The sequence below is a fragment of the Lytechinus pictus genome, chromosome 11 (assembly GCF_037042905.1).
Source record: "Lytechinus pictus isolate F3 Inbred chromosome 11, Lp3.0, whole genome shotgun sequence".
Taxonomy (NCBI): domain Eukaryota; kingdom Metazoa; phylum Echinodermata; class Echinoidea; order Temnopleuroida; family Toxopneustidae; genus Lytechinus; species Lytechinus pictus.
Window position 1 is genome coordinate 7,868,498 of NC_087255.1, and position 138,880 is coordinate 8,007,377.

A 138,880-nucleotide genomic window follows, 5' to 3' on the forward strand; every position below is an offset into this window, starting at 1 on the left:
GTAGGAAGAAGAGAGACCATAAAACCCGAACCCTGCGAAAAAGGAACATATCAGGAGATGAACCAAGGATGAGCTAACAGGATGGGCGAACATTGCAATTGATGATACTGCTGCGTTGACTGAAAACGCGTGAGGTGCTAGGTGTGGATGTTTGTAAAGAATTCCTATGAGAACCAGGCGGCCTACTAATCCGCCTAAAGAACCAACTATTGGGAGATACACCGCTTCATTCTCATGAAGACGAACTGACACTCCATACGATGGGGAGAATATTACCCAAGTGAAGAAACTTATTCCGTTAAGGATATGACAGGGAATATAGAGAAAGATGAAGACGCGTTCCTCTCTCAGAAAATCCACAGGTAAAATCCATAATAAAAATTCTTCTATCAAGTTTCTTGTCGAATTGAATTTCTGAGGTTCCCCATCTTTTGGCATCCAACATTCATCGCTGGAATTCACGTAAGTACTGAGACTTTCACCGTCAGGTCGAAGGTTGTTCCCTCGAAGATAAGTTTCATCTTCTTGACATTGTAGTAGAGTCGATCCCTCGATATCCTTCTTTTCTTTGACTTTAGGTGACCGAGGGGCTCTAAAAGTGGCTCCAATCGATGCGTGGTAGAAAAAGATACCACTTAAACAGAGTAGGGCTCCCCTCATGCCATATGCGTCCAGACACTGCGCAGTTATATAAGGTAAAATGACACCTCCAATCTGGCCTCCCATCTGCGAGAAAGTTATGGCCATCCCATACTTTTCCCCAAAGTGCTTACGCAACATGACGGTTGAACTCTGACGTAACGGTGACGAAAAGAGACCTGAAAGTAAAACAATCAAGATTGTGATGGGAAGTCATAATCTGATTACTTTTATAAATATCCATTCTTACTAGTTATGAATCTGATATTATGATCCCCAACAAATTGCATCAGTAACGACTGCCAACATCACTACCTTAATCGAAAGGGTAGAATAGCTTCATCACTCACAGGGCACATATATATACTTAAAGTGTGCCTCAGTGCAAATGTTTTGCCATTTTATTTCCTGAATTAGTCATCTAATTTGTAAAAAAAAATATTGTACTATATAATGATATTTGATGAAACATTCTTTCCCAGTGCACATGTGTGGGCTCCAAGCCCGGGCTCCAAGTTATCAAAATACCCCTCTCTCTATGAACAATGCAAAAAGCAAATATCCTATATTCATTCATCTAGGGAAATAGTCAAATATGCCTACTCGAGAAGTATTAAGAAACCGTGGGCTGAACTTACGATTTAAGCGAGGAACAATTTTGAATTCGATCCTAAACTCAACTTTGGCTCTTCCAAGTTGAAGGCGGGAAATGGGTCCTTGCTAACTCAACAACTCAACTGGCGTAGAAGGACAGTTAAAAGACTATGTACATTGTCATCAAATATTTGTTTGGGCCTACCCATTTTAACACGCCACCAAAGAACTGTTGAAGATTCGGAGGTGAAGTAAAGCATTCTTTTCATTGTAACGTTCATTAGTTCAGATTGGACTTCCCATCACAATCTTGATTGTTTTACTTTCAGGTCTCTTTTCGTCACCGTTACGTCAGAGTTCAACCGTCATGTTGCGTGAGCACTTTGGGGAAAAGTATGGGATGGCCATAACTTTCTTAACGGAATAAGTTTCTTCACTTGGGTAATATTCTCCCCATCGTATGGAGTGTCAGTTCGTCTCCATGAGAATGAAGCGTTGTATCTCCCAATAGTTGGTTCTTTAGGCGGATTAGTAGGCCGCCTGGTTCTCATAGGAATTCTATACAAACATCCACACCTAGCACCTCACGCGTTTTCAGTCAACGCAGCAGTATCATCAATTGCAATGTTCGCCCATCCTGTTAGCTCATCCTTGGTTCATCTCCTGATCTGTTCTTTTTTTCGCAGGGTTCGGGTTTTATGGTCTCACTTCCTGGATGCTCTGCTAAAGTCATTTATATACAAAATAAAGAGGAGTGGTCCCAGGATACTTCCTTGCGGCACACCACAGCTAATATGAGGGGTGGTCATTAAAAGAAACAAATTGTTTTCTGTTGGAAAGGTAGTTCCTGAACCAATCCAAGGCCTTCCCACGTATACCATAATGAGAATGCGATGAAGTAGAATGTCGTGGTTTATTGTGTCGAAGGCATTGGAGAAGTCCAGGAAAATGCCAACCATATGTGAAGACTGATCGACTGCACGAGTAACTTTTTCAACAAAAGATAATAATGCATGAGCTGTACTATGCTTTTCTCTAAAACCAAATTGGAAATTAGAGAAAATGTTATTATCACAACATAATTTGATTGTTCTGCTATATATTATCTTTTCCAAAATTTTACCAAAACATGGTAAGAGCGTTTGATAAGAATCAACTTTGAGCGGCCGATCGGGAAAAATATGGGTAAAAAATATTTCGCCCCCTCCTACCCAGTAAAAAAAATATTATACAAAGCTGTTTACTATAATATGAACCTTACAGTAATTGTTTAAAAAGTTTAAACAAGTGTTTAAATCTTAAGCAACAATAATAATAATAATAGGCATTTATATAGCGCCATCTATCTAGAAATATTCTATTCCGAGGCGCACAAGAAAAGAAAGAAAGTTTGGATGAGAGTCAAAGTGCCAATAACTAACTAAGCAACAAAGTTTAATTTTCAATATCTAATCTTCAATAAATGAAACATGATTTTTTTTAACTGTTAAACAAATACTGTAAGGTTCATATAGTAAACAGCGTACTTTTGTATAAAATCTTAATCAGCGTTTTACTGTGTATTGGCGAAAGCTCGATCCGCCCCAGTCACATGCACACAAAGGAAAAATTGTTGCCCCTCTCCATTAAAAAGCAAGGACCCCCACGCATTGTGGCAGCCACAATGCGTAGTCTTTGCCAGATCAGACGTAGCATAACTGCAGCCTCCGCCTAGATTATAGGCTACATAGAGAGTTACGGCACATTTTTGGTATATTGCACGTTTTGGTACCAAAACATGTGTCGTAACAAGCCCCCTTTGTAAAAAAATAAAACAAAATATTGGGGACGGAACAATCGGGGCGGGGGGCAAGCCGAGTAACCGAACCGGCCTATACTCTATATAGCGAAAAGATTTCCAATTTCCACCGATTAGACTAACTTTCAAAATGGTTTTGCATTGCAGTGAAGGGACAATATTGTGTGCTAGAGAGGATCAAATCAAGGAGGCCTGGATCAAGGAGCTCCTTGATCAAAGCTTCTTTTGCCAGTGAAACCTTACAATATCACGTGTGAAAAAAGGGAACTGAAAAGAAAAGGTTTGCGGTTTGTAAACATTTCACCGGTGATTTTTATCCCCAAAGTGGCATACAAGTATAGCTGTATATCCCCAACACGTTAAAAAATAGAGCATTAAAATAAAGGCATATGGGAGCAAGATAATTGATATTTTCATCAGTGAAGGAGCATCATTATTATGCGCACTTTCATTACAGAATGAAGACGTAGCTACTTTAGAGGACAAGTCCACCCCAACAAAAAGTTGATTTGAATAAAAAGAGAAAAATCCAACAAACATAACACTGAAACAAAATCGGATGTAAAATAAGAAAGTTATGACATTTTAAAGTTTTGCTTAATTTCACAAAACAGTTATATGCACATCCTGATGGGTATGCAAATGAGGAGACTGATGACGTCATCCACTCACTATTTCTTTTGTATATTTTATTATATGAAATAGGGAATATTCTATTTTTCTCCTCATTGTCAAGTGAAACAACAATTAATTCGTCCCTGAACATGTGGAATGAGCATTGTTTAATACGATATGATTCAGTCAAGTTGGTCCTCATTGTCAAATCTATTAAATATGAAATATTGTATAATTTAAACAATAAAAAACAAAAGAAATAGTGAGTGAGGGACATCATCAATTTTCTCATTTGAGTTGTGTATATCACTTTTTGTAAAAAAATAAGCAAAGATTTAAAGTGTCATAATTTTCTTATTTTACATCCGATTTTGATGAAATTTTAAGTGTTTTGCGAGTTTGATTTTTCTCTTTTTATTCATATCAACATTTTTCTGGGGTGGACTTGACCTTTAAGTAGTACGTTCCTACTACGTTGATAAACTATGGATAATTTCGCATGTCCGGAGTAGGCAAAGGCCTTCAAGGGGTAGTCCTAATAGTCATTTCTTATTCTTATAAATCAACATAGATATATATTGAATCTTATAATCATTATTCAAATAGTGCGAGAGCGAAGCGCGAGCTATTTTTTTTTTATTTCATGTATAAAGTGTCCTAAAATTTGGACATTCTGGGTAATGTTTGTGATACTGAACAAGATGTGTATGCAACTAAATAAATCAATACTGCGAGCGTGAGCAGAATTTAAAATATGCGTTTTGTACTGATCGAATAGGTACCTGTATTGCAGTTAGCCATGAAGACGTTACATATTTCAACAATTAAATTATGCGAGCGCGAAGCTCGAGCTGAAAATTGTTAACATTTCTACCTAAAGAATGGAAATTCTAAGCATTTTTTGTAATCGTGAGCAGGATAGGTATATAACTAAACAATAATTCGAGATTTAGACCTTAAAACGGGACACTATTCATGTTTTGTAAATCTGTTCATGAAAAAGATGAGTAATTGGGGATCTTCCTATGCCTACATTGTCAATATAATGCGAGCACAAAGGAAAATTGTGAGGTTGATATGGATCGCCTAAATAAAGAGCTGATATTTTTCATTATTACTTTGAGTTTCGACATAGGACCTGCATGACATTCTAAGGACATTATTGTCATCATATGAAAGTGATGACTATCTTTATATTCCTCTTCCTAACCGCGAAATGAAACTTGTCGATTTCCATTCTGATAAAGGGACAATTTAATTATTAAATTAATATCTTATTTATTAATCTTATAAGCCTAATGAGAGCGCAAAATCTGTTAATATTATGGCCTTTCTCCAAGCACAATGCTGAAAATTTGATCAAAATCGGATAACAAATAACGAAATTATTAAATTTTAAGATTTGCGTTATTCCGGTGAAACAGTTCTAGGCATGTCTTTATGAATATTCATTAATTAGGTGGGCTGATGATGTCATATCCCCACTTGTTCTTTTGTATTTTATTATATGAAATTAGGTTTAATTTAAATTTTGCTACTTTAATTAAGAACTAAACAATTGGATTGACAACTGATTAAATGCATTGGTTATTACTGCCGTTAACTTATTTCATGATCGTAATGGAGACATATTATTATCATCTACACATGTATGAAAAAATGAAACATTTATGATTTCATATTAACATAAGAAAAAGGAAAGTGTGGATGTGACTGACATAATCAGCCCACCTAATGATATGCATGACGATGTGCATAATACAGTAACTGCTTTCACAAAATATTGATAAACTTTAAAATTCATTAACTTTGTTGATTTTGATGAAATTTTCAGCATTTTTCTCTGTGAATTTTACTCTATTTATTAAAATATAAATATTTTCAGCCCGGACCATCCCTACAGAAAACAAATAATTGATAATCAGGGGCAGCGTTCACGGCGATCGCTCCTTCAGTCAAGATGACGTTTCAAGTAGTGAAAAAGAAGAAAATAGAAAGAGTGTGCTCAAGGAAGAAGAGTATAAAAAGGAGAGTACCCTATATGCACACAAAAAAAGGAAGTTCCACTACCAAGAAAAAAAAAACACGAAAAGAAATGGAACTAATATACATGTATCTTTGGACATTGTATACAAAACTAGATTTTAATTTCAATTCAAAGGCTAACATTTTCTGTTTCCTGCCAAGTGCCAATTAACCTTTGCTGGGGACAACTCATGCAGTGCCTCACTAGATTTTGTATGATTTGTAACAAAATTTTCAATGTAAAAATAAAAGGAATCCGGAATTAATTCAAACCCTTGATGCAATTCTTCTTCTTCTCCTTCTTCTACATAAACAAAGGTGCACATTTATCAAATCATAATCATAAAGCATCGACAGTAAAAAACAAACAAACGAATAATTAAAGTTTTAAAAGAAATATAAGGAGATCGAGCCCCTGCAAGGAGCGCTTTTTTAAATTTAGATTTTTAGATTTATTTACGTTCAACAAAATAATCGAAGTAACAGAACATGTTCAAAATAATACATGCAGTTCAATGACTTTTCATAACAAATATTGAAGATAACGGAGGGACTTGCCAAGAAAAGCAGAGCTTAATTGTAAGGTTATGGTCTCCGAACAAGTAAATGACTGCGTAAATAGGCCTTCATTTGATTTAATTATTGAAGATGGTGATGATGATTATGATGATGATCAATCTGATGATATGACGGTGATGATGATGGTGGTGAACTGGTGATGATGATGAATGATGATGATCGGACGATGATGATGCATGATGATGATGATGATCGATGATGATGATGATGATGATGATGATGATAATGGTGGTGGTGATGATGGTGGTGATGATGATGATGATGAAGATGAATGTAAATGAATAATGATGAATGTAAGTGTGTAAAACTGAATCAATGAATGATCATACCAGTGCAGTATCCCGGTGCAGTATAGTTTTGGGTCATTCATTAGGAAAGAGGTTAAGACAATTCAATATGGCAGCGACCTTCTTTGTCAACAATTCTCTCACGTCTCCGAGCAAGCTAGACTGAATTGATGAAAGAGAGCTATTGAGAGTGGCTTTGGTTAATATTCTGCCTTTCTGAAGAGTTGTGCTGACTGGTATGACTAGATCTGTATTATCATTATTGTTTTTAAAGAAATAATGTTGAATTTTACACTCTCGAACTCGAAGATACCGGTTGACATTTCTGTTTGCCTGGCCCTAACCTAGCCTAGAAGCGTCGCCGGAGACCCGGCAGCGGCAGCCGCCGAGCTACCGTTCATCAACTCGGTTCGGCTCCGGCGTAGCGCAGTATAAAAATAAGGGATAGGCCTATACGGTAGCCCTAAACTAAAGCTTCAAGTTCAGGTTCAGTCTCTGTGTTTTGGTTGTTCCCCTGAACTGCGTTGGCTCCACTCATGTCTAATACATAGACTGAAGAGTTGCTGGCCCGTACGTAAAGACATCGTATAATTAATAGCGGTAACGTACATTTGACCAAAACCTGATTTTCCGATCGTTGTTTTTTTGGGCAGTTCCACGCTTACGGAGTGACATTCAGAAACAAGTTTTTGCATTCAAACAAAGATATCACCCATATTTGAATAGTAATTTGCAAAGAAATGGTACCTGATGACAGTAGTTGCTGAAACCCACTTTCCAAAATAATAACATTTGTTATTTTGATCCACTGAATTAATAATGAGATGTGATTATGAATATTCATATCGTAAACATGGTTACGGAGTGACGTAAAATGGACATGCATACCAGTATTTGAGGAGAAAACATATGTCCAAGTCAAACTCTTTAAATGGCTGTCACAATGTTGAGTTATTGATTGTGTGTAGTTGAGTTTTGTCAGACGTGTATCAATCAGATATGATTATTTACGTCTGGGACCGACCTTTAACGTCACCATCCGAAAGACGTGACCAGGGCTCGAACCTCTGCATCAATTTGTAACTTCCCCACATAGCTTGGATTACAGGCGCACGCCACAACGCCCAGTTGGATTGGATTCTATGTTCTAGTTTTAATATGCTGCATTACATAAAAAAATTGGTGTATGATGGGGGGACCTAAAGCTACGCACTTTGTTTTCAAACAGTAAAAACTATCCCAATTTTAATATTTCAACAAATATCTTTCACTAATCTGTGGCAAACATTCTAAAGATCATTAACCAAGAAGAAAATATCGCAAAACTCACTAATACGAAAATCCCGCCATGTTTTCCGAACACCTCTTGATTTCGCCACCCGATGTAGAAGGGGTCCTAAAGCTACGCACTCGATTTATCATGCCAAAAAATAGTATTTCCTGTGCCTCAATTTCTAAAATATATTCATATTAGTATAGGAAAAAATGAAATTTAAGCGAATATAACTCCAAAATTCCAAACAGTTGTTGGTTTCTCTGCATTTAGAGATTTACTGCAGCCGCTGTAGAAAAATTTGAATAGGAATCGTTCGTCACTCTGCAGTCACAGTTCCACACACAGAGTGCGCATTTGCCATAAAAACTGTATGCGCGATGAGTGGTGCGTAGCTTTAGGACCCGCGCAGCTTTAGGACCCCCTGCCATATATTTTCATTAATTACAACTTAAAACATAAATCCATACCGTACCCGGCTACGGAGTGACATCTGAAATATTCACACACAGGCAACGTAAAATAAACTTATGTTTTAAAACTTTCTTTTGATATGATGTAAAATGACCTTCAGATTATCCAAAAGAAAATTTTACAAAACAAGCAATAGTTTTCTGTAAAATTGAAATTAAGGAAAAAACACTAGGCCTACAGTATATGTAGTCCCATGTATTGAATTTTTGTATGGTTTGGATTCTATAAGGAGATGTGTAAGAAGAAATATTTGTGGCTGATTATGTTCCCCTTTTGTATTTATGAAATCCCATATGAGTTTTGATAAAAAAATTTGATCCAGATTTGAAATAGAGCCGATATAAATTTTTGGAAAATGTCCACTTTTGCTTGGAATTGACCTTTTGTATATCATATGGCAGTGAGTCCAAACTTCACGTGTGTCCATACTTCTCGCACGGCCTTTATCTAAAAAACTATTCGTATCTTTGAAATCTGACATCATCAATGTAAAAGCGACCTAAAATTACTCTCTAGCGTAAGTTTCTTTAGGATCAGTTCAATATTTATGAAAATATGGACAAAAAATCTGCAAATTTGTCACCATTAGTGCCGTTCCGAAGAAATCTGAATTTCTCAACAAGCAGCACGATATCTTCATTTTGCAAGCAGATATCATCAAAAATATGAGTTAAATCTGGTACTGACCTATTCTATAGCATTTTGCTGTCAATCTAATATAAATATCTCACCTTTTGACTTTGAGCTTGTGGTTTTGTTTAAATTTCCACAAAAACTTTGGTCCACGAAGTTAGGTCACACTTTTTCAGAACTGATTTCCAGCACAGCGCGCATTCGTTGATCGGAATGGAATTTTGAGATTGCAATACTGGCGTAACCCCTTTACCTACCTAGCTACTTTACATTTTCGTCAATGATTTTATAGTTTACGATCTTCCCGTCAATTTGGTAGCTACTATTTGAATTCGTTTTGTGTAAAATGTGAATAATTTGTGAACAAATTTAAGCCTGATGAATATTTTTTAAATGTCTGCAAAGTTTGGATACCCCATCATTCATAAAATGTCACATTATAACAAAAGAAATTAGATCTAACTAGTTGGATCTACATCTAGATGATAGATCTACATCCAATTTTACAAGAAAATATATAAAACTCAGAAATATTGTTATACAGTTACCGCTAATTCCTTTCAAATGATGATAAAAAAAATAGTCATCCTCGATCCTTTCGTTGGTCATTTTGTAAGTTGCCATCTTGGATGACGTCATCATCCTTACAAACGTCTGTACCAGTCGCCACATATTGAGACTTGTGCCGCTGCGTTGCGCTAGTCTGTGTGCGTGCATTCGGAACTTGTCGCTCACATTGATTGGCCAGGATATCGAAAATTTCAATCAGAAATCCTTCATAAAAGCCTAACTCAACGAACGTAGAGGGCAGCAACACACGGCTGCCAGTTTTTCCTTTCCAGTAATAAATTTGAAAAATAAGGAATAAATCATCGGTAACGTATATTTAGATATTTTCTTGGAATATGGTCAGTATCAAAAGAAAGATTAGAGCCTAACGAAAATAGTGGGCCAATGTTCAAGATAATAATGTCATTTAGACCCCAAAAAATTAAAAATCTAGACAAAATACAAGTATAGGCCCAAATCGGGCGACATGATTACTCATGCGGGCTCGCACTCACGTACTACTGTCGGTGAATGGGGATGATAATAAAATGTCAGAAATTGTTAAATAAATCCCCAGAAACGTGAGGAGGCTCCTTACTTTACTCCAAGAGAGTAAAAATCAGATTCATTTTAGATAACGTCAGTGAATGGGCCTCCTGGCTAACTCTGACCCTGTCTGAACTGTAAATTATCTCCTGATTTGTGATATTGCTTTCTTAAAAAAAAATTTAGGGCCTAATTTAGTGCAACGTATTTTGGCTCTCTAGTTTTGGAAGACAAGTCCACCCAACAAAAAGTTGATTTACAAAATTACATAAAGAGAGAAAAATCCAAGAAACATAATACTGAAAATTTCATCATAATTGGATGTAAAATGACAAAGTTACGACATTTTAAAGATTTGCTCAATGTCACAAAACTGTTAGATCTAGAGTCTAGATATGGCAAGTTCCCCCAAGTCTGCGCAGTCCCCCTTGTCTGCGCACACGCGTATCTGCGCGATTCTAGTAAAAGAACAAACACAGACTTTCCACATGCAATACATAGACAGATAGATATTCATTAAGAAATCCGACTCAAAATGGTAGAAAAATAATGAATTTCGGGCATTTCATCTGACTGCCTCAAAATGCAGCCTTTCTCATCAAAATCCCTGAATCAGATCGTGTGTACATAAAGTGAATGGGTGCACAGACATGGGGCATCACTTTTTTCGTTCAATGGGCAAGTCCAAGAAAAGGTCACCCTGGAAGGCAAAATTTCATCTTGAATTAAAGCCCAAATGTTGAATTTTTAAATTTCATTAAGAAAAATATGATAAATATGCATATTTATGCTAATTTGGGGCACCTAATTTGCATTTTGGTAAAATGGGCGTTAGGTATGGGACAATTTAAAAACTCGTCGGCCCGTATTCTGATAGCAGGTTTAACTTTAACAAAGTTTGGGGAAAAAGACATGGATGACATTTTAACTGTGGAATGCCCATAGTTTTCCATTTCATTGCGTTGTATATGATGCAACACTACATTTGTACGTTTCCAGTCTCTCCATACTCAGAGGATACATGTATGCAGATATCATTTGCAATTTGGTACTTAAAGAATGTGAAACATGTCCCAGTACAGTTGTGCAGTTAGTACTGATGTAAGTCACAATGTTTTTTTTTTTTTTTTTTTTAAACAAGCGCACACCAAGTTACCATTAATGCATAGCATTTCCATTTATTTGAAAGCAGGATAAAAGAGTATTGTACATTAAATGCCTTGCTCACGGGCATAAGTGCCGCGGCCGGGGATCGAACCCCGGACTTTCTATATAGCCAGGCGCCTTAGACCACTCGGCCACAGCACCTCCACCAATGGCCCTCCACAATGGTTCATGTCTGGAAGTTGGTAAAAGCGCCCTCTTGTGGTAAGGTTGGGAGGGGAAGTAAGACCCATCCCTACTACAATTCAAATAGATATTGTGGTTTACATTTAAAGGAGAATCCAAGCTTGGCTATAACATGATGTGTGGGAAAGGAGAAAAATAAGTTGAGTTAGATAGTGTGATGAAAGCTTCAAAGAAATCGAGGAAGCAATGAGAAAGTTATCTGTTTTAAAATTGAGATCCCCCAAAAATGTAAATTTCAAATTGGCAACTGGGTAAAAGTAAATTATGACAAGTGGGAAGTACAGCTTTCCCATAGGCCATTACTTAATTACCTGATTTGTGGTTTTCTCTCAAGTACTTATGCCCCTGGGGAAGTAATCTAAATATTGTAGCATAATGCTTTATATCCTCATGAAAAAAATAATTTGAAATAAAACTTTTGATTAAAATGACAATTTAACAATTTAATGTATTGGTGTAAATGGGAGAGTAATCCTAGCCTTACATCACTTGGACATCACCAATACGGCCAACTTGAAGTCTCCATGCCATGGGTATAGCGATTACCAATTTTTACAACTTTTAAAAATTCATAACTTTTTCTTAGTTTTTCCAATTTTTTCAAAACTTTCACCCATGTACTTGTCTGATTCTACTTCCAATAAAAACAACTTTTTACTTGGGTTGGATTCCCAAGAAAGACCTTCACAAATCTAATGCCCATGATGTCTATAATTACATATACATGTATGTGTAACTGTTTTAATCATCTACAGTTTCTGTCCCAATAAAGCCTCTTAAAGATCGTATTAAAAGCCACTGATCATTTTGACACGTGTACGATGATTAATTGCTATGGTAAAGGGTAGGGGAGATCGGGGTTAGTTGGAACGCGTGGTAAGTTGACACATTGTATTTTTCTTTAACGCCTGTAAAATAAATTTATGCAATACTGCCCTCAATTTATTGCTATTAATAATACAACAGTGTTTCAACTTACCCCGCGTTCCAACTAACCCCGATCTCCCATCATATGAGCGAAGTAACCATCATATTTTTTTACCAATTAAAGGGGAAGTTCACCCTGGTGAAAACTTTGAGGTAAAAATAGAACAGATAATGAAAAATATTAGTGAAGGTTTGATGAAAATCCAACAAAGATCAAGCAAGTTATTCGATTCTCAAGTTTTTGACTTGTGATGTCATAATCGAGCAGCTGCCCCATATGTTATGTACGGTAAATATAAAATGCATACTTTCATTTTTTATGGTATGTGATGACTTATTTTTTTATAATTTTTATTATAGGAGCGAGTGCAAAATCATTTGTGTGTTGACGTACTGAAGGTAACATAAACCATTGTCAATTTTCTGAGAAAATGACATTTCATTGATTTTTTACCATACAATATGTAGGAAAGCTGCTCACATACAGACGTCACAAATCAAATGATTTTAATTCTCATAACTTTTTTTATTCTTTGATGGATTTTTCTCAAACCTTCGTCAATATTTTTTTATTATTTCTTTATTTTTTTTTCTGCTATTTTTACAATTAAACTTTGTCATGGTGAACTTCTCCTTTCAATTCCAACTTGGCATTTTTGCATGTAGCGCCCTCTTTTGGCAATGTTTTTATCTTTCATCAACCCTTATAGGGGGGGGGGCTGATTCACAGCCTTTCTTAAAACAATGAATGAATAAAACAATAGTGTCACATGTCTGTGAACCAAATCATTTTACACACATGATTCTGGAATGTCAATGAGAAAGGCTAGATATGGAGGCTTGAAAATGAAATGTTTGAAATTCAAACATACATTTTTTTTTTACCATTTTGAGTTTTGACTCGGTATTTTGGATATCTGTCTACAGTACATTTAATATTTTACAGCTCTGTAAAGTTTGTGGACGTTATAAAAGGGCAAGTGTCTACAATGAAAATTGCACAGATATGAGTCAGTGGCATAAAGATGAGGTGGGGGCTTTTGTCCCCCTAAACAAATTCACGACCAAGAAAATAAAAAAAAAGGAAAGAAAGAAGAGTGAAGTATGATATTATTTTCTGAATATGATGTCTAAATCTATGTCAAAATTGGATTTGTAGAATAAAAATGTAGAATTTTTTGCTGACTTGCTCGCAACTTTTTGTAGATTTTACGCGATACACTACATGTATCTCGCTCAAAAGTCTTGGCTCATTACGTCACTGAGATTCCCACATGTGCAGACAGGGGGCAATGTGCAGACTTTAGGGAACCGTAAATACAAAGTCTTTGAGGGTATCAGAATTCAGTAATCAACAGGTTAAATATTGGCCCTATAAATGACTACCCATACAATGCATGTGATGCATACACTTCATGTACATGTATGTGAGCATGAATCCTCCTGTATGCATTATTAGGGGAAATATGAGCTGTATTTTTCCCTTAAAATGTCAGTGCACATGAATGTGACTACTTAGCCATGAATCATGTTCCTGACATTACCAATTTATGTTTATTGCCAAATTGTTCCGACCAGGGCGTCTTGATCAACCCTGGCACCGTTTCAGAGCGGATGTCATGCCAAAGTTTTGTCTGTGGCTGGACCATATTTAGCTTCCCTACGGCAAAATCTGCAGCAAAATAAATCCATGACAAATTGTGTTCATTATGGGGAAGGTTGATCCTGTTCCTATGACAGAATGGGGCTTGATATCGTATGTAAAGTGGGATTAAAGAAAATTGGTGGAAATATGGAATTAGAATGCTTCAGAAGCTAATAGATAGACAGTTGTTGGCAGATTCGTTGGGTTTATCAGACAATTTGACTTTCAAACACAGTTTACAAGTTATGGTAACAATGGTTATAAAAAGTTGTCTTCTCTGTGTCACCTGCCTAAACTTTAGTTTTGGTAAAGGTTACACTGTATTGTTGACAACTATTCTAACAAGTGCTTTGTAGAATAGCATGCCTAATTTTGCACGTTCGTACTTGTTCAACAGTTGTAATTTAAAGGGGAATCCAGCCATGGCCATGAAATGTTGTGTTGGGAAGGAGAAAAATAAATTAAACAGAATGGTGAAAGTTTGAAAGAAATAGGACAAGCAGTAAGAAAGTTATAGCTGCTTTAAAATTGAGATCACTAATACTATGTCGATTTCAAATTGGCAAGTGGTTACTAAATTATGACAAGGGGCAAGGACGACTCTCCCATAGGCCATGTACTTTTTTATCAGGCATTTGTGGTTTTCTCCTAAGTACCCTGGGGCAGTAATCTATAATCCAGGTAGTATTATAGATATATGGACTGCTTTGAGAGGCATGGTTGTTTCTAGAGGCTCAAGGGGACCGCAACGCGACTATGCACGAGGGCTTTGCCCGAGGGCATGGTCTGGCCGATGCGGTACCCGCGAGCCGAATTGAAACAACCATGTCTCGAATATAAAAGCAGTCCATATATATTTTATGAACCGAATTATTAAACATTAGATCTAACGTTAGGGGCTAGTCTAGGTCTAGATCTAAAAAGCCCTGGCCCTGGCCCCAAGCTAACGTTAGGACTTAGGTCTAGGCCCTTACTTAGCCCTGACCCTGAAGTTAGGTCTCAAAGTCGAATATCATAAGCAGTTCCCGAGCAGTTCATACCGATAGGCCCTACTAGGCCTAGATCTACATATTTTTAGGAACCAAATTACTAATTAGGGTCTGATTCTGAATAGGGTCTAGGCTAGATCTAACGTTCAGAAATAAATCCCTATTAGAGTGTAATCTAACGTTAGATCTAGTCCGGACTAAACCTACGTCCTAACGTTAGATCTAATAACTTCTAAGCTAACTAACGACAATTAACATTAGATCTACCCGTCATAACGGTGTCGTTTGTCATACCTAAGGCTAAGTAACGAGTAACGTTATGTTAACCTCAGAAAGTGCAGTGACCGCCTAACTTTAATCTTTTCACCCGACTCACCTTTTGCGACTGCGAGCATGCATTTAAACGGTCTGCAGGGTGCTACATAACTTTTTTGAAGCACTTGCCCAGTTGGGCAAGTAAATTTTCAAATAGTTGGAAAATACTTGCCCGAATATAGATTTCACTTGCCCGAAAAATCCTTCAAAACAAAGTTTTATTGCTTCAAAACAAGTTATAGCCTTATAGTTTTACATACCATACCATTGACGGCTTTAAAAATACATTTTCAACATGACTACTGATGTACCTTGCAGTTGTATTTCTTTTTTTTAATGATTTTTATCTTGAACATCATGACAAAATATATGGTAAATATGCTCTCAGAAAACTGAGGGGAAGAGAAAGGAAGGAAAGAAAGGAACATATAAAAAAGAAAAAGAAAGAAAAAAGGTAAAAAGAAAGAAAGGAAGAAAGAAAAGAGAAAAAGAAAAGGTAAAAGGATTGATGGAAGGAAGGAAAAGAGAAAGAAAGAAAACGAGAGAAAGGAAAGAAGGAAGATAGGAAGAAAGAAAAGGTATAAGGATAGATGGAAGGAAGGAAAAAAGATAGAATGAAAGACAGAAAGAAATGAAGGAAGGAATGAAGGAAAGAGATGAAGGAAGGCAAAAAGAAAAAATAAGGAAGAAAAGAAAGGATGGATGGAAAAAAGATAGATCAAAAGAACGAAAGACAGAAATAAAGAAAAACAGAAAGAAAGAAAGGAGAAAGAAAGAATGAAAGACAAAAAGAAAGGAAGGAATGAATGAAGGAAAGAAAGAAAAGAAAAAATGAAAGGGATGAAGAAAGTAAGAAAAAAGACAGGAAGAAAAGGTAAAGAATGGATGGACGGAAGGAAGACAGTAAGAAAGAATGAAAGGAAGGGGAAAATGAAGGAAGGATTAAAGAAATAGGTAAACATAGGTTGGATGGAAGGAAGAAAGAAAAAAGATAGAAAGAAAAAAATGATAAAAAGAAAGACAGCTATATAGTAACAGAACAAATGAACAAAAGAAGGAAGGAAATTTAATGAAATAAAGAGAGATTCAAAAGAAGGAAAGATAGGCAGAAAGAAAGAAAATAGAAAGGAAAAAAGCTCAAACTATCCAGTCATAAATAAAGAAGAAAATTTATCAATTTCCTTGGCTAAAAAAAATAGTTACGAAAGAAACCACGTTTATCAACATACACACAAATGCATATGTGGGACTGTCAAACAATGTATTTCAGTGTATGCGATACAGACGATCATTCAAAACCCGATCTTTTTGAAGCATAACAGAAGTGAAAATTTCTCCTTTTACTGCTTACAAATGACAGAGCTACCCCCAATTATTAGGAAATATGGACATTACAAGAATTTTCATTGGTAAGAAATGTGAATTTTAACAGGTCTGTGGGAGATTTCTTCCAGAGCAAACTTCGTTCGTGCAGCGCCGTACTCCGTATAAACTTAACTTCATGCATCGGCTGCGTGGACTATGCGCTAGCTAGCTAGGTTTGCTAGACTGCCATTGATTCTGTGTGTGTGTGTACGTCTCTGAGCTGTGTGTTTATTGCAGAAAATGGCGCAAATTTTGCAATTCGAAAGAAGAAATTAATGATATTGCTTTTTTTGTCTCTTTTTCTTTTCTATATTTTGATGGTGAAATATGGGGAATCTTTCTAAAATATAATTTCCACAGGAGAATTTTGCTTGCCCGATTCGGGCAAGCAGTTTTTGTCTTTGCTTCAAAACACTTGCCCGACTCTAACTTTTACTTGCCCCGGGCAATCGGGCAAGCGCTTATGTCGCACCCTGGTCTGCGACAAGACTTGATGATTGATACAGTTAGTTTTCTTTTCAATAAATGCCATATATTTTAACAGGAATTAACAAGCAAAAGTCAAAGATCGGCATCGTTCCATCGATATGTCATATCCGTTGCGCGCACTTGCGCAATAAGCGCGTAAATGCGCGAATTGTCTAAAACTTTCGATCAAATCGCGCAGATATTTATGGTATCCGCAATCACCGCAGAAAGCAACATTTTGCATGCAATCAAATGGGGATCTCAGCCAAATTTTGCTATGCCCGTCGTTAAGGGGCGGGTCAGGGGGCAACGGGCAGAAATCTTGTTAACTATGCCCGTTGCCCTTGGTTACCACCTTAGTTTGTTGTTTTGAAGGCATGGTCGTTTACATGACCTCAGTTTTGACCAATCAGAGGAACGGATTATTCGACATTCTTAAAGAGAGGTTTATAAATTGTTATATGTCCTCTGAAAGAAAAATATAATTGAAATAAAACTTTTGGTAAAAATGACATTTTAGCCATAATATGTATTGGAGTAGTCCTTGCCTTACATCACTATGACATCCCATATGCGCCCAATTTGAAGTCTCCATGGGTATAGTGACTACCAATATTTACAACTTTTTAAAATTCATAACTTTCTTGCTGTTTGTCCAATATTGTTCAAAATTTCACCTATCAACTTGTCTGATTTTTCTTTTCCTTGTAAAAACAAGTTTTTATTTGGGTTGGATTCCCCTGTGTCTCCTTTACCTTCATATAAGAGAAGAGATAAATTGCTTTGTATCAGTTAATATGGAAATCTCTAGATTAAAAGAAAATATACAACATTTTGTTATTATTATCCTACCAAATTTGAGTGTGAAAATATTTAAATCTTTAAAGGTGTAGTGACAATTATTGTCATTTGCCATCGGATGATTTGTGAAAATTTGCCAATATTATTAGATTCAGCACCCTCCCTCATATACATATTATCTTGAAATTTCAAATAAACAGAAATTATTTAATTACTTGCTCTCTTATGAAAGTGAAATTTGACAAATGAGCCATCAATGTACATGAGCACTTGTAAATGTCTTCTTTTACAGGAAATATTAATTTTGCACACTTTTCACTTCTACATGTAACACTTTTTTGTTGTTGAAAAAGTTCAGGGTTATGGTAACAATGACTACAGTCATAGACATCAGCGCAAATTGAATGGAAGATGCCATTTGTTCTTTAATAGAGGAAATGTCAATTTTGTCACTTGCTTCCCTTTCTAATTTAGGCCTTTATAGTTTGTGTACATGTACGGATGCTGATCTGTGTTCACTGACAACTACATTTATGTAAATGTACATGTAGGTCTGACTTGTACATTTGTACAACGCCCACAGAGCTACATTTGTACGCGAGCAAATGGGAGGCTAAATGTCAAACATTCGTACCGTTGCACACACATCGTCAATAATTGACCGTTGCACGGTCAGGATCAAGGTGACGTCACTATAAAAATTAGGATTCAATGCATTGCGCTTTACATGTATTAAATGCAAGTGCAATATGGCTAAATGCGCTTTAGATCAGATGCATGTATGAGGTATTTTGTTTTTTGCTTTCAATCATTTTTTTGTGTTTTCATACAGTATATTATCATAGGAAATAAAAATGATTGTTTATAGTATTTTCGCTAATTTCCGAGGCGTTGTACAACACAAATAACGAACATTCTTATTTGTGCATTGGTGCAACATTTCGCATTCGGTGAAAGAAAGAGACACTCTATTCAGCTCGGCTATGCCTCGTTGAATGGAGCATCTCTCTTTTACCTTATGCGAAAAACTTGCACCATCGCACTCATGCCTATTCGCTATTGTATAATTTTTTTCGATCTCGGTTCAAAACTTGACCTCATGTACTGACCTTTCATACATGTACATTTACATTTACCTAAGTACTGTACATTTAGATTGATGAGGACAATACTTTTAATGGGAATGCAATTTCAATGATCAATCATTGTGAAAATGATCAGTAATAGTTTTGTATTGAGTTTACAATGTGAAAGGATTTTACAGATAATATAAAGAAAGTCTGCCTGTTAAAATTTCATTTAAAAATTTATTTATTATAATATGACTATTTGCCTATAAAATCAAATAACCTTTCCAGACGAAAGTATGCAAAACGTTATCTTTTTATGATTTCTTAGACAAACAGAATTCTGTGGTTCTAAGAGATCATCCTTGTAAAAAAATACATGTATGTACCTGATTTTTTTTTTTGCATTCTTTTAATGCGCTATTATCTATCTGCAGTGTACTTATTAAAACTTTGATATATTGAACCAGTGTTGTAACTGGGGCATTTTCCACATTCCCCCTTCCCACATCCTCCTTGACACACCCCTGTTGTCACGCCCAGATTCCAACCCCTGCGCAACCTGTCGGCGATGACACCACGCTCAAATCCACATCCAGAGACAAAAGCAATAGAGCCGAGAGGCGATGGGTCGGGGATCCCTTATAGCGCCAGACGTCTGTCGCATAAATCTCTTCCTTCCTCCTCTCAATCAAGCACTGGTTGGGGCTGTTTCATGAAGTGAGCTGTCAGTCATTTTCACCGACAACTGTTGTTTGCCATTGGAATCCCTGTATTTGATTGGCTGAGTGTCAATTTGTCAGTGAAAGTCACAGCTCAGGTGCTTCGTGAAATGCACCCCTGATATGTGATTCACATAGCTTTATTGTTGTCCATGGAGGATGATTTTAATATGGTTTTCTGTGCCCTACATGTAATATATTATTGTACAATCAGCTGTTCAACTTATTCCACTTTGTCCAATTATCATTTTGCCTAATCACCCTTGGTCTACATGTGATCAGGCCATAGAAGTTTTTACACTGATTATTTTTCTTCATTTTTTTAGAATGTCTTTTAATGGAGTAATGTCACACCTTGCCTACACATTTTTTTTTAGCTTGGAATTCTGTTAGAAATACAGATTTGGTGAAAATTTTTCCCATTCATATCTTTAAAAGCTTCTTTAGATTTATACAATCCAAATTAATTTTTATTTACAGCGAAGTTCTTAAGTCGACACGATACCGTGACAGCGTATTGTGTAGCATTTTCATACACTGAAATTGCACCCTACATGTAGTATTGGCTAATGTGATTAAAGGTGATGGAAAAACAACACTTGCTTGTATGTTCCAGTTGATCATAAAGTCGTGCATAACTTTATAAACAGCTTTTTGAATCTATTATACATGCATGAAGTTTACATTTACATGTACATATGAAAACCCAAGCATCGTGTATCAACAGTAAAGCCTAATGCCCCCACAATTAATGTGTGTACTGTGTATCAAAGAATTTACGTCTACAAGAACCTTGAGTAGTCAATTTTGGCCAAGTATTTTGATTTCAAGTTAACTTGCAATGAACAACACACCACCCCTTCCGATTGAACACTTGTAAAGATTGCCTTTAAAAGTACAGACGCTTTGTCTCGCTAACCCGCATTGTCACATCATTCAGCATTAGCAGATGTTTACATGAGGAGCAGTGCGTTGCCATGGAAACCGCCCATCACTCGCCATCTCGCAATAGGGCACGACGGTGCGTTCAACCCCGGCGCGACAACCTTCACACGAGCAGTGACACATACTGCACGAAGGGCTTACGCAAAAAACAAACTTCCCTTTCTCGTTAACTCCGCCCCGCATGCCACAAATTACCAGAAAACCACTTTAATTGTTCGTCAACCCTCTTTTTTTTTCTACATGTAATGACACAATTACGCCACCTACTTTTTTCCTCCCCTTCTCCTCTTCCCTTCTTTGTTGCTGCTGAACAGGAAGTGCAGGGCTTCAGGTGTCTGATTGGCTGACGTGAGCTGTGGACTTTTTTCCCCCCCTTTTGATATATCGAGGGTTGGTCGTTTGGCAGCAGCCTTCGGGATGGCTTCGGCGCTGCAAGGATCAGGAGAGACTCGGCCAGAAGTTAATTTGGATAACATCGAGAAGGTAAGCATGACGACTAAAGGTGAAGTGGACGATGCAGTCGCACCGGTAAGAACTTTCATAAAACTCCTTTATAAGCACATTTCAGTTGGGCACTTGGTCTCATTTTTCTCTTTCTGTTGGGCAATTTTTAATGGGCTTTGATATGCAACTCACTTCAGGTTCATACAGTAGTAAAAATAAGATTGTACTTTGTATTCCTGATTAGTGAAATTCATGCATTATGTTTATAAAACTAGTATAAATTGTACTATCATAGTCAGTATTGATATATTACATATCGGGAAAAATGTGTATTTCACTTTTTAAGGGCTACTTTTTAAAGCTCACTAGCCCCAATTTGCTATCATATTCTGTTTACCTCGACTCTATTGGAATTTCAGGGACTCTGTTTTTAGAAAGTAGTTTCCAGGGAATAAGGGTATTTAAATTTTTCTGTGGGTATGAAAGTTGTTTATGATATATTTGTCCTCTGTGAAAATATCTGTTACAAATGTTAAGCACACTAAAAACATGAATTGATGAGGTAGAGATTGTTTTGAATGAATGCATTGTGTGTAGCAGGCATATATAGATAATAAGAGGTACAAAAACAAGTACACACCTCAACAAAAAGTGGAATAAATTCACTCTTTTAAAATTGCTTAATAGTCAAGGGAAATTGCTCTAAAAGATGGAGTATGGTGGCGCATTTAAAGAGCTCATGCTTGTCATCTCAAAATTTCTGTAGACATTTTGAGGCACTGAACAATTTGGTGGATTTAAATTTCATTGAGATGCATTTGTTCTTAACAATTATTATCAAAGGTTCTGTATTTGTGTTTAACACAGAGATGCAATTAGCATTCAAGTGTCCTCTTATAATTATGAAAACAATTTGTTTGGAAGAATTTAGGTTTGCAGAGCATTTATGCCAAATACAGTACATGTACACTTTAAAATTTTGCTTAAGGCTTTGGATGACATTAAAAATAGATGGAAAATTAGTGCATCTGCGAAGACTACATGTTAGATTATTATTGTTGTTTTCATTGTTATTTATCGGTGCACATTATCTACACAAGAACATTCCATAAACAATTATAACTGATATAATTTCCTTAGAAATTATGTGAGCTGTATTTTGATCCATTTTGTTTGAAAAGCCCTGCAATGTTTTCTTAGTGGGCAGTTGACATGACACAACCCATTGCACATTCTTCATTTCCTGTGGAGCATGTTACTGTGATTGATTCTATTTTTTTAGGTGATCCTTGAGCAACATACATCAGTACATGTCGGTGTGAAAGAGACAGTGATGTTGTGACAGACCGTGGTCATACATGTATTTGCACATTCTTTTCGCTCTCCACTCCTTCAGGAACATGCTCTTTATCTCTATGATATTTGTTTACCAAGGTAATCCGTGAGCTGTATTTATCTGCTGATGTGACCAATTCTACTCTGCTGTTCCAGTTCGACTATGATGTTGTGACCGTCTGTGTTCATAAACCTACATGTATATGCACATTTTCCACTCCTTGAGGTCTATTGAGGAGCATGAAACCTCAATGATGAATTTGTTTTCCCTGGCAATCCATGAGCTGTATTACAATCCATCTGCTGATGTTAGCAATTCTACTCTGCTGTTTCAGTTCGACTGATATTCTGACCATCTGTGTTTAGAAACCTGTATGTACATTTCCCACTCCTTGAGGAGCATTAAACCTCAACGATAAATTTGTTTTCCTAGGCTATTCATGAGCTGTATTACGATCCATCTGCTGATGTTAACAATTCTACTCTGCTGTGTCAGTTCGACTATGATATTGTGACCATCTGTGTTCATAAACCTGTACTGTATGTACATTTTCCACTCCTTGAGGAGCATGCATTAAACCTCAATGATGAATTTGTTTTCCCTGGCAATCCATGAGCTGTATTACAATCTTTCTGCTGATGTGAACAATTCTACACTTCTCTGCCAGTTCGACCATGCTATTGTGACCGTCTGTGTTCATAAACCTGTACTGTATGTACATTTTCCACTCCTTGAGGAGCATGCCATTAACCTCAATGATAATTTTTTTTCCTAGGCAATCCATGAGCTGTATTACGATCCGTCTGCTGATGTGAACAATTCTACACTTCTCTGCCAGTTCGACCATGCTATTGTGACCGTCTGTATTCATAAACCTGTACTGTATATACATTTTCCACTCCTTGAGGAGCATGCCATTAACCTCAATGATAAATTTGTTTTCCTAGGCAATCCATGAGCTGTACTACGATCCGACTGCTGATGTGAACAATTCTACTCTGCGCTGACCGTCTGTGTTCAAAACCTATATGCATATTTTCCACTCCTTGAGGAGCATGCCATTAACCTCAACGATAAATTTGTTTTCCTAGGCAATCCACGAGCTGTACTACGATCCTTCTGCTGATGTAAAAGATTCTGCTCAACGTTGGCTTCTCATGGCTCAAAGGTCTCCTCAAGCATGGCAGTTTGCCTGGGCCCTTCTTGATCACAACAAGGTATGGTAGCCATAAAGGTCAAATTCCATTGGCCTGAAATTCCCTGCTTTTGCTTTGACTGGTCTATTATCAATTGGTCTAATGCTACTTCGTCCAATTACCAACTCGTCTACTTTCATTTGGTCTACCATCAGTTTGTCCACTATCCGCATGGTCTAATTGCCATTTTTCCCACTCACCATTTCGTCTAATAACCAATTGGTCCAATAGCCATTTAGTCCATATACCATTTGGTCTAATTGGAATAAGTGTTGATTGGGCAAAGTGAAAGAAAATTAAATGGATATTAGGCCAAATGGTTATTTGACGAAATGGTCATAGACAAACTGGTGATTAGATGAATTCAGATGATTGGGCCAAATGGTTATTGGACCAAATGGTTGTTAGACGAAATGTTGATGGACGGAAGGGCATTAGACTATTAGCCCATGTGATGGGTGGAAGAGTTGGCAATAGACGAATTGGCAATTTGCCGTATTTATGCGACATCATATTAAAGCTAGAATCACAAACACGAATCATAATTCAGAAAACAAACAAAATCACAGTAACTGCAGAATCGATCGGGGACATGAACTCTCTCACCAATAATGGTAGTGTGCAGTTTGACATAGGAGGTATAGGTAAACTGATATGTGGGTTTGAATTGCATAAGATACACAATGTTGATTTTCAATTCATGTGTATGGCTACTGTGTAAAGCAAAAGGAGAGAGTACCACTTGTACATGTAGCTTGCAGTTTGGCATGAACGCGGAAGTAGGCTGGCATAATGACGTCTTTCATGATTCAAATCACTGCGTTTTAATCACCCTTTTTCGAACATGTTTCTAGAGAAACGTCTTTCCAAATGTTGGTTTTTTTGTTTCATGTTGGTAGTTTAAAACAAGTTTACTTTAATACATTTGAGTAAAAGCAACGTAATTCTGCTGACACGTCTTTCAAAATGTGTTTCAAATCACGATTCTTGGGTAAAAAAAGTGGTGCATAAACGCACCCATAGATGGTATTGAATAGCAGCTTGAAAAAGTGATTTATGCAGATTTCATGCATTAATTACACTCGTTTCAGCACATACATGTACATGTACATTGTATGTTGGGAAGGAGTCCAGGAATGGGTACACGCTTTTATCTTCGCACTCACTAATCTAGGGAGAAATGATTTGGCAAAACAAAAGTAACTGCATGGTACACCTCTTTTCATGCGCGCAGATAATATACCTCAGTCACATTTGTCTTACGGCAGGCATACTCTGGGCCGTAATACATGTACATGTACCTGCCGTAGTATTTGTCAAAAACCTACGGCTGCCGCAGGGTCGCCCTACGGAGACAGTACGTCATCATTTCAAGGACATACGTCAGCCGCAGATTTTCTGTCTCTGTAAAATTAAAAATACGCCGTGCGGCGTCCCTAATGTATATGACTGCTACATGTACAGTAAGTTGCCCTGAAAACTTCTATGGTGACCGTAGAATTGCTACTTGCCTTCAATAGAGATTTGAGAATCAACGGCGGCCGCGACAAATGTGTCAGAGGTATTAGCTCTCACTAATCATGTCCGTCATAAGGTTAAATAAAGTGCTTGTATATAAGTTCAAAACATTGAGCTTGTGAATGCTGTAACCATGGAAACAAGCCCCAATTTGGGCCCTGTGACATTAAAAAACATGCTTTTATCATCGGTGCATGAAATCTGCATGAACCATTGTTCCAAACCACTGTAATTCAAAATGACTATAGAGCTCACATGACCTTGGAAAATGTATGCCCTGCGTGAATCAGAAATGTTCCTGATGACTGGTGTTAAGGAGAGTGCTGTGCACTTTAGTCCATTTCCTCAACCTGTCTGAGACACAAACCACATACATTACCCTGGTTTCAATTTAAAGGAAGAGCCAACTTTTCCACCTCTATTCATGCCAAATTGCATTTGGTTTAAGTACACAATGACAAATTACTGTGTTATTTCATGCAACTTTAACGAGGGTTGATTTAATATGAAAATGCTTTGACAAAATCTGTAGCCCCCTTTTGTATTTTCCCCTGCTAGACAGTGACTTGAGGGAAAATTTTGTGGGAAGAAATACATATGGGGAGCATTTTATGAAAGGACTTGTAGGATGTTTTATCCAACGAAGTATAGTCAGACCAAGGAAAGCTATCAGATCTTACAAATTTTTAGATGACAAATATTGATGAAAAGACACTCATCTACTTGCCATACTTGCAAAAAGTAAGGGGGGGGGGTAAGGTCTCTCACCCCAGGATCCGCAGAACCTGGACCATAGAATGATGAATTTCAGGAAAGCATCTTTATTGCAAAATTGTTTGGTCTTGGAATTATGTTTTGCATAAATTCTCGATTTTTCCCCCAAAATATTAATTTTAGCCTCAGTGGTCATTCATAGGGTTTTTGGTTATGCGTTGTGGCCCTTTATAGCGGATAAGTCTCCTGAATTTGAAACAATGTTGTGGGTTTCAAATTCCAGCCATGGCGTAATATCCTTCACTAAGAAACTAATCCACATGCTCAACTCGGGTGAAGTTTTAATAGGTACTGTACTTTAAACGGCTGTGGGGCTGAAGCCGGGGTAATAATATCCAAGTTCTTTAGAAGCGCATCGGGACATTATACCAAAATATGATGTGCCCTATACAAAAACTGTGTATTATTTCTTAATTGTTATCGGCCAAAAAGAATTATGTCAATGCGAATCCTACCTCGGCCTCCAGAAATACATGCAACTCATGATTTTCTTTGAAATACAGGACACAGACTTAATACGGGAGGAGTGAATGAGTGGTCAGAATAGATAGGAAGTATGGTGGTGACAAATTGATATGCCAAACTCGCTTAGATTATTAGGGGTGGAAGATTAGTGTTAATCCACTGGGTAAGTCAGGGGGCAAGGGAGGGAGTAAATGACTAATCTTGTCTAGACTGGTTACTCTGAGATCTTGAATCATCCCTATTTAGTAGACTGATAATCACTCAGCAGTTTATATGCAGATGTACAATATCAGCTCTGCGCACATTGTACTTCAATGGAAATTTGATGCCTCTGTTATTGGAATTGTTCTATCCCTTGTTCAGACATACAAAATTAATTGGTGAAACATTGTACAGTGATCGGGAGAACAATTACATGAGGGCCTAGGGTGAATTTGCCCCCAAAATGCTTAAAAGAGCCCTTGAAAATCCCCTTTCTCTGTAACATTTAAGGACGTTCCACAGTTAAAGTGAAATCCATGTCATTTTCACCAAACTTTGCACATAGATACTTTAGAACCTTAATATTCGAAATATGCAAAAATTAACATAGATCCATGTGCTTGATTTTTTGCTATAGAGCTTCAAAGTTCACCCAAATTGATGTTCTTAAAAATTGCGCATTCAAAAGAATTTGGCATTTTTAGACCACCCAAGATTACTACAATGAGTTTAAACCTCTATTACTCAGTCAAAATACATGAAAAAGTCATCAAATTTCGCAAAAGAGTTAATAATTGTATCGTTAGAATGGAGAATCTATTTATAGTGCTATTTGTTTGCAATTTTAAGTTTAACAGCACTGTCATTTCTTAAAAATTGCGTAAAAGATAACAAAATCCCAATCTAAAAAATGTGAAATTTCAGTTACAAACTACAAACGTACAATAAATGCTGCACTTTATTCAAAATCCATGTCATTTTCACCAAAATTTGCAGAGTTGTAGAGGAAGGTATACCTAAGTGGTACAAACATTAAAAAATAGGGGTTCATGTGCTTGTTTTTAAACTATCATCATTTTTATTAGAGCAAATGTGCTTTTTAAAACACCAAAAATGCGCCGAATGCTTTGTATCTATGTGAAGAAAAAATTAAAACCACTCTACCATTTATTCAAACTCGGGGTAATATTCGTGATTCTTGGCAGCACTGCAGAGTAAAGTATTTTGAAATTGTAGAGAATGTTTTTTTGAATGGTCCATGGAATAATTCCACATTATAGCTTCATGAAATAACACATCGGATCTGCAGTTAAAGTGCAGAAGATGAGAAAAATCAGCTCATACCCGCAGCTAATTAATCACCTGTTCATCCATTGTGACGTCAGCGCGCAGAGTGTAAACTATGCGCAGATCATAATGCGCACAAACATAACTGTGGAACGTCCTTAAAGCCTTTCAATAATTGCAGATTTATTTTAGGCAGTAGGTTTAATATGAAAAGTAGCCCCTGAAATTGAAAAATCTTTTTTTTTTTCACTGTATTAAAGTGATAGAAATGATCTACAGGTACATGTACTAGTACCTGTGCATGGTCTGAATGCAGACTTAAAAAAGATTAAACAATAATAAAATTGGAGTGAGAGCATTACATGTATTTAGAACAATATTGTTATATTGCTTTATTTCCTCTCATACATGTACTTGAACTCCCTTATTTCTTTTTAATTTAACTGGTTTATGCTCAAGTTGATATTTTGATTTTTATATGCTATGTAACTACAAGAATATTTATTAGGAGGCTGCACTCTACAAGCTTCTCTTTTTAGCAGCCTCCTCCATTTCCAACCTGATATGTAATAATCTTGAATATAATTTTGTACAGGGATACTTGAAATATGTTTTGTTATTTATATGTCAAAATGTACAAAACAAATTGTATTTGTTGAAAATGGAAATACACAAAATGAAATGAAATGAATATTAGAGGTTCACTCTCAATCTGCAAATAGAAAGAAATAAAGTTTACTCAAATAACTTAATTAAAAAATTTGATTACAAAACAAAGGGCGTTAATTCTTTGACTGAAAGGCTCAGTTCTAAGAAAAGGCTCATACTGCACATAAATCAACAAACCCCTTTATCTCCAAGAGATAATTGAGTTTGAAAAGGGCCAGCTCGCCTTCGGTAGGAGATAATCAATTTTGAAAATACTTCCTGTGCATAATCTTCAAATAATGGCCACATCCCTTTTTCTTAACATTGCACTGGACAGTTTAGCTTCACCTGGGGTTTCCCCTTTAATACAAATGCTTGAAAGTCTTCCATATTAAGCCCTATACAAGTTACACCCTATCCTTTGTAATACATTAACTCATCCCTAAACCAACAATTTGTTTCAATTAGATCTTGACGTCAGCTCTTCCATTTTTGGCATTGTATGTCAATAGACTCCTAATCATTTCTTTTGTCTTTGATTCATCATGTCTTTGTCTTCAAAAGCAAATTTTATTGGTTGCAAGCCAGATATGCAAAATTTAATAGAAAATTCAAACCAAGAATTCACACAATTTCGACTTACATTTACACATGTATTAAAGTCAATTACGTCATTATTGGCATGTACAGGGTATGTCATTTAATTATCATTTACATCATATTAGTGTTGTAATGTTCTACATGTATGTTTTTTCTCGTCAATGTTTCTTTTCGGTCGATGCAATTCTATTCTGTAGCAGTGTTGTGGCTTAGTGGATAATTCTCCGGACATTAAACCACAAGTTCTGGTCATTGCACTTTTGCATTCAAGTTGAAGCATCACTGACCACAAAGCACATACATGTATGCAATATACAGCTAACCTATTTTATCTATTACCATCTTGATATGAAATAAAAGGAAGATTTTGCTGGCAAGTGAAGCTTTAGACTGAAATATGTATTAATGGACATGTTTTTAAAAATTCTGAACTTTTTTTGGATGAACCTTATTAAAGCATAATTTTGTTTGTCTTTCAGGCGCCTGAGGTGCAGTATTTTGGTGCTAGTGTCCTCCATAGTAAGATATCACGCAGTTGGTAAGTTGAATATATTCATTGCTCCTGATATGATAGAACGGTGAAATTTTCTGCAAATTGAAAGTCAGATACTCCAGGGAATCCTGGAAATTGGAAAAAAAGGTGAACAAATCTTGAAATCTGTGATAATGAAATTGATCCGATGGACCCCCCCCCCCCCCCCCGAGGGTGACACCCCCCCGAACCCCTCCCCCCCGCCATCAAAATACCTTGGCCCCTGGGGGGGTACTCGACCAAAAAAGTGGTAGGGGTGTGCCGCGGGCGAGACAAAAAACCGGGGCATTGGAGCGGGCTTATTGTAAAAAGGAGGGTCCTCGGAACGGGCTTCGGAACTACAAATGTTTGTGAAAACGGGGGTCCTTGGAACGGATCGCCAGCGTGTGAGCATGGTGAGTGCGTATGCATCCCTATCAAAGATCCCTATGGAACGGGCATGCGTGCATGATGCAGCTAGCCCGGTGGCATGGCCCCGGGTGCGCTCGCGCAGAGGCGATGGTCGGACAGCGCTTTGCGGCCGCTTTTCACCAAAATTGCAGCTCATTGTAGCAGATCAATGCGACCGGAACGGCGTAACGAAAAATATGCGAAGCTTTGGAGCGGATTTTTTTCTTCTTTTTCTTGACTCAAGACAAAAATGCTATGCCTTGGAACGGAAATTTGAGTGTAAAAATGGGGGTCCCCTCCGCGGCACATACCCACTATCCCCGGGCCTTGGCCCCACCAGTAATCATAGAGATAGTAGTTCTGACATAGTTGAAATAAGCCAAATAATATACAATAATGACAGTACATGTTTACTGTATATTCAATCACAGACACTTGCACCTGTATGTGAGCATCCCTGTACAGGTTTGAAGCTTGATAAAAAGGAACTGTCAAGAGAATGGTTTGCTTATTTTGATAAGTGCTGAGCAACTACCCTGTCTCTGCCAGAACTGATTGGCAAATAATCTTTATTAAATACAAGCCCTTTGATGGCATTTAGTTGGATTGATTGACTGATTGGCAATTAATCTTTATTAAATACAAGCCCTTTGATGGCATTTAGTTGGATTGTAGTACAGTTGATTTTGTCATAGTTACAACAACTAGGCCAATATTTTGAACTCTGGTTAAACTTAACCCTATCTGGGGGGGAGGCCTCGGAGGCCCCTCTCAACGATTTGCGCAATATTTTTGCCGCGCAAAACAGAGATATACAAAAGAAATTTGCAAAAAACAATATAATACATTTTTTCACGTTCAATTGTTAAGAATACCACAAAAAGTTTCTACACCAAAAATGAGAACATTTGGAGCTTTATGTAGGGTAAAAGTATGATTTTGCATACTAATTAAGCATAAATTAGCATAATCAATTAATAGCGATTTGCATGAAATAAATTAATACAGAATTTTGTAGATTATGTCCCAGGCAACCAGCGTGCCAATTTCTGGTGCGATTGCGCAATCGACGGCCGAAATCTCCCAAAATATCCCAGCCTAGATAGGATTAAACCTAAATCATAAAGTGGGAGCAAAGTACACTAAAATGTGTTTTCTCATTGTTTTATGTCAAAGAAAAATGTTACAAAATGATAAAGAAAAAGGAGTGCCAAATAAAATTGTTCTTTTACATTGAACATTTTGTGCCAGAGATGTCACATTTGGCTATCCATTGATAGTTAAACCACAGCTTTAAACCTCAGTTTATAAAACTAAACATGAGTTCAGAGAACCGGCTATATTGTTGTAGCTTTGCCTGTGGGGACCACAGAAACAGTCGGCAAGCCCTCAAAAAGTGGCTTCTTTTATCCAAGTGATATTCATGACGAGTGGTTTTGCATTGTTAATGAGCTTGGTGCGGACCAAAACACCTCTTTTTAGTCGGCCATTGCTGCTCTAAATATTAACCAAATTTGATGTGTTTGGTATCTTTATAAAGAAGAAAAATCATTCTTTCAGGTCATGTGTTTGGATTTTTTAAAAGATGTTGTAATATAGGGGAAACTTTTGATCTAAAACATGAAACAAAATAATTATTTTCATGCAACAAAAGTTGTTGTTTTTACCCTTAATTTTCTGTTTGAGCACAAATGATTTTTAAATTATGATAAAGCTGAAGATCTAAGCTTTAATATGATATAACTTTTATAAGAAGAGGTATTTTAGATGGGTCAGCAGCCAGCTTTTCATAGGCCATGTACATTTAGCAGCTCAAAAACAAGAATACTGCTCTCTGATTGGTCATAGAGACCACACACCCACGCAAATTCCAATGTTCCCCCCACACTGGGCCTCTGAAGGTCACACTCACCATGTGGTAATCTCTTCAAATTACCCGCGTCTGTTGTTTTGAAAACATTCAGCCAATCAGAACTCTAGATTTTATGCTACTCAGAAATTTCAGAAATTTCGTCTTGCATCTTGATGGAAAAGGCTGGCTGCTGACCCATCTAAAAGGTGTCACATATCAAGAGTGACATTGTATGAAAGTAGCGAGTTTGAGCTTTCTGATGATATAAATTTATTAATGTTTGTGCCCAAAACACAAAATTTGGCACAATTTGCAAGAGAAAACAGAGGAAGAAAACTCTGTTTGAGGCCACTTTTCAGGCCTGAAATTCACCTATTTATCAAAATATTTTATTAAAAAGAAATGACCAATATGAAAGAGTAACGTTTACTCTTTCCTATGGTACAAAAATAATCAATTTTACTTAAGGAGAAAATGGTTAAATTCTTTGAGAAAAAAGTCTCACAATTCACGAGATTTTGTAGGGATATGAATTCAGCCACAAGAGGACTTGGATAAATCTTGCTCATTTGCTCATTAACATAGGGGCTTGCAGACTGACTGGAAAGGATTTATTTACAAGTACATGTAGTCCTGAGCAATTTGAATAGAAGGGTACAGTACATGTATATCGTATCATCCTGTATGAAATTGCTTTGACTAATTGAATATTCAACTATCAATGGGACGTTTATTTACTCTGTATGCAAATGTTATTGTACTTTTTCTTGATTTTGATTGCTTTGTTACAGGCCAGAGGTACCCTCCGAGCAGTATGAAATGCTGCGCACTCAGCTCTTTCAACAGATCTTCAACTCGGCCTTAGGAACACGTATCGTCCTCACAAGATTATGTGTTGCAGTAAGTTGATAAGATCCAAGTGGATGAAGGATCATGTCATCGTTGTGTCATCGTTGTATTAAAAGTGATAGCAAGAAAGCTTTAACCTTATATTGCCTGGGCTATTTTGAAATTGCATAGCCCAGGGGTGGCAAAATAAGCCCCCCCCCCCTCAGATCTCGGCTGTTGAATGTGTGATTGCAATGAAAATTGACATGCACTATCTCTACAATTCAATTGTACTAAAAATTATTCAAATTTATATTTGATTAATTATGCTAAATAATGCTTAAAGGAGAATGAAACCCTTGAAACCAGCTGAATTCATATCAAAGAGAAAAATCAAAGAAACATATTGTTGAAAGTTTGAGGAAGATTGAATGAATAATAAGAAAGTTATGAGCATTTGAATATTGAGATCACTAATGCCATGTAGTTCCTCCCATTGGCAATGCGACCAAGATCTGTGATGTCACACACGTACAACTCCCTCATTACTTTAGTACTTATTTCACTTATATTCTCACTTTTATAGAGTCTATCACAAGGTGAGGTGTTCTCTTTATGAGAGTACAAGTACAGAGGTTTCACAACATTATATCATTGATGAATCATTTGTCATATGATTAGAATGAGCAAATAGAGATGTTTTGGGGTATATTTTCAGTGTCCAAAAGGGGAGAGTTGTTCATCTGTGACATAATAGATCTTGGTCGCATTGCCAATGAGATGGATCACCATAGCATTAGTGATCTCGACATTCAAATGCTCATAACTCTTCTATTGCTAGTCCTATTTTACTTAAACTTTTGTTGATCTTATTCTTTGATTTTTCTGCTTTCACAAAAGTTAACTTGCTCCAAGAGTTTCATTCTCCTTTAAAATCGTAATTTGGCTGTAAATCTTTAAATATAGCCCCAAAACTGCTATAGATTAATCATTAAAAATTTTGATGAGGGGGGGGGGGATGTTTTGATGTTTTTTGTTGTTTTTGCCTCCCCCCCCCCTCCAGGCTGGATAAGGTGAAGGCCTTCCTCTTTTTGTCATTACTGAATAATTTCCTCTGGTCTGATTTGGGGCTAATTGCATAAAGAGTTGTGATCTAATGCAAATCAAAAAATCAAACGCAACTCGATTTCCGACCAATCCAAACCACACATTAGGAACTTGCCCTTGATTCATTTTTTTAATTGCGATCAAACACGACTCTTTCTTCCACTGGCCCCTGGTCCAGTATTGCCCGAGTCCAGCAAAGTTATTCCATGGCACAGTTTGAATGGCTGAGTCCCAATATACCGCTATACAGTGCGTCCCACAAAAAAACGAAACCGAGATTTATCGATGATTTATCATAACTTTATCACAAATACAATAGACAAATGATCCACCATTGTAAAGCTTAGAATCTCCTCTTTCATCTGAAATTACTTAGATTATTTCTCATTCACGCATGAGTGAGCAAAAGCAATTTGAAGAGGGGATACCAAAAAGTCAATTGCTTTTCACAAAGTCTGGTGTCAGCAAATTGTAATCTACATCTTCTGAGATAAATCATCGCTTCATCTTGGTTTCATTTTTTCTGGGACGCACTGTATTGCAAGGCATTCAATTGCTTTTCACAAAGTCTGGTGTCAGCAAATTGTAATCTACATCTTCTGAGAAAATCAAGAAAGACTGACTTAAAAACTAAAATTTTCATCAGTCGTGAACTTTTCTTCAAATTTTCTTGTCTAAATTCACTGTAAATTAGTATGACTCATAAAACATTGTCTTTGATTCCATTCACAGCTTTCATCGTTCGCTTTGAGTACGATGCCTGATATATGGCCCGATGCTGTTAAGAGTATAATAGAGACGTTTCAACAAGCCCACACGCCTCATCTAGACTCCATGCATAGATGTGCCGCTCTCCTCGAGTTACTAACAGTCTTACCCGAAGAGGTAAGTTACTACTACTACTACTACTACTACTATCTACTACTACTACTACTACTACTACTACTACTACTACTACTACTACTACTACTACTACTCCTACTCCTACTCCTACTCCTACTCCTACTCCTACTCCTACTCCTACTCCTACTCCTACTCCTACTCCTACTCCTACTCCTACTCCTACTCCTACTCCTACTCCTACTCCTACTCCTACTCCTACTCCTACTCCTACTCCTACTCCTACTCCTACTCCTACTCCTACTCCTACTCCTACTCCTCCTCCTCCTCCTCCTCCTCCTCCTCCTCCTCCTCCTCCTCCTCCTCCTCCTCCTCCTCCTCCTCCTCCTCCTCCTCCTCCTCCTCCTCCTCCTCCTCCTCCTCCTCCTCCTCCTCCTCCTCCTCCTCCTCCTCCTCCTCCTCCTCCTCCTCCTCCTCCTCCTCCTCCTCCTCCTCCTCCTCCTCCTCCTCCTCCTCCTCCTCCTCCTCCTCCTCCTCCTCCTCCTCCTCCTCCTCCTCCTCCTCCTCCTCCTCCTCCTCCTCCTCCTCCTCCTCCTCCTCCTCCTCCTCCTCCTCCTCCTCCTCCTCCTCCTCCTCCTCCTCCTCCTCCTCCTCCTCCTCCTCCTCCTCCTCCTCCTCCTCCTCCTCCTCCTCCTCCTCCTCCTCCTCCTCCTCCTCCTCCTCCTCCTCCTCCTCCTCCTCCTCCTCCTCCTCCTCCTCCTCCTCCTCCTCCTCCTCCTCCTCCTCCTCCTCCTCCTCCTCCTCCTCCTCCTCCTCCTCCTCCTCCTCCTCCTCCTCCTCCTCCTCCTCCTCCTCCTCCTCCTCCTCCTCCTCCTCCTCCTCCTCCTCCTCCTCCTCCTCCTCCTCCTCCTCCTCCTCCTCCTCCTCCTCCTCCTCCTCCTCCTCCTCCTCCTCCTCCTCCTCCTCCTCCTCCTACTCCTACTCCTACTCCTACTCCTACTCCTACTCCTATACTACTGCTGCTGCTGCTGCTACTACTACTACTACTACTACTACTACTACTACTACTACTTCTACATGTACTACTACTACTACTTCTACTTCTACTTCTACTTCTACTTTACTTCTACTTCTACTTCTACTTCTACTTCTACTTCTACTTCTACTTCTACTTCTACTACTACTACTACTACATGTACTTCTACTTCTACTACTACTACTTATTAATAATAATAAGAATTATAATGATAATAATAATAATAAACGATATATTCACCCAGGGTAGCCACTTCGGTTCCGAAAACTGTTCTCCCAGCGGACCCTGCTATTATTATTACCCGGCTAAGCTAGGCTACCGATTCAGGTGCACACAGCTTTTTGAGGAATTACTGTGACATTTTGAACATTTTTTTTAACAGAACCAGTTGCTTCAGTATGTGGTTCAAGCTGATCAAAAAACTCAACAATACACGTATATCACCAGTGTTATTTCCGTTTACACATTTTGACCTTGAAAGGTATATTTTTTGTGAGAAACAACCAGTGTAAAATATTCAATAAGAATCTGGGTTGGTATATACTTTCCGGTGCTTTTTCAACCTTTAAAAAAGAAAACATTAAATGCATGATTTAAAAATTTGTTCTATGTACAGATTTGGATTTGTTATGATTTTATTTAGAACTATGTTTTTAATAATCTAATGAAGCCGAAAGCCTACATGTACATGACTACTATATACAGTATTTGATTCTTTCTTTATCATTGCCTGTTTTATTGTGTATTTGGTGTTTTCTTTTGATTTGTTTATGTACAAATGTAGTTCCAAACAGCACCAATGTCTCAACACAGGAAGGGTACAGTGAGACATGAGCTAGAGAAAGGCATGGTTCATGGTAAGGCGTCCTGTTTATACTTTATTTTTGCAGACTTCATGGCCCGTATTCTGAAGTCGGGTTTAACTTAGACCATGGTCTAACTCTGTGCTAAAATTATGGGAAGCCAAAAGTGCCAAAATTTTTATGAAGTTGTATGTTTCTTATATTAACTATGCTCTTTCCTGATTCTTCAATGGTAAAGACAAAGTATTTATACTTCCTAGACAATTATGAATGATTTGAGAGCTAAATGAGTTGAAATATGATATCTCTACTGTTAGTGATTTATGTAACAATTGGCTATCCATACTTAAACCGCAACTTTAAACCTGAGTTTAAGTTAAACCCGACTTCAGAATACGGGCCTATGTATACATCCTTCATACTTTTGATGATTATTCCAATTGTTAATGTAGTTACAATACTGTTTTGCTGATATGACTAGATGTACATGTACTAATTGTCATCATACACTGTAATTATTGTTTAAAGGACAAGTCCACCCCAACAAACAGTTGATTTGAATAAAGAGAGAAAATCCAACAAGCATAACACTGAAAATTTCATCAAAATCGGATGTAAAATAAGAAAGTTATGACATTTTAAAATTTCGCTTAATTTCACAAAACATTTATATGCACATCCTAGTCGGTATGCAAATGAGGAGACTGATGACATCATCCACTCACTATTTCTTTTGTATTTTCTTATATGAAATAAGAAATGTTCTAATGTTCTCCTCATTGTCAAGTGAAACAAAGATTAATTCCTCCTTGAACATGTGGAGTTAGCATTGTTTTAATACTTTATGGTTCAGTCAAGTTGATCCTTATTGTCAAATCTGTATAAAATGAAATACTGTATAATTCAAAAAATAAAAAACAAAAGAAATAATGAGTGAGGGACATCGTCGACTACCTTCTATTTTGCATGTCACTGAGTTGTGCAAGCCATATAACTGTTTTGTGAAAATTAAGCGAAAATTTAAAATGTCATAACTTTCTTATTTTACATCCGATTTTGATAAAATTTTCAGTTTTATGCTAGTTTGATTTTTCTCTATTTATTCAAATCAACATTTTTCTGTTTTGGACTTGATCTTTAATTTGAATATCTTGTATTTGTATGTTTTTTAATCACCAGTGAGCATCGAATTTCAAATCATCGGTCAAGGCATGAAGTGAAATGAAATGGAATGGAAAATGAAACCCTGCGGACATATTAAGTGCACTGACCCCCAAACATAGGGGATTAAAAAGGGATTCATGTACAACAAATTATTATTTTTTATTTTTCATTAGAAAAACAAAACAAGTGCACTCCTAGTTGCAAACAATGCATATAGCGTTCCCATTTAGTTGAATGTAGGATAAAAGAGCACAGTTAATTATTATTCCGTGCTTACAGGCATACATGTATGTGCCCTGGCCAGGGATCGAACCCCGAACTTTCAAATGTCTAGTCGGGTGCCTTAGACCACTCGGCAATGGCACTTCCACACAAATTATGGTGTTATTGTTTCAAACTCTCCACTTATTCCTAACTTTGTCCTTGAATACTTGATTTCAGTGGATTGTGTTGCTTCAATCGGTGATGTAGAAAGGTGTCAGGTTTTGTGCTTGCATTCCATAACCTACTTTACATTAACTTTGTATGTAACAGGCTGATATAGGTTCTTGGATTTTTTATCAAATTTTTTTCAAGTTCCATACATGTATTTTGTTGTTGAGCTGTTCAGACCTTATACATGTATCTAGAAATGAGAAATTGTGAGGACTGATCAGGGCCCTATCTTACAAAGTGTTACGATTGATCTGATCAATCACATTATGGATGGCCAGCAACATCAACATCTAAAATGCAAATTTTTTCAAAATATTTTCTAGATATGATTTACATTTATATTTACTGTTCACTTGAAGATTTAATGTGATTCTCTTCAGCGAAAAAAATACACGGGGGTGGCGGGCGAATTCGCCCCGGAAATGCCCAAAGTCGCCCTCGAAATCACCTAGAATCATGCTTTCGGGGGTGACATAAAATCTTAATGTCACCCCCGAAATTATTGCCGAGCGATAACAACTCAGCGGCCCACAAGCGCCATATACTCGAGCTCCGTTTACCATTTAAAAATCATCAAAAATCCGCACTCCAAATCATATACAAGCCTTGAAAATAGCGTGGAGCACAGTTTTAAATTCCGAAGTTGCGTCTTCTTGCACAGGAAATAAATCCCAGTCTAGTAACCTCGCATTGGTAAGTTGTCATTCGGCTTTGCTTTTCAAAACGGCCTATTAAGATAAAAAATAACTTACCTTATTTGTTAATTATAACTTGAAAATCATTTGTTTTATTTTTCTAGGGGATGGGGTAAATATCAGACAATAAATCATCAAACAAAGCTCCATCTATTTTACAAGGCCAGCGGGAGGCTCACGCACGCAGCTAGCCAGTCTGAGCGCTGCCCTCCCTATTTTTAAAACTTGAGATACAGTACATGGTTTTAAGATGTATGCCAAAAAAACAAATCTGTGCCAAAGGATTCTGGAAGATATTGTGTAATTGTTGATAAATTAACAAAATAAGCATTGAATCCCATCGAATTCCGGGTCTTTTTCCAAACAATAATAAGACACTGTCCCACTTGTGCTTGTCTGTGTTGGCGTGAACATTTTCAGGCTTACATTTCATGACCAGAGGTACATGTATATCTAAGATGATAGAGCGACAATTAACCTTGGTTTTATAGACTTTGTCATGAAATCGCTGTTTACTGCAACTACTTTTGTATATCTTTGAAGGTCAAGTCCACCCCAGAAAATTTTGATTTGATGAAATAGAGAAAAATCAAATTTTAACGCTGAAAATTTCATCAAAACCCCACCGATGGTACATGTATGCCATTTGAATATGTTTTGTTTTCTTTGCCCTGCTGCAGTGCTGCCACTGTTACAGTCACTACTGGAGCAAGAAGATTCCCCAAATCACATCAGACACCAAGCGCTGAGATGCTTCTCGTCCTGGGTCCAGCTCAGCGTGCCTCTCACAGAGATAGAATCCTTCCAAAAACTACTCTTTCAACTCATCCATGATCCAGAGCTCTTTGATTATTGTGTCGATTCCTTGGTCAACATCGTATCCCAGCCCACAGCACACAAGTGAGTCACTATCATGTCTGAGAGCGTTACGGGGTATCAAGCTCTGAACGCCAGTATACAAAACAAAAGCAGAAATCAAGAACTGAACATTAAAACTATCCTTCTTTATCAACACAGTAGTATAAGGTACATATACTTTTGGAATGATCTTTTAAAGAAAATTGATTTGACTAGATTTTCTCCTCAGAATGCATGAAATTGATCCTTCGCCCAATCCACAGTTGCATGGATTTCAAAAGCATTTCAACTAGTAATTTATCAAATTCATTACCCTATTTGATACAAATGAAAATCAACATGATTATTGATGGACAATAAATATTAATTGATTTTTATTTTTCATTGAGGAAAATTCTGTGCAAGTTTAACTTATTTGAATATGTACTGTATCACTCTCCTAGATACCCAATGATTGTGAGGAGAATAATAAGGGAAACACTCAAATTACAAGATCTGCTAGCCACGTCCGTCAGAGAAAAGAACATGGTATGTACAACTCTGGAGGCTGCACGATGTGACAATAATATTGAAATATTTTGATACTGCATTAAGTCTATTGTTCATACACAGTAGTGATGTGTGCAATGCATTATACTGTGTACACAAAGCTTTTCTTTACCATAAACCAATCAAAAGCTATTGTGAGCTGAATTAGCATAGTCCATGCTAAACCCCTCTTAAAGTTGCACCTTGAAATTAATGTGGCACAGGTGTGATTTTGTCCGTGGTGGGCAAAGATGTGCTTTAGAGAAGAATTGCTTTAAAACAAAGACATTATTCCCATGACTTTATCCAACTTGCAAGGGTCCACAGGAAAGGGTCATGAAATTTTGATTCCTTTACTTTATTGCTCATATCTAATATGATAGTCTTGGCTGAAAAAAAGAAAGAAGTAAATTTGAGAAATTGAGGTTTTAATGTGGTTTAGACAAAAAAAAATTGTTTGAAATACGTGTAAATAATCTATATGAAATTTCTGTTTGGAAATAATATATATGTAAACTTAAAATTCAATCCAGACAGTTGTTGTACTTTCAGTCCCCCGCCCCATCTGTTGAAGGTACATGTAGGTAGCCATCTTGTCATGACGTTTGGAATTTTTTCCTTTTAGGACACAGTACAAGGTCTGTGCAGATTAGCTGTAACACTAGGTGAGAACCATACCAAGTTACTGGTGGACAGCACAGGAGAAGACAAGCAACAAGCCTTGGAGTTCACAAGTTTAGTACTGGTATGTACAATGTCTTGTGAATTTCATTGTGACATATTGAATGGGCCTGGGACAAACATCCCTTTCGCCATTCTATTGCTCGCCAGGGTAAACAATTTAATAGTTCAAACAATCAAGATTCCTGTATTATTTAATATATTTAATATTATGTAGTTCAGTCAAGTTGGTCCTTATTGTCAAATCTGTAAAAAATTAAATATTGTATAATTCAAACAATAAAAAAACAAAAGAAATGGTGAGTGAGGGACATCATCGACTGTCTCATTTGCATGTCACTGAGTTGTGCATATTACTGTTTTGTGAAAAATAAGCGAAACTTTCAAATGTCATAACTTTCTTATTTTACATCCGATTTTGATGAAATTTTCAGCGTTATGCTTATTTGATTTTTTTCTCTACTTATTTAAATATACATTTTTCTGGGTCGTACTTAATTTTGATTACCGCATGTTTGACCTATTTTATTTCTTATGATAATCACATTGTTTTAAAAATAAAGAATGTTAAATCGTATTTATATTTCAACCTAGAAATCCTTTTTGTTTTCAGGGTTTCACTGCCTTACCTGGTCATTTTCCCATAGATGAAACCATTAGCAATATGCCATTTGGATTCTGGTATTTATTACAGGTAAGAAAACTTCTCTTTGCTTCGTTCTAGAAAACAAGGGCCTTTTCACACGTAAATCTTGAATCATTGTAATGATGGTTGCACTTCGTCTTTCCAATCATCGGACCTTTCACACGCTCACTCGAAAACTGATTTAAATTTGAATTCCCGTGTGAAGGCGGTGTGTGGTGTGTCCGTGGTGACTTGTCAATCAAAGCACTGCATCGCAAATACAAACTATGATGAGTGCATGACAATTGTATTATCTATGGAAGTGCTTAAAAGGTCCCGTAAGCTCCGCCCCCAAAAGATGTGTTGAAGGTCAAACCTTTCACACACAAAATTTGTACCGTAATTTTGAGTGAATCTCATTACTGGAATTCACCTCTGGAGTAGAATTTGAATTCGTGATTAGCGTTTGTGATTCTAATCATGTTCTAGTTTGGTTTCACACATGCTAAAAATTCGTCATTAGCCTTATTTTTCACTGGAATCATCAGTAAAATTATGATTATTTTAGCAAGTGAAAGGGTGGCAAGTGTCATAATAAAGTGTGTTGCTTTAAATTAGTATCATTTGAATAATGATTCTAAGTTTAATTGGTTGATTTCAAGTTCAATATTGACCCAATATTGGTCCAATGACAATCTATATTACAATAATCATTTGTCATTATCATAAGTGTTATTATTTTTTTTCTCTTATACATTACATAAAAATCTTCCTTATATACAATTTTAAGTTTGGTGTTGACATTTTGGTGAGGTGTTGGTGTTTTACATCAGTGGTAACTATGCGCCAGTCTTCCTAGTGCTGGTTGAAGTCCTGCTTAGAAAAGTACAATATCCTGATGATACCCTTTGACCTTTTGACCTTTAGGATGACATAGTGTCAGCCGATACAGACAAGCTGGAGTCTTATGTACAGACCTACGCACCAGTCTTCTTACAGCTGGTTGAAGTCATGCTTAGTAAAGGGCAATATTCTGATGATATGTACCCTTTGACCTTTAACCTTTTGACCTTCAGGATGACATTGTGTCAGCCGATACAGACAAGCTGGAGTCCTATGTACAGACCTACGCACCAGTCTTCTTACAGCTGGTTGAAGTCATGCTTAGAAAAGTGCAATATCCCGATGATGAAGAGTACGACAGCTGGTCAGGAGGTAGGAAGGCATTAATCTACATGTATATTTGCCTCTCTCATCCCGGGTGTAGCAATTATCCAGGGGATGAAAAGAATGGTACCTCAATCAGGGTCGGAATTACACGGGGGCGACGGGCGATTTTGCCCCCATGACAGCCCAAATCACCCCTAAAAATTCTCAAAACCCAATGCTTTGGGGCGACTATTTATTTCAGAATCGCCCAAATAAAATACCATCGACAATGTAAAAAATACTTCACATAATTATGTTCTCCGGCGGCAGAGCAAGCGCATCTTTTATATCGCCCTTGCCAGCTTTAAGTTGAACGGTCGATGCAATATCCAAACCTTACATAACACCGGAAGCTTCGCGATTGTAAATAAACGCGCAATGCAATATGGGATGCGGAGTATGCATAGTCTTTAGCACGGGGTTATTCGAATTGTTGACGCACTTGCCGCATGGCTTATGTACATGTACGCGTGCACGATTAGACTGCACAGCTGGTACTGAGACCACGTGCATCGTACGGTATATCATGTGTACTAGGCATGCACAGAATTGTATGCGATCAGCTGGTGATTGTGACAGCGCTGATTATCGACATCGTCGAGTCAGAGTGCGAGATGGATAAGTTTCTAATTCGAGTTCAACCTGGCTCTGCCAAACAGCCAGAGCCAGCGCCAGAAGCCTCTCCAAATCGAGATACTGTTGAGAAGGATAAGCCAAAAAAGAAATAGAAAAAGAAACAGTACTGTACAGAGACAATCGACAATAAAGTCTTGGGGCCTCGATTGGCTCGAATCTGCAGTGTGTGAAGCTGAAGGCGACTCTGGTGCACTAGCGTACCTACGTCCTGCGGGGGGGGGGGGGCAGATGGCAGTCTGCCCCCCCCCCCCCCCTGACGAGTCACAACCCATGCACTTTTTTTTTTTTTTGCTTGTCAATTTTTTTTCTGGTACGAAATCCTATATTTGTGGTTGAAGACCTTTTTTTTTTGCTTGTCACTTTTTTGGGCGGACGAATTGCCCCCCCCCCCCTGTGAAAAATCATAGGTACGCCACTGCTCTGGTGGGATCACTGTTGTTTATTGCAAGGCCTGTAGCCTACAGTAATTACAGTTAAAATGTTCTGAGTCTCGGAATGTCAAAAGGTAATTGCTGATATGCGATAAAAAAAAGTAGCCCCATGAATTAGAAAATAGCCCCAAGATGTTCAGTGGTAGCCCCAATGTAAAAAAAAAAAGTAGCCCCTAAAAAAAAAAATTAATTCCTACCCTGACCTCAATGTCAGAAGGTACAATCATGTACCATTGTTGTATTTGTCTAAATCTGGCTGAATTGAATATCCTGATGATGAAGAGAATTAGTGGAATTTAAAAGTGTAGGAATTAATAAATCAGCCTCTTGAGAAATAATGATTGTAAACTTCAATTTCTTATATCATGAGAGGAGTACCTTAATACCTGTACCGACTCTTTAGTTGAATTATGATTTATTTATTTGTTTAAGTTTTTTTTCAATAAGATATCAATGAAAGCTTTAACTATAATCTCCTGCATTTATGTTACTCTAAATAATTTTCTATATTGGTACGTGTTACTTGTTTTTGTAATGTAACCCAAGTATTGACCTGCCATTTGTTTGGAATGAAACGGTGGACCTGGTCCCTGTATGTACATATTGTCTTTTGAACTTGAATAAAGTCATGATGAAACGATAACAAATGAAAGTATAGGAAAGTCATAAAAGTTTGGATCACTTCAGTGAATTATTTTACTTTTTTTTCTGTCGCAGATGAAAAAGAGCAATTTAGGTGTTACAGGCAGGATATTGGAGATACATTAGTAAGTACAGAATGTGCTATTCACATATACATCTCATTTTTGAAAGGGGCCTTGAGAGAGTAATCCAATTTCTAAATTTGGTTTGAAATTGTAATACCCACTCCTGTAATTATCAAAAATTGTATTTGCGCATCTGTATCAATTGTGTTTATACTTGGTACAAATGATCTTTGGGTAATACCACATATGTGTTCTTGAAGATGATAAGGTCAAAGGTGATCTAGGGGTCAAAAGATCATATTACATGTTTTGTTGATCGCAAAATCAGGTCAGACTCATGGATAGTGAACCACCTTGTATTCAATATTAATGACAATTGGTCAGTGAAAAAGCTTTAAAGGACTGACTTCAAACTATTCGAGTGACAATGATCTGTTTAGATGTTGGGATTTGAATTTAAAGATCACAGAGGTCATTATTTACATTGAACTATCTTGTTATTGTGATAACCAAAAGTACATTTTAGGGATGAACTTCAAACTTGTGTCATGAATCATATGGGAGTAATGACGATATGATTAAAATTTTCTCTCATGAGGTTGAAAGGCCACACAGGCCGTTATTTAAATATTTTGAAATTTAGATACAATGATGTAGTATATTTTTGATGTAGTAATGTTAAAGGCACAGATTTTAGATTTTGACAATTTTGACAAAATTTAATGGTACACAGTTTTGAGTCCGTCTAATTTTGATTTAATCAATGCTATGAGACGACCAACCACTGTATTTAGTCTCCATTGTTTTTACTTTTCTTGATATGTAGATGTACTGTCACACATTACTGAAGGATCCATTATTAAATCACCTCTTTGCGTCCCTCACAAGAATACAAGACCAGGACTCGTCATGGCAGGTAGATATATCCATTCTTGCACATTGCACAATATTACACTATTTTTACTTTGAAATTTTACTTTGTGCTTTTCATATTCTTATGAATATATAAAAAAAATCCCTAAAAACCTTTTTTTTTCTAGGCAACTGCCTTCATTTTATACACGTATGTATGTCATTCTGTATTTGGTTTTGGATGAATTCGGTAAACTGAAATTGCAAGCGCTTTGGGCAATGTGGGAAAGGTGCGTTATAATTATTGGTTACTATTTATACATAAAGTGTATTTGAGATTGCATTGAATTGATTTCATTTTATGGAAGGGAAGGGAAGACGAAATGAATATGGAAAAGAAAGTTGAGAGGGAGAAACGGAATAAAAGAAATTATTACAATAATGAGAAAGGTGATATTGATGAAGAAGAAGAAGATGATGAAACGGAAAAAGAGTATTAATAGAAGAGGAGAAGAACAATGAGAGTGAGAAGGAGGTCAGAGGGAGCAAGAAGATGAAGAAGAGGAAGAAAGAGAAGGAGAAGGACAATACAATGCAATAGAAGGAGAAGGAGCAGAAGTGGAGGGAGAAGAATGTGAAGGAGGAGGAAGAAAAGAAGAAAAGTAAGATGGAGAGAAGGAAGGAGATAGAAAATCAAAAAATTGGTAGATGATCTTTGTAGGTTTGCATGATGGAGTCTATAACATGGAGAAGGTTTAAGGTTCACCATGTGTAATATGAAGAAGAGAAGGAAATACATGCAGAAAGATTGAAATGAAAAGACAAGAAAGGATGAAAAGAGGAAATAAGAGGTATTCTTTTCTTGAAAGTGAGTGAAGTCCTGAAAAGGACTGTTAACCAGATGAGATGAGCTGAATATGGCTTGAGTAGCGATGGTTTGAGTAGTAGCAGGTTGAAGTGAAGAGAGGCTACTCGACGTTACGAGCAGGTTGACTGTCCGTCGTCAGAATACTTCTTATTTCCTCTTTTCATCCTTTCTCGTCTTTCCATTTCAATCTTTCTGCCTGTATTTCCTTCCATTCTTCATACTACACATGGTGAACCCTAAACCTTCTCCACATTAAGAAATTGGTAGTTATTAGTTTCCTTATATGGGGATAACCACGAGAAATGAAAATACTATTTTCTCTCTTGCTCTCTACACTCCTGCCAACAGCATGTGGAAGCGTGTTTATTTGCATTCCGGTCGATAGCTGAAGGAGGGGACTACGGTGATGATCAGTGTGCAGCAAACCTACTCCGTCTTATTGGACAAATCAACATGTCCCATGTCAAACTAGCGTCTACTGCCCTCTATATGCTGGGTGAGGACATGCATTCCTACTTCACTGTAGTATGTTTTGAATCCTAGGTTATTGAACAAACCAATATGTTTTTTGACAAACTTATGTCTCCCCCCTTACCTGTTGCTGTAACAATCTTCATTTTTAACAGGATTTTCATTTGATATATTGAAATATGAAAAGAGGAAATAGAAGACTTTTTATTTTTTTGAATAGAAAGTCCTGTATTTTAGATATCATTTCATTGCTGTATCAATAAATCACACTTTTAATGAACACTTATTTCCTTGTCTGTGCCTTACTATTAAAGTTTTAATAAATTTGTGAAATTTGCTTGTGATTTCAAATGTCTAATTAATTTAAGATAATAAATTTTGAACTTTTTACGAGATGAGTAGTATAAAACCATTAGAATCAGTAACTTTTCCAGTATCTCCAAATCATGATGAGGACACTTTTCAAATTACCTGCTGCTCTTCCTAAGCCTCATGAATTTATGAAATCAAATTGCCTGTTTAACAATTTAGTAATATTCTGAGAGTTATCTAATAGTGATTTTCACTTACTTATGTTAAAAGCTACCAAAATCCTTGAATCTGATTGTAAATTGCCAATTCATCTACTGCCAACTAGTCCACATACCACATAGTCCATCTTCATTTAGTCTAATACCATGCTGTCCATCAACACTTCGTCTAACAACCATTTGGTCCAGTCATTACTTTGTCTAACCACCATTTCGTCTATGACCATTTCATCTCATAAGCAGTTGGACTAATATCCATTTCAATTTCATTCATTTTGCACAATTAACACTTAGTCCAATTAGACCAAATGGTATATGGACTAAATGGCTATTGGACCAACTGGTTATTTGACGGAATGGAGAGTGGACGAATTGGCAATTAGAGCATGTGGATCGTGGACGAACTGATGGTAGACCAAATGATAGTAGACGAGTTGCAATTGGACGAATTGGCATTAGACGAATTGGAAATAAACAAATCTGATTGGTTTAGAATAAAATTAGTCAGTGAAAATAGGTGACAAGACGCTTCATGAACCACTCGCCAGTAAACCCGTAAATGCCATCTTCTCTCTCGCAGGTGCCTATTCAGAGTGGTTGACGGACATGCCTGAAGCCTTAGGTTCTATCATACCAGTCTTATTATCAGGTCAGTGTGTACATTATGACCTGTATTCTGAAGTCAGGTTTAATGGTCGTTTAACTCTGTGCTAAAATTATGGGGAGCCAAAAACTCAAAAATTCTGCTTATATTGTATATATTTCTTATATTTACTGTTTGGTTTCCCTTTGCTTTCATAATGAAGAAATTATTTCAGTTTTCATTCTGAGACAGCTATAAATGATTTGAGTGTCATAGGAGTTAATAAATTGAACATGTACTAATAGAGATTTGTGCCCTGATTGGCTCCCCATACATGTAGTTAAAAAACAGCTTTTAACCAGGGTTTGATTTTAAACTTTAGTTCAGAATACGGGCCATTCTGAACAAGGTGATGTGGATTAATTTCTTGCTAAATAAAACCATGCCATGGCTGGGGTCTGAACTCACAACCTTCTTTTTCAAAGTCCAGAGATTAATCCACTGGGCTACAGTGCTCCAAAATGCATTGAGTTTTCTGTGTTTATTCTGGAAATTCACATCAAAACCATGCATTACTCAATGTCACTATGCGTGTGATTTTCCTAGGGTTGAACGATGCAGAGTTAGCCGCTCCTGCGACGATGTCGTTAAAGGACATAGCATCAGACTGTATACCAGGAATGAAAGCGCATGCTGAAGTCATACTCACCGCCAGCCAACAAGCACTGATGGGTAATGTTCTCAAGGTACGACATACAAATTGTGACCAGACTCCCCAAGAGAAAACAATTAGTCGCCTTGGAAGGTTCTATGTTAATAGTCAAAGTTTTAATTTCGTCTTCAAATAGCAAAATATTAAAAATGAGCTTATTTGAAAGGGTAATTCTTCTTCTTCATACTGCTCAAATTTAAAGTTATGATGTTGAATACAAAACAAGATGCAAGAGTTTCTTTGACACAAGTTTTTGCGGGCTGCGTGGAAGCTTCATTGAGATTGCACAGTGTGCACATCTCATGCTTGAGTAAACCCTGCTGGGGCTCGTCTTATAAAGAGTTGCGATTGATCCGATTAATCGCAACTATGGAAAGCCAGCAAAGTCAACGTATAAAATGCACGTTTGCTCAAAAATCATTCTAGATATGAATGTATATCCATAAATTCATTGATTTCTTGACAATTTGGCGTGTTCTCCTTTGTTAACAAAGGACATTTTGCAAATTTCCTGTATAAAAAATTATGACACTGATGGATTTCAATAGAGTTACGATTGATTGGATCAATCGTAACTCTTCGTAAGATAGGGCCCTGAACTTCAAATATTGTTTTCTCCTGATTTTGTGAAGACCTCGTTTACTATTTTTCTGCATTTAACCAAGTTCTTGTGTAGGTTATTATCGATCAATTTTGACAAGTTTTATACCATATTAAAGCTTGGGATGTGCCTTTTCAAACCCAATGAAATCTGAAAATTCATTTTGGGCGACATATTGTTGGTTTGGGGGTGACTAGTCACATGTAGTCCTTCATTGCTATCAGCTGGGATTTTCTTTAATGATGACAACTCTGTGGAATGAGTTTCTAAATAAATGAGGAAAATTTGTCATTGTTTATGTGGAGATTCATTGAGTTACTTGCTTTTATATATTTTATAAATTGGGGGTTATGTGATTCCTGGTGGGTGTTTCATAAAGCTGTTCGTAAGTTAAGAGCGACTTTAAGAACGACTGGTGATCCTTTCTTATGGCAAATGGTATATTCATTAGCGATGGTTTTGCGCGTAAGAAAGGATCACCAGTCGTTCTTAAAGTCGCTCTTAACTTACGAACAGCTTTATGAAACGGCCCCCAGTTCCCATAGCATCATGTACATGTAGAGCATTAAAGAAAAGATCCCAAATCAAGAAAAAAAAAATCAATTTTTGGAGAAAAACAATATCAGAGTTGCTTCCTTTTGTCATGGAACGATAGAGTATGTTTACTATCTTTACAAGACATCTGCTTAGAACATCAGACGATGTCAGTGGGTAAAGATGTACATGTATATCAAGGTTAAAGATACATTGTAAATCCCAGTAGTGGTAATGATCTCTGACTGAGTTTGTACATTATCCAATGAAATTACTACCAAAGTCTTTGTAAGTGTATATAAAAAATATGTGCCAAATAGCTCTGGAAGAAAATGCGCAATTGCTGAGAAATGAGCGAAATAAGCACAGAATTCCATCAAATGTTGGGTATTTTTTGAAGCAATATTAATTCACAGTCCCACATATGCTTTTTTTGAACTAAGATTTCATGATTTTACAAAGCTAAGTTCACATTACCAGATCTAGATGACAATCAACCTTGATTTAAAAGACTTTCTAATGAAATGATTGTTTGCTGCAACTACTGTCTTTTACCTTAAAAAATGGTTTATAAATATTTTTCATGCTCCCATATTCTCTGACAGTCAAGGGAAGCAACGCGATTGATGTCCGTTATTGGTTTAGTGCTCTCATCGTTACCCCTAGCTGATATCATGAATTACCTGGAGGTTATACTCACTCCTCATGTACAAGCTCTGGAAGAGGTTGCTAACCAACAGGTAGGATACAGGATGATGGATGTGGTGAGGATGGTGGTAGTGTTTGTGATAATTCAAGATTTCAAGATTTATGAAAAACATGTGATCGCAGCTTAAAAGCTGAATTGACAGATGTATTACAATTAAAAAAACAATGAAATTAACAAATAATATCACAAAAGAATCAAGAAATATACAAGAATTATAATACAAATTCAAAATATTATGGTATACTCAAGGTAATGGTGGTAATGAAAGATAATATTTGAACAGCTATGAGAAGATGTATTTTACTAAAGATTTGAAAGGCCGTTTGAGAAGGTTGAGCAGAATTTCAAAATGAAATTATAATGGTACCATAATAATGGTAAAGGTGATGATGATGATGATGATGATGATGGTGGTGGTGATGATGATGATGATGATGATGAGGAGAAGGAGGAGGAGGAGGAGGAGTATGGTGATGATGATATGATGATGTTGTTGATGATGATGGTGAGGATGGTGGTGGTGGTGATGATGGTGATAATTGTGGTGGTAATGATTGTTGTAATGATGATTGTGGTGATTAAGATGGTGGTAGGGATGATGATGAGAATAGTCCTGTTGGCATTGATAATGATAGGGATGATAATGGTGATGATGTTGGTGATGATAATGATACTGATGATAGTGATAGTGTGATTATGGTAGTAGTTATGGTGAGAGTGATGAAGCTGATTTGATGGTATTTCATATTTTCATGGTGATGTTATTGAAAATGATTGTGATGAAGTTGTAAATAAATAATTGAATTGAAGTTATGTTTTGGTGTTGATAATGAATATTTTTATTGTTGCACAAAATGATGATAATGATAATGGTGAAGAATTAGATAGTGATGATGATGACTGGGGTGGTAATGAATGTTGGTTATGATGGTGTGGTGTTGATGATAATGGTGGTAATGATGATGATTTATGGTTCACTTTCACTGAACAATTGGATAGACAATACATGCAGTCACATCGACGATTCATTAAATCTAGATTTTCAAAAAATAAAAAGTGAGACTGCTTTATCAAGCTAATATCTATTGCTACACATATGCCCTTCATCCTCGTAGCCATCTCCATCCGGGAAATCTACCATCCTCGTGAAGCTAACCATGATGGCTAACCTCTGTGCCTCATTGGACATCAAGAGAGAGGACAAGTCCATTATCAATAAAGGGGAGATAGAGAGCAAGACATCCGGAGTCCCTCAGGATACGCAGCCTGTACTGCTCATACTGCAGAAGATCTTGCCAATCGTGGAGAAGCTCCTTAATATGTGGATATCTGATGCTGCTATTGTAGAGGTAATAGAGCTCATGAGTGCATAAGTCAAATCATTCATACCTCGGTCACATTTGCTCTCCGGCGACCGTATGGCGAATAAAAAACAGCTGTTTTAACATTTTTGTACCAGCTACATATAGGGGGTTTGAATTGAAATTAATAAAACGGCTGGTTTTGACTCGCCGTACTGCCGCTGCAGAGTAAATGTGACCAAGGTATTAGTTATATCTAAACAGTGAAAAATCAATTTACCTTTATACACCATAATGCACAAACATTTCAAATTATAAAATGTTTATTTTTGCTTTGAGTATTTCAGTTTCAATTTTTCTTTATTTCTCTTTGGCCTTTGTCCCACACCCTCCCCATCAGCAGAAATGTGGTGATCATGCAAATCTTACACATGTTACGAGATAAAATTTGCAATGTCCATATAGGCAGTTCTGAAGTTCTGCAAATTTGTAAAGTGCATGTCTACAGTACATGACTGAAAAAAAACCTGGCTCGTTCAGGGTTAATCAAGGTCTTCAAACCTTCTTCTTTAGTAGCTCTTCTGAAAGATTTTTTTCTTCAGATGTGCATGCATTAGCCTTCCCTTCTACAGGTGTTGCCTGCAGTGAGAGTGTTCCTATATGACTTCTGTGTTGGATTCCGAATATATTACAGGGTTCCCAGCCCATCAGGGAAAATTATTTTACTTTTTTCCAGTCAGGGAAAAATCAGGGAATTTGATAGAAAATACCTCAAATTAGGGAAAAATCAGGGAATTTTTATCAGCCCATAAGTCGAAAGCACGGTAGTCAGTCCAACTCTGTTATATTTTGTTGCATATCAACCTCTTTCTGTTAAAGGTGAGGGAAGGATGACTGTATGGGGAGAAGGGAGGCCATTACCTGCCTGTGTAATAGTACCAACTAAGTTTTACATAATTGTTTTTATACTGAAAATGTAATTCAGGGCAACAACTTAGAAAACATGCGAACCTGGGAATGGGTTTAAATAATTATCAGGGAATTTTTAAACTTCATCAGGGAAAAATCAGGGAATTTTGGTATCTTGAAAAGCTGGGAACCCTGTATTATCCCTCAGCTATGAAAGCTTTCTTCCTTTTTTTTCATTTCAGTCTGTGTGTGAGTTATTAAAGCGTGCAATGAGAACATTACTAGATGACCTGCAGCCATTGGTGCCTCAGCTATGCGACCTTCTCTGTCGGATGTACAACACCGTCCCCCAGCCGACCATGCTGGATCTAGCCCAACAGGTGACCTTTACAAATATATGATACTTCAGGGTCCCGTCTTACAAAGAGTTACGATTGATTGGATCAATCGTTCCTCTATGGAACTCCATCAGTGTCAAAATTATTTTTGTAAACAAAGAGAAGCACAGTGAAATTTCCTGAAAACAATGAATGCATTAATGTACATCATAGTTAGAAAATATTTTGAACAAACATGCATAATAGATGTTGACATTGCTGGCCGTCCAACTTTGTACGACGGGCCCCTGGTATTGTAAAGAGTAACGATTGGTCAAATCAATCTCAACTGTATGGAAATCCATCCATACCATAATTTTTTCTCCAGGAAATTTGCACAATCTCCTTAGAAAACCAAGAGAATCACATTGAATCTTCAAGAGAACGATGAATGTATGAATAAACATCAAATCTAGAAAATATTTGGAGAAAATTTGCATTTTAGATGTAGACATTGCTGGCCGTCCATATTGTGATTGATCGGATCGATCGCAGCTCTCTGTAAGAAGGGGCCCAGTAGTAGAATGTAGAGGTCTACTTAATAAGCCCAGTGACCTCATGATTGCAGACTTAGGCCTATATCTTGAAGTTGCATTAATTCAACTCTGGTTTAAAGTTGTGGTTTAACTATGGATTAATAATGATATTCCGCTTTTATATAGCACTTAATACATCGGAACGACGTCTCTAAGCGCTTTACAGATATATTATTACCCCATGTCATCGGATCCTGGCATGCATGCCCCCATACAATGTATGCACCTTCTCCACTTCCTGGGGAGCATTCCAACAAGAGTTCCAAGACTCAATTGCTAGGTATATTATGTAGGCTTTTGCATCCTACCGGGTACCCATTTAACACCTGGGTGGAGAGTGGCAAATTGTGGATTGACACAAAGGACGCTAGGCCATGGTGGTATTTGAACACATGACCCTCTGATTACAAGGCAAGAGTCAGAACTCCTACTCCGCTTCCACTTAATTATTAATTCTTGATAGCCAATGATTGTGACTCGAATCTGTAATAGTACGAGTTCACTTTATCAACTTGTCTGACACTCAAATCTTTTATTATTGTTTGGGAATAATAACTAATAGATTTTTCCACTATGAATCATGTAGAAAGAACACAGTTAAAATAATGATTGTAATTAATTTATCGACACCCATCACTTTAGCTTATACCTAGACCATGGCTAAAGTAAAATAAACAAGAGTTCGGAATACAAGAATTATAGTTCAGGGTCCCAGACAGGTGTCTTGGCTTATAAAGGTCTTTAAAGGACAATAAGTGGTGTTGTTCTCTTTGCCCTTTACAATCCATGAAACAAAATATGAATATCATATCAGTTAAGCAAATCAAGCACAAAAAATAATTACATGTACAAAGATAGTAAAAGATTTCATCAGTTCTAACATTAAATGCATATACCATAAGCCAATAGTAACTTAAAAATTCAAAGAAAAAGTGCAGAGTGCTTAAATTTCTGACACATCATGGAATAATACTCATGAAATAAACCTATTCTTTGTCTGGATGTATATATGTATTATTATTATTATTATTATTATGTGACTATTTTAAAAAGTGAAATAATTTTGTCTTGTACTTTGAATAATTTGAAATTTGATTGTACTTTATCTCCAATTATTGTGACTAATCTATGTTTTCTGTATTATCTTCTTCTTTTTTTCCTCTTCAGATCATCATCTTATTTGGTAGTGTGGTGTCACTCAATTCTGCCGTTGCGTCTCTTTTTCTACAGCTCTCTTCAAAAACATTATCATTATTGCCAAACAGTAAGTGCTATGACAATAATTAAGGCCAGTTAAATTCTCTAGCCAGTGTGTATTAAAGGGGAAGTTCACCCTGAAGACAAGTTTGTGGTAAAAATAGCAGTAAAAATAATTAAAAATATTGGTAAAGGTTTGAGGAAAATCCGTTTAAAGATTAAGAAAGTTATTAGAATTTTAAGTTTTGGATTTGTGACGTCATATGCGAGCAGCATTCCTACATAGCCAATGGTAACAAAAATTAATGAAATGTCATTTTCTCAGAAAATTGAAAACTGCCCATCCCATGGTACATGTAATTTGAGGGCATGACCTGTATTCATATTAACAAGAAAACAGACTTGATATTTGAAGAAAGTCCGACATGTAGAGGGTCGGATGTACATATTTCATGTAAATGCCCATTGCATTGTTCTCGTTCTCAATAAATCTTGATTTTACCAAACTCTAATAGGATTGCCTAACATCAATTTATGCAATAATATTTGCATTCTTTAGTATAATGATACTCCTCAGCAAATGTATGAATAGTTTTATTACTCCAGATTGTGTATTCACAGAGGAGATCTACATGTAGGGTTCAGAGAATCAACTTGTACCAATATTCATTCCATCAATTTTTGTTGTCTTGATTGATTTGATTGACTGATTGATAGATTTTATTTCTCATAATGAAAAAATACAAAATATGTACATTCAAACAATAAAAACATAATAATTGAATCAATTATAATAGTGAACAGGTATATGAATTTGAAATTATAAAACTTATGTTGTAAGAGGTATTTGGGAAAAACCAAGAAGCTGCAAGGAGCTTGAAAGGGGCCATCCCAGTTACAGAATACGATTGCGGAATACAGTTACATAAAATAACATACAAAGAAAAACGAGTTACTGTATTATATCGTATAGAGTTTAATTTAAAGAAGCCACAAACAGAAAATAGAAATCTTGCAAATAATTGTGGGTGTACTTTGACTTAGGATTTGACATGCTGGATTTTGACTCCTATAAATTTGAGAACCATGATTCCATTTGCTGCTCACTATGTTGACAATGTAAAAGTGTGATTTGCTTATTGATCTTATGTGGGGTTTTTTTTTGTAGATGCCAGAGACCACACAGATGTCTTAGAAGAATACATGACAACTTGCGCTCAGGTAAACATTTTACTTGTGAAGATGTCCTGTGTGATGAATGTTGTGTGTTGTACACAGGGGTGGCGCCACATGGGTGGGGGGGGGGGGCTGGGGAAGGGAAACCATCCCCTATGATTTTCGAAGTAGTGAAGAAGAGTATAATGTAACGATATATTACCATATAATTAATTCATTGTAAGCACTTTGGGCCTAAAGGGAAAAGCGCAGTACAAATAATAAGTAATAATAATAAGTATTAATATTAAAAGAGATGACCTTCGACTCGTAAGCTTGGCCTGTACCACGACATGAAACTCAAAGATTTATTCTAAATGCAAATGAGCATCACGAAAAGGAAGTTGAAATGAGAAGGTGGGAGGTGAAAGTGACTGGAGGCCTCGCTGGGGGAGGGGGTGATGGGAAGGCCTGGTGATGACTCCAGGAAAATCAATCAGACCTCAGAATTATTTTGGAAAAAAGGGGTTCTGCTGAGCTATTTCTCCCTTTTCTACTCTTCCGCTTCCTACCCTTCTTCCTTCTCCTGACCTCCTCCTCACTGCCTCCTCTTCCACCTCCTCACCATCAATGGCGTCCCCCTACTCCAATTTGTTTTTCTCTTCTACCTACTCCTTCCCTATTCCTCCTCCTCCTCTCCCTTTGAAATAAGATGAAGAAGAACTAGATTTCTCTTCTTCCTCTTCATCCTCCTTCCTCCTCCTCTCCGTCGTACTTCTCCCTCCTCCTTCATCCTCCTCCTCCCCCTTCTTCCTCCTCCTCCTCCTTCCTCCTCCTCAACCTCCTTCCTCCTCTTTCATCCTCCTTCCTCTTCCTCCTATTCTTCCTTCATCCTCCTCCCCCTTCCTCCTTCACCACCACCCCCTCCTTCCTCTTCCTCCTCCTGTTCTTCCTTCTTCCTCCTCCTTCACCACCACCTCCTTCCTCTTCCTCCTGCTCTTCCTTCACCCCCCTCTTCCATGTACTTCTCCCTCCTCCCCTTTCCTCCTCCTCAACCTCCTTCCTCTTCTTTCATCCTCCTATTCTTCCTTCATCCTCCTCCCCCTTCCTCCTGCACCACCACCCCCTCCTTCCTCTTCCTCCTCCTGTTCTTCCTTCTCCTCCTCCCCCTTCTTCCTCCTCCTCAACCTCCTTCACCACCACCCCCTCCTTCCTCTTCCTCCTGTTCTTCCTTCTTCATCCGCCTTCACCACCACCTCCTTCCTCTTCCTCCTGCTCTTCCTTCACCCCCCTCTTCCATAATGTACTTCTCCCTCCTCCCCTTTCCTCCTCCTCCTCCCCATTCTTCCTCCTCCTTCTTCATCATCCTCTTGTTTCATCCTCCCCCTTCTCCCTCCTTCCTCCTCCTTCATTCCCCCTTTCTCCTCCACCTGCTCTTCCATCTTCTTGGCTCTTCCCTTTCCTCCTTCTTCTTTAGATAATGAAAAAAGAAATAGATTATAGAACATAAATGTTGATTCACAGTACAGGATGACTCATGCCTTCTTATCTCCTCATAATTAGTTCAAGTTTGTCGTTATCAAACAAAGATATATCATTTATCGTGATAACCCTGATCAGTGATACCAAAACACATGTACCGCTTGATTATTGAACAATCTGTACTTGATTTGTGTTCCTTGATAACACAATCTTGGCAGTGGAACCTGCAAGGATGAAAAATACCTTCTCCTCGTCTCCAAAGTTAAAGTAATACCAACTCGGCATTTTATTTGAATACAAATTCTTCCATTTTGGATTGATACACACGATGAATGACACCAGAAAATGTAAAGAATGAAAACCTAAAAAAAATTGTATTTCCCTTGCATAGTGAAACTAAAGATTTATGGACACTCACTTCACACTGCATACGGGTTTGATTTAGATTTTCTGTTTGTGTCCAGCTTTAACAATTTGATTTCTGTTCCTTTTGACCAGGAAGAAAAAAAATGATTTGATTAAAAGAATTCAGATTTATGACCTTCCAAATGTATTCTTAATTCTGTGGATTCTATGTACCTCAATGTTTTAATGAAATTTATTTGGAGCGTGGAGCGTTGTTTTCCAGTGGATTAGTCTCCAGACTTTGAAACAGAGGGTCTTGGGTTCAAATCCCAGCCATGGGGTAATTTCCTTCAGCAAGGAATTAATCCACTGTGTGCTTCACTCGACCCAGGTGATGTAAATGGGTACTGGCAGGAAGTTATTCCTCAAAAAAGCTGTGTGCGCCTTAATCGGTTGCCAAGCTTAGCCGGGGAATTAATAATAGCAGGGCCTTTTTCAAAGCGACATGAGCAATGACAGGTGGATCTGTGCGCTGTATAAGTAGAAACCATTATCATTATTTTCCTTATTGCAGATATTTGGTACTTAATTTTAATTGATCATATATTTGACTTCGTGTTCATTCACCTTTATATGAGTTAAGGTCATTTCTAAATTATGAAATTTGAATACAAATAACTGATGCAGCAATTAAAAAAAAAACCCACTGTTAAAAATATTTTAATTAAGCGGTATCTATCAAAGACTATTCAAACAAACTTTATAAACATGAAACTGCATAATGTCATTTTGATGCAATATTTGTTTTGTTCGCATGTTGATTATCTGGTTCTGATATCGAGAGGTTCAAAGATGTTAATTATGAAATATTTGAGCTTTGAGCTGTGGTGCAATATTGACACAAAATTATCCATGTAGTCAAAGACTTATATATTAACCCATTGTCCACTGAATTCTGCTATTCTCATAGGCCCGTATTCTGAAGTCGGGTTTAACTTACACCATGGTCTAACTCTGTGCTAAAATTATGGGAAGCCAAAAGTGTCAAAATTTTTATGAAGTTGTATGTTTCTTATATTTACTGTGCTCTTTCCTTATTCTTCAATGGTGAAGACAATCATCTATTTATACTTCCTAGACAATTATGAATGATTTGAGAGCCAAATGAGTTGAAATATAATATCTATACTGTTAGTGATTTATGTAACAATTGGCTATCCATACTTAAACCACCACTTTAAACATGAGTTTAAGTTAAACCTGACTTCAGAATACGGGCCATAGGGTTTGTACTGGGACTAGCCATTTACAGCAGGCAATGGGTTAATAAGCCAAACCTTTGATATTGATAATTAATGGTACTTCAGATGAGAGTTGACTTTTGGGGTAATAATGTCAATACCATATCCTTTGTGTGCTAGCAAAGTACAGTATTTTTCCATACAGTATTTTTCCATACACATTAAAAGGAAATTTGAAAGATACAATGATGTACATGTATATCAGTTATGAGATTTTGAAGGTGCATGTGTTACAGTTGTAGGAACCCCCCCAAAAAACCAAATTAAAGTAATAAAAAACGAGATACCATGATTAAATTTGAAGAATATTTATCTCAAATGATAAACCAGTAATTTGGATTTTAAAATGTATAATATATGGTGTGCCATATCAACAAACCTACAAATGTACAGTGCATGTACCTACTACAAATAATAGTTCATGTACATATCCATGTATATATATATATATATGAATATTTTGTATATTGAATTAAATTGTACTGCGTTTCATAGTTTTCAACATCTTGATTGACAACTTCCCCTCCCGCTCAAAAAAAAAGCTGAAACACAATATTTTGAAATATTTATGTTTTTCAGTATGATTTCAAAGCCACAATATCATCATGATTTCATTATAATGATAAACAAGAATATTATTGCAATTTGAGAAATATTTATATGATCACTTTTGGTAATCCTGACCTTATGATTATGTCTTGTAATTAAAGGTGTATCTTTTTATTATATTTCCTTGCAGTTGTTAAAAAAGCATACAAAGATCTTCACCTTAGATGAGTTGAATCTGGCAGCTATCTTCCAGTGTGGTCTGGTTTCCATGACGATGCCAGAAAATCAAACTATCAAGGCTTGCTGTCTCTTCTTTGTAAGTTTTGATGTTTGTGTGAAAAAAAATCTAAAAAATGTTTTTAATATGATAAGCTTATAACTAATTTTTCAAAAAAAACTGAGGAAATTTTATTTAAAAAAAAATATCATTTTAGGAAATATGCAGAGTAGAAAGAAATTTACATATGTGTGTAATCTATTTCCCATATGACCCCCCCCCTCCCTTCAGAAACAGTCTGAATTGATTTTCACAACACAGTTTGTAATATGTGAGAATCAGGATCTGCCTGTAAAAAAATATTGTTTACTTATGTGGCATAACTTACATTAAACAACGTAAATTAAAATCCAAAAGTCTACGTAACTCTTATTTTTAACAGGTACTTTATCCCAATATTAGTCGTGGTATTCAATAAACACCTTATTGATTCACACAGATTCATTAACCAAAATGGTGCATTGCGAATTATATTTTACTCATTATAGATCATGTAGTATTTTTTAAATTGAAGTGAATTATATTGCTTTGTCTTTATTTATTGTTATTTTTCTGTTTGTTTCTTGCTGTTTCTTTTCAGTCAAACTTTGTATCCCAGAATGATAACTTACCAGGCGCTGGAGAGGTGTTAACGCAGCATGGGAAATCACTGGTAGAGCTTACACTAAAGGTATGTTGAATCTATTGGCCACAGGGCACTGTTCATAAAACTTGATATTAATCACAAAGTCCATACATGTACAGACTCACTGTTACGGATTTAGTTTGCTGGCGCAGGAGAGGTGTTAACGCAGCATGGAAAATCACTGGTAGAGCTTACACTTTGCAGTTTTTATTTGTCACAAAACAATAAAAAATATACAAAACATTCGTTGCACTTCAATTAAACAGAAAATTGATACAAACTGTGTAAGTACATTAAAAATATCCTAAATACATATAAATACAACAACAAAAAATATCCTAAATAAATTGTTCTGTAATCAGAATAATTTATCTTGTACCCCAGTCCTGCCGACAGGACGATCCATAAACCCCCCCCCAAACATGGCCCTGTTCATAAAACTTGATGTTAATCACAAATTCCAAACAGTCACTTTTATTTGCTCAAATGACAAGGTTTCCAAATTTCGAAAGAGAACATCATAATTCTTTAAAGTTCCCGATCTCCTCTTTAATGATAGTTTATATAACTAAGAAATAGCAAAGTTCTACTCTATAAAATAATAAATTATTTCCATAATTTCATTTGACATTTTCACAGATTTCCTACCGTAGCTCCCATGTTGATGAAAAAAGACTGTGCATGGCTGAGCATCTAAAATGTAATTTTGAAAGATAGCCTGTGAAATGCCCTGAGTAACTAAATTCATTGAAATTCAAGCATCGTTTTACTTTATTATTCCTTGATCATTTTCGTTGATTGATGTATCATATTAAAGAGCATGATATTGAATTTTTGAGACAGTATTTTCTTTTGCAGGTCTAGATACTATCCACAAAATAATTGTGTGTATTCCTTTTATTGGATTACTTTTGCTCATTCACGGTTGAATGAGTAATTGTCCGAAGTTATGCCAGGTGGGTGTTTCATAATGCTGTTCGTAAGATAAGAGCGACTTTAAGAAAGACTGGTGATCCTTTCTTTTCGTAAATGGTATACACCATTGACGATGGTTTAGCGCTTAAGAAAGGTTTACCAGTTCTTAAAGTCGCTCTTAACTTACGAACAGCTCTATGAAACACCCACCAGCTTCGCAGTAACAGTTCATTTGTCTATTAAATATGACAAAAGCATTGATGATTTTCAGTTTCTTTTTCAAGGAGGAACTGTATAATTAGACACATCGTTTCATAAAAATGATTCATCTTGAACCGTTAAAAAAAAATATTTTGATTTATACGTTAATAAATCCAAAGATTGAAAAATGCAGGAATACTGGTGTGAAATATTGAGGAAGTCCACCAAGGCCCCCAACATTCGTCGGAGCAGCTTTCAAGTGCCATCACAAAGTTAAATCTTTAAGAAGTAATGATATTATGCTTTTGTTTCTCTCTTGCACTACCAACTTTGATTCTTTCAAAGAATGAAATAATTAGCAGAAAGTTATTGAAAGTTAAATTTATTCAAACGTAAACCCAACAAACCTTGTCAGATGGGACAAGCACAGGCCTTTACTCCTTACATACTCTTTGGCAATAAAAAAAAAAAGGGGGGGGGGTCATCACCACTTTCTGGAATACTTTCCTGTCCCAAATTTTCTCACCACCCCTCCCTACCCCCTAAAAAAGATAAATCAGCACTGCACCACCAAAACTTGTCTGACAACAAAAAGATATGCTACTAATTAATATTGATAGAATACAATATCGGTGTTTGGGTGTGAATGGATTTTAATAACAAGACATCCCCTTTAAATTTGCACTCATTTTATAAAATGTGACTTGGTGACCATGATAAAACTATTGAAGCGATAGGAAACCCCCCAAACAATGACTAGTGCTTTGTAATTACAAAGACCTTTTGAAGACCAGTGTCTTGGTCGCTTGCCAACTGGATAAGATATGACCGCTGCAATTGACTTTGAGTCTTGCTCTTGACCAGGCTCAGGTTTCACAAAGCTTGCCTTGATGACAAACTCAGGATGGCTGTTAAAAGCTACTGAAATAGTGGCATACATGTATGATTGGCCAAGAGATAGAAATGTGAAATTTTGTTTATTGATAATCAGCTTTAGGAAGTGGGACTCCGCGATAGGGCCTTATTATCATGACAGTAAAAGCAGAGAAGTATTTTACCTTAGGCGATAATTGTTAAACAAAAATTTTGTCGCTAGTTTTGTTGGCCATGATTTATATCTCTCTAAAGTAGGTCTTCAAAACACTATAAACCTTTACCTTGATTGATGTGAAGATTGTGTGAACTACATCTGATTGTAAACATACATGTATTGTGGTTGTTTTTTTTTAAATAAAATATCAAATTCTTTCTGCTCTGTTTTCTCCCCTGTTTGTTGCTCGAGTATTTATCAACCTGATTGATCTACTTGTAAATTTGGTACATTATGATTATATCATCAAGAACAATCATAAAATAGAAATTTATTCTTATTATATTTTATGATTTCATCTCATCTATTGCCAGCTTACATGTAAATATACCAGTACCTCCAAGTAACTTCCACAGATGTGTATAGTATGAAAATGAAAATCCATATTTTATTGTTTAAAATAGAAATCTAAAAAAGAAATAATAAAAAAAAAGTATGAAGTGCTTTGTTTGTGATTAGCGAATGATGACTATCAATTAACTATTAAACTATTGAATGCACATTTTGATAAATGCAATCAATTATATGAAAAATAATATTTTTATCAATCTGTAAGCTTTGTAAGACAGGGTTCTTGATGATTTCTTCTACAGTGAATCCTTTATTGTATTGATTTAATGATCGAAGTACAGGTAGTGCTTGCTGAATTTTGGTTGAAGAAAGTCAGCATTTTATCTTAAAATACAGTTTGTGTATGGGGGGATTATGTTAATACGTGAATTGAATTTCAGTTACCTTGCATTTTGTACTTTTGTAAAAAAAAAAAGAAGAGTAATGTAGATTCTTGTAAAGGGCCCCCCCCCCAATATTAACTACACATATATATTGCTGACACAGGGAAATGTTCAAATGTTGATATCTCTGATGAATAGGCATTAAAACTATGATTTTTCCTTAACAATCAAATATAGAGAAACTTGTGTATTTGAACTTGGCAGGGAACAGAATGGGGGAGGGGGGTGAATCATTCAGGCTTTTTCATGAAGCAATTTCATTTCCGATGTCAAAATCCAAATAAACGAGAATGATTTCTTCAGTTTCGGTGACAAGGAATTTACAAGGACATCACAACTTTAAACAGGCAGTTGAATTGGCAGAACACAATAGATTTTAAATACTTCATCTTATCTAGCTTGCGATGATATTACTTTGATAGCCCAAATACAGAAGGATTGGGCTGTTGAGATTCGCGTAGAACAATGCTATCGCAAGTCAAGAAAAAGGAACACTTCAGCTGCGAGGCGATACAGATTTGGCACGCACACGCACGTCTCGTAGGTCTTGGGAGATCACGTTTTTGTTATTCCCTTTGAACCGCTTCGCCCGTTTGTCAAAACAATGGTTAAGGGTCCAAAGGATAAATCAACATCGAGATATCATAGAGATCAAACAAAGAACGTTATCTGTCATAACAAACTCCCTTTATTGATGGTCAACAGATATAAATAGGGATTATGTTTACTTTATGATCAATATTTGTTTTTGTTAAAAGTGGGCTGGTGAAAGGCATAGCAAGGGCATGATCTCAAAACAATGTATTTGAAAAAAAAAAGTTATCTGTGAAGAGCATATTGTGATAAAGCATCGCTTCTCTATTGATTTGATTAATATACATGTACAATGTCATGATATTGAAATGAATTATTGCAAAATTTGAAGAAAAATAAACGATATTTCAATTGATATTTGTTAATAAATTGCATTCTACACCAGAATTAAAGTATCAACCAATTGTGAAAAAATATTGTCCCTTCATTTGTAGATCATGATCTTAAAGTTTTTATAAAATATTTTATTTTATTTTATTTGATAAAAAAATCTTAGTATTTCAGCTAATTTTGTTCAAAATTCAAAAAATTAAAGTGAAGGTTATTGACATCCTCTGTCAGAACTCAACAGAGGAAGTTTTCAATATGTCTTTGTTACCAAAATAGTGGAAGAGAGTTGGAGTATTAAATGATGATCATAAATTGAATAAAATTGTATCATTAAACTCTCTCTCTCTTTCTCTCTCAAATTAATTTAGGACAAAAATACTACAGTGTAGTTATAATCCATATGTTCTTGGAACGATATGAAAATTATATTTTTCTGCTCTGCTTGATACATGTATATGTGTTGGACCAAAGAAATAACGTGTCATGTGCGTGCATATAATCAATCATATCATTAGGACCCACTTGTTCATTTGGTAAACTGCCAATTCGTCTATTGCCAATTCGTCCACTCATCACATGGTCTACCTTCATTTTATAGTCTAATGCCATTCCGTCCAACATTTCATCCAACAGCCATTTAGTCCAGTAACCATTTTGTCCAATAATCACTTCGTCTAATCACCAGGTCGTCTATGACCATTTCGTCTTCTAATCAGTTGGTCTAATACCCATTTCCTTTCCATTCATTTCGCCCGATTAACACTTAGTCCAATTAGACCAAATGCTATTGGACTAAATGGCTATTGGACCAACTGGTTACAAGACGAAATGAATAGTGGACGAAATGGCAATAAGACTACGTGGATAGTGGACGAACGATGGTAGACCAAATGATAGTCGACGAGTTAGGAATTGGACGAATTGGTATTAGACCAATCGGAAATAAACCGTTCATTTCATAATATCAAATATGCACAAACATTTTTTTTTTCATAGGGAATATCTGGGGGAGCCCCGAGGAACATAGTCGAGAACTTGTCGGACATCTTCTTCTCTCTCAACAAACATGCCTTCACAAAGTTCTCTGGATGGATAACGGATATCATGTTGAATGGGACCGTGGAAATACCAAGGGCAACCAAAGAACAGAGAGAACATTTTGCAAATACAATCTTGAGGTAAGTTTGAAAATAAGAATTAAATTACTTCTCTTTGAGACATTTTTGTTGTGTACAATCTCTGCCCAGTAGAGATGTACATGAGGCCAGTGGACAAAACCTATTGCCATAGAAATTGTACTCGTGACTCGGCCCAAGGCCAATGCCAAGGCCGACCAAATGTGGCATCGAGGCCGGCCTCGACTGCATCCCTGCTACCCAGATTGTATAAGCCTAATGACTCTGAATTTCAAATAATGTTAATGTCGTTATAAACATATATTGCATGACAAGCACATGTGTTCTTTTTGCAACTTGCAAGTTAGGATATAATACATAAATATAATTTGTCAGTGGTCATCCGAACCGTCGTATCACACAAACGACAGTGCACACCTATTTCAGAGAAAATCGACTTCAAAATTAACTATAATTTCCATCCACACTTTGTTCCTCAGCCTTACAAAATTTTAATTGCTAGAAATATACATGGTTGGAAAGACACAGACAATTGCTTGACATTGGTATCTTTATGTTTACATATAACCAAGAATCAGAGGAAATATTACAAAAGAGCTACATGCTTGTCATTTCGATTTGAGCTGGTTACATTTTCCCTGTACAAAAATGCCATAGATGATGCAATGACCCCTGACCCTGATTTCAGTGCACGCGATTAAGCAACACGTTACATTACTCTTTTATGTGCATAGCCAATGCATTGCACATACCATAGTTTGGCTAACCGTGCATTTGCATATTAAATGCGCGCGGCTTTTGTGCGCTTTGCTACAGTACCATGTCTCCAAAGGGATTCGTGCATTATATAAAAAAATTGTTTGGCATCACCATGAAAATCACCACCCAAGTCAGAAACTAAAATATATTGCTGCTTAGAAATTTAGTTATGTATAGAATTATGCAAAAATCTTAAAATCAATGTTTTTTTTAGGGGGGGGGGGAGGGGACCAAAATTGACTGCTACGACGGTTCGGATGAACATCAACGCATTGTTTGAGACATTTCTTTTTTTTTTGTTTTGAATAATATATATTTTTTTTCCTCTTTCAAATCAATAAGTTTACAATCACAATTCATATAAATAAAGATTTTTTGTATGTATACAATCAATAAACAATCAAACAAATAAATATATCAATATCAATGAGATTACGAATATTTTTAAAATGATTACAAATGAAATTAAACTGCCAAATTTCTCTTCTATAACAATGTGAAAGCAGAGGGGAAAAACCCTTATCAATCGACAAAATAAAAAAAAACGTACTTTGTAAAAAATGACTTTTTCCCTGAATAGAATAGAAATAATTTCTTTTGCACATATTAATTGTACAATAAATAAAAAAAGGATAAAAGATTATTTTAAAGGTTAATTAGAGGAAGGTTATCCTAAAACGTCCCTACACACTCACCTTACCCCCATACCCCCTCCCCCCTCATCTCTCTCCCCAGACACTCACACAAGCTCACTTCAACTCACCACCACCATTTCATGCAATGATTTTAATGGTAATAGCACCCTCTTGTGTTCAGAGTGAGTGGATGTGTTTGTTTATTGGAGCAGTTTGATAAACCACTAGCATGCAATAAATCCTTACTCAGCATATTTAGAGTCAAAACACTGCACAGACCATTTGTTTATTGATGTACATGTAGTGGCCATTCGTACCCAGAAATATTCAATAATGCATGAAATCCAAGGAGAAAACAAGAAAGAAACAATAAGTTTGAGAAATGTTGTTGGTTCGTGTGTTACCAGAAGTGTTGGTAGACTGGATACATATCTGGCACTAGTATGGTATGTCGGGGGGGGGGGGGGGGGGTCTGCTTCCCCTGTCTTTCCCATCTCTTGCACTACTATTAACACCCCCCCCCCCACTATAGTACAATGCATACATGTACGATGAACATGTATAGTACAATATGTAATGTCCTTTTTCAAGGTGTCCTTTACTGCCATAATTGTTTAAAGACCTGTTTTGATTGCCGTTATCTGGAAAGAATCCTGTATCGTTTTCTAACAAAAATAATAGGTGGTCAGAACCAGATAATACCAGAGCTGTTGATTACCTTGGCTTGGTGATGTTGTATTGAAAATCATCTACTCTTAAGTTTGTGTTTTGGAGATGTTCATGGATTTTGTGCCAACGTAAATTTTGCAAAATGCTGCGATTATTTTGCATGTATGTACAGTAGATCTCCCGACAACTTTATCATAAATAATGTATGTGTGGTACACGATCGATTTCAACAAGCTATATACACTTTAGAGTTAATAGCAACTGCTTTTTGGCTGACTTTTGTGTTTTGTACTACTGGGTGGTCACATTTAGTTCACACTTCAAATTTAAAATGCAAAAAAACGGTATTCAAGGGGGAGAATGAGGTAATTTTCGCAGGTGGTTTCTGTCGGCAGATTTCTAGAGTACGCTCTTCGAAAACCTGTACTCGAATGATACAATTTATTAGACCTTTACAGATTGATTATCCCTAAAAACAGCTCTAAATGTACATCAGTATCTCAAATGATGAAAAAAATGCTCTTTTATCCTGGTTTTGTGGGTGTGTTTTGGATGTATTACCTGTTATTTCCTCTTGATATTTTGTGGCTCATCTTCATATCAGTTGTTCATTTGATAATGACTTTGTGCCGTGAACGAAAAGTTAGTGACCCACTTCATATAAAGTTTGTTGACGTTGCCCATGGACACAGAAAAGTTATCGACTGAAAACAGCGGAGCATTTCCCTACGTCCATTATCGATCACATGGCTCTCCAATGTGTTTTTTATTCATGAGTCATTGCTGGGAAGCGTTTATAGGGCGGTATCGTGGTCAATGTGATATGACGCAAATATACAATGTACACTGTACGGTCACATGCTGGTATTATGAAAGACATTCAACGTTGTCTCTGGCGGTCGCTAACGGTCGTTAAAGATAAATTCCAGTTTTGGTAACGATCTCAAAATGACTTTTTACAGAATCTAATATAATGACCACCCAAGTGTCTGTTTGTATGAATAAAAAATATGTGCCAAAGGATTCTGGAAGAAATTGTGTAATTGCTGAGAAATAAGCAAAATAAGTGCGGATTCGGTCACTTCCGTCGGGTCTTTATTCCAGCAATAATAATACACTGTCCCACGTGTGCCTATCTGTGTTTGTGATCTTCAGTGTGAACATTTTTCAGCGTAGATTTCAAGATTTCACAAAGTTCAGTTTATGTAACTGTACCAGATCTAGATCCTCGATGATATACTGACAATTAAGCCTGGTTTTACAGACTTTCTCATGAAATCAGTGTTTACTGCAACTACTGGCATTTCTCTTTAAAGTAACGATACAGAATGATGGTCCAATTGGATGGTCAACCTCTCTGAATATTCAAGGGGGTCTATGGGAAATATGTCCAGAAGTAAAATTGCATTCAATGGGCCAAACCTACATTATCTACATTTGTACTTGTGGCAAAAATCTTAGAATGAATTCACACAGAGTCCAATAAAATACAGGGAATAATTTTGCTTTACAAATTTGAATAGCATTTTTGGTCATAAGAGAAAAGCTCTCAACTTATGTACAGTCCTATGTAAAAATATGCTATACAAAAGACTTTAACTTTCACAAAGTTCGGTTCATGTATTGATGTACCATATTCTAGATCCACAAAAATATACCGGTAGTGACGATTGATCTTGGTTTTACAGACTTTCTCATGAAACCAGCGTTTTACTCCAACTGCTTTTGATTATCTTTAAACTAAAGATTGCACTTAGATTGAATTGACACAAGTTTGAATCATTGATCTCAAATTGGAATTCAGGACAAAGCTGTGAAAACTGCCTTCCAAAAAGATACATGTACATGTACATGTACGTGACGCCCATACATGGCCGGAATGACAGAGAAAATTAATGTTATCGTCAAAACAATGGCATTGTTAATGATTAGTTTTACTTTTGGTTTCTTATTAAACAATCAATTCCTTCTTCTGCGCATCAACCTTTGCTTCAATCAAATGTGTCTTTGATATGTGATAATTTTAAAGCCCGTCTTTATAATTGATTTGGCAAATATCCCAAATGCATCTATCACTATTCCAAACTGTCCAATTCATTTTTAGATTATGTCATAGCCCGGGGGAATAGTGTCCATGTATGCCGTAAAACTGCTGTGGTAGATGTGTTCAGAAATTTTACTGAAAATGTTAATAGCAGGTTGAAATTAAACCACTTTAATGGCCTGGCAATCTTAGGATACACTTTATGATGTTAATAGCATTCTGATATCCAATCTCTAAATTTAGGAGATGCATGTACATAAGTGCTCAAGGCCTCCTTTTTAGGAAAAAAATCAATATCAAGAGTGTAATCATTTTCACAAAGAATTAATGGCTGAAAAAACAACACTCAACCACCTCTAAACCTTGGTAAGTTGGGATGTTAGATGATTTATGATCATTAATCCCTTACCAAAACTTTATCAGGTCTTTAATCTCAATCTCTGTTATCGTGAACAACCATGTGTTGACGGTGATTATTGTGGTTGGTTTCTAGTTACCGACTTCTCATTTGTTTGTCTTGGCTGAACAATGGGTTTCAGCTGATTGGAACCTAGTCATGTGACTTGCCCTTATACTCCGGACACTAATTAGAGGATCAATTAGCAGTGGGGGATCCAGTCAGGGGTGCAAGGGGCACACACCCTCTCTAACATTGTGGCCCAGTGGATAAGTCTCTGGACTTTTATTTTAAACAGAGTGTCGTGGGTTCAAATCCCAGCCATGGCGTAGTTTCCTTCAGCAAGAAATTTATCCACATTGTGCTGCACTCAACCCAGGTGAGGTGAATGGGTACCTGGCAGGAATTTACTCCTTGAAATGCCGAGCGCTGGAAAGGCTGCTTGAGCTACATGTACAGCCGGGGTAATAATATCCAAGTCCTTTGGAAGCGCATAGAGACGTTATTCAAAATGTGTTATGTGCTATACAAGAACTGACTATTATTATTAATATTACTATAACATTCCCCCCAAAAATGTCCATAAAATACATATTGATATAGATATTATGTGCACCCCTCTATTTCTAAGGTTGCTTTTTGTACCCCCTTTTTGTCAGAATTCCTGGATCTGCCTGCTTCTGATAAGCACATGTTTTGGAATGAGATTTGAACATGTTTTGATGTCCAACCCTTTTAGCTAGTAATCAGCTTGATAAATCAAGATACTTTTTCCCAAGGTTGTTTTAAAATGGTCTTTGCATTACCTGCATAGCAGAAGCAAGGTAATTTCACTGCTTTTCCGACAGCGGCAGCATCAACTTAAAAAAATTGATCTATCAAATAATAGGTATTTGATTTGGCATTATGGTTCAATCAAGTTAAGGTTGCAAAATATAAGTCAGAGGTCATTTTAGGTCAATGAAACTTGGCTTTGGTAATAACTTCATGTATGATTCAGTATCAAAATTTATTTCGTTACATTACAAAAATGATAAGCATTCTAGAACTGTTATTAAATTTCTTAAATTGGTAGGTAAATGAATTATCAAATTGGTTCAAGCAACGATAGATACAATGATAAATTGGAAGATATTTTCCTCTTTTGAAAGTCTTTTCTTTCTTGGAATATAATTATTATTTTTTTAATATGTAAAAAAAAAATGTGCATGCATAAGATCATCATTCCAGAATGGCAATTATTTACATGAATATACATTTACAAAAATAAATTGTCAATAAAATATTAGGAAAGGAGTTTGAAACATATCCAATTGATATTGTAATGTTGTCGTTGCACTAATTCATTTGATGATATAACTTCCCCCAAAAATGTTGAATTTTCCTCTATTGTTTCAAGTAAACTCAAGTATTGGCTCGACCTACCTTTTACCCAAGCATAAAATACTATATTAATCATATTAAAATACAGTATTGGATAACATCCTCTAAAAATGTTAAAATATACTGCACTTTTCCTCTCCCATGAAACGGAATCGTTTTCACCAACTATTCCCTGCATGAAACATGAAAACATTCATATTTTATACAAATTTACAATATTTGAGTTTGTTATTAGCAAGAAAAATGTGAGGTTCTTTCACAAACTTTTTCCATTCTTACACAATCATACGTGAGTTACCAAAGAATCCGATCTTTGTGCAAAGCTTTATAATTCCAGAGATAACTTATTTGTGCATTAAATAGATAAGTTGTCAAGAACTGTCACATTTGATTGTTCAGTTGTACTTAGATAATCCAAGTTAAACTTTGAGAGTGAGATATGGTATCGCTTGAAAAGTGGGTGTGTTAAATAGAGATTAACCCATCAGGGGGCCATTGGAATTTGATTAAAAGAGGATTCTTAGTCTGTGTAATCATAGTGGTGGTAATAATTAAAATTTTTACGTATCATGTAATTGTAAATTGTAAAACTAGAGGCTGACAGTATGCTGTAGCCTTTATTTTTTTGTAATTCTTCTGTAATCCCCAGATTATAAAGAAAACTTTACAAGTTACAGGCAACTGATTCGCGATGCTAAACTCCTCTCGAGAATAGCATTTCTCTGGTGTCAGGTTTATCGCCTTGTGTTTAGAGCAATTGAAATGGAATTGAAGCCTGTGTTTCTATACAGCTGCGAAGCACAGTTTGACACAGAAAGTAAAGGTCAATTCCGTATGGGCTTTCTCATCTCCCTTTCGTTCACTCATCATATTTTAAAGCATGCACTTCTCATCAAACCATAAACAGAAGATTGAAATTCAACAAATCTGACCTTTATTTATGAAAATTAATAATATTGATAGGAAGAATAGTAGGCATTGATATTGTGCCATCTATCTAGAAATAATCTATTCCGAGGCGCTTTGTTATTATTATTACCCCAGCTTTAGCTCGAGCTGCCTTCCAGCACTCTGTGCATTTCAAGGAATTAATCCTGCTGGGTACCCATTCACCTCCCCTGGGTTGAGTGCAGCACAATGTGGGTAAATTTCTTGCTGAAGGAAAATGCGTCATTGGCTGGGATTTGAACCCATGTCCCTTTGATTGAGAGACGAGAATCGTAACCACTAGACCACGACACCCCCCACACATGAATCAAAACATGTATTGAACATATTACTTGTTCCAGAATCTCGAACAGGAATCCCTGATTCGGTAAAATTAAATTGGATAGTCTAATCTCGTATTCCACTACTTTCATGACTTTTTTCGAGGATGACAAGTACTCTTTGCAAAAGTCAGTTTGGTCCTTTATGTCAAATCCGTAAAAATTGAAATATTGTATAATTCAAATATTTAAAAAAAAGAAAGTGAGTGAGGGACATCATTGAGTGTAGCTCCCAAGCAAAACTTTTAAATGTCATAACTTTCTTATTTTACATCCGTTTTTGATGGAATTTTCAGCACTATGCTTGTTTTGTTCTTCTATATTGAATCAAATCGGCAATTTCTTCGGTGGACTTTCAGCCAATTAATAAATGCTTTAAAAAAAAGAAGGAAAGAAACATGGTGAACCATGAATTGCAATAATTTTCTTCAAGGGTTCATTGTAACATAGTTAAGAATTATTTACCTGTACTTAATCTTGATAGTAGAATGATTCGATCAAGGGCATTGATAGGAAAATGTCCATCAATATCTCAGCTGGCTCTTGCAGGTGCCAATATTGGTGCGAAAGCAAGGCCATCAATGCACCAAATATTGGACTTACGGTCTTTATCGTTTTAATACATTAATGACTATCGCAACAGAAATCAGTTTCATTATCAGTGTGTGCTGATCCTCATTCATAAAGCACGTGAAGTTGAAACATTAACTGTTAACTGCATGCACCTTGAATCATGAAAATAGAAATGTTTTGGGTTTGATCTTTTTAGCCTCCAAAACTGAGAGAAGATGATATCGTGAATCAATATATACAAAACTTTGGAAACTGATTGTTATTTGAGTGTGTAGATACATGGTTAAGACAGATCTTCATGAAATGTTCATGATGATTTTGATATAATAAGCATAAACATTGTTATCCTCCTCATCATCATCATCTTCATAATCATTATCTTGAAGTTCATAATCATCATCATCAGTCATCATCGTCATTATCACTTGTCGTCAGTTCATCACCGTCATTTTTGTCATCATCATCATCATCAATCATCATCTTCATCAATCATTAGTCAATCATCATTGTTATTTATTTATTTTTTCTTTTCTTTCCAAATTATTTGTGAAGAATTATTATTCTTGCTTTGTGTATATATGAGCACAGGGCTGTTTTGGAAAGCAGTGATTTAACTGACAATAAGGGGGAAAAAAGATAAATATGTGATGACAATGTGAGTGAAAAATTATTTGTGAAGAATTATTATTCTTGCTTTGTATATGAGCACAGTGCTGTTTTGGAAAGCAGTGATTTAACTGACAATAAGGGGGAAAAAAGATAAATATGTGATGACAATGTGAGTGAAAAATTATTTGTGAAGAATTATTATTCTTGCTTTGTATATGAGCACAGTGCTGTTTTGGAAAGCAGTGATTTAACTGACAATAAGGGGGAAAAAAGATAAATATGTGATGACAATGTGAGTGAAAATTTATGCATCGATTTACTCACGAAAAAAGGAACAACTTTTAACCTGGGTAATACATAGATGAGAAAATGTTTTTCAACTGGAAATAACCTTGTGGTATTGATCATAAAAAAATCAATGGTATATCCTTCCTGCTCAAAACGCTAAAAAAATGGCAGGAAAATTGACCAGAATAAATTTTAAAACAGATTTGGGAGAAGGTAACTTTGCATGGGGGGCCCAAAATCAAACAAAATTCTTGATTAGGTATATTTACCTTTTTGTTCCATTACATGTACCTCTTTCTTGGACAAGAGCCAAGACATCAGAGGCAATGTTTTTTTGAAAAGAGAAAGAGGAATTGAGGAGAGAAAAGCAAATGCACGTTCCTCTGTCATGTTATTTTTGTAACACCAACAGAGGGCCTGTATAGCGCAGGTCAACCCATTATCAGAGATAAAGAAGGTGAACTTCAGGTAACATTGTTATGTGTTTAATATCAATATGAAGGAGTAAATTTGGGGGCTGGGCCAAATAGATCAGCGTTTATCTCTGAAATAATCGGATTTCATATGTTGTATTTCTCCAACTGCAATCTTGAGGATTGATACGATGTGTTGCAATAATTGGGATGGATTTTAAATCGTTCAGTCATTTGATAATCGACTTACATCATTTTCTGGTTCCTGAAATTTCTAGAATACATGACAATTTGGGTGGATGTTCTGCGTGCTTCCTTGTTTCTTTGTTGGGGGATTTCTCAGACTCTTAATTAGTGGCCTAGTGGGTAAAGTTCTTTAGTAGTAGAGTCAAACCAGTCTGCAATTTTAAAGTCAGTGCACTTTATACAAGGTTGAGACATACATGTAGGGGCATGTGCCCCCAACCCAAAGCTCCTGCCATTTGGGCCAAAATTAAATGATTAAGGCCCCTTTGGGATGTGCCCCCTTGAAATAAGGGATCTAAAGTAATTTACATCCCTTTCAAAGTATTTCTTTTTCTTTTTTTGCCCATCAAATACTTTTTTTTACTACAAATTTTCTGTTTTGCTTGTCAAGTTTTTTTTTGGAAGGTCTTTCTTTTAGAGTGAGCACATTTTAAATCAATCTACCAAACATATGACCACCCCCTCCCTCATTTATGAATCTTGTATCTACCCCTGCATTATAAGGGTGTTTGTGCATGTACATGGAATCCAAATTAGTGAAAAGTGAAATGATCCAGTAAACAGCTTATTATGATTATGAACCCAATCTTTAAACAAGTGTGTGTGGGGGGGGGGGGGGAGAGGGGGGGGGGGTTATAGAAAAAACAGTTCAGTAAACAACTTCAAGATCTGAATGCCATGTTGAAAAAATTCACTCTGCAATATTTTTTTTGAAAGCATAATGATAGACGACATGTACATGTGTATTTTTTCACTCATTTCATTTTCATGCCCTGTTCCTTTCCCATTATTTCCTCTTCTCTCTTTCTTTCTCTGGCTGTCGGTTTCTCTCCCTTTCTTTATCTGTACCTGTCTCTTGATGTCTCATTTTTCCTATCTCTCAATATTTTATATCATAATTTAATGCATAGTCTATCTTTAACAGTTGATGTGATTTTTTTTCTTTGAATATATATTTTGCAACATTGATGGAACAACTCTTGAAATTTATTACCTATTTATTTGATTCATACTTCTTGACATGATTTTCAGTGAGTCCAAAGAATTACGTAAAGAGATCAAGCGGAATGTCACGATTATCTATAAGTAGTATTTGTTGATGGGATTTAAATTTATATCTAGTATTTATCATGCCCCTGGCTTGCAGCAAACAATTTTATCTGTCTAATTGTTTTTCTGATCTTTGGATAAAGCTGGACTTTTATTATGTATCACTTGTATGTTGAGTTATTTAAGTTTTATTTTTTAACTCGCATTGTTAAATCATACAATTTGAATTTCTGTATCATTCATTGATTTATCTATTAAAGTATTATAATTCAAGTTACATACAGTGTATTAAGTTGGATAGTGTAATTCAAGTGCCTTCAGTTAGGGTTATTTTAGTTTCCCCAACTTGAATTATCCAAGTATGACTTGAATTATCTAAGTATGTATTGATTATCCAACGCAAATTATGTAACTATTGTAGGTTGAGTGTCACAAATTGGATTAATATTCATTATATTTTTAATTGAATTATTTCAAGTACATGAATAACATTTTGTTTTCCCATGATACAGACCATCAGCCATCACATTGGAATAAAATAATTGAATTTATAGTTACCATTTTTTTAGGAGGAAGGAGAATTAGGCCTACCTTATTTTTGTACATTGTTTCAATGTGAATGTCAACAATACATAGTAATTCAGGGATTTTTTCTTTTTGATATGTCGCCATTTAGGACACCATAACCCCCTCCCCTTGTGTTTCATACTGTGCTGTAGCTACATGTACATGTAGGCTTACATGTCAAAAAAAAAAGAAAAGAAAAGAGAATGTCAATGTCACATTGTTAACTCTCGCTTTCAAATGGATTGGGTGTTATTAAATTGGCAAACAAAGTCATATTTCAGGAAATCCTGTTTGACATTGTATATTTTGTCAGTATCTGAATTCTGAAACTGATTTAAAGTATACACTGTGATATTGTGCTTCTTTTTATATCATCGATCAAGTTTTCCTTGACAATCTCTTTTGTTAATGCAACACTTCTGTTTTAGATTTTGCTGAATTTTATTTTTACACTCTTTCACAGCATACTTGTAACACAATTTTACATTATTGAATGTTATTGTAGAAAACTTCACAAACTGTTCTAAACTTAAAGGTATTGTTTAACTTTGTGAGCAGCCGATTAAAAAAATTCTCAAACCAAGATGAAACATGTGTACAAGTGCATGTATTAGAACTAATAAACCCTAAAAACAACCATTAATGAGAATGAAAAGCTAAAACTACAAGGCAAACCCCGATTTTGTAAATAGGCGTCTATAAGACGCCTAAATAGTACACAGAAGTGTATGGGATGAAATTAAGATGGTGTTTTCGGTCACTTTATATTTCAATTTTTGAAGCACTAAATAATTATTTTCGAATGCAATTTTTTCTGGGCTTCATTTTTGTAACATATCACAGACACAGGTGACAAGTGTGACCTTCGAGCTCAGATTTTTAAAAAGTCAAACCAATGTTAACCAATCACTTTAACTCATTATTATACAACTTAGCAAATAATATACAACTTGATGCAATTTTCCAAAATTTTCCACAAAAAATGACCCCAAAAATTAAAAGATATTTCAAAATACAACATGCATACAAGACGAACATTTGAATGAACTGAATAGTCGTATGATATTCAAATGAAAAATTTCTTTCCTATTTTGAGAACATCCTAAGAATGGTACATGATCAACAAAACTAAGAAACTTCAAAAAAGTATAAAGCAATATGCAGTCCTATGCAAATTTACTAGATGACATTGAAGAGTGGTCTTCACTGTAGTTCAACTTGATGACAATCTTGTCCAGTGTTCTAGCTAGACCCATTTTAGTGGTGGTCACTATTTCATGGCATTACAAAGTTGTTGTTTTTTCAGGCTGAGTTAAGTGGTCTTAATTAAAGCCAAAGGTGAAGGAACATCAATGTTATATCAATCTGACATTAGCAAGTCTTTGAAAATGAACTGATGTTTTATTTTAAATTCATAGTACCATTTGATAGACGATGTATTAATGTTAAAATGTAAATTATGTAAATAAACCACGATTAAAGATGAAAATGAATGCAAGTACAATTCCTCTTTATAGCAAGGAGTTAGTTTAGAAACACTTCTCATTTAAATTAGTGGTGTTTTTTAGTAGTGTTTTTCATGATGAGTGGTGGTCAGAAATCTTCTGTGCCGGTTGTGCCCAACCACTGCTGTCCACTGTAGCTATAACACTGATTGTGTCCTCTGTGAAGTGAAAACTAAAAATCTGATAGTATTCTTCTCTCCATTGTGCTGCTTCTTGATAACAAGAGTGAATCGGAGTCACTTTTCAAAGAAAGCACACTCCACAAGGTGATATTGAGATCTGTAGCAAAGTGTTTATTATTTGGGTGAATCCGTTTTATTTGTTTTCCTTATTAAAACATTGAAAGGTGGATACTTGCAAATGGATGGGGAGGAGTGCACATGAACACTAAGTGTCCCCCCCCTGCAAAATTATAATTATTTTCCATCATATTTTGATGAACTTTCTGGTGTTCTGCTCAATTAATTAGTTTACTCTATTCCTATTACTATTATCAGCATGGAGTACCCCTTCAAGTACAGATAAGAGAAACAAAACTCCACAATTGGTCAAATATGTTGATCAGTGATGTATGAAGTTTTACATCTTCACTCGCATTATAATCCCATCAAGGACTGGTTAGCATTTGTGTTTGGTTTGAAAAGCAAGAGGAATTATATGGAGCAAGATAGACTGGGGTTCTTTATTCTTTGTGTCTTCTCTCCCAGGTCAATGTTTATTTGCAGTATGATTGAATAGACTTTACAACCCTTGACCAATCTGTTATACATCTATTGTTGAACATTGACAGGGTACTGTCAAAAGTAGGAACCACATGCCCCTGTCAATGATTAAACAAACCCTTTCCGCAGAACCCTCTTGAAATTGGACATCAAATCATTAACTCATTGATGCCTGTAACCTTTAATTCCGTCTCCACTCGTTGTTCTTTGCATTGCTTGTCACAGTCCCATTTTTATACAACAATAATATGGTAATGAACATGAATGCAGGGAATGATATACTCTATAAAAAAGACAGGGATTTAAAAATAAATCCATTACGGCTGTGAATGGTGACCAGTCGATATTATGATTTAAAATCAATCCTTAAAAAAAACAAAATAAATCTTAAATCCCAATTTATTCGAATTTAAATCTTTATGGATTAATCTTAAATCCCAACATCGATTGGTTACTATTCTTAGCCGTAATGGATTTATTTTAAATCCTTGTAATTTAGAGTGTACCCAGATTTGCATCAATATTTGCTTTTCAATTTTTCATTACATGTACACACAAAACATATTAAACTTTGTTGTAATAGTTTCAATAATTGAATTTTAATGGAGAATTATTACCAGTTATTATCATTGCGCTTAAAGTTACATTAGATTTTATATTTATAAAAGCACATGAGTCCTTGTTTAAAAGTACCAATTTGAAATGAAACTGAGCTAGTAGAGCTACATATACTTTGATATCTTTTTAAAGTACATGTACTTTTAAAGAGTGACAATTCTCAGCTAATATTCTTATTCACAGTCTGTTCTTTTGATGCTCAGGCATTTACATGTAAAGCTCCTAGGATTTTCTTTACTGTTATTTTATCTTGAAAATGGTATGATCAATTAACACATATGAGTTTAATGTAAAAGATAAATCTGAATGTCTCGAAGCGCACTATTTCAAGGTATTCTCAAAAAGGGCAAATCTGTGCCAATATCAGAAAAATATACCGAATTGAATTCAATATCAGCTATTCTTATTCTTTGCAAAAATAGAACAAAACACCCACTGATTTCTTTATAAAGGTAAAAGGAAGACCCTTGAAACAAATATTGTTGGCATATGTAGAGACAGTGATTTTCCGTTTCAAAAAATTGTAGTTTCCGTTCCTGAAAATCCGTAATTCCGTTTCAACTTGATCTAAAAATGGAAATTCCGTTTTGTCACTGAAAATGTACACAGCATAAACCTGAATTCCGTTTTGCAAGGGTGAATTCCATGAATTTTTACATGAAAAGTATAAGAACCAAACAGAATATCCGTTTTATTTACCGATAAACGGAAAATCACTGTCCCTACATATGAACTCTACATCCTGTAAAAATGAAGACTAGTAATAATCATGATAATAGTTCTGATAATAATACCTGAGTGTTAGCTACAGCTTGTAAAACTAAATTCTAACGATCGCTGATGTGGTTTACGGTACACCATGTGTAGTGTCATAGAAACAGTGGATAGAAGAAGAGAAGAAATGGATAGGCGAGAAAGTGGAGATTTGAGAGTAGAGTATTCCTGAAGACGGACAGTCAACCTGCCCGAAACGTCGAGTCTCTCTACTACTCATCATCTCTACTCGCCTACTCAAGCCAGCATCTCCTCATCGGCTCTACTACTCAAGCTGTTCTCAACTCTTCAATCTTTCCTGGTTTACAGTCCTTTTCAGGACTACTCACAAGAAAGAATACTCTACTCTCAAATCTCCACTTTCTCGCCTATCCATTTCTTCTCTTCTTCTATCCACTGTTTCTATGACACTACACATGGTGTACCGTAAACCACATCAGCGATTGTACATACCACCATGCAAACCTTCAAACAACATCTAAATTCTAACGGTTGTCATAATCATTGCAATATGAATAGGAATACCGGTGATGACATTGTTTGTTAATATCAGAATAATGTGGTCAATGATTCTCTTAGAAATTGAGTAATTGTTCAATTGGAAAAAAAAGTTAAGACATTCAAATCATACAGTGACACTAAATGCCTATTGATGACACGTACATGTACGTGTACATGACACCATACTTGAAATGTACCGATCGATATATCAAAAGGTATGACATATTTTTATGTGAAAGCTCATAAAGACAGCGTATCAAAATATGCCAGTTGCTCTTCAAGAACAACATAAAGGCTGTTCTCATTACGCTTTCTAAAACTAGTTTACTGGAAACCGATTCAGGAAACCACTTTGGACGATCGCTTTGCTAGCGTTCCCACTTGATCACACGAAAGTGGTTTTCAAAATCACTTCACGTAAAGCGCTCTTGTTGCTATGGAAACGCTCTCAGTGGGGTGACACGTTTCGCGCGAAATTCGAAACTGCAGCATGGGCATTCTACACCTGTCGTGTGGAGTAGCGCGCTCAAAATGTGCGAAGATCGCTTCCCGAAGAACGGTTGTGTCCTCACTTACGCTAAAACCAGTTTAGCGAGGCAAAGCGATCTTGAAAACTACATCGCGAGGTGGTTTTCCAAACTGGTTTGGAAGATCGCTTCCAAGACCGCTTTGACCGTTCTCACTACGCGTTAAACTAGTTTCCAGTAAACTAGTTTTAGGAACGTAGTGAGAACAGCCTCCTAGAATGAAATTTCAACTTGGGTCAAATATGGAGGAGCCTACCACAATTCACAAAGATACAAAATGACTTTCATCTTTATCCCAGGCAGTAGGACCAATCATCCAATATACGTGTACTAGCAATGTATTTTGGTTTTCCCCATTAGAAATACTCAGGTTACAAGTTTTTTATATTTTTTTTACTACCTAATACTCATACTGAGTAGTATAACCCCAAAGTCAAATACCCCTTTCATACACCCAATAAAACCTACATGTATCCTCCAATTAGCCGCCTAAGAGTAATGCGGATAATTCAATCAAAATTGCGTTCACAAACTCCGAAAATTATCCGCATTATTTTTACGAGCGCCCGTCCTGAAAAAGGCGGATAATCGTCATGACAACTGGACACGCCCCCTCCGATGCGGTTGTGTTGGAAAAGGGTAACCATGTGACCGCACCATGGCAATTATCCGCATTATTTGGAAATACGTTCATAAACTCAAAATCTTGTCCCGATGCCGCTATTATGCGGATAATAGCAGCATCAGAATAATGCGGATAACTCTTGTCCTCCTCTGATTTTACAACCAAATTATGCTGCTATTAGCCGCATAATTGGGTTTTATTGGGTTTATGAAAGGGGTAAAAGTTTGTTTCTATTTGCAGATGATGTAGCCTGTGCTGTACATGATTGCGGAAAACAATACAATGCCATCAGGAAGTTACCTCATACTCCTCGTGGTTCCGATTGCTTTGTTTTTCCATCTCCGTCTCTCTGTGGTAAAACAAGGTGATCAAACTTTCATGAAATTGGTGATTCCCACTCAGATCTGGTTTTTCTTCAGTAGAAAATCTTTAATCTGTTTTTACCATGGTTACCCAAGACCAATAGGCTCAATGCGGAAAGTGGGCCGAATGCTCTCTGTTGTCACTGAGGTTATCAAACTTTTATGGTATTTGTGAATCCTACTCAGAACTATTATAGTTTCCTTCAGAAAGGAAATTGTTTTATCTATTTTTACTATGGTAACTGTGGACCTACATGTATGTTGAGAATGTGGACCAACCACTCAAAATACACCATTGAAATGTATGAAAGTAACCTTTAAAGTTGAAGCTCACCCTGAGGAAAAGTTTGTTATAAAAATAGCAGAAAAAGTAATTCAAAATTTTGGTGAATGTTGGAGGAAAATCCAGTAAAGATTAACAAAGTTATTAGAATTTTAAGTTTGGGATTTGTGACGTCATCAATGAGCAGCTGCCCCATATGTTATGTCATTCTTTTAATGGTATGTGATTACTTTTTTGTTTCATTTTAGGAACGAGTGTGAAATGATTTGACTATTGATGTACTGAAGGTACAGTTAACACTATTTTCAATTTTTTTTTAGAAAATGACATTTCATTGATTATTTACTATATGATATGTCAAAAAGCTGCTCACATCATATGACGTCACAAATCAAATGATTGAAATTCTAAAAACTTTTTTTTCTTTTATCAATTTTTGTCTCGCCTGCATAGCAGAGCGAGACTATAGGCGCCGCTTTTCCGACGGCGGCGGCGGCGTCAACATCAAATCTTAACCTAAGGTTAAGTTTTTGAAATGACATCATAACTTAGAAAGTATATGGACCTAGTTCATGAAACTTGGACATAAGGTTAATCAAGTATTACTGAACATCCTGCCTGAGTTTCAGGTCACATGACGAAGGTCAAAGGTCATTTAGGGTCAATGAACTTAGACCATGTTGGGAGAATTATTTTCAAAATCTTAACCGAAGGTTAAGTTTATGAAATGACATCATAACTTAGAAAGTATATGGACCTAGTTCATGAAACTTGGGCATAAGGTTAATCAAGTATTAGTGAACATCCTGCTCGAGTTTCAGGTCACGTGACCAAGGTCAAAGGTCATGTAGGGTCAATGAACTTTGGTCAAGTTGGGGGTATTTGTTGAATTACTATCATAACTTTGAAAATTTATGGATCTAGTTCATGAAACTTGGACATAAGGTTAATCAAGTATTAGTGAACATCCTGCTCGAGTTTCAGGTCACGTGACCAAGGTCAAAGGTCATGTAGGGTCAATGAACTTTGGTCAAGTTGGGGGTATTTGTTGAATTACTATCATAACTTTGAAAATTTATGGATCTAGTTCATGAAACTTGGACATAAGGTTAATCAAGTATTAGTGAACATCCTGCCTGAGTTTCAGGTCACATGACCAAGGTCAAAGGTCATTTAGGGTCAATGAACTTTGGCCAAGTTGGGGGTATTTGTTGAATTACCATCATAACTTTGAAAATTTATGGATCTAGTTCATGAAACTTAGACATTAGGTTAATCAAGTACCACTGAATATCCTGTGCGAGTTTCAGGTCACATGACCATGGTCAATGGTCATTTAAGGTCAATGAACTTTGGCCGTGTTGGGGGTATTCTTTAAATTACCATCCTAACTCTGAAAGTTTATGGATCTAGTTCATAAAACTTGGACATAAGAGTAATCAAGTATCACTGAACATCCCCTGTGAGTTTCAGGTCACATGACCATGGTCAAAGGTCATTAAAGGTCAATGAACTTTGGCAGTGTTGGGGGTATTTGTTGAATTACCATCCTAACTCTGAAAGTTTATGGATCTAGTTCATAAAACTTGGGATATAAGAGTAATCAAGTATCACTGAACATCACCTGTGAGTTTCAGGTCACAAAACCAAGGTCAAAGGTCAGTTAAGGTCAATAAACTTAGGCTATGTTGGGTTAATTGTTGAATTGCCATCATAACTTTGAAAGTTTATGGATAGAGTGAATGAAATGTGGACATGGGTGTAGTTGACAAGTCTTAAGTCACCGTTCAAATGTCATTTACGGTCAATGAATGTGGTATTATGTCATTATATGAATGGTGTTTTTGTGAATGATTATTTTATAGTAGTTTTCAAAGTTAGCACTGCTGCTATATTAAATCGCGTAATGCAGGCGAGACTGCCAGAGGCGTTCCACTTGTTTCTGCTATTTTTACAATAAAATTTTTGTCAGGGTGAACTTCTCCTTTAATTGACCAACACGTTTCATATTCCCAACCTTGCTAATACCGTTTACAGAACTTAAAGCACTTGTAATGCATGTGACATCCTGGTCACTGTTCAGATTGCTTCCTGCCTGTATGATCGTTAGCAAAAACTATGGATGCAATCATAGTACAAGTCCATTCTGTATAAACAGGGGTGGTTTCATGGAGCACTTTGTCAAAGATTTGCACTTAACACTCATTACAATTGGCTGAGAGCAGGACCTTCATTCTATTGAGTCTGGAGATACAGGGATTAGGTGTGTAATGATATAGTCTTAAAGATGCAAAGAATTATTTAAACAAAGGAAGGAGGGCACATGCCCCCCCCCCCCCCACCTTTAAAAATATTATTAGTAATAAAAATCAATGATGATAAAATAAAGAATGAATAAATAAAAAGTAATGAAAATAAATATATAAATAAACAACTAAAAATGAATGAAATAACAATGATAAAATAATGAATGAATAAATAGATAAAAATAAGAAAAATGATAGAAATAAATAACTATATAAATGAATAAATAAACAAATAGAAAAAATTAATGAATAAATTAATAAACAATTAAATAAATTAATAAATGAAATTAAAGGAAAATAGAAATATTGAGAAAACTTTTGTCCCTTTTGCTTTTCATTTCACTAAGAAATGTTCAGCATGTCGTCTTACAGTTAATTGCCCAATCATATTTACATTGTATTTTATTGGCCATAGAGTTAATGATGCATGTCAAGATCTTAATCTTGTTGATGTGAGTGGTGATCTTGAGCAAAAGACCAACAAAAGGCATAAGGATGTTTTCTAAGAATCATAATATTGGCCATTAGCTTCTAATGCAAATAAGATCTTGGGCTACAAGCCAGCTCTAACTGACAAAACTGTACTCTTCTGGTCAACAATATGCCGGTTTTCCAAGTTTTAGTCACAACTGACAATAGGGAGTGTTAAAGAAAAGGCTATTTTTCTTGGTATCAACTGTCAACAAATTTAAAAAGCATAAAAAAACCAATAATAATATGCATGAGAACCAAAGTTGTTTTGTGAAATTGCTGTAAATTTGTTAAATGAATCCAAGTCCACCCCATACGATGTATTTGCCCCCCCCCCCCCGGGAGAATTAGACCATCTGCAGTCGATCGCAAGCCTGTTTCTAGCAACAGAAATTGGCGATTGATTGCTACTTGCAGTCAATAAGGATCAGCTGCAAATTTGCAGTTGATTTACAATCAATTGCTACTCGACTTTCTTGCTACACCCCATAAAGTGGATACAAACCCATCTTTATCTTTATCATGGAATGGAAAATGAAGGCCTTGAAGGAAATTCACTTTGATAGATTAAAAAACCTCTTTATATAATCACTAGGCACTTTTTGATTATAAAGAGTACACATTTTTACAATTTACTTTGGCAGTGGGCCATAATTGTTTTAAAAGTTATCAAGATGCATATTTGATGCCCGATTGGGTATTTATTAAAAGCAAGAGAAACCTTGTACTCTGTGATTACCTATGGGTCACTACAGGTCAGGGTGTTGTTTTTGTTGATAGGTATCTCACAGTAGAGATAGAGTGCCCAAAGGATACCACTACCACCACCCCTAAGAATTTATCGTAACCCATTTTTAATATCTGAAGTACCTGATGGAAATTTACAATTTAACAAAAACTGCCCTTGAATTATCCTTTAAAAAATTCACAAGCCTGAGTTTTCAAATTAGTGCGCTATTTCTGATCCGGCAAATTATCCTGATCTGAACAATCTCGAGATTATTTGTAATGGAGACACAATTATCACGCTATTCGTAGGATTAATCTCGAGATTGCAATCCCAAGTCAACTTGCGATTATTTGCAAAATAGCGCGCTATTTTACGAATTATCCTGCTAATTCGATTGTTTATTCATGGCGTCAGACCATAATGCATCGATGCCTTGCTCGAGCAGGAATCGCTCTTGCGAAGGTGGAGGCGGGGTTTCTTGAATCTCGAGATTAATCGCGAAGAGGGCAGATCGTGCTAAAATCTCGAGATTGAGCAAACTCAGGCCGCTGCAGCACCGCCTTAAAACTACAGCAAGAAGGGGAACTCAAGAAAATGTGAAAAAGGTGAAATATTCCTGGGGGTTTTGTTTTTGCCAGATGTTGCAAGTCTGCTACAGTGAGGATTACATTACATTCGCTCTATATTGCCCAGGCAATTTTTTTTTATTTTAATTTTCAGGTGCTACTTTTTACAACCTACTGCCTAAATCTGCAACATCGAATAAGCTTTAACATTGCAGCAAAGTGGGATTTTCCGGGTCTCTATTTAATTTCCAGGGCTAGTTTGAGCAGTTTCGAGCCCGCTTGTAATTTTTTATGATACATATATGGCCATTGTTGATTTTGATGGGAAAAGCTAATTTCATTTATATGTTAAACCGTTAAATTATTTAGTTTTTCAAAGTTGTTGATAGCAATGGGCTTTAAATGAAAGTGTTCCTTATAAATTTTGTAGCCGCTTACAAGCCATGAATATCTTGATAATATAAAGAATTTAAGATTTACAAAGTGCACACTCAAGGGCAGAGTGAAAATTGGATGACTTATATACTAATGATGCATAGATCTATAGAAACTTAAATGATTGATTGACAAGAAAAATTACAGATTCAGCGCCAATTGCGAAATAAGTCACATGCTGCAGTCAAATTTCCCCTATGGCGGCCGTACAGCGAGTCGAAAACAGCCGTTTTATTCATTTTTATTCAAACCACCCATACAGTATGTAGCTGATTAAAAAAAATTAAAACTACTGTTTTCAACTCGCTCTTCAGCCACCAGGGGAAATATGGCTGCGCCATGAGCTGAATGAACATCTTAATACATCTTTCGACTGTGTGCTCTACAAATCGAAATCTACACTTTGATGAGTAGTAGAAATAGTAGTAGTAGATTTATTACTTTGTATGATTGTTGATAAGGGACACGTTTTATCTCATTTATGCTGGTTAAGGGGGTAAAAGATTTATCAGAAATCATGTGGAATTTTATGAAAATTATATTGTTGCATAGCTTAAAAACATTTCATTTTGCTTGTTTTTGAAAACTTTTGGTCATACATACATGTACGTATCAACAAAAATATAATTGTCTCCCCCTCCCCAATTGGGTTAATATCTTTTTTTGAATGAAAATTATCTTGTGTTCTCAATGAAACTTGTATTTTTTTAAAGATTTTTCATAATTACTTCAGGGAAAATGAATAGCTAAATTTCCTTGAAAATTAGGACCTCCACCAATACAATCCATGTAAGTTATATAATTTGTTACATCATAATGTCTTCAATGTTTGAGAGTCACTGCACATAGAATGAGCTAGAAATCAAAATTATGGCAAGTCACAGAGTTAGGAAATATCTCTTTGTCCATCGAAACCTTGCAAATCCTTTTATTACATATAATTGTGCAAGAATGTTGTAACTATATTTGCAAAACTGACTCCTCTAATGCTATCTTATTTGATCAAGATAATCAATTAAGATACTTCTCAATCTTTGAGCCTCTTGTTTCTACTTCAGAAATTGCAGTTTAATATCACGTTGTGAAATCATTAACCCAGGCTTTTGATATAAACTGTCATACCTGTATATCACATTGAGTCGAAAAGTGAGAAAATCCGAAAGATGATTTTACCGCAAAAAAATTGAAAACAGGTTGGTAAAATTAGTCTACGACAAATATGAAATGGCAAAATCAACAATTAATTCCAGTATTGAGTTAACCATTTAAATATGTTTTTCAGCTCAAGGTATACATGTAGGAGAAATTCTTCATCACATGCATGAAAAAAAAATGTAATAGATTGTGTAAAAGCCAAAGTCAGCTTTGATATCAGCCTTCTCATTTGTATCACTGTGCTACAAAGAAATTACACTCATCATAATCATTTTTTGTCAGGTTTATATTTGCTTGTTAAACTCTACTCAAAGTGGACGACCCATTTGAGCAATATGCAGTGAAGTTACAGAATATTATGACTACTGGTTTTTATAGGAAAAATAAAACGTGAAAGAATCCCTATTTGTTGTGAATTTAAGTCGGGAGTTCATCAGACATGAGCCGAGGAAGGATTGAAAATATTGTTGATATTCTACCAAACACCATCACTTTGACTAGATGTCACCCTGGGGCCATACAGCATGAATGAAATAGACATTAATCTACCACCAAGTCATTTCAGTTGGGCGTTGTTTTTTGTTCGCCCAGTCAATGACATTGACATCAACCTGTAAATGAAAGTAGCATGGATCAGGTAAAGGGTATTGTACTTTTATGCTGAGCTTGACATCATATTAAAACGCATACATCACATTTCTTAGTTTGAAGTACCGGTGTTTCTTTGGAATGACTTTACGGTCTGTATCTGTCTTGTTTCTTCCTGTGCTTGATTGTTGCTTTGTATGGATGCCATATAATGACATTGTGCATTTGTCATAGAAGTCATGGAGGATTTGATCCTCCTGATGTACTATCAGATTGCTCTATTATACACCTGCAAATCTGCAATCATTCGTAATCATTTAAGCAGGTAGAGATTACAATACAAATCATAATTCCAAGTGTTTGTTCTTAGTCACAGGATAATGACCATGTATTCATTCATGGTGTGCTTGTGATTGAGAATATTCTCTTTCATCAGTGTGACTACCGATATCATAATTTCAAAACTGAAAGTGAATCTTATATATACGATTTGTCCAAAAACACTTCAAAACTTAATCTTATAAACTGTATACAGTTGATCTACGCAGAACCCTTTGACAATCAGATGTGTTTCAAACATGATGTTGCCAAACATCACCTATTAATGCTCCAGATTTTTCAAAATGCTCATATTCAAAGAGATCATCATGTAAATTCGAAAAATGCTTCCACTGAAATACATTTTAGTTTCTTATATAATCCATACCATAGCAGTTTAAAGACATGCTGTTGCACATTCATTGATTTTACATGTAAATTGGAAGAGTCAATTAATGACTAATATTTTGAAGAAAAAAAAAACGAAACCTTAAGAGAAAATTTAAGTCTGGAGTCAATATAAAATCAGGCTATATAAATTGGAAGAGTCAAGAATGACTAACATTTTGAAAAAAATTTAAATACCGAACCTTAATAGAAAATTTAAGTCTGGAGTCAATGTAAAATCAGGCTATATCAATCAGGCAAACAGGCTATGTATGAAAAGTTGACTGTACTTTTTCAATGTCTTCAAATTGCCTCTCCGTAAAATAAAACTGGAAAGACAAAAATCACAATATCGTAATATCATAACCTGAATGGATTTCCTCTCTTTGTGTAATTGTCATAATTATTATGTCCAATGTGAAGTGAAGGTGTGCTTTCAAGAGATACATCCTTGTTTGAAAGTCATTGTACTTTTTTGTCGGGGGGATGGGAGAGAGTTTACATGATAACATGAATGTATGAAGGTCAAATGAGAATGTAGTTTTAATTGAATGTTTAAGGTTACCCCGTCGTTACTACATAAATACATAAAGTATTAAGTGTTAATATACCACTTTTCAGACAAAAAAGTATGAGTTTAACATATTTCTCTTGATAGAAAACATCCTTGAATTTCATTCTTTGATTATACTTTTTAGTTCAATCCCTGGATATTATCTTATCACAATTGATAATTTCTCCCTTTTAAGGCATTTTGAATGTTAAGGCTGTGTTTTCGGACATTTTTAAAAAATCATTGCATATTGTTCTGAACTCAAAACGTTCTTTGGTACAAGACTGCCTGTCTACTATTGTACCGTATCCCTGAGTATCAATGCTTCTCTTTGTTATTAGCCTCAGTTACATGTATGATATTCAATGATATGAAATTATTGTTCAGTATTTTGTTCCTATATTGCAGAGATGCAGATATTGATGCAGTGACTGTTTTTGGTGTTTTCTCTCCGATACAGGAACCGCTCAAACAAGAGACAAGTGAGGAATCTTGTGAAGGAATTCAGTTTGATCTGCCGAGGATTACATGGTACTGAATATGCAGAGTTTTGAGGTCCCCTACTGGTGATTCTGTGCATCTCTCTTGCCATGTGGAGTGACACAGGGTTGTGATTTCTCCCCTGTTTACTTCTATTTCATGCTTGATGACAGTAATATGTAATTGTTTGCAATACAGTCGACCCTGTTTAAGTCAATCTTGTATGTGGAACTTGTAAGTGGAGTAATCATGTAAGTCAAGTATTTTTTCCATTGAGAAACTTCAAACAAATGTCATTTACATTATCCAAGTCAAATTTTGCCTAATCTGAAGATTTCTGTGGTCCGTAAAGATTCGACTAAGGTAGAATGGCCCGTACCTTTATAGATATTGCACTGATAACCCGAGAGACTTTCCTTTGAAGGAATTCAGTCAGTCACAGTGCATTGCACTGATTGCAACAGTCTCCCACTTTCAATTGGTTTTAATATTGTACTTTATTTCTTAACAAGGTATAGAATTCAGAAGTGTGACGTCAGTTGCCATGGTGTCATGCGGGCTGGTTCTAAACAGAGTCACAGCTGACTGTCGTCTGTACACATTGGCTCATCTGAAAAATCGGTTGCAAGTGATCAAAATCCGATAGCAGCCATTATCTCTTATGAGAAACACCCTTTCATTCGGCGGGTTCATTTGTTTAGAACCAGGCCACCATGACACCATGGCAACTGACGTCATCGCTTCGGTACTCTATGATACATTTTTTTTTGCATAGTGTATATAATTTCTAAAGAAATACCGCTGGTAGGAAAAAGATAACTTCAAGTACTAAGAGTGCAATATTCATTAAAAGCCTTCCTACGGCCAAGCAAATTCTCATAGAGTATGCAGAGCCCATTAGCATAAAAGGCACGTAACCAGTTACATGTAAGCATAAACTGTTGGTCTATGATACACACACAGACATTAAGATATACTGTAATCAATCATCAATATCAAGTTTTATCTCTTTGTAATGCACCCCTCCACCTGTCAGATCTGATGGACTTGAGCGCTATATCGTGAAAATATTTGTTTTGTAATATCATTCAATAAAGACATTTACTAGCTTCATGACTCTGGGCATGTACCAACAACACAACATGGAAGTGTCAGCAATTCTACCCAGGCATATAATGAGGAAACTGGTTCATATTTCGTTGAACTAAGACTTCTTGAAGGAAGGTTTTCCGTTTGAGCAACCTCAATTATCCACAAAAAAACCCACTAACGATGATTGTTGTGATCAAGAATCGTTTTTTGATGATATGTAATGAATGTTGTTTGCACCTACATGTAGATAACTTACTTGTACCTGGAATTAAGAATTTATATTCATTTTGTCTACAAGAAGATGGTCCACACAGATAATCAAACACCACCAATTTGATCTACTATCAATTGGTCTAATTGTCCTTTGATCTGCACTACACTTTGTCTAATACCCATTTAGTCTAATGATTTAATTCCCACTTTATCTACAAATTAGTTTGTACTTTGTCAAATGAGAATTGGATTCATACATATTTCATTTTCATCATATACATGTAGACTAAGTTGGGTTAGACAAAATGGGTAATGTCTAAATGGAATTTTGGGCTAAATGGCGATTAAGACCGAATGGTAAGTAGACAAACTCATGATAGAAAACAGAAGAAGAATAGGTCGTGTACACTGTTAAAAAAACCCAGATTTTACAGGAAAAAAACAAGATTTTGCAGAAAGCAATAACAAAATCACTCTGTAAATTCATAAAACAGGAATTTTCTGCAATATAACAGAACAGATCTGTTTAAGAAGGGGAAAAGGCTGTTTTATTTAAGGAAATTTGTAAGATTCCATACACCAAATACCAATTTTCCTGTAAGATTACGCAATCTGGTAAGATTACAGGTGTTCTCGAGACTCTGCTGCAGGAACTTCTTTTATTTTAAGGATAAATTTTCTAACAGTGTAGATCAAAAAGGAAATTCATCCTTATAAGCATCATGAAGTACAAATGTAGTACTTTTCAGATCCTGTCATGTCAAGATAAAAAAAAGTACAAGATCTGTCAAATTAAATACTCCATCTTTGACATTTTTACAATAGGAGTATATTTGCTGTAGTGTATAACAACCTTTGTGCAATTGTGTGGTTATTGGATATCCATATTTGCACATAATCGCTCAAAGCTGGACTCATATTTTGAAGGTTGAGCTGAACTTTGGCCAAAATTATTTGATGTTAATATTGTACTCATGCTTCATTTAATATTGTAATCATGCTTCATTTTTGTATTTCTGACACAATTCTAGTTCCTGTTTCTGGCAAATTTGTCCCAACTATTATATACTATAAAAAAACACAAATGATGAATATGCTAATATTTTGTAATGTTTATCGTTGCTCCCTTGCTGTTAATTAAAACCTTGTATCTCAAATTAAAAAAGAAATTTAGGAGAGCTCAGTGAAAACTTTATTTCAAATTGTTGACATTAGTAGCAACCTTCTTTTTGATACCGATGCAGCTTTTTTTTTTAGCTGCGCTCATTCTTAGTTTTCAATTATCAGGTACAAGGTTTTGAACACACCAGAGACGGTATGTTCCATTTCTGTTTTGAGTGCTAAGTAATCATCTGAATTTTTTTGGATAATAATACCAGATTTGCTAAAATTATACAAGTTTGTCAAGTGACAAATCTTTCAAAAATTTCAATGTATTTAATCTAATTTCGATGATTATTTTTCTTACTAGTTTGCTTATTCAACTCAATTCATTTTGGACTTCGCCTTTTAAATCAAGTGACAAGTTGTACATTTCATTGCTATGTTTTTGCCGTAGTAAGTTGGAACTTGTTTATGCAAATTATATTTATGTTAAGTAATTTACCTGGCCACATTCTTGATTACATCTTAAAATTGAACTGATATAGAGTATTTTTTTTCAATTCTTAATTTTGTTATATCAAAGGTGCATGAATATGTTTTAATAATTAGCCAGTGATAAAACTTCTACTGAGTCAGCCTCAAAATACTGGAATTATTTGCCATGTACAATAAGACAGTCTCCATCACTAGCAATGTTCAGAAAGGCATTATTTATAAAAACTCATCCCTTTTGAAGTTAGTAGTTTTAGCATTATATAATTCATTTGAATTATTTCATTGTAAGCGCTTTGGGCCTTATGGGGAAAAGCGCAGTATAAGTCATAACTAAGTAATCAGATGAAACTGTCCAGGTAATGTGTATTGCCTCAATACTGTATTATCAATTTTTTGCCTCTGATTTGTGATGTTATATCTTTATTTTGCCAAAACAAATGAAACGATAAATATGTAAGTAATCAAGAATCTTGTACGAGTATTATATTTTAATCCAATCATTCATATCAAGAGATTAGTCACTTATTTTGATCACAATGTGAATCAATTTAAATGAATGCAACTGATCAAAGATATTGTAATTGATTTGAAAATCACAACCTGGTTATTACATGGTACTGAATATGCAGAGTTTTGAGGTCCCCTACTGGTGATTCTGTGCATCTCTCTTGCCATGTGGAGTGACACAGGGTTGTGATTTCTCCCCTGTTTACTTCTATTTCATGCTTGATGACAGTAATATATAATTGTTTGCAATACAGTCGACCCTGTTTAAGTCAATCTTGTATGTGGAACTGTAAGTGGAAAAATCATGTAAGTCAATTCACTCAATATGACTGGTGATGTTATTTGAATCATGCTAGAATTTTCAAGAGGGCTCTGTGAGAAACTTGCAATTAATTGCAAGTCAAGTCGGGTACAACCAATCATAGACACAGTTCTCTCTACCGTCCTAAAACTAGTTTAGTGGAAACTGGTTTAACGTGTAATGAGAATGGTCGAAGCGGTCTTGGAAGAGATCTTCCAAACTGGTTCAGAAACCATCTTGTGATGTAGTTTTGAAGATCGCTTTGCCTCGTTAAACTTGTTTTAGCATAAGTGAGGACACAGCCGATCTTCGCACATTTCGAGTGTGCTACTCCATACACTGTGTGTGGAGCGCCTACGCTGCGGTTTCAAATTTTGCGCGAAACATGTCACCATACTGAGAGTATTCCCATAGCAACAAGACTGCTTTACGTGAAGCAGGTTTGAAAACCACTTTCGGGTGATCAAATTGGAACGCTATCAAAAACGATCTTCCGAACTGGTTTCCTGAACCGACTTCCGGTAAACTAGTTTTAGAAAGTATAATGAGAACGATGTCACATCATCCATAGGACTTGCAATTGATTGGAAGTCTATTTTAGGTCCAATCAATCATATCAATGATAAATCTTGCAATTGACTGCAAAATATGAAAATTCCTTGCAAATTTCCAATTGGTTGCTGGCCTGCTTATTTTAATAGAAATAAATTGAATGGAACATCTTGTAACACCCCTTTGATGTATCTTGTAATGCCCCTTGATAATGTTGATTTTCCTTTTCACTGGTTTCATTTAATGTAGCCCTGGTGTGGTATTCTGAGATCCATTCTATCTCAGATGAAATATACTATTCTATGTCCGTTGATATCAGTGAGATAAAATACCCTCAAAATCATTATGAATTGGTATTCTGAGAACCATTATATCCTCATTTTATCTCTGTAAGACATGCCTATTTATAAGGCAATGTCCAATGAGAAATGCTGTTTTATAGCACTCTCATCTCTTTCTATCATGCTCTGTTGCATAATCTTTAGGTATCTCAGATAAAATCATCTCAGATGAAATTTCATTTTTTTATCTGAGAGATACATAGTGATCTCAGAATACCTATTTCATTTTTAGAGAAAAAGTAGAATATTTTGAAGATAAAATGGCCTCAGGCTAATACACAATACAACTATTGGTTACATCTATATTTCACTTTTCCATGGCATGCCAGATGTGCATGTTCCTTTTGTTACTTTGCAATATTTTTTTTTTGTCAAATCAGATGATCACTTCCAGATATTTTGGATAAGATCTTCATTTTGTATTGAAGTATTTTCTATGTATTTAGATATAAAATCAAATCTTGTACTTTATTTATATGGATTTCTTTTTTTTATTCTTCCTGCTTTTCATTACTGCCATTAAGAGGCTGCAAGGATGGTTCTGTACAACTAGGGAGCAGCTCCCTTTCTGCCTTTGATTAGTGCTCCTTCAATTGTAGTCCCACAGGGATGCATTTTGGGGCCCTTCCTGATTATCATTTTCATTGATGATTTATATCAAATAATAAGAATATATATATATTCTAAATAGCATTCGATATAGCTAGTGACCAATTAATAGCAAAGGTAAAGAGAGGTTGTACAACTCAATGTAAATCATACCCATTGTGAATGACGGTATGTGATGATTTCGGCAAGTTGAATCTTAATCAGCCTTTGCACATGAATGTATATAAATTTGTAATATATAATTTCTAGAAGGAATAGTCCTTGAAAAATCCTTTGTGTAATTTACACAGGAATATCCGAAATACAAATTTACCAATTCTCCATTGTTGTATAGGTTTTGTTTGTGTATTTATTTCTTTTGAGGGTATCAGTATATCTGTGATTGGTTATCAGATATAAATTCTCAATGTTTAGTATCTTCTATCCTGAAGACTCTTGTACATAACAAATATCCATCTGGTAATTTGGCACTGACCGAGATGAATTCTTTAGTTGAAAAAAGTAACTTAAAATAGAGGAATGGAGACAAGTTTATTCTTCATTCATATACAATACTTTAAAAACAAACTTTGTATTGCTGTATGTGTTATGTGATTGAGTAAACCTGCCAAATGTAAACAAATAAGATGAGGTCACATTTCTTTATGATAATGCCTAGATGTTGTACAAATGACTAACTGTCCTTTTTTATCTCTTTTATATACTGTGCAGAATGTTTTATATTCCGCCTGTTGATGCTAAATAAAGTCAAATTATTTAATTTACTGCTTGAAATATGTGTTTATTGAGGTTTTTTTTTAAAGAATGGTAGATAAACTTAAAGAAGTATAAGTAAGAGAATGAGCGTGAGGAGTGAAAGTTGCAGATGTAGATGTTGAAATATTAGTAATAGTAGCAGTAGTAGTAGTAGTAGTAGTAGTAGTAGTAGTAATAGTAGTAATAGTAGTAGTAGTAATAGTAGTAATAGTAGTAGTAGTAGTAGTAGTAGTAATAGAAGTGATAGTAGTAGTAGTAGTAGTAGTAGAAGTAGTAGTAGTAACAGTACTGTTCATTAAATTATAATAATTTGACAAATTAGCACCTCTGAATGTAGCCATCTTCCCTCAGCTTCAGAATCACAATAAACATGTTCATTTGGCCAAGAAAAGGATATACGTCCCGTGACCTTATATCAAAGGGGGTAGGCATGTGTTTTCTACAAGGAAAGTCTCAGATTTCAAAGATCCCCCCCCCCCCAAGTCATCAATTGTAAAATAAGCTCGGTCATTACTTATTACACAAAGCAGACAAGTCATTTGGGTTTTCATATCCTTTCCTTTCTAGTTTAGGAGAGAAATGTTTATTGAACCCATTATTTGTGTTAATAAAAATATAGAGTGGATATTCTAGCCTACAAGTAGTTTTGTATTGGCTTGCAAATCATAACAAGAAACATCTCGATTTGACGCAATGAATATGATGGTGATAATGGCAATAAAAGCTTCCCGTAAGCTTGGTAAAGCGGTTCGGTGTAAACAGGGCAGAGGTACAAAATGGGACAAGAAAATGGACAAGAGGTAGAAATGGCTGAGGTTAAACTTGCGGAGGAAGAAACAGCTATGGTAAAAATCGCCGAGGGAAAAAATGTCAGATATAAACTTGGCGAACGATAAAAAAGGTAAAAATAGCAGAGGTAAGAAAAGGAGGGAAAAAACTGCCCCTTTTTTTACCTTTGCCATTTGAACCCATGTCAATTTTATCTCTGCCCATTTTTACCCCTGCATTTTTACCCAGTTTTCTTTTAATCCGTAGTATTTTACTCCAGCCTTTTTAATCTGTGCCATTTTTACAACTATTTTACCACTGCCTTTTTACCCCTGCCATTTTCACCCGTCTTTTTTATCCCTGCCTTTTTTAACCCTGTTGTTTTTTACTTGTGCAATTTTTACCCGAGCCATTTTACCCGTTTTTTAAACCCTTGCCATTTTCACCTTCGCCTCGTCACTTTACCATGCTCTCTCCTTGTATATTTTTTATTTTTCACCTCTGCAGTATTTACCTGTTGCAATTTCTGCCTCTGCCAATTGCACTTTTCCTTCTTTTTTTTTTACCTCTGTGCTTTTTATGTGCAATTTTATCCCAGCCATTTCACCTTTGCCATTCTTCCCTTTTTTTCTTATCTCTGCTGTTTTCACCCTTAATCTTGCCATATTTGCCTCTCTATATTTTTTAACCTTATTCAATCCCACTTCTGCCATTTCTAACCTTTGGTAATTATATCCGCTTTTTTTTTACCCCAGGCATTTTAAACTCTGCCGTTTTCACTTCTGCCGTTTTTACCTCTTGTCAATTTGTCTACTTCTTCTCTTTTTAAAACCTCTTTTATTTCTGCTTCTGCCTCTTAATTTACTTCGGTTATTTTTACATCTGCCCATTTCAACACAGCATTTTTTTTACTCATGCCATAGGCGGATTCAGGGGGCTGAGAGGCCTGCCTCCCCCCCCCCCCCCCCCATTGCCGGAGCAAAAAAAAAGGAGGGAGAAAAAAGGGGGAAAAAGAAAAAGAAGGGAAAAGAGAGGACAAAAAAGAACAAAGTGAGAGGAGGTAGACGAGTGGAAAAAAATGAGATGAGAGGAAGACTTGGAAAAAAATTCATGTCACTATATACAATTTTCGCTCGCGCTTCGCGCTCGCATTGCCTATAAGGTAATTTACATATCTTGCTCAATATGGAGCTTAAAATATCAAGACTTGGAGTCAATATACAAACATATTTCAGCTCGGAAATCGAACTTTCATTATTTTGTTTGATTTACAAATTGATTTTAAAAAGTGATTTGTAAAAATGTCAGTTTTATGGTCTGAATCTTAATATTTTCTGCTCGGAAAATTTTATTTGTCAGATACCTATTATTTTCGTGTATTCTATGAAGTTCTCGATATATCCCTATTCAGGTCTGATTGTCAAAAATTGTCAGCTAGCGCTGTACTCTTCCATTTTGGCTGGAGAGTTATGTATAAAAAATATAAAGTGCTTAAAATGTCCAGTTTTCAGGCCATAATATAACAGATTCGCGCTCTCATAGGCCTATTAAATTAATTAATAAGATATCAATTCAATAATTTAATTGTCCTTTTTTCAGAATGGAATATCGACAAGTTTCATGTAGCGCTTAGGAAGAGGAATAGAAAGGTAGTCATCATTTTTATATGATGACAAAATGTACTTAGAATGTCCCGGTCCTATGTCAAAACTCAAAGCAATAATAATGAAACATATTAGCTCTTTGTTATTAAAAAGTAAAATGCGATCCATATCCACCTCATAATGTTTTTACAAAGTGCTTGAAATATAGAGCTTAAATTGACACTTTTTCAGATCGGAATATCAAATATGTTAAGCTCGCGCTTCGCGCTCGCTTTATTTATTTTCTTGATAAAAATGCATTCAGAATGTCTGATTCTAGGTCTAAATCTGAAATACACGCGCGAATGTTTATTCAGATTTGATTGTTGAAATATAACGTCTTCATGTCTTACTGCAAGCAGTCCTTAACAGGTAAGTTTTCGATCAGATCAAAACGTATATTGAAAATTTCTGCTCGCGCTTCGCGCTCACAGCAATTATTTAGTTGCATACATAATTGTTCAGGATCACAAACATTGCTCAGAATTTTAGGATAAAATACATGAAATAAAAAAAAAATAGCTCGCGCTTCGCGCTCGCACTATTTAGTTAAGACTTATCATGAGATTATAATATATGTATGTTGATTTATAAGAATAAAGCTACGAAGTGACTAAATTATGATAAGAAACAAACAAAAATAAACTTCGAGCGGCCGATCAGGGAAAATATGGCTGAAAAAAAATCCACCGCCTCCCGCCCTCATATTGGCGAAGGCAGGATCCGCCCCTGCATGCCATTTTTACCTCTGCCATATTTACCCCTTTCATCTTCTTCAGCTTTAACAAATCACACCAATAGTGACCCCCATTGATATTACTTCGCTTTTTAGTAATTAAGAAAAAACCCTGCCATCATGGCCTTACTGTGATTTTTTTTTCCGGGAATGGGGCAAGAATATGTTAAACTGTCACCAGCTTGTGTGAGTGAGCAAAGAGGCCGACCTGAATAGGAGGGAGATTTTTGCATTTTTAAATTGATATAAAAGGCTCTAGTGCACATTTAAGGTGAGTTCCGGTGAAAATTTGGAATAAATAGTGTTATGATAATTGAGGGCGGATCATTTGACTATACAAACGCGCGAACAGGAAAAAGCGCAAAAAGTGGATTGATAGAAGTAAAGCGGTTTTCTAAAACGTTGCATATTTATATTTTCATTTTTATCTAATGAGGAAAAATACTTCGATTAGACAATATCATAAAAGAAGGTGTCCATTATAAATTTCGTGAGAGTGTTTTTTTTTTAATTAATCAATAATCTGCTATCTACAATGATTGAATACTTTGGGAAAAAAAGAAAAAAAAAGATTATTGTAATATTCTAGTTATCGTATCAAGACATGTAAGTCAGGAAAAAATAAATTACTATCAAAACACAAATTTTAACAATTAATGTATTTAAATCTTTTCCCCATATATTTGCCCCAATAGTAAATATTTACAATGAATGTTTACAGAAATCACATTATAAAATTAATATGTCTACATACTAAAAATAAGATCTGTTCTTTTCCCCCAAAAAATGATTTGGAAAAGACAGAATTGTCTATGGAGGGAAAAGTATTCAGTAAATGTTTATTAACTTGTGTATATTCAAGGCAGGACACATACGTAGCTTTACGTGCAATCTTAAAGGGGTGGTCCGGGCTGAAAGTATTTATAGCTTAATATATAGAATAAAACTCACTGAGCAAAATGCTGAAAATTTCATCAAAATCGGATAACAAATAATAAAGTTATTGCATTTTAAAGTTTATCAATATTTTGTGAAAACAGTCGTCATGAATATTCATTAGGTGGGCTGATGATGTCACATCCCCACTTGTTCTTTTGTATTTTATTATATGAAATTAGGTTTATTCATTTTTTTTCCTCCTAGAACTAGAAAAATTGGATTGACAACTGATTTAGTGCATTAGATATTTATTGCTGCAACTTATTTCATTATAAGGGAGACATATTATTCACACAAGTATGAAATAATGAAAAAAAAAAATGATTTTGTGTAATAACATAAGAAAACGGAAAGTGGGGATGTGACATCATCAGCCCACCTAATGAATATTCATGACGACTGTTTTCACAAAATATTGCTAAACTTTGAATTTCAATAACTTTATTATTTGTGAATTCTACTCTATGTATTCAAATATAAATATTTTTAGCCCGGACCACCCCTTTAAATACAATTTGTGGTTTTGCAGTGAAAATCATAAAATGTGTTACAATTTTATTAAAACGATAATTATACATGGAAAATGTTTGAAAATACGGAAATGCGCGTAGCGAATTCTGTTTCAATTATTTATCAAAATAATTGAACTGTGTTTTATTTGAAATTTTTTTGAGAATTCCCGACACGGTCCGAAATGAGGACCTTATTACCTGAGCTAAAGCATAGGTGTGTTTTTATGAAAATATTACCATATTTAACAAATTAAATTAATAGTTGTAATCATCTTGCAAGCAATTAACTACAGTATATATAATTTTTAGACCTCATTGTTACCCCAAAAAAATAAATTTAAAAAAATAACAAAAACTTTCCTTTCCTAAGACATCCGTTCGAGACAAAATAAAACCATCTCTAGCGACAATTTGGGTTTAGATTTAAATTCATAATCCGAAGCACGGAAGCGCAATTACATTATGACTTATGTTTAAAGATCTTTAAATTTTATATCAAAAATGTAGTAAGGTCATTTAAAAGTGAAGACACCCAATTCAATTGTGTTCGTCTATAAATTAAATATTTTATGGATTCTATTTGAATAAGTTGGTAGCCAAGCCAACCAAAATCCTCTATCATTTCGCACCTTTATTGGTGACCTTCACAATTTAGAACATGATTTTATTGATTTTGTGTCATGAGGGAATGGCAATAGGGATTAAGTTTAAAGAGAGAGAGAGAGAGAGGGGGGGGGGGGGTCGGAAACCTGCAAGATAGTGCAAATGTACTTATTTTATTTGATAGATCAACAAAATGTTAGGTAAAATTTGATTTAAAATACGTCCGTAAGCAAAGGGGTGAGTGAGCTATCGAGCGATATCTAATTTTTTTAATTATTCATTTTAACTTTAAATGGGAAGGATTATGTGCTTACTTTGTGTAGTTTGTTACAAATCTCCAACAAAAAAGTAAGATTGCACACTTTAGGATGTAGGGAGTAGTCCTCCACTTCGTGCAGCCATATGCCCTTGGCTACCCGCCTTTTGAGGGAAGAAAGGTTTTTGAGGCCTTACAAATTGCATGAATCTTCAACAAATACACTTTTCCACAAGAAACTGGTCTCTGAAAGGCTTTTCGGAAGACTGAGAAATGCGATTCCCCTTGAGCGTCAGCTTAGCTATCACAATGAACTTGACCGAAAATATTACGTAACAGCTTTCATGGCGAACGGACTTTGTTATCGTCACGGACAAGGCGAATGTTGTTTGGAAGTTCAGGGTGCATGGGGAAACAAATAAAATGGGTCGGTTTACCTACCCCAGAAAAATATAACACCGATCGAATAGCTAAATTGTGAATCTATACGTTTATAGATTTTATTTTGTGGAATGCAATGTTCAAGGAAGGCACATAATTGCAGATACACAAAATCTCTGTTTGGTGGTATGTGCTAACGAAGTGAGAGGGAGGGGGAGGAAGTAGATGGGGGGGGGGGAGCCGGGGGAAGAGAACTCAAATGCAGTTGAAAAGATATAGGGATGTGAGAAAGATGGGGAGAGAGAGAGCGAGAGTGACCGTTTGTGTGCGCGTGTGTGTTTGCGGGTGTATAGGTGGGTATATAGATATATTGGTTTATGTCATGTCTGTTACATGGAAGGGGGGGGGCTACGATATATATATTTGCAAGAGCGGATCCAGCCTTCGCCAATGGGGGGGGGGGGGTGGCATTTTGTTCAGCCATATTTTCCCCGATCGGCCGCTCGAAGATGATTTTTATTTGTTTCTATGAAGGGGTAGTCCTAATAGTCACTTCTATGCTTTATTCTTATATATCAACATAAAGATATAATATCATAATCCGAGCTATTTTTTTTTCATTTTATGTATTTTGTCCTAAAATTTGAACATTCTGGGCAATGTTTGTTACCCTGACAAAGATGTGTATGCAACTAAATATTTACTACGAACGCGAAGCGCGAGCGAATTTTTTTTATACACGTTTTGAACTGATCGAAAAGGTACCTGTTAAGGATTGCTTGCAGTTAGCCATTAAGACAAAACATAATTCAACAATCAAATAATGCGAGCGCGAAGCACGAGCAGAAATTTTTTGATATTGTGATCTGAAACTGGATAATGATATAGAGAACAGGTTGTGTATTTGAATAAACTTGCGCGTGTGTTTCAGACTTAGACCTAGAATCTAGGCATTCTAAATAATATTTTATCATGAAAATTAATAAAGCGAGCGCGAAGCGCGAGCTTAAAATATTTGATACACCGAGTCCGATCCGAAAAAAGGTCAATTTCAGCTCTATATTTAACGCACCTTGTAAGAAAATTGTGAGGTGGATATGGATCGCACTTAATAAAGAGCTGATATTTTTCATTATTATTATTTTGAGTTTTGACATAAAACCGGGACATCCGACATGTCATCATATGAAAATGATGACTATCTTCCCATTCCTCTTATCTTATTTAGTAATCTAATATGCCATATAAGGGCGCGAAATCTGATGATATTATGGCCTAAAACTGGAAATTTCAAGCACTTTTGGAATTATGAAATAGGATGCATGAGCTAAACCTTAAGGCGAGCGCAAATCGCGAGCCGAAATTTTTGATAAACTGTCATGAAATGGGGATTTTAAGTTAGTTGGATAATCAATATTGAGACATACATAACTCGCCAATCAAAATGCGAGCGTGCAGCGCTAGCTGATACGTTTTGACAATCAGACCTGAAAATTGATATTTTGAGAACTTTATGGAATACCCGATAATAATAGGTAACTGATACATTTGCGAGCGCGCAGCGCGAGCAGAAAATGTTAATATTCAGACCATAAAACTGATTTTTTACAGAGCACTTTTTAAAAGTCAATTTGTAAATAAAACAAAATAATGAAAGTTCGATTTCCGAGGTGAAATATATTTTGCATTTTGACTTCCAAATTTGTCAAGGGGAAAGGGCGAAATCAAACTTACCCCGCGAAACACTTCTCATATATATTTCCCTTGCAATTTTCAATTTTAGTCAATTGAAATAAAACGGATACATTCAAGCATTTTGTAACAATTTTGCCACCCAAATTAAAATTTCAACACTTAGTAAGCACGACCTTTACCCTTTTTGTGCCAGCTGGATCTAAAAACATAACTGAATCTAAACAAAAGCTTATATCAGACATCTCCAGCATTTTTTCACTAAGTTTTTATCATTTAAATTGGGTTTATATTTCATTTCTTATTTAATATGTGTTTCTCCACACTTTTCCCAAGCTTGACGATGATTAACAAAATGAAAATCAAGCCTAAGCCATTTCATGTAAATCACAGCTCAGTGTAAAGCAAATATCGTCACGATAGCCTAGGTGTGTGGGGTGGGGCGCAATGGCACTCTTCGAAGTGTTTTGGTCGAGGAAACAAGTTAATAAAAGGTAAAAGATACCTCCAAATCAATTTTACTAGCTAATTTCCATGTGTTCTTCATGATTAAGGTCTACTTTTATTCTCATAACTATTTCAAGTTCTGCGCAAATCATTTTTCACTAACTTTTCAAAAGTAAGTGGTGCTCACTCAAGCGGAAATATTTTTCGACAGTAATATCGTCATTAGCTTAAATGGATCTGTACCAATGTAAACAAGTGGACAATTTTTCATTCTTCAGGATATTACACATTCATAATTTTACAGGATTTATTCTAAGTGTAATTTTTTTTTTATACGCACTGTATAATAATTGTATGATTATATTGTATGATTGTATGATTATCATTATTGTTTATTGCTTACCGGAAACATCAATTTCCTTTGTACATAATGTATGGTCATATTGCTTACATAGTTTATTCTCTTTTATTGATTTGCATGGTTATTAATACGTTGAGTCGAAATGAAATAAAGGAACTTATGAACTTGAAACCTGAAACCTGAACATTTTATTTTTTATTTTAATGTCAATAATTATCTATTATAAAAATATAAATTAAATGTAACATATCACATCCTGTCTTCATCTTGTGTATATCCCTTTGCTAACACTTTTCCCATTCATTACTATATTATATGAATGTGTTTGCCCTAAAACAGCTATGATATGGAGGATATGAAATTAATGTGTTTTACAGGATAGTTTTGGCAGTTTCACAGGAAAATATATTTTGATTGGTTGCCCGACCAAGAAAAAAGAAGTCTTTTTTGTTGTTGTAAACCCTTTTCAGAAATTGAATAATGGGGCTGAAAATTTCTGGATAAAATCTCATGAAAAATAAATGACCGTTATAATAAGGTCTATCAATAAAGTCATTCAATTCAATTCAATTCATGTTCACCGATGCTATTGATTAAATTGAATGAAATTGAACTTATGACTCATAAGGAAATTTGAATGTTTGAATCAGAAAGCTTCATATGAATACTGTTTCTTGAAATACCAGTGAAATTTCATGTATGAGTAGTGTTTTAATGCCAAAAAGAAAAAAAAAACTCTTCATTTTTTGCCGAGAGCACAGAAGGAATAAAGGGTAAGAGGTAAGAAGGAAGGCCGGCTTAAAGGAGGAGGGGTAGAGAGCGAGGGGAGGGGGACGTGTGTGTGCGTGTTATTATAAAAAAAAAGTGATCTCTATTAAAGAGACATGGGTGTGCGCGTATGTGCGTGTGTTTTGTTACAGATGGTGATCTTTGTAAGAGAAAGATGGAGTGTGTGTGTGTGAGGGTGTGTGTGTGTGTGTGTGGTTATAAGAAAGGTGTGTTTCAAGTTGGTTACACGAAGGGAGAGATAGAGGGTGTTTTACGCATGTGATGGTGGGTGTATATGTATTATAAAGAGAGTGACTGGGTTAAAGAGCGAGTGTGTGTGTGTAGGGGGGTCACAAAATAGGTGGGGGAGTGGGTTAAGAGCAGGGAGAAAGAGGGTGAATTGGAGTAAGATGTAGTGGCAGATAAATTTGAATGATTGAGTAGGTAGGCAGAAAAGCAAGGGTGTATGTGGCTTGGGTTAGGGGTATGAGTTTGGAGGTGGGAAGGAGGAAGGGAGGGGATGGGATTGGGAATATGTTGGAGTGGGATGGAAAAATTGTTATATTTCATTTTTCATAAACGAGGTGGATTAACTGAGGGGAATAGAAAGAGTGAGGGAGAGAGGGGATGGTAGACTAGAATAGAGGAGCAATCCGTTTTGAATGATATAAGTGAATGACATGTAATCCGTGTCAAATAGGTTACTGTGGATCTTAAAAATTCTTTGATAATTACACTAAGAAACGACCTTCACGGAGTAGAACGAAGTATTCTTCTTCGTTGTGCAATAACAAGTACGTTCTTCAGAAGTTTCTCGTGACAAAAAAACTAATACAATATAGTCTCGAGCAGGAGCCATTTCAAACAAAATTTTTGGAAAGAGAATAAAAAAAATCTAAATAATTTCAACAACTAATATATTTCGGTCTCGGGTTTTTCCGAGCAATTAAGGTAAATTCATGAGTGATAATAATGTGTGATGAAATTCATCCTTCTTCACTTTACAATTTCTATGCACAATTTCCTTTCAAGACCTCTAACATAATGACTTGGCTTTTGATTTCAAGCTATGATAAAGGGAACATATGATCGCAAATCCATGGCACAAATGGGTCATACACGTCGGGTCAGAAAACGAGACTGCGAGCAACGACTACTCCACAGCCAAATCGCTCAGATAGCGACAGCTCGCTTATTGGTGTAAAAGTTCGATCTAATTTGCATACAACGGCATCAAACCTCCAATTAGAAGGAGCTGAAACGAACGGGAGCCTCATTGCATATTCAAGGTGCGTTGACCGCAGCGAATCGGGAAGCCTTGATATACTTATCAGCTGGTCCTCTTTGAGCATGCGCACCTACCATCACATGGATATCGCAAAACCAGAGAACAAAATTGTATATAAAGAGGGATTCCTCGAGCAGTTAATTGAAACCAATCTTTAGTACCAGAAGAACACAGGAATACCTTCATCATGAAGGCGGTCTTTTTCTTACTGGTTGGCCTAATACTGGCCTCAGCAGTTGTTGCAGGTAAGAAAAACTTTTCTTCGTCACCTTTTTTTTTCAACCAATCTACCAAATTTGTCTTGGCGAGCTTGGAATATTCTACCTGATGCCGATTATAAGAATGAATGGAATCGACGCTTATATACCTGGACTCATATGATATATATACTTCTGACAAGTTAATAATATTCTTTATATTATATTTTAGTGAATAGTGATCATGGGATCATACAAGATTTATATATGTATATGTATATATAATTGTATATATTATATTGCATATGTATATATGTTTGAAGTATCTTTGTTATATTTTTGATGTGTAATGATTGTATACACGGTGCACATGTTATGATATGCATTTTGATAATAGACTTTGGAATAGTATGAATATGTTTGGTGTTTGCAAAGAGTTACGGTTACGTTGTAATAATATTATTTGTCAATGTATAACGTTACTACATCTGAATGTTATAGTATTGTACTTCTTATTTGGATGCATTGTATTTCACACTTGATGAAAATTCTCTACCTGCTGGCATTCTGTTAATTTAAACTTTTGGAAGAACGTTAAATGAACGAAATAATATACGTACAGGTTGTGTTTCATGTCACGATATCGACACAGTATTACAGGTGTAAATTTTCTTTTACAAATTGTATCATGACAACATGTAGTATGTAAAGTTTTATGAAGTATTTTATTCGCTGTATATCAGTATATAGTGTACTCAATATGTCTATTGTATTGTGGGTTTTTAAACGTTTGCTTTGATTGTGGCTCAAAATAATCCAGAATTAATCATAAATAGTGACAAACCAGTGAACACGTACATATCATTATGGATGACTCTCAAACGACTGAAGATTAAGTTCTCATGCAAATTTACATTTTATGCATGTTTTTTAAAACAAAATTTGTTGATTGAGGCTTAATTGTTAGAGGCTGGCCAGGTACTGGGATTTGATTGTTTAAACTTGTACTTCCCTTTGAGATATGCTTTAAAAATACATTGCGTCCACGCAAGGAAGGAACATAATTATAGCTTTTAAAGTTAAATGGTATATAGGCGAATAGGCCTATATGATGATCCAAAAAGAAGGGATGCAAATAGTGGGGGGGGGGGGTATACTGTCAGTTAATGGTCCAGTGAATAAGAGAGTTTGAGAGTCTTCAACTCCCTTGCCCTAGTATGAATAGTTCGTTATATACGCCGCCTTTGTGGCTTTTGTTCGTACTGAGTCTCTGCACTTGAACTCGGTCTGGAGATTGACACTTCCAACATATATAGCGTTTCGCTTTTGTTTTCAACAAAATACACATCTTTCCCACATCCCTCCCACATCCCTGGAACGTGCGGTCAAACACTGATATAAGTGCGTGCATTGTATGTAAATGAGATTCTTTGTGGGGGCGGTCCTTACGCCCAGGAGCGCGCCTTTTTTATGGCTGTTTGTTTACATTTCTTCCTTGTTATCGGGGAATCCCATTCAAGAGGGAACAGTCAGCTGACTGATTGTTACGTCACTCCTCAAGGTGACTTTCACAATGGAAGACTTTGGATGAATGGGGCGATTAGGAATGATAAGTTTAGGCCCATCATCAATGATTATTAGCCACAGTATTCTTTAAAAGCCCAATTCAAACTTGTTCATGCGCGGTTACATTTATCTATAAAAACTTACAAATAGCGTTTCAGTCTTGAAATGAATATGGATTTCAGTCATATGATTTATCATATTGCTTGTTAAAGAATAATATTGGTTTTATTTTCTCTAGACTTTACTGAAATGGATATGTACTCATCGCCACATTTCCCCCCATATAAATTTTAAAAGGGATTTCTTATTACCGCAATATAACAACAACAACCCCCTCCCCCAATAGAATTGAAATTTATATTTAAGACAGCTAGTATACAAATCGGATATATTGCCCGATATAAACGCAATGTATTGTCAGCAACTTAACCTGCTGAAATTGTATTCTTTTGAAATGGAATTAACGTACTTGGAAATTTAGGAAGAAAATCGGAAGATACGAAATATAACGCTTAAAAATGGATATCATGACACACAGGTAGTTTGACCAAAAATAGATATCGGTATCATTTGTTTCAGAAAAAGAGAAAAATAGGAAATGTATAATGTGTATAGGGTATACATATATCATCATATTACAATGCTTTTTTTGTTGAAAATATAGCAATGCAGATAGAATTCAATAAATCCAGGTTTAATATCCAGGCAATAGCAATTAACCTTTGTCTAATGAAATATTAACACTTGCAGTTTCATAATTAAATTATCCTTAAACAGAATTGGTCAATGATTTGATGGTAGAGTACCATAATTCTTCAAGGGGGAGTTATACTTTAAGAGAAATTAAGTTACTTTTGATCATAACAGATAAGAGAAAAGACAGATAAATATTTTAAAGAATGTATTACGAATATTTAAACACGAATTAACTTCTTATGTTTATCTTTTCCAAGTTTGTAACATTTTTTCTCACACCATGCTAAGAAAAGAAAAACAGTGAGAAGAAAAACGGCCGAACTGTCTGCATGTGACATCAAAATATATACATATGTATATTTGAATATCCATAACTTTGTAATCCTTTCATGGATATTCGTCAAAATTCTGAAATATTTCTTTAATTTTATGCTTTATCAAAATCATCGCGATCATATGATGGGGGATCTCATTTAATATGATATAGGGAAATGGTTGTGGGATGGGGCAGGCCGGGGGGGGGGGGGGGTGGGTAGGTAGGGTGATAATAGACTGCAAAAATTCTTTAAGTTTAGTTAGCGTTTGTCTGGTTAAGATTAGCGGATGCACAACACTTGGCCTAATGCGATCCCACTGAAATCGCACTCTTTTTGGTAGTTGAATGTAGTTCCCTTTTCATTCATTTATATTTTTAATTTCTAACTTTTTTGCAGGTCCTCTTTTTGGTCCTCAGTCAACTGTAGATGAAGCGAATGAATGCTCCGGTAAGTTAGTAACCCAAATATAAATTCCAATATTAGCTGTTATGTTTTTTGGCAGAATACTAGCTTTCATATCTTATATCGTCCATCGACGTAGACATTTTAGTTATCTAGAATTGCATATCAGAATAATAATTTATAAAACAATAAAGACCATATATTGTTTTTCTATACTACATAACTGTTATTTAATTCAAGCCCAAAAGAAAAGAAAAAAGTAAATTAATATACTGTATTAGCCGAAATTGCATATCGGAATAATCATTCATAAAACAATAAATTCCATATATTTTTTTAAACAAGGGATATGTCAACATTAGTGCTTTAATTCTGATCTTTGATTTGCAGTTACCCATTTTGAATAAAGCCTATCAAAACTAATCACATGATAAATGGACATAATAATAAGATTAATTGATCTTAATATATTTCATATCCCTTGGGGAAATTGCATAACAAAGTATTTCTTCTTATTTTTTTCAGAACTAACACGCTTCAAGGAAGGTTACAGCTACACCTTCAGGTATGAGGCAGAAACAGAAAGTGGAATAAGAGGCGCTGGACCCGAATCGACAATGACCATGACATGTGACATCATAATAGACGCACCAGAAAGATGCAGGAACGTCCTCAAGGTTAGACAATGTCTTCTGGAAAACAGCAACATTGACGAGGAGATGAGTGCCCATGACCTGGTCTTCCGCACTGAGAACGGACGTATCATCGAGGTGCTGGCTCATCCCGATGAACCCCTTCACATCCTGAACGCCAAACGTGGTATCCTCAGCATGGTCCAGCTCGACCTTGAAGCCGATGATGTTGACCAGATCACCCTGAATGAAGTCTCCGTACACGGCAACTGCAGTAGCGAGATGTCTGTTACCAGGCGTGATGACAGGCAGAGGCCACGCAAGCTCGAGGTAGTGACTGATCTCAACAACTGTATGCTCAGGAAACAACCAGAGAACATGACCAGGTGGCAGAGCTTCAAAGACATTGTCTTCAACACGGTAGGTTATTCTCACTTTGATATAGCACCTCACATCAAGAATATGAATTTGCGTGTTGATTGTCCAACGCAAACGTAATTGCAAGAAATGTTCTGTGGCATGTTCACTAACCTGTCTTAAGGTTGAATCAATGAATATCTCTAATATACAGTACACCTTTTTTATCGTAAAACGTACTCAAAGTCTAGATGATTTTTTTCACTTGAATATGTAATCATTTACATTCATCTTTTCATCTCACCAGACCGTCATGGACAAGGTTATCAACTCTTCAAAGATATGCAGATACGATCTGAAAGGAACAACTGGCGAGTTCAAGGGCATTCAGTGTGAAGAAACTCACTCCTTCTGGCCACTGAACTTCAACAGTGAAAGCGGTGTCCGTACTTTCATCAGGCAGAACCTCATCAGCACAAATATTGATTGGCTCAACTCCTTCAAGGTTGATCCAGCCAGTAAGTCTTATTTATCTATTAAAGAATCATGAATTTGATTGAAGAATTTTTCTGCATTGATGAAAACTTTGAATATCATCATAAATCATGATAAAAATAAAGTTTGTAAATACAAGACTTTGTTCATGGACATATTTGGATACCAATGCCCCAAATTTTGTTCACTCATTACAATAGTTTAGTTATGTCTAAAAAGCGTTTGAACGATATCTAATTTCCAAACACTAGAAAGCCTTGAATATGCAGACTGGGACATACCTAGCATGCCAGTAACCATAATCTGTATCACATTTCTTTCCTATTTTTAGACTCCAGATCAACGTGCCTGAGGTACGAGCATGATCCTAAGGAAATTGGACAGAAGCCCGATGATGTAACTGCTGACCAAGCCATGGACATCCTGAAGGCCCTTGTCAAGGTCTCTCGTGAGGAGGTCAAGATGGAGAGTCCCCGTCTGTTTGGCAGATGGAGGGCTGCTCTGGAGGGAATGACAAACGAGACCATCCATGAAGTCTTTGATCGTGCTTACAACTGCAGTGAATACTCACAGACCTGCCGTGACAACCCAGACAAGGAGAAGATTGCCAGGTAAAAATAACTAGTTGAAACATATTTCAAATCTTTTAGCTAATTGCTGCTGATATTTGACGCTGAAACAAATAAATTTCGAATTTTGGGGTTTCTAGTATATAATGTTTTTAGGAACAATGTTTCAGTGGATTTCTGATGGAGAAACCTTTGCAATTTTATATTATGGACAAATATTTGCTTTTAGAGTGCATCAGAAGTAATATCCTATTTCTAATTTCCATTATACAGGGAATATCTTCTTGATGGCCTCCTTCCTTGTACAACCATGGCTTGCTTCAGTGTAAAGAACTATGCCATCGCTAAGGGAATCATCCCCAAGCCTCTTGCTAATGCATGGATGGTAACCATGGCTCTTCAGAACTACCCAACCTTGGAACTGATGAGTGAGATGCTACGTATGGCTCAGTATTCACCATCACAAATTACCATCTTCCCTCTCAGTATCATGGTACACAACTACTGGGTGAATAACGAGGAGATTCACACTGCTGACGCAGTAAGTAACTTTCAGATTATCGCATAATGTAATTTGATGTTTTTTTCTGTAAAACACTTATTTCAATAACTGGGACTTTGTAAATGACATAATTCTTTAGAAATATGAAGGTGACTCAAGTCTTGATATTTTTGTTTTGTCTTTCATTTAGCTTCCAGAACCAATCATCAAGACCATCAGGTACCTCAAATCTCTCATTGGCAATGACTGCACTGTATCAGCAGAAAACCAACGTCTTGCACTTGTTGCACTTAAGGTAAATTAAGTATATAAAAAAATTTCCTTTGAATTAATAATATATATATTAATAATTATGTAACATCACTTACATATCAATAAAAACAATTTTTAGAATACAGTGATGGCATATTTTCAAATAGTTTTTTGTTAACGTTCATATTCAAACAGGCTATTGGCAACATCGGAGAGCCAGTTGAGCGATATGACCAGCTGACTTTCATCTACTCTGAAAGAGTATCTCCAGTCCTTATTGAGTGCACCAAGAACATGCAGATCCCAAATGACATCTCCAAGGCTGCCATTCAGTCCATGCGTCGATTTGTGATGAGTGACCAGCTCCGTAGCCAAGTCACCTCCGAGCTCTTCATGGATACCTCTCTCGATGTACCACAGAGAATCGCTTCCTACCTCATTATCATTAAGTCTAACCCAAGTGCTTCTGAGCTGACTCAAATCTGGAACTTCTTGAAAACAGAGCCAGTTAACCAGATCAAGGCCTTCTGCTACTCTCACATCCAGAATGTCATTGAGTCGAGCGAGCCAACTCTGCAAGAGTAAGAATTTATTATCCTAGTTTCATTAAACAAACAACATCTGCTTCAGCTCATTATATGCCCATAATTAATTTCCTGGTCTTCTTATTAAAGCATTTCCAAAAGACAAAAAAAAACTTTACCAGTACAATATATATTCACTGCATACAGCATTGTCGTTTCGTGTCCAAATAACAATGAATATTTTTTTTGACAGGCTCAAGGAAAATCTGAAGACTGCCATGAATGGTGAGCAACTTCCAGAATACCCTAAGGATATCCGCAAATATTCTCGCTTCTTTGAACTTTCAAAGAACCTGACTGAACCCTGGAGGAACAACACTGTCGCTGCCCAACTTGAGAGTGGCGTCATTTTCAACCCTGAGAGCTACTTGCCTCAAGAAGTCATGTTCCACTATGTATTGAATGCTCTTGGAAAGAGCTGGGATATCTTTGAGGTAGGAAAATACAACTTTTTTAAAATAATGTCCTTTAGCTTAAGGCACTGGCTGGTTGTTTGATTTCGTATTTCAAATTGTAAAGAGACATCACTCTCCCGGAAGGCAATACGTTAAGATTTTAAATTTAAATAGTTTGATGAATATTGTGTGAAATCGTATTTAAAGTAGTTTTGAACTCCTTTGAATTTTAGCCATTGCGATTGTTTTTTTTCCCGCCATGACAGTTTAGAGAATGTTATGAAATCTTTATCATGTTTTCATTCCTAATTTTAGACTGGCATTGAGATGAAAGGATTCGAACCAATTGTTGAATCTGTCTTTGGACCTGAGGGTATCTTCCCAGAGGTCAGCCTCCAGACTATGTTTGAAACCATCGATGAGAAATTCTTGTCCAAGGTTCGGGAGTTTGCTGAGGCTCAACTTGAAAAGTGGGTTCCACAGCCAGCAGAGACCGAAAATGAAGTCTTCAGCAAGAAAAACAAATTCGGCAAGAAGATGAAGAAGAGGCAGTCTCAAATCGGAGAGGCTCAGGTATTTCATTTTTTATTGATTATTTGACTGATATCTAAATTTGATGAGTGTGATGATGATTTACAAATCTATTCTTCGGAATGCCTGAGGTGACAACAGTAATGAAAATAGATTAAAAGTGAGAAATGACTAAACTGAAATCAAAAGATTTTGAAGGGACTGGTAATTTATTAGACAATATTTATGATCAGACCTCAAAATTTACTTTGGCATTGCGTTTAAATTTCTGTGATATGTCATTTATGATTTCAGGTCATTGATGTCATCCATGAAAACACCATGAACAAGCTCAACCAACTACACTACCTTGTTGGCATGGAACCATCTGCTACTGATGCTACTGTCTTCCTTCGTCTCCTTGGAAATGAATTTGGTTTCGTCAGTGCTGGTGATGTTCTTTCTCTAATCCCTTACACCATGGGAATTTATGAAGAATTCATGAACAAGGCAAAACAGGTTAGCTTAATAAATATTGATTATCTCAAGCTGAGAGCTCCTTGATTTATTAAAGTGTTAACAGTTTATAGACATGGAAATTAATTCATGTCCTAAACATTCTCTGTCAGAAAAGAAAAAAAATCACTTTTTATCTAAAGTTTGCCAGTATCAATTTTACATGAACTTTGAATGGTTTTTATCGATCAATAAATCTTTTGAATATTACAGATTCCACAGCTTCTGTCTCAGGGACTCAACCTCAACACAACTCGCTCTTTCGTATTTATGGACAAGACCTTTGTTTTGCCAACTGGTATGGGTATGCCACTCAACTGCAGCATAAATGGTACTGCTGTTGTCAGCCTCCGCATGAAGAGTCAGTTCAGTTTCAATCTTCCCAAGATCATTGCCGCAGGACATATTGCTCCAAGGTAGGTCTACAAGTCATTGAGTTTTTTTATTGATTGATTTGATTTATTTACTCATAATGTACATCTTCTTTCCAGTTTTCTTCGACAATTTCTTTTTCTGTAGTTCTCAGTTTTCTCAATGCTTTCTCAATTCATATATTTGCAGTGGTGCTGTAGAGGTTCTTGCTACCATGGGTATTGGTATGCCAACCAAGGTATTCACCGGGGTTATGGCCAACGCAACTGTCTACCATTCCTCCAAGATCGAAGGAAACATCACAATTGATGGCACTCACCTCAAGATAAACCTCAACAACACCGACCGTCCAATGAACCTCTTCAACTATTCAACAACCTACAACCTGATGAAGGCTAATGGAGACATTGAATACATCCCAGGTGTTCTTCAGGATGCTGTCCGAAATCAGAGGTGTACCAATGTCAGCAGGGTGTTTGGAGTTGACCTGTGTGTTTCATGGGCCTATCCCAATGCAAGCTACGTTGATGAAGCACCACGTTTCCCCTTCACTGGACCAAACAGCTTCAATGTTACCCTTGTCAACACAGACCAGTAAGTATCAATTCTATATACTCATGAAATACACAAATTTAACAATTATTTACATGTAGTATCACGTATAACACACAAATAAATTAATCAAACAGCAATTAAACCAGAACTCTTAATATGTTTAATAAATCAAAATGTATAAACACTTGGAGTGATGTTATACTTGGGATAAGAGGATATGAAGCTACCGATTGTCATTGATAGTTACTCTATTTTATTAACATGTCGAAACTCCGCAGATTATTTAATTCACTCTTCTTGTTTTCCAAACTTTCAGAGCTTTGAAGGCATACACCATCGATGCCCAGTACAAGCAGATCAGGGAAGGTGGTGCACCATCACCAATCTCATTCAGCTCAATTGGAAGGAGGAACAACAGAAACACTCAGGCCGCTAGCAATATCATTGATACTGTCCGTGTATCCTTCTATGCACCAGGTAAAAAAGGCTTTTTTAAACAATGGATATATACTAAACGGAGAGCAGAGTTTACATACCTGAAACGTCTGATCTTCTTTTTTTTTAAGAACTATCATCAATTAAGATAACTAACATTCCTTTTTATTATCCAAAGGAATATCGTCACAAATTTCTTGCTAGATACAAAGATGATATTGTGTAAATCTTATATTTTTTCCATACAACCACAACACTGCGATAAAGCTGTTCAAAGTCTAAAGAAGAGCATAAAATAGAATCATGTAATAAATTTATCTATGTGATAAGGTCACTAACTTAATTAGGTAGTTCGAACATATGATGTCTGCATATCTTTTTAAAATGGAAATGACCATTGTACCTCTTATCGGTGTCTTTTTAGGAGAGGAACTTACCCGCAACATTACTTCACTCATGAGTGTTGATCGACTTCGCAAGACTGCCAAGTGGACATTCACTGTTCCAGAGGTCAAGAACTTCATCATGTTTGCTGGACTCCTAAATGAGACCACAGATTCATCCTCCTCATACAGGGCTGTCTTCAATGTTTCTGCTGCTGAGAACACAGCATCAGTCGACTTCCTTGTTAGGAACGAGACATCTGTATCACAGAAGAATCTTACAGCAGTCGTCAATGCTTCCATCAACAATTTGTACTGGGCTGCTGTTGGACAGTTTGTCAAACAGGCAGAGAGTGGTGATTGGAACGCACATGTTACTGACACACACTATTGGTAAGTCACCTTATTTCTAGCGTTTTCATTCAATTCTGGAGAAATTTTGCAAAGTTAGATTTAAAACAGTTCCTTGTTTCGAAACCTGAAAACAGTTTTTTTAGAAGTAGGAAAGATCTTCGCGCCTTTTTTGTTCTCATATGTTTGTATTTATAAAGCTATGTTATGACCATGTTTGATATCATTAATATTATTTCCTCACATAAAACTATAATTTATGGTAATATTTTGTTCTTTAATTTTTGCAGGGACGATGAGACTCCATTGTACAAGCAGCTTCTCTTCCCATGGACCGGATACCAGATCAACCATGCTAAATACCAGACCTCCACCATCGCTGCCAAGAGGATCACAAGAGGACCAGTCGTTGAGCGTGACCTCAAGATGTCAACACTTGGCTGGGCATTTGACTTTGATACTGTCCAGACTGTTACAGATGAAATGAAGGAGTTTACAGTCCACACCCAAATCTCAAATTCCACATGGGTAAGAAGCATTTGTGGAACTTGTTTGCCAATAGTGTTTATTTCCCCAGTCTACATAAAAATCACAATCTTTTCACTTTTCTTCAAACAAAAACACTGATTTATCTATCATCAGGATATGACACTGCTTATATTAGTTTGATTACTTCTGCAACCTAATCAGAATTCAAATTAGTTTGATTACTTTTGCCTCCTACTTTCCATTGACCTGAAATTAATAACTTTATTGTTATGGCATTGATTTACAGGAATTCCCTCTGTTGGATTTCGTTCTGAGGAATGAAACTAAAGTGAATGGCTATCGTCTTGAAGGACAGGTTGCACGTAATACTCACCATGTCTTTGCTGAGTATGATGTAACCAAAGAGGAAAGAGAAACCAACTGTAACTTCAGGATGGGACTCAGGACTGACGTTCTTGTGAACAACCCTGATGCTGCCATGTTCCTTAACTCTCCAGCTCTACTTAGTAAGTTATATTTTTTATGTGAACTGCATGAAATACTTACATGATACATTAGCATTCGGGTTTAAGTGAAAATATTGACATTTCTAAATATCGCGTGACAAATAATATATCAAAGCATCTGCTCAATAATACATCCTTAATATTTACAATTACTTTTCTTAATTAATGTTACCCAAGATGTACATGGAAGCTTTGGTAAATAAATCTACAATTGGTTACATCGATGAAATTTATTAATTGGTTAATGTATTAATTGATTTATGTTTCCTCTTGCAGAGCTTTTTGGCGAGACTGCACTCATTGATGAACCTGTTGTCATTGATGGTGGTATGAACTTCAGAATCCTTGATCAATCAAGCCTGACTGAGGAACATCTTATCCAGACCAGCATCTTTGTACCTAGCCCAAGGAATCCTCAGACTCATATTACCTATGACTTTGATCTCCGATTTGAAAATGCTACCATCAGCAACCAGAAGGACTACTCCGTGGAACTGACAACACCAATTCCTCTTCTTAAGGTAAATATCTGTTCAAGGCAAGAAAAACAACAAAACGTATGTTTCTATCATTCGAAGAAGAGGGGCATAAATTGTGTCTGAATTTTTTCCACTGATAGTTACACGGAATAAAATATATAAAATGTACAACGATTCATATTCTGTTTATTGTTAACTATACGAAATCCATAATTCATAATCTTTTCATATTTCCTTTTTTGATCCAATTTTGATACAGATGAACAATGTCAACCTTCTGCATCTTTTCATTGATATGGATTCCGGAGCATCATCTTTGGACCATACTTACACCCTCTACGACACCCGTTACAGCAAGCCCCAGGTTACTGTGTCTAACATCATTGCCGCTGGATGGAAGAAGCCTTCAGCAAACTGGGTAATGGACATTGAAACACCCTCAATGGTCTACTACCAGAACTATACTGCTCTGTTCTCGCGTGAAAACGGTCTGCAATTCTTTTATGAGAATAGCCAGGACAGCAGTATCTCTGATCTCCTTGATTTTACTGAAATCAGTAAGTATCCATCACCAAATGCCCTGAAAGAAAATTCAGTTTCACAATTGTGATCATGTAATTTTGAAAGCTTGCATGATTTTAAATACCTGTATTTCATTTTCCGAAACCTGATGTTGGTTAAACGAGAAATTTAGTAATTTTTTTCCATATTCTACAATTTTGTTTAATCAATATCCAGAAATACATAAATCATGACTCTATATAATATACTTTTGTATAAACTGCAATAGTAAATTGATAAATACTAACTACAAATAAAATGTGAACAAACATTAAGAATTAAGCTCTGAAACATTGTATCAAAATGATAAATTATATGTTTTATATCTTTTGTTCTTTTTCTCCAGGTAACCTTTCTGTAAGACCTTCTGCTGTGTCAATGTACTGGTCCTACCTCCACCAACTTCTATCCACCAACGTTTCAAACAGTTTGGTTATTGAGGGTCCAATCACCGAAATGAGGCCACGTGTTGTACCAATGGTTGTGCGAGATATCCTTAATAAGACCTTCAACAAGGACTTCCAGAGTGTAAAGGATCTGATTCTAAACAAGTTCATCTTTAATGTTACTTCATCATCCCTCACTTTACGTCAAAGTGCCAATATCTCTAGTCCAATCTTTGCTAATATGTCAGCGTCGCATTACATCTTTTTGAGCCAAAGTCTCTTTGATCAGCAGCTGACATTTGCAGCTGAACAGAAGCGATTAAACATCTCAGCTGGTCTCAATCACTCTCTGCTCATTGAGGATCGTGAGGTTACACTGAAGACCGAGGGAGGTCTAACAGTAAGGACGGCACTACGTATGAACACCCTAACATCAGTCAATGTTACCATCTTGAAAGAAGATACACCCTTTGATTTGGCAGCTTTGTACCACACTGAGGTTGACTCTCCTCTCATCAAGTTCTCAACCCGCTCTTCATCCAATGGTGACTTTCATGGTGTTTTGAATATGGTGGCAAATCACAACACATCCATGACATCAAGGTTGGGATCTTTTGATGCGATTGGTAACTTCAACATAAATGATATGTCTTCACCAATATATTTCAACGAGATAACAGGAATTTTGACATACAACCTTCAGTCTCGTATGATCAAGTCTTCATTTAACAGCTCAGTAAGCTTCCAAACCTTCCGAAAGCTCTTCAAATTCAACAAAGTCCTTGTCAAGGCTTCTCATGACATCAGCAGCAAATTGATCAGTTGGAATGCTCATGGTAAATCTCAACTGAAAGGCTTCAGTAGTATTTCTCAGTTTGATGAGGTCAGTAGCAACTTTGAAGCAAATCTCCTCAACAAATTTGTCAATGGAAGCCACAGCTCTGGTATGATTCTTCGGGATATGAATGGTCCTCTTGTCTTTGGCCAGTTTGCAACTCATCTTAGCAATAATATTACCAGCAGATTTGTCAACAGCACTTACCAGACCCAGATAAATCTTGAGAATTCTGATGTATCTTTCACAACTCTTGATGGTTCATCCAATTACATTCTGTCGTCTCGCCTTCTGAATGTTACGGCAAATAATACCCTATTGATGAATGGTTTCCGTCGCCTTTTTAACTTCGATAGTATTACAGGAAAGCAGATCTGGTTTGTAAAGACAGCTCTTCTGAATGCTACTATGGACAACCATATTGCCCTGACAGATTTCCAGAATGCCTCATACTTTGAGGAAATTGCTGGACATGTATCTGGAAATGTAGAGGTTAGCTTGGCTAGGGGAAACACCAACACCACACTGCTTGTTCAAAATGTGCGCTCGTTTACTCAGGTTTCTAAAGTGGCAGTTGACTCGTCATCCACTTTCACCAGTCGTCTGATGAATTCATCACTGATTGGAGGTATGGACATCACCAATCACAGGTCTCTTCTTAACTTTGATTCAATTTCATCAAGGATGAACTTTACCTCCAAGGTCTTCAGCGTTTCTACATCAATGCAAAATGAAGTAAGCTTTAATGGAGTGCGATCATTTGTCAACTTTGACTCTATCGCTCATAATTTCGGCATGGTCGCAAAGAGCCCCTATTTTGATTCTAGTCTGACTGAGGTCATCTCTCTAGAAAACTTCAGGAAATTCAACCAATTTGACTTGGCATCCGCAGAGGTTATTGCTTCCTTCAACACAATCCTCCTCAACACATCCTACCATCAAATTCACAAGGTTCAAGACATGGCAGGCTGGTTCCAATATCCTCTTGCAGAAACTGTCATTATTGGAAACCTTACTACGTCAAAACTTAATGTATCAGGATTATATGAAGGTAGAATTGTTGATATGACTGCACCATTCCAATATGCCAGCAGCATTGCCAAGGTCGAATATGGAGTAAATAATAGGTTCCTCAATATTGAAGGTTTCCATGGAGTTGAAGTGGACAGTATGAGAGGTATCTTTGACTTTACAAGAATCAATGGCACAATTTCCCATGCAGTAACTACTCCTGTTACCCGCATGAGCGTTGGTGGACTCCTTGAAATGAACAACTTCCAGAGGCTCTTTACTTTTGATCTTATGAACGTCACAACCTCCAACATATTCATTATTACACCGCTAAGAACAACATTTGCTGCCTACAATGGAGGGTTGGCTCTGCAGGGCTTTGAAAAGTTTAACAAATTTGAATCCATCACTGGAAAGTCAAAGGGTACTGTTCTTACAAAGTGGACCAACTGGACCATGAATGTGGATTCCACCTTTGCTGGTGTCCGTTCATTCTTGAACTTCGACCGATTGGACATTTCTGGACAAAATGAATTCACAAGTCCCTTCTTAGTTATCACTTCTAACACTACCAATTTCGTCACTGGTTCAAATGGTTTCTTCAAGGCATCAAATGCAACAACCAAGAGCATGTTTGGCCTTATATCTCGCATTGGAAAGATTGACTCTGGCGCAGCTTGGTCTGTTAGAGATATTGCAGGTCCATTAACATTTGCAGCCAATGTCTTTTCTACAAATGTAAACATCAGCACACCTATCATGAAGACCGGCTCTAAATTCGATGTCGAAATGGAAAACTGGAAGAATATCACTACTTTTGGAAAGTATGAAGTTTCTGCTGTTAATGACATCCATTCCAGAATTGCAACATGGAATGTTCTTTCACATTTCAGACTGAACAACATGGCTGGTATCCTTACCTACTCTCGAATGGAAGGTTGTGCATCATCCAACTTCTCTAGCATCATCTCATCTTTGTATACAAGCGTAAATGGCCACATCAACAATCAAGCTGGGCCTCTGAACTACGAGGAAATGGTCATAGTTACTCAAGGAAACTTTAGTTCTTGGCCTATTAAGATGCAAGGTGGTACCCAGTTCAATGTCCAGAACATGGCCGGCTTCATGACATATGACAGCATTACTGGTTCTGCATCAGGAGACATTACAAGCAGGTTCTTGAACACTACAGCCCAAACTAGTCTGACTGCAAATATTGGGACTGGACTCTTCAAGATGCAACTTGCTAATGTTTCGTCAGCTCTAACTGTGAACACACCATTCACACGGGAAATCAAAGCCTCCAGCTCCGTTCAGGTTACTGATTCAAGAAACCTGTTCAAGTTTGGAAATGCAGCTATCAAGGGCGAGTTTTCTTTCTTGACATCAAAGATCAACGTGACTGGCAATGCTGACTCAACCCTTACGAACTTTGAGAACATCACGACCTTTGAATCAGTAGAATCAACTGCTGTATTTGATGTAGCAAGTAGATTCCTGAACTCTTCCTCAAGAGGCGTCATGCAGATGCATGGTTTCGAGAGGTTGTTCAGATTTTCTGATGTCAAAATCGGTGGATCCACTGAAATCAAGTCTATCTTGGCAAATCTAACAACAGAATCAGGAATCGACTTCAGCAACTTCCAGAGCATCTTTACTTTTGAACGTGTCAACAGTTCAGCTCTTGTTTCCTTCAAATCTAGACTAGCAACCATCGAAAGCAAAACTGGCATGGAGATGAACAACTTCAGGGGAGTAATGGCCTTTGATCGTGTTAACGGTAGCCTTATCACCGATTTCAATAGCAAGCTAGTCAATTCCTCTACACTTGCTGACTTCGCTCTAGAGGGATTTGAATCACTCTTCACTTTTACCCGTGTTGCAGCTTCAGCTGAATCTGTTGTGAACAACAAGCTCTTTAACTCATCTGTAGTGGCAGACTTCTCAGTAAGTGACTCTACATGCTTCTGCAAGTTTGAGAGACTTGTTGCTCAATCTACTGGATCATTGACTTCTAGATTTGCAACAGGACGTGCTCTTGGCATCGTTGAAGTAAAGAATGTACGTAACCTTACCAGCTTCGATCTCATCAATGTAACATCAGAAGCCCGCTTCATTAGCAGACCAATGACTGCTATGACAGAGACCATTTACACGATAAAGAATCATCGCAGCCTTTTCAACTTCGACCAAGTGCGAAGCCGTATTTACGGGAATATTCAGAGCAAGTGGGTAAACAGCAGCACTCTGTTCGAGTCTCAGATGAACAACTCACAGTCACTCCTCGTTTTTGATAGTGCAACAAGCCGATTGTACAGCAATGTCTTCAGCAGATGGATAGAGAGCAATGCAGTGTTTGAATATCAGATGAATAATTCTCGCAACATCCTCAACTTTGATGCTGCCAAATCTAAAGTGATGTTCACACTTCTTACTCCGGTAAATGATGCCCACTTCAGTGGTCAGCTAAATTTCATCAACTTTGCTAACATCACGCACTATGGAGAAGTATCTGCTATGGCTGTTGGAAATATTACAAGTCCATTTATCAGAGCTGCAGGAATTACCAAGTTCAATGTTACAAACATGGCTGGAATTATGTCTTTTGAAAAGGCTGTTATAGATTCATATGCAAATGTTGAATCACGATTTATCAACACCACACTCCAAAACTCGGTTGTATTCAAAGGTTTCAAGGGAATCACATATTCTTACATTGGCCATCGCCTTGTATTCCTTTGGGTTGATCCTATTAATGATGTCACTGTCAAAAATGGTCTAGATCTGACAACATTAAAAGACATGTCTCAGCTCTTCAATATTACCTGGGCTAACCCTAAGGGAACAGTCGTCTTCAACCAGCGCCTCAATTATGAGAATCTTGTGGCTACCATCAAGCTTCCATCCATCGGTCTGATTTCTGCTGGAGCAAATCTCAACACGTTTGGAGACAGCTTGACTTTCTACATTGACCATGAATTATTGGTGAGTTTTACTTATTTTATATTTCATAATTTTAGGGTTTACGAAACACCATGCTCAATATCATAATATGAAGGAGGGCGGAAAAGATTATATCTAAGATTTTATTGATTTGATTTTCTTATTTATATTCAAAGAAGACACTTGAGATTTCGTGATTTTCTTAATCAATGCAAAAAATTAATTACGAAGATCAATTAACACTAATTCTAGGTACAAAGCCGCGTTGTCGTCAGTCTCCTTTGCAAATCACTATTAATGATAGATTTATTGTGATTTACCATTATTGGGTACATTAAGAATGAATTGATGTACATATACACTACCCACATACTTACAATCCGATTCCATTTTTGTCTTTACAGAAGGACAATTTCAAGACAGTCAATGATATCACATGGCTATTGAGATTAAATGAGAGTAATGTGATCTACAGCAACTTCAGCTGGAACCCAGAGACAGTTGCAGAGATTGTGGACATCACTGTAGGAGCAATCAACAGCCACTACAATCGTACCATCACCATTGCCAAGAGCACCATCAACAGGGTCATGGAAGTTGCTAATCGCACCCTCACACACACCAGAAGGATGACCAACTGCACCAAGTGTTTCATGCGCTATACCATGATGTTGGCTAATGAGACTCTCACTTCCACATTTTCACAGCTCAACCAAACTGCCTTCACCCAAGCTCTCAAACTGAATGAAACTCTCTTCATCCAATTGAAGAAAATGAACGAGACCTTCTACACCCAGCTCAGGGCTCTGAACCAGACATTCTGCACCCAGATGCAGAAACTCAAAGAGACCATCACCTACGCCCGTAGCAATCCCAGGGAATTTATCAGCCAGTATGTCAACCTAACAAAGTTGAATGAAACTGTAACAAGGATCAACGCTACCATTCGGGAGCTATATGCCAAGCTCCGATACAACATTACTCATCCTAGAGAAACCATTGAGAACATCAAGATACTCATCAAGTATGAAGAGCGTCGTGAACAAATCATGTGGGTGTTGGAGAATCGAGAAATCATCAAGACCCGGGCTAAGAATTACTTGATTGAAATGAGAGCTAACATTACCAAGAAGGCTAAAGCTGCTATTGATGACTTCAAGGTGCTTATCCAGTATGAAGCAAGAATGGAGAAGCTTAACAACTACATCCAAACTAGATTCAATATTCCCAAATTCCAAGAGAAAATTATGGAATTGAAGGTACAGTTGGGCGAGATCAAGGAAAAAATGGCTGAACTCAAAATGAGGATCGGAGAAAGGCTCAGTGAGATGAAGATGAGCATTGCCTCACTCGACAAGGAAATGGTCAAGGCAGAAATCAAGGCACAACTCAATGCACAACTGATGAAGGCCAAGAAATTCATCGCCTACTACCTTAACAGCACCACCATTGATTCCATTTCAAGCTCTATCTTCATTAATTACAAAGATGATGCCCAAGTCCAGGAACTAATGCGCAAGGTTATCCGCATCAGACCACGCAATGTCATTGATATCATCAACAAGACAAGTGTAATGGAAACAAAGGACCTGGCCATGGAAGCGAAAGAAAATATGATCACCCAACTTGAACTGATGAATCAAACTACTTTCCGCTATGTCAATAAGACCTACCTGAATGAAACCATCAAACAGGCTATTGAAATGCTGAAAGAATGGAATTCCATCCTCAATGAGTACGTCTACGTTGATGTCATCAAGGAAGACATGAAGCTCGTTTTCAATATCACAAAGGAAAAGGTAGTTAACATGACCAGAGCAGCAGCTCTCTTTGTCAAGGCAAAGGCTGACCTTATCAAAGCATTCCTTAAGGAACAGTGGGAGGCACGCCCAAGATCTCTTGAGGAGCTCAAAGAACGTCTGATGGAAATAAAAACCATTGCAGCTGATTACATCAGAGAAAGGTACAACATTGACGTTGATCAAATAATTGAAAGGGTCATTGATGAATACAGGAACAGGAAACAACAGGTAGATGAAATCATTGTCCGTATGGGCAACGAATACATGAAGAGGAAAGAGCAGATTGATGAGGTCGTTACCAAGATCATCGCTATCTCCAAGAATGAAACCCATCCAGTGAACATGCTTCCTCTCTGCTACTTCAACAGAACCATCTATCAGATCGTTCAACCTCCTGTCGATATAACACGGAACCTAACAGTCCTCTACAGCAAGATGGCAGCAAACCTCACTAAGGTTTATAGCAAGAAAGTAGCCGACAACATTGAGGTCTACAGCAAGATGGCAGTCAACCAAACCAAAGTGTATTCTCGTATCGCTCTGGACAAAATGAAGGCTCTAAGAAAGAAATATACTCCTATTGTGATGACAGAAATGCAGAAATACAAAGTGAAAGCACTTGAGAAGGGCAAGATCGTAAAGGATACATCAATCATGTATTTCAACATGGCTAAGGGAAATGCAACCCTGTTCTATGAGAAGCACGCTCCAATCGTCAATGAGACCATTCGTACCTTCATTTGTGATGCTAAGCAACGTCTCTTCAACTTTACCCTGCAGATTCGCTCTAAGACTGACCACTTTATCAACATGTCCATTGAGCTCCTTGAACCTCACGTGCAACCTTATCGTGAGAGAATAATGCAGAAGGTTGAAATGATGAGGCTCCGTGCTGCCAATTTGAAGGAACGAGTTCGTCAACTTCCTGCCCAGACTGAGGCTTACTTGATGGAGGCAGCTGAATACCACATCGAAAGATATCCAGAATATAAGCAGAAAACCATCCAAAACATTGCTGAAATGAGGATAAAGCTTGAGGAATTAAAGGTCAACCTCACAAGGTTCTACCAAGAATTGAAAGCCAACATGACAAGAATGGCTGCAGAATTGAAGGAAAATACTAGAGAGTTGTACAACAAAACCAAAGAGTTGTACGCAACCTACAAGCAGAAAGCTCATGAAATGTACAATATACGAAAAGACCAATTTAACGCACTCAAAATGCAGGCTCAGGATAAATGGGAAACATGGAGACCAATCGTCTTGAGGAAGTCTGGAAAGTACCTCAAAGCTACCAAGATGGGTATCAACAGGACAGTGGAAGCCATAATTTCTGCAACAAAAGATGAATACTCACTGATCAACGAGCTACCAATGAGATCGATGGAAAAGACCATCTTTGAACTCAGTCAAGACCTGAAAGCATACATTCAACAACTTACAGAAGATCTGGTGGAAACGGCCAAGATGAGCATCAAGGACCGAACAAGTCTGCTCAACAAGTACCCTGTGAAGTATCTCGATATGACCATCTTTGAGGTGAGTTATCATGTGAACATAATAAAAAAGAAAATATATTTCCTCAAAGCAAGTCGTAAAAACAGAAAATCAAGTAAATGCTGAAATGACAATCGAATTTGTATATATATTCAATAATAGAAATAATCCTTGTGAGAAATATTTGTGGCTATCTTGCAATCCTCTTCATTTCTAAAAAACATTAAATGTTGCATAGATATATAAAGTTACCTTTACATTCATCATACTAAGACGATCTAATCTTTTAATATGAGATACAATTTGTGTCCCTTTGATATTATTCTTTTCCGGTTAACTATATATCTCTTTTTATTTTTTTCATCCGATTTCTCAACTAGGCTGGAAACTTTTCATACGGAAAGATCCTTGTAGCTTCAAATCTGACCAGATTCTATGCAAACATGACACTGACAAGGATCAATTCTTCTTTGGTGATGGTAAACAAGACCTTCTATGATGTCTTGAATGTATCCAACACCAAACTAAGAGAGGTTGTTCTTCCCATCCTGAACCAAACTGCCAGGGACATCATGATCTTCATCAACCGCACCCGTTCTCAGCCATGGAGGGTTACCATCAATGAGACAATGTGCTTCCTCAACAGGACATCTGTCATCCTAAGGAACAAGGCCAATGAGACCTTCATCATTTTCCAAGCTAAAGCCATCGAAGCATGGCAGAATCTTACATCAGAAGAGAGCATTGCCAAAATGAAGATGTACCTAAACAACACCAAAGATCAGATCATCAGGAGTCTGAAAGTTGCCAATGAAACCATCTACATGATCCGCAACAAGAGCATCAATCTAGTCATCTATGTCAGGGATGAGACCCGTCTCCTCAATCTCTCCAAAGAATATGCACTTATTGCCAAGGATCTGACCAAGAATTCCATCTACCAAGCCAGGAACATGACAGTACAGACAATCAACTATGCCCGTAACATGACCAACACCATCGTGACTTATATCCAGGGTCCTGCCAAGGATTTCACCATGGAATATGTGACATATGTGAACAACACAATGGCAGGTTAGAAATCTAAATTAATTGTTTACAAGGATCTCAACTATTCTAACATATTTACAAGCAATATAATCTTTCTCACCACATTTAATTTGACAGTTTTCCTTGACGGGTCCCCTTATGTAAATCCAATCCATTCATTTGTTTAAAAATAATTGTATTATGTTTACAGATGTATCTGAACCGTTTTTTATTTTTAGAATTTCGTTAAAATATTCGTTAACTTTATCTTTTTCTTACAGGATGGGCCATTCGCTACTATGAAGTGGATCAATTCCCATCAAAGGCCAGTGCTTACATTGCTGCCATCAAGCCTGTTGAGAGGACAATCAATCTGACCATGATTGCCCTCAACCAGACCCGTCTCCTGACTGAATTGGCCTTCAACCGAAGTAAAGATATGACCCGCTATGCTCTTAACGAGACCATCGTCATGACTCAGTATGCGCTCAACCAGACTCGCATCATTACTGGCCAGGCAATTAGGAATGCTAGTATTCTTACCAGGCAGGCAATCAACCGTACCCGCACTCTCATCAGGGATACTCTCAACTCCATTGGTCGTCTTGATGACCACAGCTTTGCCATGAACATCTCTCATCCCTTCAACTGGACAAGCTTCCGGAGTTTACCAAGACTCAGCAACAACCAGATCCAGTACATCAAGGTATGTTGTCACTTCTAAACTTCATTCTCCTGTCAATAGAAAGAATCATAAAATTACTACGATGGGAATAATTCATGAAATTTATGAGAATAGCAAAAAGCATGCTGTGTAGGACATTAAACACATTATCTAAATAATACCTGAAACTGAATCTAATCAATTTTTTTCATCTGCCCTGAATAAACATATCCATATGGTGAAAAAATTGTACCTTTGAACTTAAGATTTTTGTTCTTTTGCAAATCTTCCAATTCAGGATAAGATGGCACAGCTTAACGTCACTCTACAAGAGATTCGTGTGAACATGACAGAGCGGTATTACAATTACTCAAGGATGGTGAACGATTACTATCAGCTTCAGAAGCCAATGATTGATGAGAAGATTGAGCTTTTCCGTACCAAACTCCAACAATACAGAGCCATTATCCAGGAGAAGATCGATGAGTACCAGGTCATCTTTGATGAAATCTACAATGAATACAAGCAAAAATTCAATGAGCAGAAAGACATTTACCAGCAAAAGTGGGAAACCGAATGGAAGCCTCGCCTAATGGAAAAGAAAGACCAAATCTTGACCAGTTGGAGGGAGGAGATCAAGCCTAAAATCAACGAGATGATCACCAATTTGACCAATTTCATCAAGGACCCCGAGTTGCTGACCAATCTGAAACAAATGGCCCTCCAGTTCAAGACGGAGACTCTACCTGAATGGAAGAGAGTGATCCTTGAAGAGAAATACCCCGAGCTCAAGAGGATAATCGTGGAGGAGAAGTATCCTGAAATCAAAATGGAAGTTATCGCTCAGTATGAGATTGCAAAGGAAATCTTTGAGGAGCTCAAGAACAATGCTTCTATCTTCCGACAGAAGGCAATGACCAAGGTGGAGTCTCTGAAGACAAAAGCTCTGGAGAAGTGGAATGAACTGCTTCAGAAGATCGAGGACATCAAACAAGACTGGCCAGAGACCTACAAAAAGATCAAGGCTGATATTGAGGCTATCAGGGTTGACCTCCAGACCAAACTGTCTGGATACATCAACAAGATCCTTACGCTTCTCCAAGATCTCCGCATCCCTGTTGAGCTTCTTCCTCTTGAACACATTAAGATCTACAGCCCCTGGAAATGTAAGTATTCACTTATAAGGGAAGGCTCTAGTACTATAAAGTGTATGCAAAAACATAATATATTGAATTTCGAATAGGGTACTTCATCAAGATTTTATTTTTTTAGATTGCACCAATCAATTTGCTATGATCCAATCACATACAATGATTTGCAGTAGTTTATAGCATCTGTCGGTGAAAATAATGACAAATTTCTTTCTGAAATGATCCCAGGAATAAATTAGATATTCAAAAATTAGTTTTAGATAATTGCAAGGACCGTAAAATTTGAAGAAAACTTGTAAAATCAGTTTTAAGAAAACAAGAAATTAAAACGGTATATGACGAAGTCGTATTTTGAATGGTGAGAAAACAATCTCTTCGTATGAAAACTTGATAGCTCACAATTGATTTTTTTTTTCTTTTCATGTTTTAGACACTGCTATGATCTTTGGAGAGAACCATGTCATGACATTTGATGGCAAAGTATACAGCGTGCCTGCATATGCTGATGAGGTACAAACATACGTACTTGCTCATGACTACGTAGACCGAAACTTCACTCTTTTGGTACAGAAGAAGCGTGTCACCCTCGTTATCCGCAACACAAGTGTCGCAATTGATGATGAGAATGTTGTCCATGTCAATGGATTACCAAACCTACAGGAACTGCCCTTCCAGACACCAATCAGCAAGGAGGTGACCATAATGGCAAAGGGTCCATGGGTAAATGTCACATCAACCAAGGGAATCGCTCTCTCCTGCCACGTTGATCACTTCTTATGTATCTTCCATTTGAGTGGTTGGTACCATGGTAAATCTCGAGGACTATTTGGCAACCTTGATACAGAGCACCACAACGACTTCATCCTGCCAGAAGGTGGTATAACAACCGATGTGGCAGAGTTCATTTCAGCATATGATGTCTCACCATATACATCACGAAATGTTGTTCCATCTCGATTCGGAGCTTGCCGATCAAATGCCGATGAGTGCCGCAACAGGTTCCTTGCTGAAGAATCACCATTAAATGCTACCTTCAGGGACATCAACCAAGTTGAGTTCTACAATTTCTGTGTTGAAGAGACATCGAAGTGCCATACCGTATGTGAAGCCAGCAATCCTGTTGCCACCTTGGGAATGCACCTGCTTCGCGATGTCACCTATGAACAGAACTGCTGTAAGTTTTTGATATTTTGGAAGATAATTTGATATATCCACTAGATTTGTCAAGCATTAACATTACGAAATATACAATTCTTCATAATATCTCCATTGTCATGCATGGGATGCAACAGATCATTCTATCTAAGATGAATTAGTAATGAATTGTATTACATTATTTACGTATAGACGAGCAGAAACTGTAGAAGAAAACCCTTTTTTTCTAAATGTTATTATTTCTTCTTAATATATTATGTACAGTGGACTGCACCCCAGGGGAAATCAGCCAAGAGAACGGACGATCTACAAGCACTGCAGACATTATCTTTGTGGTTTCTGAAACTGCTGCAATGGAGGAAGGCAATGTGATCAAGTCCAGTATGAAGACCATCATTAGCAGATTGAGCAGGAAGCTGAACGTGGATGACATAAAGTACGGAATTTCCGCATATGGTGGAGCTGACATCCATGGACGTCCACATGTCCATACACTCTGTGGTCATTTGATGGACAGCAGCCCTGACTGTGCTTCCAGTGGTGTTGACAGTTTAGTCTTTGAAGGAGCAATGCCTGGTGATGCTATGGGTGCTATCCAGCTTGCTGCCAGCTATCCATTCCGCAAGGAGGCTGCCAAGATCATCATCTTGATTGCTGATGAAGATATTATGGTATGTAAGATTTTGATGTAGAATAGATGGTCAATTTTCTAATCAGAGACGGATCAGTATGTTTCACATTTTACCACAATGCAGAGATACCCTAAATTGCAGAATAATTTGTGTATTATCCCATTAGAATTGAAAGATGAAAACAACTTGACGAGATTAAATGAAAAGAATTCATTCATTGAAATATTAATTAAGTATGTATACATTTTGACATAAGTTATATCATTGTCCTCTTCATGGTTGGGTAATGTCTGATTTTGATTATTTTTTAACAGGAGGAGAGTACCAACTATGTTGACTACCTCTTTAACATCAACAACAGCAGAACAGCTATTCAGAAGCGCCTGGAGCGTCAAGGAATCACCTTCAATGTCTTCTCATCTTACCCCACCCTGAACAAGAAGAGTACAGATTCTCCAATCTTGGGTGTCAACTACCTTGGCACACAGATCATCAACAAGAAGAACAGTGCTGAAGAGGGTACAGGTCGTCTTGCCATCCCATCCGGACAGTATGCCAAACTTGCAAAGGCCACTCGCGGTAGGTATCATTTGATGGATGATATACAGTTTGGTGAATAGTCGATGATCAAAGGATGGATGGGTGGACCACATTGTTGACATTAACATTAAATTGAAATGTTGGTTCCACTTTCCGATAGTATGCAGAAAGATTCATCTAATCTGTACCAGTTAAGAATGTCTTTGTTATTTTCTATTTCTGTGTATCACTACGATGAGTCTTAAACACAGAAGACATGTCTATTGTAAAGTAATACAACAGTGTCGGCATTCAGCAATTCCCAATATTAGAGAAATAATGATAAAATAAATATTGAAATCATTAAGAGCGCTCTTTATATGGGCGTTAGAACCATAGAATATCTCTTCATAGTAAAACAAAACTAAACTATGGGGGGAAATAAGCGAGGGTGTGCTGTGCACCTTACATATGGAAATTTCACACCATCTATATTCATAACAAGGCATATACTGTCGTAAATAGATCCCTTTCTTGAGAGAAAGATATAAATGATTTCTTTCTGTTAAGGTGACGGTCAGACCGTACATGACAATCATTTCTACTTCTATATAAATTTCCGCTCCAGGTTCTGTACTTGGTCTCCGATGGATCCAGGATGGACATCGCGACCTGAACACCATGCTACCTAGACTCCTCTGGAAACAAATCCAACCCCAGGCTACCGGCCAGGTTGACTTCCTCTGCCGCTGTCAGACCGGCTGGTATGGAGAGACACGACAGGAATGCCAGATCACCCGATTTGTCGATGACGTGTATTAAGCTAACATACCTCTCCCGAAACTTTTTAAATTAATAGTCTTGGATAGGATGGACATTACAACAATATGAGGGCTGCATATTTACTCCAAACTTTTTGCCAGAAATGTTTTTAAATGCAATAGGCGATGTTGCCAAGGCTTGATAACTTCGCCTAAGACATCGATATGATGTAAATGACCAATCTTATATGTTTATCTCTTTGAACAAATCATATTTTATATATGTGTGTATTGTCCTTAACGATGAGGCGTTCAAAATATCCGAGCTATTTTCTCCTGTTGGACTATGCATTTTCCCTGACGACGACTTGTTTAACAACTAGTAGTTTGAAATGAATTTCAAAATGAAATTAGGAAAAAATAATTGCTTTGTATTCTTCAGCATGTATTTTATTAATATCCAGATCTCCGAACAACTCTTCCTGAAACATGACAATGATGATTTGAATACTCGCAGAAGTGTTACAAATAATCAAGCCTTATTCACGAAACAAGAATGTTTTCAGTTTGAATACAACTTTCGAATTCAGATCTTATTAAAGTTATTCAAATTGAGATTTTGCCTAATCTAAGCCGTAAATACTCGGTGAATTTTCGGTCCTTCTAAATGGGGATATGTGACGAATAATGTGTTTAAATGTTCCCTTTTGTTATAACCTGTGTATTTATGTATTTGAAGTGAGGTTTAATAAAAACCGAACAAAGAAAACTTATTTTCCTTTGCATTTATTCGATATCTCCAGTAATTCTTTAAAGAATCGTAGTATATTTCTTTGGTTGTGAAGCAGAGTTGTCATAACAGTTTTCACACGAGGATGTGTTTATTGTGAATTCTCTGGCACCAAAGATATTGTATTTTATATAGGCTAAGGAACCCGGGTTATGAGTTCCATTTTGACCTCCCAAACTCAAGAAGTGTGTCGTGGGGATCCCATCAAAATATAAAACCGAAAGTAAGTCAAAATCGAGACTGATAAATATAAATAATTGATTCTGGCAATAATTAATGGTGTTCTTACCTGTATCATTTATCATGTCAGAAATATGTTTGTGCAAAAATGAGAGTGAGTGATATGGTTTTAATAAATTTATTGTATAAATTGCAACTAGAAAATATCTATATATACATACATTATGGGATACATTATTTGTTTAATCACAAACTTTTAATGCATTCTACAGGGTAGTACATCGTATGGAATAATGGTTTTATAAGCATCATAATTAACGAAAAAATATAATACCGAAAATATTCTAGGATTCGCGAGTATAGAAAGGAGAGCAGGTATAAGGTAAAGCTAGGGTTACACCAAAACCGAATCCTCCCGAATAAATTCGGACCGATTCTGCCTGAATACGGCCTGATTCGGATGGTTTCGGTGGATTCGAAGTTCTCGAATTTTCTCGCATTCGCGGAGGGAGAACAGAATAGCCTACTCCCGAAACCACCCGAATACGTGTATTCGGATGAATTCGCAGTTGATTCTGTTCCGGCGTAACCCTAGCTTAAGGCTGATCGTAAAGTTACGCACGAATTTACGTACGACAAGAAGATGTTTTTAGGGGCTAGGTCAGCTACGTGATGATATATCATTTAGCACAAGAAAGGGTCACCAGACGTACGTAAAAGCCATTCGTAACTTTATACGAACAACTTTATAAAATACCCACCTGGAATGTCATAAATTTTGAAGGAGGAATAGCAGAGAAGAGAGAGAGAGAAAAGAAACTCGAAAGATTATTCAGCACAATAAAAGGGAGAGTTGGTGAGATTGATCAACAGAACAAGCCCACTCTAAATTACATGGATTTAGAACGAATCCAGATCGGCTGGTAGTACTGACCAGTCAATGCTTGGATTTAGTTTGAATCCAATCTCAAATGATTTCAATCAAAATCTTATCGGTTAAAATTCAAATCTTTACAGATTTCATCCTAATCAAGAGTTCATCCGATCTGGATTCATTCAAAATCCGTGAAATTTATAGTGTGCACTGGAAACAAAAAGAAATGTGAAAGTACTTTTAAGACACTCTACTTAAATTCAGATAGATACCTAACTAGAGAGATACAGAATTTATCTTTAAAATGAAATGTTTCTTGTATAAAAAGAGTATATTTTCATCTAAACGAAGAAATTCTATCTATTTTAAAAAGAATATATTATCTTATATTCTACCATGGAGGTCTCTATTCAATACCTCCATGATTCTACTAAGTGCTCTTTGAAAAAAAGCATCTATCAAATTGTGAATAGATTGCATACAGAATGTATATAGAGACGAATGAAAAGGAGGGTATGTAAAGAAACGTTTTTTTAATACATAAAACTACTAAGAGAAAATAGAATATGTACATCTAAAAAGAACGAAAATGTACATTGGGCGAATTAGAGGGGGGAAATATTAGGAAATAGAGGGAAGGAGAAGAAGGAGTGTGAAGGAACTGTGAGTTGTGAAACTGTGAGTGGAAAATGAATGAAAAGAAATTTAAAGGTGAAATATAAGATCATAGACAATATAGGAAAGGCAAACGAGATGGATGGGGGATGAGATGAGAGTACAGAGAGAAAAGCATCGATCTGTAGTGAGGATAAGAGAGACGTGAATAAAAAGTGAGAGTAAGAAGGAGGAACAAAGACGGATCTGGAATTATATTTAGGAGTTGCGATTTCATAAAAAAATCATCAGAAAACAAAAACTGGAGGGCAATTCCATAAGAAATGATCAACCTTTTGTACCCCCATTTTTCTTAAGCCTTACTTCTCTTCATAAACTGACCAAGTCATGCGGGTCCATTGAGAACATTACAGACTGTCGAAAGAACAAGAAATCAAAGACAGAAAACTTCATGAGGGTCCCACAAATAGGGGTCGGACGTACATAATATTTGTCATGGAATTGCCCTGGAGTTTGTATGTGCATTAGAAGAAATAAGAGGGAGAGAAAGCTAACAAGAGGATGATCTGTACAAGGTCCCCTGAATAATTAAAGGACAAGTCCACCCCGACCAAAAAGTTGGTTTCAATAAAAAGAGAAAAATCCATCAAGAATAAAAATTGGAAATTTCATCAAAATCAGATGTAAAATAAGAAAGTTATGACATTTTTAAGTTTTGCTTACTTTCACAAAACAGTTATATACACATCCTGGTCGGTATGCAAATGAGGGGACTGATGATGATATCCATTCATGATTTCTTTTGTATTTTGTTATATGAAATATGATATATTCTAATTTTCTCCTCAATGTCATGTGAAACAACGAACAACTCCTCACTGAACGTGTGAAATTAGCATTGTTTAATACTATAATGGTTCAGTCAAGTCAGTCCTTATTGTCAATATGTAAAAAATGAAATATTGTTTAATTCAAACAATAAAAAACAAAGAAATAGTGAGTGAAGGACATCATCCACTGGATGATTTGCATGTCACTGAATTGTGCATATCACTATTTTGTGAAAAATAAGTGAAACTTTAAATTACATAACTTTCTTAATTTACATCTGATTTTGATGAAATTTTCAGCGTTATGCCAAATTTGATTTTTATTTATTTATTCAAATCAAGATTTTTCTGGGGTGGACTTGACCTTTAAATAAGCTGAATGCATATAAATGTATATGGGCAGAAGGAAAGGGAGGAGAGGATATTAAATGTGAGAGAAGAGAAAAAGGGAGTGAACTTCTGAAAGGTGGAAAGATGAATATGAGATATGAAAACGACAAGGGATGGGTGGATGGTAGCAGGAACAAGTACATGAATAGGGTAGACCTACGAAAGGTCGTGAGGTAATTAGAAATGAAAGAGAAATAGAATCGAAGACAAACAAGAATATGAGTCTCTCCTGCACCTGCTACTATACTCTATTCGCCGACTCAAGCCAGCCTTCTCTCTCTTATATACTCAAGCCTTCTCAAAGCCTGTTTACTACTCAGCTTTCCACTCCTTTTGGTGTACAGTTCTTTTAAGGACTACACCCATTTCGAAAATAATACTCTACTTTAAGGTATCCACTTTCTCGCCTTTCCAATTCACCTTCAATTATATCCTCTTATTATCTCAGTCCCTCCAGGACTTTACACATGGTGTACCGTAAACCTCTTCCGCCATTGCTCGTACAACCATGCAAACCTTGAAACACCATCCCAAACAAGAATATGTATAGGATTAGGGCAGAAAGTAGGAAATTAATTGAATGTGTAAGAGGGCAGATATTGAAAATGACAGTAAAATTATCATCACGCCATAGTAAAACTGGAGAACATGAAGAAATGAAGGGGAATTAAGACTACAAAGACATGTACCAGATATATATTTGATTTATTTGATTTATTTGATTTGATTTATTTATTTCCGTTTCACAATTGTACATAATATGATAAACATAACATAACAAGGTCGAAAATACTATACAAGACAAAATATAAGATATATAACATAATCATAGATTTAAGGAACACATTTCAGTAAATAAAGATATCTCAAATGACATTTGTATTTAAAAGTAAAACGGATGGACTTGCCGAAAAAAAAAGCAAAGCTTGTACAAGAGACAAGCCCCTATCTTAGTTACATTAATACAAAATTACAACAAATAAATATTGGGTCTCAATAATAATTTTGTTTAAAAATAAAATATAGGAACATGTTCATGTGAAGGGGAAAAGATAGCGGGTTTTCACAAAGGGGCGCAGAGCGAATCCTAGAACACACTAAATCTATTGAAAATGCCCGTCAAATGACAATGAACAGCTGCGAGGGCTTTGTCGAAAGGAGATGAACCGAAACAGCGGTTTCATCCTGAGTTTCGGAGCTGACAAAAAATTGCAAATAATTGTCCAGAGTAAAGGACTCATGCTGTTTTGATTTACCAATTTTCGACAAAGACTTCTTAGTTGTTCTTTGTCATGATGTGCATTTAGCAATATATTTTCTCTGTCCTTGAATCCTCCTTACGTCGCTGTGCAAAAACTACCAACTACAGAATCTGAGATACCCTTCATAAAGCTATACGATTATGATCGCTTTGCATTTGGCCTATATATAACTACCAACGACATCTTGATATTCATTTTCTACGGAGTCTTGTTACCATGGTAATTTTCATAGTGGTACAGTTAATACAATCGTAAAATCTGACCAAATTGGGTAATAAATTTGCTCAATTGGATAAAAATTGCCCAAAATGTATTTTTTTACCAACATACATTACCCAACACAGTGGAAAGTATATTACCCAACATTTTTTTGCAATAATGGATAAAATGTGAATTTTGTATAGGGGGCGGAGCCCTATAATCTACATGGTGTCACTCGTCTGCCTATACACGTATCTGCGCGATTCAAAAATCAAAATGGTGAAATAATAATGTCAGGACTGTTATTTTACAACCCCTTCTGGTCAAAATCCGCGAATCGTGTGTAAAGGAAATGGGTGAGCAGATATGCAGCTAATTTTTAATGTCAACATGATAGGCCGGGTTTTTTTGTGTAGTAAACCTACCATTTCAAGCAGAATTTATTATTTAGGTTTCTCCAAAGAAAATACATTGAGACGCTTTGATGGAACATATTCAAAATTGCTTCTTACTATTCTCTCTTGTCCTTAAAATTAACATTTTGCTTTTTTTTAAGTGAAAAGACGTAAACATCGGAGTTAATTTAGCACCAGCCTAGTATATATATCAGTCCACACCAGAGAGGTGTTGAAACAACACCAGTTCAGAATCAAACCGATATTGGTTAAATAAAAGAAGTTCCTGCAGCAGAGTCTCGAGAACACCTGTAATCTTACCAGATTGCGTAATCTTACAGGAAATTGGTATTTGGTATATGTAACCTTACAAACTTCCTTTTATAAAACACCCTTTTCGATCCCCTTTTTAAACAGACCTGTTCTATGATAAAGCTATGATAAAGGGAACATATGATCGCAAATCCATGGCACAAATGGGTCATACACGTTTATTTCGGTCAGAAAACGAGCAACGACTACACCACAGCCAAATCGCT

General features: G+C 36.3%; 2 protein-coding genes across 2 annotated transcripts; both read left to right on the top strand.

Moving 5' to 3' along the window:
* Positions 1 to 20,905: 20,905 nt before the first annotated feature.
* On the top strand, positions 20,906 to 66,417 carry LOC129270761 (importin-13-like). The gene is made up of 24 exons (XM_064106563.1): positions 20,906 to 21,089; positions 23,478 to 23,603; positions 29,336 to 29,394; positions 32,422 to 32,530; positions 34,298 to 34,450; positions 36,226 to 36,298; positions 39,219 to 39,438; positions 39,840 to 39,924; positions 40,550 to 40,669; positions 41,219 to 41,299; positions 42,307 to 42,445; positions 44,224 to 44,273; positions 45,040 to 45,129; positions 46,282 to 46,429; positions 47,515 to 47,583; positions 48,124 to 48,263; positions 49,970 to 50,104; positions 51,189 to 51,422; positions 52,526 to 52,663; positions 54,364 to 54,460; positions 55,562 to 55,614; positions 59,416 to 59,541; positions 60,083 to 60,172; positions 64,988 to 66,417. The coding sequence occupies exons 1-24, from the start codon at positions 21,024 to 21,026 to the stop codon at positions 65,171 to 65,173; spliced, it is 2,787 nt and encodes a 928-aa protein (XP_063962633.1). The 5' UTR covers positions 20,906 to 21,023; the 3' UTR covers positions 65,174 to 66,417.
* A 40,017-nt stretch (positions 66,418 to 106,434) lies between these two features.
* LOC129271361 (uncharacterized) lies at positions 106,435 to 133,573 on the top strand. The gene is made up of 28 exons (XM_064106567.1): positions 106,435 to 106,543; positions 109,471 to 109,521; positions 110,002 to 110,528; positions 110,773 to 110,983; positions 111,292 to 111,571; positions 111,803 to 112,070; positions 112,222 to 112,326; positions 112,479 to 112,864; positions 113,061 to 113,301; positions 113,578 to 113,835; positions 114,088 to 114,291; positions 114,502 to 114,704; positions 114,850 to 115,254; positions 115,532 to 115,692; positions 116,075 to 116,426; positions 116,675 to 116,912; positions 117,160 to 117,379; positions 117,656 to 117,900; positions 118,118 to 118,415; positions 118,766 to 123,636; positions 123,999 to 126,935; positions 127,274 to 127,967; positions 128,204 to 128,628; positions 128,885 to 129,752; positions 130,168 to 130,911; positions 131,157 to 131,563; positions 131,839 to 132,103; positions 132,672 to 133,573. Exons 1-28 carry the CDS (start codon positions 106,486 to 106,488, stop codon positions 132,863 to 132,865), a joined length of 16,116 nt encoding a protein of 5,371 aa, XP_063962637.1. The 5' UTR covers positions 106,435 to 106,485; the 3' UTR covers positions 132,866 to 133,573.
* The last annotated feature ends 5,307 nt before the right edge of the window (positions 133,574 to 138,880 follow it).

Bases quoted from the DNA above. Each gene is read 5' to 3' on its own strand.
- LOC129270761 (XM_064106563.1), top strand. From the start codon at position 21,024: ATGGCTTCGGCGCTGCAAGGATCAGGAGAGACTCGGCCAGAAGTTAAT. The intron at 44,274-45,039 runs GTAAGTACAGAA...CTTGATATGTAG, and splicing joins AGGATATTGGAGATACATTA to ATGTACTGTCACACATTACT. The intron at 47,584-48,123 runs GTCAGTGTGTAC...TGATTTTCCTAG, and splicing joins CATACCAGTCTTATTATCAG to GGTTGAACGATGCAGAGTTA.
- LOC129271361 (XM_064106567.1), top strand. From the start codon at position 106,486: ATGAAGGCGGTCTTTTTCTTACTGGTTGGCCTAATACTGGCCTCAGCA. The intron at 110,984-111,291 runs GTAAGTCTTATT...TCCTATTTTTAG, and splicing joins CTTCAAGGTTGATCCAGCCA to ACTCCAGATCAACGTGCCTG. The intron at 128,629-128,884 runs GTATGTTGTCAC...CTTCCAATTCAG, and splicing joins ACCAGATCCAGTACATCAAG to GATAAGATGGCACAGCTTAA.